This window comes from Canis lupus, chromosome 23 (genome assembly GCF_011100685.1).
Source record: "Canis lupus familiaris isolate Mischka breed German Shepherd chromosome 23, alternate assembly UU_Cfam_GSD_1.0, whole genome shotgun sequence".
NCBI classification, from domain to species: domain Eukaryota; kingdom Metazoa; phylum Chordata; class Mammalia; order Carnivora; family Canidae; genus Canis; species Canis lupus.
The window spans coordinates 16052949-16174844 of NC_049244.1; the positions used below are offsets into that span (position 1 = coordinate 16052949).

The following is a 121896-nucleotide window of genomic DNA, read 5'->3' on the forward strand; positions in this document are numbered from 1 at the left end:
TCAGGGCATGATCCTGGAGTCCCAGGTGAGTACCACAACGGGCTTCCTGCATGGAGCCTGCTTCTCCCTCTGCCTGTGTCTCTGCCTCTTTCTCTCTCTGTGTCCCTCATGAATAAATAAATTTTAAAAAAAATTTAATTATATTTTTAAAAAAATTTTTAATTTTAAAAAAAGAAACAAAAGTAAAAATGAATCATTGGGCTTCACCAGGATAAAAAGATTTTGCACAGCAAAGGAAATAATCAACAAAACTAAAAGGCAACCTATGGAATGGGAAAAGATATTCGCAAATATCAGATAATGGGCTACTATCCAAAATCTATAAAGAACTTATTAATCCCAACGCCCAAAAAAACAAAAAATCCAGTCAAGAAATGGGAAGAGGACATAAGCAAACATTTCTCCATAGAAGACATACAAATGGCGAACAGACACATGAAAAAATGCTCAATATCACTACCACCTCACACCAGTCGCAATAACTAAAATTAACAAATCAGAAACAACAGATGTTGGCAAGGATGTGGAGAAAGAAACCCTCTTCCTACTAATGTGGGAATGCAAGCTGGTGCAGTCACTCTGGAAAACAGTATGGAGCTTCCTCAAAACGATAATGGATAGTTTTTATTTTCTTCTTCCTATATGTTCTCTTAGTGATTGTATAATAATAATTTTAAATTGTTTAGTCTGCCTCATACTTTTTTTTACATAGGCCTTTTTGTTTGCTATTGTGTGTAATTTGGCTTGTTACATAAGATAGCCACAATTAAGATTCCTCACCAAAAACCTCCCTAAGAAAAAAAATATGCAACTCACTATTCACGAAATGAGAGGAAAATTTTTAAATCTTTGTTTATAAGCATCTGAAATGAGTAAAAGCAGCTCTGGTGGTCATAGCTGGTCCCTGTTCTTGACCTCAGTAATGCAGTGAAAGGAGTCAGGACAGTCCCTCCTTTGAAATGTTCAAATGTGGTATCAGAACCTTAACCTCACGCAACCTCTCCTTGCCCTCCTTGTCCGACCATCACGTGTAAGACTGAGTTGACTGAGCCAGTCTTAAGGTTTTGAAGTATTAGACAACTGAGGACCTTCACCTTCTACTGGGGTCATGTCAGTGCCTATTGGGGTTATGTCTGCGTTGGTTTGACACTGCATTTTTAGGGAATAAAGAATGGTGAAATACTTTTGGCCAGCCTTTCACTCTTTCTCTCACTCTCTCCTGGTGTCCTAAAATTCCACCTCATTTCACCAAAAAAGAATTCCATATGTTTTTCTAAGTCTGAAGCCTATCATGCTAGTGGTCATGATAGAGCAGTTAGATGTGGAGCAGGCAAATGTGCTGGAAGGAAACCCCTAGTTATACAAATGGAAGTTTCAACAGGTTGCTCCTACATTGGTTCATTATAAACCCTGACATATGGAAGATGCCCAGGAATGGGGACAAGAAGAGGAGGAGATTTATGCAGTCAAACAGAGAAGTTTATCAACATAAATCAGAGCCCTGGCCTCTCCTCCTTTCCCACTGATATATGCATGATAGGTTAGCATGAAAAAGCCTGTGAAAGTGTTATGGGCAATTTCCACTGTAGAAATGTGTACATTTCATTGACCTGGAAATATGATTTCCTATATGTTTTAGCTCTCCAGCAATGAGATCCTCATCCGGTTTCAGAGTCTCTGCACAATGCCAGCTCAATTTCTCACTGGGTGACTTGGAATAAACACACTTGGTGCAATTGGCTAACTCATTTTCATCCTCTTACCAGCAGGCTCCAATCATGGCAACCTAATCAATCTTCTGGCCATCTCCATTAATCCCCCAAACGACCCAGATAATCTGATTGGCTGCAGTGCTGCCTAGTCACAATTTACATCAGACCATCTGGTGATTCCGTCTACTCCAAGGGTAGCCCACGAGGACCATCTGCTTCAATGCTCTGTATGTCCTGCTGAAGGAGGCGAAGGTTGAGGCCGACCACACACCAGCAAGTCATTCCCTCCTGCTTCTGCATGAACCAGAGAAATCCTGAAATGCACTGTAATTTAGCTGCTCACATCCTGCAGAGCCTGCTTTGCATTCTCAGTGAACACATCGTAATATTCAGAATGCAAATTAAACTTTATGGGTGCCATAACCTTGGCCATTTATTGCAGCAGATTCTGTAATTGCCTGATGCTGCTAATACAGCCAAGACTACTTTGGCATTTTTTTCTTTTTAACTTTTGCAGATAGAGCTGCCATGTTGATTAAGCAATCCTGGTGCTTCTTTGCATTATTTCTTAGGCTAAGGTACTAGCTAAGATTCTTTTGCTTGCAAGTAAACAGAGTCAGTCTCAGCTAGAGATGGACAATAGAATTGAAAACAAAATATATTAGTATGCTCAAATTCAAGTAGTACTTATGAAATAAGTGGAGTTAACATTCTAAAGGAAACTAGGTTTACACCAAAACACAAGGAGACTTAGGGGAAAAAAGTCACTTTAAGACCAACTGGTGGCTATAAATTATACTGGGTGGTAAAAGTTGGTTCTTTGAATAATTTGAACCACAAATCATCTATAGTTTGCACTAATTTGGAAGAAAATCACCCAGAATTAGGATCATCATCAAAGAAGAATTAAGGAAGCCAAGGCTACTATGACTTATATGACACCTGTATGTCAGTCAGAGAAAGGTCCCTATTCCTCTAGACAGGTAAAGCTGACCAGGCATATCCCATTGTAACCTTCAGTCCCATGGAAGCCACCACCAAATAAAATGTCCCAGGACAACAAACACTTCTCCTAGTTTAACAACATGGTGATACAAAGAGGTGCCCAATTTGGAAATGGAAATAGGCAACATTGTTGGAATGTCCTAGGGGATGGGCTTCCCCAAGGAGGTAACAGGCAGGGACTTAGATGAAGATAAAGAAGGGGTTTCAGGATTTGAATAAAAACTGAACTCCAAGCATGTGTTTTGGGATGTCCTGGATTATAGGAGAACTGTTGCTCCTCCCCTGTCCCAGTGCACTATCAGTATAAATAAGTCAGAGTTTGTTTCATTGTCTTTTGCCTCTTCTACCCAGAGTCATGGACATGAGAACTGGATGTTAAACCAGGACACCGTAGAGCTCCTTCCTTCGGCAGTGCTAATGGGCTTCCTGCTTGTTACTTCCGAGGTGGGGAAAAGAAGTGAATGGATTGAATAGATGTGGGAAGCTAAACAATCAATACAACCTATATTTTGCCAGAGCAGCAGGGTAGATTACATTAAAGGGCCCAGTGCTTTAGCTCTCCGCATCACATGAACTCGCCATGTCATTCCTCTCACTAAAGAGGCAGGATCTATCTCCCTACCTTCGTATCTGTGCTCAGCCACAAACCTTATTTTAGACAAATTGAATGAGATGGAAATAACGGTGTGAAAAATCCAAGCCTATTCCTCAAAGAAACTTCTGTGTTTCTGCTTGATCTCTTGTGCTTGTGCCCTGAGAAGAACATGCCTGAGCTAGTTCTCCGCCCTGTAAGCGGGTAAGAGACATGGAATAGAGTTGTCCCGATCAAAATCAGAGCCCCCAGTCAACACCACGATGCATGATTGAACCCAAGTGCAGGTCAGACAACTCATAAATGTGTGCATTGTACTAATAAATGATCACTGTTGAAAGTCACTGAGTTTGGGGATAATTTGTTACATAGCAATCACTAACTGTTACAACAGGAATTGGGCAGATCCTGGAGTCCCAGTGTTCACGTTTATGGACCATTTTACGAACACTTTCCATTAACCTGCAACAACTCCTAATTTCTACATCTCTGTTGCCAGTTCCAAATTCCCAAGAGGGACAAATAACTGGGGAGGATGCAGTACAATCTGGAAGAACTTAATTTTCTCCGTGTTCAGGGGCTAGAAAACCTTTCCAAAGGTGTCTGCCACAGCTGGGCCATCTTCCCAGGTCAAACACGGTGAGTGATTCCTCCATAAACCTGTGTCTCCTTGAACTACTGATTATTAAACATTTCACTCAGTTCCAAATACAGCATCAGCAATCAAGAAAAGTAGATGATACTAAGAACAAAACACTGTCTTTATCTCTGCTGCCTGTCCATTTATTCCTGGAAATTCTCACAACGCAGCTCTCCCCCCTCAGCACAGAATTGATGCTCATCATCAATTTATCATGGCAAAATATGATCACTGGGCACCTATGTCCTCTTTTTTTTTATTTCTTTTTTTTTCCTATGTCCTCTTATAAAAGGTTACTTGGACAAGTTGAGCCCTGATCCTTTGTACCCAGAAAGGCATTTGCTCTGTGCCCTTTGGATGCTCCACATGGCTTGTGCAGACACAAGCCTGTCACAGGTTTCATTTGAAAGTCTTATCACAATGTTGAAAATCCAAGTAAACTACTTTCATAAAGTCCTAGGGAAAAGGGATACTATTTTTGTTTATTCTTTTCAAGAATTTAATAACTAGGATGATTTTTCCTCCAGAACATAGTCTGTTTGTGTTTACCTCTTTGTTCTTTCCCTACATTGTATTACAAGGTCTTGAAATAATACCTGAAAGACAGCTTTTCTGGAAGTGAAGCTCACTATTCTGTCATTTTGGGGATCATTTTATTTTCTTCTTAGAATACAGAATTAATTGTGGCCTTTTGACCACTTTAAAAAACATTTTCTTTTTCTGTAAGAATAAATGAGTATTTCCAACTTTGAATTCCCTGCATTCACACTTTAACTTAGTTTGTTTCCAATAATACATTTGGGACTAAAAGAAATTTTGACTGTTAATTTAAAAATTTAAGGACTTAAAGTTTAGGAAAAAAACTAAACAGCTGTAAGGTACACCCAAACAAATGCACTGTAAAGAAAAGGTGCATGATAAATGGAGGTCCCTTAATACTAGATTTTTATTTATCCTACTACCAATTGGAAAGAAAATACAAATAGACCCACCTCAATTAAGCCATTCAGTCAGTAACTCTTGAAAAGCAATGCCACTTTTCTTACAATGGCTTCTCTGTAACCCATTTCCTGTTTTAGGGACATATAACAACTTTTCACTTAAAAACATGTGAATAAATATGCTATAAAGAGTGATATTGCAACTTTACCATTTTAGACAGACATGTGAACCAATTTGATAAACAATTTCTATTGATAAAATAATGTTTCATGTGAAACAAATCTGAATTGTGCCCTATGTGTAGATGAACCCAGTGTTTTGTTTCACTCATATGTGAAAGGACAATGAAGAGGTGGCCTCATCTACAACTCTGTAATCTGTTGTGCATGTGTGCAATTTCACATGTGTCGAAACTCACATGTTCAGCCTTTATTTGGCTCCAAAGGTGTTTCCTGTTACATAACTCTTTCTTTCTTTATTTTCTTTCTTTCTTTCTTTCTTTCTTTCTTTCTTTCTTTCTTTCTTTCTTTCTTTCTTTCTTTCTTTCTCTTCTTTCTTTCTCTTTCTTTCTTTCTTTCTTTCTTTCTTTCTTTCTTTCTTTCTTTCTTTTCTTTCTTTCTTTCTTTCTTTCTTTCTTTCTTTCTTTCTTTCTTTTTCTTTCTTTCTTTTTCTTTCTTCTTTCTAGATTTTAAGTATCTCTACACCCAATGTGGGGCTCGAACTCAGAACCCCGAGATCCAGAATCACTGCTCTATCGACTGAGCCAGCCAGGTACCCCTATAACTTTATTTGTTTTTAAGTTTAGTCTGACTTCAAGATAACCATGAGTTCTAAAAGATTAAAAACTTGGTGAAAGTCAAGGTACAGAAAGAATACATGTTCCAAAAATAACTTCCTCTTAGAACTCCTCCACTAAAATGAGAGTGAAAAGGCACTAATGTGTCATTTTAGCCCATGGACAGGCCCAGAAGTCACTGGGAAAGCCTATCAGCAGATGAGAAGTAACTAGTGTTGGCACTTACATTTTAGACAATTAGCCACCAATCCTGATGAGCTCGGAAAATGGCTACAGAGCACTACACTCAAACGTGCACTTGTGAAGTAGAAGAGGCAGGGCATACTGGCTTTGCATCCATCTCTAGTCTCAGGCATTACTATGGCTAGCAATCACATGGCTTCAAATAGTAAAAGAAGAAATCTTGATGGGAAATTCATGTACACTAGGTTATCTATCAAGACAATATGTGTAGTGTTGAAGACCAGAGATCTAGGCCAGACTGAACTAGAACCCCTGCTCAGCTACAAGACAGGGCAAGTTACAGAACCTTTTTGCGTGGCAGTTTTCTCATCTGTAAAACTTGGACAATAGCAGTGCCCATCTCCTTGAGTGGTTGTGATGTTCAAATGTTTTATTACAAGCTTATGCACACAGCACAGTGCCAGGCATATAATAAGCCATTTAGTAAAGTTAGCTATCATCATTCATGTAAAGGAAAGTGGAGTGTTAAAGCAAATACACATTAAGTCTGATTTTTACACTCTAGATGATTAAGGCCTTCGAATTGTCATTTACATCAATCACAAATTTTCTTTTGCTTGAAAAAACCATTCAATCGACAAACTCCCTTAGATGAAACTTCTCTTGATTCTCCACCATAAGCTATGGTTGTTACTCTGAAATAAAAAAGAATATGTGGCAGAGTAGTAGATGTTGTCTGTGGATCCCTTATCACCTTGTCAACCTGTCACCCAGATCATCTTAGTCAATTCCAGTGTGCACAGCAGACCAGAAACATGGGAATTACTATACTTTTTGAGCAGCTCTTGACCAGTGGCCAGTGGGAACTGGTGTATAAATACCCCAGCTTCCTTCCTATGCCCCCTCCCCGCTTCCCAGGGATAGCTCTGAGGCATGTGCCCTATGCTGGCTCCCAGGTTCCTGAGCAGGACCAAGCTCTAGTTGTCCACAAGGGTAACTTGTTTAAAGCACACCTTCAGTGGCTCCTTCCCTTCCCTGTGTTGTTCCCTATCTTCCTACTGTACTGTGTCGTCTGGTACAAATTATCTGTGTTTTCTGTCCCAAATAAACCAGTAGGCCCAAATCTTGTCTGATTCTGTGGGAAACCCTAAGACACCCAGTAATACAAATATACAAGCTTCAAAGATATGTTCTAAACATTTGTCTTTAAATTTTAAAAAATTATTAAAATACACATCAAGTAAATGCAAGAAATTCCAACTTATTCTACTTTCTGTAGAACTTGTTTTGAGCCTTAGATATTTAATGGTTTCAAGACAATTTTTTATTTCTTCTAAAACTCTTTGGCTCACGAATGCTATCACACAGTGAACATTTCTATTCTTTATTTCAATCTCATTTGAGACTGGAAGAATAGCTTTGACCTTGTTTGGAGTCACTTGAACTCTGTAGGCTCCAAGCTAACTTTTTCTCCCACACTCAAGCTCCATTTACTGCCAGCAAAACATGACTTTTTAGTTCAAATAAAAATATCTTTGAAAGGACTTATAAAAAGGTTCATAAGATGTGTTGGTGTTTGAAATGGCTCTGAGGTGTATAAATGAATCAGGAACACACAGATTAAGTTTCTTTTGAAATACAAGTTCTGAAAGAAAGGAGTCCTTGGGGGAAATATTTATGAAGATTTACTGCTTTGTTTTGTTTGTTTGTTTGTTGCTCTATTTTGTTTTGCCTAAAACCGTTAAAGAATTGTTGAAAATTTTCTCTTTGATAAAATCACCCTGGAATTCTCTTGAAACTGCTAGAGACCATTGTTTCTCTGGAGAATAAATATTTAAAGTTCTTACTACTTAGAGAACCAACTTCTTGGTTCTGTCAATCCAAAAAATTCATTTTAATGTTCTTAAATCAAATGTCTTTAAGGATTGTGCATTTAACATGAATAGATTTCAGCATATGTTTACATTTATGCCAAATTCATAAGGTCACTGGCATTACAGTTCATAAAAAATCATTTGTAAGAAAGTTGCAATTTCTTTACTTTTAAAATTTGCTTGCTTTCCACTACAGTTAATGTTTTGGTAAATCATTACATATTCAAGTGTCTCTATGTTTTAAACACTTCATATTAATTAAATATGCACCAAAGAAAGATTTTTAAAAAATACTTTTGCCTATGCACAACTAGGCTAATAAAAAAATTCTGTAGAGATTTAAAAACTCATTTTCATAACATATGCAATACAGTAAACACATTTAGAGCTCAGGAAAAAAAATTCATTATTAATGATACTACACATGCCTAGTCCTCAAGTATTTTAAATTATTTTGCTTTGATAGAAATGTACTGTACTAGGTTTCTGGGTAAACTATTAAGTACATTTCCTTTTAGTTATTTCTAATGTATTGCCTTGAAATTTGAATAGACTATTTTTATTTAAGAAGTAAAACACATACAGTATTTTTTCAGACTGTTTTTTTTCTTTAACTTCTTTAAGTAAAAAGTAATATTCTTTTTCCTTACCACAAACAAATCCTAGTTTTTAAATAGTTCTTTTTCCTTTCTAGTTAGATCTAAGTGGCTATCTCTCTGTTCTTTTCCCCCTACACACACAAAGTATAGGATTTCTGTAGTTGCATCTGTTTTTGTGTCTCTTTCTGGCTTCCTTTCAGATTCTTCCTCTGTACCTTTCTCCTCACCTCCCTTTATGTATCTCCTTCTATGAAACCTCCTCAGAATTAAAGCACAAATTAATTAATTTGCCAAATTTATGTTTATAAAAGAGAGCAAGCAAGCAAGCAAGCAAATCAGTGAGTCTTATATAGAGAGAACCTGCTGCCAATAGGAGAACATGCAGAAGCTCTTGTTTACATGATAATTTAAAATGTTAAATGGAGGTTTAAGTTCTGCGTTTTGCCTCTCAGAGGAGTGTTTACTTATTAAACTAAAGATAAATTTGTTCATCTGAGGTGAAATGCAAGATTAAAAAAATTCAGATACCTATGAAATACAAACACAATTTCATTTATTTATGATCACCAACATGCTGTAATCAAAGCAGAACTCATTAGTCAGTGATTATTCGATTCATTGTGACGTGTTTCTTCCAGCAAGAGAGGGAAAAGAGGCGAAATTCACAGCATAGAATGACAGAACATTTAGGAAACAGAGTTTTATTTGTTCTTCTGTTGGGAGAGCTAATTACTCATCGATTTGAGACCTAATGTCTTGATAAACATATATTGATTGAGCCTGATTATTTCCTGCAATGTCAGAAACATTCACACATATTTGTGTTACTACAAAAGCTATGTAATTTATTGGTGGGCACTAATGACTTTAATGAAGTCAGAAAGCTTCAAGTGGCAGAAGTAATGAAAGGAAGATTGCAATCAGTGAATTTTCTAATTCTTCATTCCAGTTACAAATATTAGCCTATTTTGACTCATTAGCCATGTTCATGTTTATATAATGACTTATTTACATAAGTAGGTCTGTTTAAAGTACACCAATATCTGGTGCCCAGTTCAAATTCAGAAAACATGGGGAAAAGGGGTCAAGTCACTGAGAGAGATTTAAATGTGTAGTTGGAGTGGTGAGAAACACGAGCTTATTAGTGAAATGTGCAACAAGTGATGAACTCAGCCTTGGTCATATGGGTCTTATTGAACAACATTCTTCCAGTGTCATGGCCTTTGAACTTGCAGTCTCATCTGCCTGGGATGCTCCTTCCCAACATACATAGGTCTCTGCTCAAATGTCTTTTCAGAGAGAGCTTTCCTGACACCCTATATGAAATATATAATATAGCATCCTCATCTTCTTCTTAGCTTCATGTCTTCACTGACCTGGTCTATATGTATTTAAAAAAAATTTATATGTCTTATCCACTAGCAATTACTTTGTTCCTTTTGTTTACTGCTTTCCTTGGGTCCTAAAAGAGTGTCTTTGTTGATTTGTCTAAAAGGTAATTGTGAAGCATTAACATCATTTATTTTGGCTGATCTCTCTCTTTCTCTCTCTCTCTCTTTTTTTTTTTTTGGCTGATATCTCAATGCAATGCGAGTCGCTACAAGAAATGAAAGATATGATTCTTTTTTTTAAAGGCGCTTATAATCTATTTGGTGAGAAAAGCCTGTCACACATTATATTAGTGATCTGTTGCTGTGTAACAAATTATCCCAAACCATTAGTAATTTAAACAATGAACATTTATTATCATACAGTTTCTGTGGTCAGGAATTAAAGAGTGCTTATCTGGGTCTTTCTGGCTCAGAGTGTCTCATGAGGTTGCAGTCAAGATACTGGCCTGGGCTGTGGTCATCTGAAGGCTTGACTAGTGCTGGAGGATCACTTCCAGAGGAGTTCACTTATATGGCTGTCAAGTTAGTGCTGGTGTTGGCAGAAGGCTTCAATTCCACCCCATGGAGCTTTCTATAGGGCTGCTTGAGTGTCCTCATGACTTGCAGCTGGATTCTTGTAGATGAGTGATCCCAAAAAAGAATAAAGTGGAAGCCACAACGTCTTTTATGACCCAGCCTCAGAGGTCAGAATCTGTCATGTTTGAGATAGTTTCACGGTTACACAGGTGAACCCTGTTCAATGTGGAAGGGGGCTGAGCAAGGGTATGAGTTCCAGGTGAGAATCATTTTGGAGACTGGACCACACATGAAATAAACAATGAGGCATACATGCCCAGGTGTAATTAAGTACCACATGATAAAAACATTTAAGGTTCAATCAGTTTTGAGAATCTGAACTTACATAATTAGAAAGGCTAGCTGGATGGCAAATTTAGTCCTCATTTTAGCCAAGCGTTTTTAAAAATTTATAAACAATATTGTTAAACCCTTGCTTTCTGTGCTAGGTCCATGGATTATGAATAAAGCCCAAATCCTGGGAAGGAGGTACTCATAGTCCATTGTGTGGAAGGTCAAAATTTTGAAGCAATAATGGTTTTGAATGAACTTAAATACTTTGTGCAGGAGGGCAAGAACTATCATTGAGAGCCAGTTTTCCTCTGAGCATTAAAAGCAAAAATTACAAATACACAAAATAATCACATATGTCGATGGAAAAGTCTTCATGCTCTTGTTATAAGCAATTTTAATTGACTACAAGAAAGGTGGATTTTAGGAAAAATCAGCTAAGTAATCTAACATAAAAAAAATCACTAATCATGATTATCATACACTAGGGGAATCCAGGTAACTAACTACTCCATAAAAGAAATCAGTAGAAACTGATCTTATTGGGGCACCTGGGTGGCTCAATGGCTGAGCATCTGCCTTTGGCTCAGATCATGATCCCGGGGTCCTGGGATTGAGTTCAGCATTGGGCTCCCTGCAGGAAGCCTGCTTTTCCCTCTGCCTGTGTCTCTGCCTCTCTCTCTGTGTGTCTCTCATGAATAAATTCTTTAACCAAAAAAAAAAAAAAAAAAGAATGAAAGAAAGAAAGAAAGAAACTGATCTTATTCTCTCAAGCACCTCAACTTCCCCACTCTTGCCCAAATTGGAATGTAACTTCGTAGATTTTTAAACTCATCAGTCCACCAAAACTTTTTCTGGCCCAATGACTCTTCACTAGTATTTGTCACAACAGTGATTGACTGAAAGGACATTTAATGTCTAAATCAAGTGACCATTGTTTCTCTTAACATTTTCTCCTTCCCATCACATGATTTATTATTCTTATCTCAGATCTCAGTCACCTTTCAGACTGAGTCTGTGGCCTATGTCAATGCTAATTTTCATCCCTCTCTAAGGAATGAGGGAAATAATCTACCATCTCATACTCATTTAGTCGATGTTCCTTAAGACAGAGATTAACCCAATGAACTGCTTTAAGTAACACAAAATTCAAGTAGAAACCAATCCTCAGTCTAGCAGAGAAATAGACGCTCATACATCTCTGATGGAGGATAATAAATGATAGCCATAAAAAGCCTGGCAACTGTGTCGATAATCTGACTTATTGATTCCTCTTCTAGGAAAGACTTAAAAAAATTAATGTATACAAAGATGGAATGAGGGGGACCTGGGTGGCTCAGTGGTTGGGCATCTGCCTTCGGTTCAGGTCATGATCCTGGGGCCTGGGATGAGTCCTGCATTAGGCTACCTACTGGAGCCACTTCTCCCTCTATGTCTCTGCCTCTCTCTCTGTCTCTCATGAATAAATAAATAAGATCTTAAAAACAAAAAGATGGAATGATAAAGATATTCATGACAGAGTGGCTTATAATTGTATAATAGGGAATGCAGAAACAAATTAAATGTCCATCAAGAGAATATTTCATTGTATATAGATAAAAATACAATGAAATACTAAGCAATCATAAAAATCATGTTGTAGAACAACATCTTATGGCAATGAAATACATTCACAATATATAGTTAAGAGAAAAAAAGGCAATGGAAATAATTACGTGACTGTTGTTCCATGTGTGCATTTAAGAGCACACATTTATTTGGAAATAAGGTTGTAGAAATTTTTAAATGTCAAAAATGATTTATCAGTAGTTGGTAGACTTGTAAGGTGATTTGCATTTTTCTCTTACTCTTGTCCCTCTAGTATCTCCAGAAGAACATTCCTAGGCTAGCGTGTTAGAAGATGACAAGTGGTGAATGAAGCAGAACTGAGTTGGCCCATTTCCCCATCTGAGACGGCCCTGGATCATCTGACTGCTAGGTGGTCCCAGATAGATAAATAAGCCTAACATGATCAACAAAAGAGCCACACCTAAGTGGACCTGCAGCTGACCACAGACACACAAATGAGATCACCTGTAAGTGGCCAAGTTGGCTGTACCTTGCAGGTCCCAAACTAAAAAATGTGCTTCGTCATTTGCCACTGGCATTTCATAGTCACCTGCTACCCTGCATTATTGTAGCAATAGATAACAGACAGACCTAGAGCTTGTCAGGGTTTGGGGAACTAGAAAACAACAACAACAACAACGCAACAACCACCTGAGATTCAGTCCAAAGGTGTTTTAGTATAGAGCTTGTCAGAAAACATTTTTGAACAGGCTAGAATGGCAGGAAGTTTAAAAACAATATCAAAATAGAACTGGTGTTCTAACACGTGCAAGGCACTAAGCTATGGTCTGGGTGGGTCACAAGTGGAAGGACACACAGCCCCTACCTCCTCCTGGAGCTCACACTGCAATAGTGGGAATTTCCCTTGACTCAGATAGATATGGCTCTCAGAGAGTTAGCAACAATTGTATTAAAATGCTACAGCACCAAAGAGCTTCAAATTGCTGAAGTTGGTTAAAAATGCATTAGCTTTTCTCCAACATGATTCTGAAAGCACAGTAAAATCAAAAAGTCTGCTCCAGCCGCCCGATGAACTTGAAGTAATGAGGTCTATAAGTTGACTTGAACAGAAGAAAATGATATTAAGCTTTCATGGAGGACAAATGAAAGTATCTACCTGTAACCTTTCTGACAGCCAGAGACCCTTTGCCATTTAAAACTCTGCTGCTGTGGTGCATTATTCCCAGGCAGCTGAGAGTTTAATAAGACTTTGCAGAGACACCTAACCTTCCAGTCCCTGGCTGCCTGCTGGCAACCCTAAGGCACTCGCTGTAGAAGCTGACAATCTGAGCTAACATCAGGGCACGGATTTCCTCAGACAGAGGGGCACAGGTTGGCATAGTAATGTCTGCCCGCTGCCCCTCTGTGCATGGAAATCACAGAATGGTCTCATTCGAAGCCAGGTGAAGTGTCCGGCACCCTTGGGTGTTTGATCTTGGAGATTCCAGTGGTCATCGCTCTTCATTACTGCAATACCTGATTCTCCTGCTGAATGAAGAGCTCCCTCTTTAGAGTGATATACAAGTCTTTCTTTGAGCACGTCCAACCTGCCTGGTCCAGCCTTAATTCCCAATATTCTTCCTATCACATCCTCCATCCCCTGTACTCTGGTTATTTGGGTTAGCTATTTGCTGTTCCTGCTTTGCTCACCTCTTTGCTTTGTTCAGCCTGTGACTTTCATGGTCTCCAGCTGGCCCACTCTTTTACCTTCAAATTCTGGCTTTGCTTTACAGGTTTCTCTTCCCTATAAAAGTTATAGTGATACTTACACAACATACAACGTGCCAGGGACTTTGCTAGGTGCCTTGCCCATCAGAACTCATTTGATTCTGTTTAACAACTCCAGGAGATTAGTATTGCTATTACTATTATTATCATCACCATCATCCCAATTTTCAGATAAAGAAAGTGAGGCACAGAGAGACTAAAGCAGCTTGCTCAAAGTCAGAATCAGTTCCATGGGGCTGGAGATCATGTGTGTCTTGCTCACTGTTGTATTACTTGTGCCTAATACGAAACCTGGTCCACAGTATTGAACGAAGGAAGGAAAAAAATGACTCCATGAAGCTGTTTCTGTAGTCAGAATTAATCTCTCTTCTCCTTTCACATCCCTACCCCAAGACTTAACACATAAGTGCCTAACATATAACCTCATAAGGTTGGACCCTCATTTCCAAATAATCTGCACTTTCAAACATCGCCTTACGTTCACACCCTAACCCTCCCCTGCTTGGAGGAAGTCAGACTTTCACAGATCAGGTGGTTTCCCCACTCTGGTGCTGCCTGAAGGCACTGCTGCTGAGAAAGGAGACCAGAAGTCCATGGGAGATGTGGAAGAAAGACTACAGGTGGGAGGTGGGGACTGTGCAGCCAGCCCCTTACCCTGAAGAAGCACAGCACTGCCCCCTCTGTAGTGAAGGGTCTCCAAGAGCTTGATGGCTCATTTAGAACTAGCAGCCGAGGTGAGTGTCCCTTGCAAATCTCCCCTCCTGTGCCTCTCACACTCTGGCTTCACCCACAGTAGCAGAGTAAGTTAAAGAGGTTGTGGAGGGCCAGGGAGGGGTGGCAATGAAGTGCAGCCAGGCAACTAAATGGGAAGCAGAGAGGGTAAAAGGTGGTGATCAGATGGAGAACCTGGGGCCTCATCCAGCTGTGTTAGTACAAGTACTGATTCCCCTTAGGTCAAGACCTCACAGGGTTTAAAGATCAGGTGTCATCGTCATTGGCCCTCTCTGCACAGGAGGAACCAAAGGAGGAGCTTGAGCAGGGAGCCCTAGTTCTGGCTTATCTCCCTCCATGAATAGCTATTCTGTTGGCAGCCAAGAGCTAAAGCTGTGTGTAGACAGACGTCAGACCCTGTAGGGTGGTTTCTCACTTCTGGCAGGGGGCACCTGAAACTGAAAAAAATTGTATTAAGGGATTTTGTAATTACTAACTTTCAGTCATCTAGAAAGAGAACTACCTTCTGCTTTCAGACATTCCATCTTCAAATGCACTTTTTGTTTTTGGACCACCTATATTTTTTTATATTCTTTCCATCACTAGATCATAGGCTCTAGAAGAGAGGGGCATGACCACATTCATATTTCTCTCCTGCCTGCTCCTTTCCCTCTGCAAATTGCATGAGGGTTCTTTTACAAAACTTTAAACTCATGCAATTTAATTGTATGTCATAATAAGCAAGTGTCACTGCTAAAATAGACTAGTTCTGGGCAGCTCGGGTGGCTCAGCGGTTTAGCGCCACCTTCAGCCCAGGGCATGGTCCTGGAGACCTGGAATCGAGTCCCACGTCGGGCTCCCTGCATGGAGCCTGCTTCTCCCTCTGTCTCTCTCTCTCTGTGTCTCTCATGAATAAATAAACAAACAAAATCTTAAAAAAAAATAAAACAGACTAGTTCTGGTCATTTTGGTGAGCTTCCTCTTTCAAAAGCTTTGGAGCCAGGGCCAAAATTCCAACTTGCTGGAGGAGGATGTGCTGAAGCACAACCCAGGTTCCCTATGAAAGACTTCCATACATTTACTGGAACACATCCAAAATACCACAGAATCCTGCCACTACCCATCAATATTAAAACTTTCTTCCCCTTTTCTTAACTGAATGTCTGTGAAGAAAGCAAGGTGATTTTAATGCTACAGCTAAACTTCAACAGTGAGATGTCCCTTAAAAGATAGACACTGCCATTAACACCCATCAGAGGGGAGATCACATGCGGCTAGCGATGGTTTCCAAAGATTAATTTTAAAAAAGAGAAAAAAGGAATTCTGATATTGATGACTAGCAGATAGGGTAATACAAATGTAAGGCAAGTGATCATTTCAAATGTATAATTACATTTTACCCCAGTAATTATTAATTGCAACGTACTTAAACACTATTAGGTTTCCTTCAGAAAGAATAAATAGAAGATAAAGTTGATTTACAAAGTACTTTCATATAAAATATCTCATTTACTTCTCACAACAATGCTTTTGTTTAGATAGTTCCCTCCTCATTTTACCTATGGGGGAACTAGGTGCTCCTTCCACCACCCACCTAGTAACCAGATTATCAAGCAGTATAGATGGTAATCAAGGATATGGGATCTGAAAAGACAAATGTACTCAAATTCTGGCCTTTCCATTTATTGGTCATGTGACTTAGACAAGTTAGTAAAATCTGGACCCAAAAGTAGATTTTGCAACTTAAAATCCTATGATACCATACCGAAGGGCTAAGGAATACTTGAGAAACAGAAATGGGATGGAAATACATGCATACTTTTCTTTGCCAAATGAGTCATTCCACCATCATGTCCATATCTCCACGTTTTGTAATTGCTATAGAGTTTAAAAATACTTAAAAGGAAGAAGTGACCCATTCTTATGAACCTTTAGTGATATGGTGGTGGTGTTGGTATCCTATTTAATAATAGTATCTATCTATCTATCTATCTATCTATCTATCTATCTATCTATCTATCATATCTATCTATCTATCTATCTATCTATCTATCTATCTATCGCCTCCATAATAAAGCATTCTGAAGGGATCTGCAATAAAACTCACCACTGTGAGCTGGGCAGGGAATGCACGAAGCCTCACCAGTTGAGGAGCCAATCTAGGCCAGATTCAGAAAAAGCTGGGAGTGTCACTGGGCACAAGGCCTTGGGCTAGAACTCTGGGTCCAACTGAGGAGGCAGGGCTATTTTGATAGTAGCTCCACCCTCAGGAGAAAACATCTCATGGCCAGTTATAGCCGGAAAGCTGCCACCATAGCTGATCTGCGAAACTGTTGCTGGAACTCAGAAATCAGGTATTTATCAATTAACTATTGCTACAATAATGCCATGTAACAAACCACCCCAAAACTCAGTGGTTGAAAACAAAATACTATTCTATTCTGGATCTACAGATCATCTGGGACAGCTCTGCTTCATTCTGCAGGTCTCTGAGTCTCGGTTTTCTCCCTGGCCTATCAACCTCTCTGAACTAGAAGGCTTGCTGGGACATGACATGTTCTTTTCAAGGCAATGGCAGAGGTATAAGAGGCAAAGAAGAAACCCAAAGCCTCTTAAGTCCTCGACTATAAACTGGCACCATCATGTCAGCTCTATTTCATTGATCAAAGCAAGAGGCCAAGGCCAAAGTCATAAGGCAGGGAAGTACACTCTGCCTGTGATAAAGCCATGATAATTATGAAGTGCAGAAGACATAAACAACTTGGATCAGCAATTCAGTCGACTACTGTCCACCTCCTTGGCTACATTATTCACATCTCTCCAATATGAAAATAGCCTATCCTCTCCAAAGTACATCCAGAAGTCTCACCCAATCATGGTATTTGGCTCAGCATTTAAAATTTCATGATCTCCATCTGGGCCAGATGTGAACTGAACCTACAAACTAAGAAGACAAATCACTGGCCCATCCCCTCTTCATACCACACAATATGCAATGGTCTAACAGGGATAGGAGACAGGAGAATCACAGTGAACACCTCATTTACAATGAGGAAACTTATTCCTTAGTCATTCTGAAATCCCTCTAAGCAAATTAGCCAAGTTTCCCAGCCAAAGGAGTAGGATATATTTCTTACTAAGATCTTGGTTCTGTTTTCAGGGAAGGGAAGTCAAGCTGTGGGCATCAGGTGGAGTCGAGTGGGCTGGGTGTAAGATCTCTGCTCCATTGTTCTCTACAGCTCCTAGCTCTGTCCTCTAAGGCATCCTTTTCTATCATCTTCCTCACTTGCTTCTGAAAGGGACATTGAAACTTATACATTTTTTTAATTTATTTTTTTATTGGTGTTCAATTTACTAACATACAGAATAACCCCCAGTGCCCGTCACCCATTTTTTTTTGGTGGCTAAAACTTTCCTCAGCCTCTTACCTACCTGTAGAAAACAGGGAGCTGTGGGACACCTGGGTGGCTCAGTCGGTCAAACAACTGTCTTCAGCTCAGATCATGATTTCAGGATCATGATCTGGGGATCTCAGGATCATGGGATCCAAAGTAGGGGTCTCTGCTTAGCAGGGAGTCTGCTTCTCCCTCTCCCTCTGCCCCTTGTGCATGCACTCGCTCTCAAATAGATTTTAAAAAAAAAACTTAAAAAAACAAACACAAAACCTGGGGGCTCAGAGGTCTTTTTTCCCTGTCAGTTTCAATCTCATTTAGCTTAGGCTGGTAGTACTTAGGCATTTTTTCTACAACTCAGTGGGTTTTCTATGTTTGATTCCAGTCCATTCTATGTGTCAAAGCCACAATTTTTTTTCAAGACAGGATTCTCTTTGCTGATTTAATTACTAGCACTTTGGGCACATCAGGTGGCAGTAGTACTATACCTTTAAGTTTCATAAGAGGTTTTAAAGTCACTTTGTAATAGTTTATAAACTTATTAGCCACACCCCTGATTGGGTCCTTACCCTGAGGCCATGTTTTCCTGCCAGTCACCTAGATTTGGTCTTTGTCTCTCCTGCCATGTGATTCAACTACCAGACCCTGGACTTGATCTTTGGCCCCAAGCTGTATCTTAATTTGAGAATCTTTTTCTGGCTGGAGAGGCTGAAGATTAGAAACAGTTTTGATTTTTTAACCCAGCAACTTCAGGGCTGCCTGCAAACTGTGTTTTGTTTTATTTGGTTCTGAGCATATCTCCTTTCCTATAGTAGTTCCCTATATGCATTTAAAAGCAAACAACTCATTCTTCCAAAATTTTTCTTGGAAATGAGTTTCTCATCTTTCCTTCACCCTTTCATTTGATTATGCTGCTCACTGCTCTGCGTGCTTATACCATGCAACCTATCAGTGAGTGGAAAATCCTAGTATTTAAATTTGTGTACACAGAATGTCCCACTTGGACCTTAAGGTCAAATTTATCTGTACGAAACACCTCTTCTAGAACTCGACTGTGTGACAGCAAGATCTGGCTCAGCCCTCAAGAAGAACTTAGAATTTTTTAATTGCACTATATTTAGATCTTTTCTTGGAACCATATAGAGGGAAAAAAATAGTAGAGTAGGATTTGGGTACTTCTGTTTTGGATTAAAAAAAAATCTTACCTTTGTCCCTTAGAAGGGCTCCAGGTGCAAATTCTACTGGTCTGAAAATATCTGGAACAGAACTATACCATTTATTAGCCCCAACAAATGGTGGAGTCTTGGAATACCAGCTATTTGGTAGAGCATTAGATAATAGAGTGGCTTGATTCCATCAACATCATGACACAGATTACTTCAGGTTCATGAGTAAAAGTTTCCTCCAAAAAAATCTAATATCAAATTTTCCCACAGAGGTTCTAGACTGATTTATAAAGTTTATGATGGTGCTTAGGTCTATTAGTGGATGTTCTATCTCTGGCCCATCACCCTCCACTGCAGAACCAGTGAGTTCAAGGCTATAGACACTACAGACTTTTGCAATTATACGGGTGCCCTCTCCTCTTTATCCTATTTGTGGCAACAAGAGATTAACCTATCAAAAGTGCATCACTTGTCTCCACTAAAGACATAGCTAAGCTTCTTACCACTGGAAATCCCTGCATAGGTTCAGCTTCTAGCATGGGGCAAATGGACCAGAACTTCCTGGAATATAGGACCACAGAGCTGGCGTTGGTGCTTAACTCTCCACAGTGTGCAGATCTAACTGGGGACTCAGCTTCCAAGGGACCCAGTCCTTCTTTAGGTTCATGGAGCCTGTACACTAGGTGGGTTTGGCCCAACTCATTCCAAAGAGGATCAGCCAGCCACTCCTCAATCTAGGCAAAGAGGGGCTCTGATTCCAACCCAAATGCGTGAGCAGAAGGTCCTGACATACTGCCTTATGCCTCTCACATCAAACTTGGTAGAAGTAGTGTACTTAGAATTTAACCTCTTTTGATAGGCAGATATAATTTCCTTAGATGTCCTCCTCTAGGCCTAGCAAGAGACTCTAGCTATAAAACTAGGGTATTGTCCACCGTTAGGAGTCAGCATAATCACATATAAGTCCTTGGTCCCAGTGGCCCAGAAGCAGGTTTGTCAACTCAGGTTCTACTGAAAGAAGCTCGTTAGTCCACTAGGCCTAGGAAAAAGGCAAGGGCAGTCAGAAGAGAAATGCCTTGAGACAACAATCATGGTCATAACTTGCATAGTTCTCTGTGTGTTGATTGTTCTATGTATTTTATGTATATTAATGTTTTCTCTCACAGCAAATTCTATTCTATAGATGGAAAAAATCCTAGGCTCTTAGAAGTTAAATAACTTGCCTCAGGTCTCCCAACAAGTAGATGGTAGCACAGGACCCTGAAGGCAGACATTGTGTCCCCATAGTCCCATCACTATGCCCTGGTGTATGTCACCTGGCCTGCTCCAGAACATGGGGTATTTATTATCAGGAGAATGGGTTTACCAGCCAGGCAGGATTCTCAGCTTTGAGGATAGAAATGTTAGTTGATTGTTCCTTCATCTGTTTTTCTGAGCACATTCTATCTGGAAACTTGAAAGTCTATACTCTCACATGGATGGAGGATCTCCTCTGTCCTCTTCTTGGAAGAAGGCTTTTCCCCAAGAGCCTCTTCTTGGAAGCCGATTGAAGTTTCCTCTGCAGACTGAGCCAACCCAAATGTTTGTTCTTAGAACCATTTTGGGCTGCTCAAGTGCACAAAGACTTGAGTAGAAATTCCAGACTTGTACAACTTAGAACATGGCAGATGAAGTCAGTCTGGAAGTTTCAGTGTCTTACCTATGGAATCTGACTTTGAGCCCTGAGCACTGGCTGTTCCACCAAGAGGAATTAGCTGCAAGTGATCTAATTCTACACTTACATCAACACTCGAATTGTAGGTAAAGTCTTTCAAATACAATTGTAATCATTTTATAGTTGATTCTAAGAAGTAACAGGAAAATGGGATCGATCACTTTTGTAGGCTGTGAATATAAAATCATAGCATTAAGAGAAAGAGGGGAAGTTTTTCTGAAATGCTGCAGAATAATTCTGTCAGAAGAAAGATATACCATCGAGAAGTAAATACGATGTATTGAGAGACTATTCATGGTCACTCTGGTTCATGGAGTGGTTCTGAAAGGCAGGGTCTGTCAAAGCATGAATAGTATAGAACTTCTGCTGAACTCACACAGTTTGAGCAAACTTGGTATCTGCACCCCACCTCCCATTTCTAATATGCATGTATTCCTTTTTTAAAAAGATTTTATTTATTTATTTGAGAAAGAGAGAGAAACACGAGCAGGGGGAGGGGTAAAGGAAGACGGTGAGAAGCAGACTCCTAGCCGAGCGTGGAGCCCAGTGTGGAGCTCAATCTCAGGAACCTGACTGAGATCATGACCTGAGCTGAAGTCAGAGAGTTAACCAATTGAGCCACCCAGGCGCCCCTAATTCTGTGTGTACTCTGACCTTCAGCGAACAGCATTGTGAATATAAGAACCCAAGAATCATTCCTACCTGTTGGATCCCTATATCCAATCTGTAAATCCTAAAAATCCATTGATATTAATGTAGCTGGAAGCCACACTGCTCTCTCCATACAGCACCACCTTATTCAGGCTCTTATAATATCACAACTGCATTCCCCAAGCAGCCTCCTAATAGGCCCCCCTGTCTCCAACGTTACTCCTGCTCTCTCCATTCTCTGTGTTGCTGCTGGTGTGATCTTTCTGAAATAAAAAAGGGCTTCCACTGTCTAAAACTCTTCACTTGGCCCCTACAGTTATCAACTCCTTCACCCGTGTACACAGTGCTGCTCATCTGCTGTGGCTACCTTCACACCAGCACATAGTCACTCCAGCTAATTCAACTAGCAATAGGTCCAGGATGCTGTATTGCTCTTTCTTCTCTCTTTAAGCTTTGGCTTTTGTTTCTATGTGCTTGGAATGCCCTTTCTCTGACGCCACAGTTCCAGGAGAGAGATAGTCATGGAAAGTGACCAAGTGTGGGCACTAGAGATGAACGTGCATTAGAACACGATGAAGGACACTCACTGAAACTGTTCACGGGAATCCCTATATGATGGGGTGGAAGGGGAGGTGTTAAGGGATTGGTATTGCATGATATACTTTTTTCCATTCCTATATTTCTTAGATTTTTTAATTGAAAATATGCTTAACTTATCTCTTTATATTTTTCACCACACTTTCCCATCCTCACCCTCAGAGATACTGAATCAATGCAGAAGCATCTAGGATTCTGATTTTCCACAGTCTCTCCCCCCACTTTTGAAACTGTTCATCAGTTTTGGGAATTGTGGTTGAAGTGATTATTTTCAATATAAGGCAACTGACATCTCTGAGAAAAGCTCTAACTCTATTATACAATACTTTTTTATTATTTCTTTTTATTTTGTAGTAGCTTAATTCCACTACCAATATACATTCTCAAGTCTCTACTACACATGAATTACCTGTACGAATTATAATAGCCTTGACAGCCATCTAAATAGCCACATTCATATAAAGGGCCTACATAATCCATTATAAACCATGTGTTTGTGCAGTAAGTCTATAAATTATTTTAAAATTAAGGCAAACAAGAAAAAAATCTACAAATACAAATATCAGGATTTCTTAAATCCTAAATTTTTAACACTAACTGAAATACCATTTGATTGGCTCTCAAAGCAATGGCTAGTCTCAAAATATAAAATAGAAAGCTATTACAAATATTGGCTTTGATATTATATATACCTATTTCCCTACATATTTTCAAGTTTTTGACTTTGGGAAAATATAAACATGTGTTTTTAGAATTACCTCTTGAAAATATCTATAATACCCTAAAATTCAGACATTAGAGCATCTATTTCTTTAAACTTGTTAGTTATATTTTCAATACACTCTCCAGCTTTTAATTTTATCCCATCAATTACAAGATAGTCCTCTTCATAGTGGTTTTCAAATGGGCTGCATGCAGGAACTTCAGGGTTGCATTTAGATAACTGTAAAAATAACCATACAGTTCATCAGAAGTACATCAAACTTACTGGAAGACCAGGCTTAATTATTTGAACACAATGTAAAGTAGTCAGTAACTCCACAAGCCATAGCAGTAACACAAAGTGTTCTGTTATGCTGGTGGTCAAATAAAATAATGATCCCCATATAGAGTACAATGCATATTAAATGTCTTAATATAAGAAGGACTGATTATTCAGGCCCTCTCTCTTTTCACCAACATTATACATTTTAGTTTTAATATTAAGCTTGGGGAAAACATGACCTGTTTCATTCTATGACTTTTCTATATTTGTTTATTTTAAAAATTACTATTATAGAGAATACAACTTAAAATTGTTTGAGTTCCACTTTCCATGGCTAGCTTCTCAAAAGCCTCTACATGACTTATACATAGTGATAGTTTGCTCTAGCTTAGTAGAAAGGGACACTAGTAAAAATAATACAAATATCCATAAACACATACAAGATTTGTAATTTCCAGGTTCATTAAAGGTAAAGTGAACTTCCATGAAATTAAGAAAAAAAATACATGTAATTTATACAAGTATTTCACATATCAAAAAATTGTACCTTTTAACACAATAATTATTCACTAAACTGTCTTATGCATATGGCTTATCAAATTTGTGAATTATTCAGGTGGATTTTATAAAAATCCGATATTAATTCTCTCTCATTGCTTGCAAAGCTGGGGCATGACAACCAGTGTTAATATTAGCTAAAGAAGAACATAATTAGGAAGATGACTTTACTAAGGAAAATAGCCTCATAAAACATTTCAGTGACAAATAGAAAAGAATTCTGATTATCTACTTGTGTATGCTTTTTTGTGTGTGTTGCTACCCTCACCCAATGCTTGACAGTAATCAACCTGAACCCTCATACATTAAATGAAGGATGAAAACACCATCATATTTACAACTTTGAAAATAGCTCAAATGATATCTGCTCAGAGAATAAACATGCTCAGAACCTTAAAATTATCAGGTGGCTCTTTTTGGTATGTTAGCTTATAAGAGTTCACTTTCTCCTACAAACAAAACACAGCTTCAGTTTTAAGTGGTGTTAACTTTGGAAGCCATACTAATTTTCCCTGCTAACTTAAAAAAAAAGAGAGAGAGAGAGAAACCCCTGAGGTGATCATTTCTTTTCTTTTAAACTGGAAATTGTTCCAGCTTTGATAGTTGGTTTCATCGCTATTCTCCTCATTTAAAAGTGAACAAGGCCCTAAATATACTGAACCTGATGTGAATGCCAGACTTACAAAGCTCAGTGTGGAGAATGGCTTATGAACCAGTCCACAGGAGGCACTCACCTGCCTGCCAGAAAGTTAAAATGGTTAATTTTTACAATTCCTAAATGGCTCTTGAAAGCATAAAATAATACAAGAATCAAAAACAAAACGCAAGCTCCTGCCTGGTGATATATTAAAACTATGTATTTTACCTTAAGAAATAAAAATCAGAAATAATTTTCTGTTCTATCAAGTTACTAGTTATAATGGTAAAATAGAAGCCAATTCTGTGGCTGTAAAAGCTCCAGGACATCTCAATAAAAATCAACCTGGCTGTAGTTTTAAAAAGACAAACTGCAAAGACTGAAAAAACATTGCACAAAACCATATGGTGCTCACACAAAGCACACATTTGCTAGAAAAGCGTAATTTGTATATTAATTACATGTATATAATATATGTGTCACCAATCTACAGATCTTGCTTTATAAAAGGTAAGATCCATATAGAGAAAATAAGTTTTTTCAAAAAGGAACTCTAATTGGAAAAATGGCATTCACAACCCACGCAAATTCAGATATAGGTTGATATTGCCGGTGCTAATTAAGAAAACTATGTTTTTCAACTTGGTAAGAGTTTTTAGCATTAATTTTATTTTCTTTTAGGGTATTGATCTCTTTAACTATAGATCTTGTATATTCTGATTTCTAACTCAATAACGGGGGTGTTTATAAATCATTCTTTTTCTTTTTGGAATTTTGAATGAAAATCATACAATTGGGCAGTCTGCCAAAGTGTGTAAACAACCTCGCCCATATACAAATCCACCTTTTTCAGCATCTGAGAAGGGACAGACTTGGGAATGGGTAGTTGCTCCAAAGTGAGAATGTGGGAATGAAATGAAGAAAGGAAATCTCAGCCCTTCTCTCTAGTGGCTGCCATTGCCAATTCTCGTCTATAATAACAGCTAACCTTAGGTGTCAGTTACCATACAGACTACTTTTCCTGATTTGCCTTATTTAACACCCCAAAAATCCTCTGAGGCATGTGATAAGCAACTGTACCAAATTACACAAGTCCTCGATGACAGGACTAGGATTGGGACATTGATATTATATTCCATAGTCAGTGTTCCTAACCATTGTACTCTCTTGACTCCAGGCATTGTATACGTTTAAATGAATGAATGCAGAATGAACAAAACCTTAAGGATACAGGACTTCTTGCTTCCATTTTTCTTCCTATTAGAGAACAGCTGTACTGCCTTGTGGAAGCGTCTGCCTTATGACTTATTTTTCTCAAACCTACCACCACACTGCTGCTCTGTATTAATGACCTAGGCTTGTACCCTCATTTTATTGCACAAACTTGGAGCTGATGTGCCGAGCAGTTTGTCAACCAAATTAAAACCTATGTTGTCACATACAAATACTGAGTAAAGTAAGCACCCATGGACTTTCTCAGCCCAACATAGGTGGCCAAAAGAACAAAACTGGAAAATTCTACCTCCAGTGTGTCAATAATGAGGTTTGTCCTCACAGAGGTTGTCCCTGTGCATGAACCAGGCAGGGCAGTTTTCTTAGCAAGCTGCTCTTATTCTGGCCCCTTCTGACTGTGAAGATCAGCAGCAGTGGAGAGGTCTCTCTGCAGTGGCACCCCATCAACTACTGTGAGCCCCCTCCATTCTTTCTTCATTCCAACCTCAAAGATCTGAAATACAAAGGGCTTCTCCACTCACAGACTTTATTCAAAGACTGATAGATGCATTCTGACTTTTCAACAGGCTACTAGTTTATTATTCACTTTAGTATAATCAAGGGCTCAAATTTCAGAAGGGAAAAAAGTTTTCCACCTAATTAAAATGTACATGCAGAAACAGTTTCTACCATTTACAGAATCTGAAGTTGCTATTTAGGCCTAATCATGATTACCAGGGCTACCTTTTTTCCTGCATTTACTTCCTTTCCATGCTCCTCTTCAGACTCATCAGGTGCTGCTGTGGGCTCTAGCGCCTGCTGTAGCATTTGCTCCAACTCTTTTAGTAAAACTTCTGCCTCAGAGACAACTAAAAAACATCATTAATGTAGTAAAAAATATTACATCTTAGTTAATTCAAATGAATCCATAATCTTAACCACCCCAAAAGATAAATCATCTAAATGCTACAAGATTAAAAAATATATATATTTTTATAATTTTCACAGATGGCCTCTACTTGATGCAAAATAATTATGGATTTCCAGGCAAATATTTCACAATTATTCCTTTAAAAATGTAGGTGATATTCTTGCTATATGTAGATCACAAAAAGCCCACTAGAAGTATTTTTTGTTTTGTTTTGTTTTGTTTTCAGTCAGGGCCAAACTAAATTGCTTTATATAAACCAGGGGTTAGCAAACCTGTCCTGTGAAGGGACAGAGAGTAAATATTGCAGGCTTTGTGATTTCGGTCACAACCACTCAATTCTGCTGTTATGGTACAAACCACAGACATGTACCTAAACAAATGAAAGTGATTATGTTCCAATAAACCTTTATTTAGAAAAACAAATGGACTGTGGGCCTCAGTTTGCCATCCCTACAGCAAAGTATTAAAACTACTGTTAAAAGGGAAAATCATGTAATTAAGTGGCTAATCTAAACACAGGCTAATCTCTTCCTAATCCAAATACCAGCACATCTTAATTGCTTAATCTGATTATATACATTTTTTTAAATACCACACTTACAAAATTCTTTTGCGTGTGTACTACTGTGACATGAATTCACTGAATTTGATAAGATGTAATAATATCCTCACAAAAGAAATAGATTACCATTATATAACTATATACATTATAGTTGAGTCTATAGACTCAACTACTGATTAATAACATGCAGTTGAATTCTCGATTCAAATAATATAAACATTTTTGTTTGATATAGTCTTGTTGAAGTAAATATCAAGGAAAGGAGACCACATGTGGCCTGCTGTCCTGCACAAGAGACAGATGGAGCATCTGAGATGTCCTTCCAAGGCAACGTGATTCAAAGATAAAGGCCATGAATACATACCTCATCATTTTTTACTCTGGTGACAAAAATCTGACATACCACCTCCTATTATCTACCATTCTTTGGCAGGTCACCAAAAATCACACTAGGTAGAACAGCTAAAAGTTCATGGAATATGAAAATAGCCCCAAGCAAGCAGGACATATGCTTTCTAGCTAAAATATTATCAGTGAATATGGAAACAAGGCATTCTCAGCACTAAGTTTTAATTTAATTGTTGAACATATTTTAAAATTTTCTAATTAGTTATTTTTAGGAAGAATGCATACAATATATGCATCCCGTTATGTCTGTGTGAACACACACACACACACACACACACAGGTATCCTTGTACACTATGTTGTAAGGTGAAAAACAGAGATTGTTAATGTGGAAAGTTTTGTTTTCTTTCCTCCAGTTCAAAAGAATCCATGTTTTATTAAATCTTCTTTGTTGATAATTTTCTCTTATCTTTTACTCATAAGAAGGAAATTTTAAAATTCTCCTAGAACATTATTAAAAAATAGCATTAAATAAAGTCATAGGAGGCTATGAAATAGAAAACTTTCCTATTCTTGGTTGTCACTACAGTATTAAAAAAAATTTTATTAACATTTTTCACATCACAGTTTTGTCTACAAAAATATTTTTTCGTCAATACTTATCACTTGGCCCAAGTACTTTTATATTCAATCAACAAATGTCAGTCCCTAAGGGCAAAGGATTCAAGAGTGTAGGCACAGACCAATGAGCCTTCCTGGTCATCATCTCTTCCCAGTCAACTTAGGTTTTCTCTGTGGAAGAGATCTTTCAAAAACAATTTGAAAGTAGCTTCTGGTAAGCCATTTGCATATCATAGAACCAGTTCCTAGGTTTAAAAACACAACAAAAACTGTAACTGACATGTTAGTTTTGTCCACATAGATATGTGTTCTGTGTAATTGCTAAAGCACAGGAACACAGAATTTGAACTATTACATTCTAAAACAATGGTATTCAAAACTTGGTAGGCATAAGAATCACATGGAGAATTTACTTAAAAAAGATGAATGCAACCCAGGCCTACTGAATCAGAATTTTCTACAATTATGTATATTTTTATTGAAGCAATTTTGTTAATGGAATTAACTTCTCTTTATAATAGATTTCCTACTTAGTAACCTGTTACTTAACAGACAGTGTGGTTATCTTCACACTGATTCTTTTTTTTTTTTTTTTTTTTATTTATTTGTGATAGTCACAGAGAGAGAGAGAGAATGAGGCAGAGACACAGGCAGAGGGAGAAGCAGGCTCCATGCACCGGGAGCCCGACATGGGATTCGATCCCGGGTCTCCAGGATCGCACCCTGGGCCAAAGGCAGGTGCCAAACCGCTGCGCCACCCAGGGATCCCTTCACACTGATTCTTAATGCCACTCACAGATATTGTGTTTTCCTACTTTAGATTCTGAGTCTATGGAAATTGATACTGACATTTAATGCACTGTTGAGAAGATGGATTTTGAGCTATGTTGTAAAGGAAAAATGGCATACAAACATCTTTATATTTCTAAGGCTAGGCTAAAATACAATCAATTTATGATAATGAATGTCATTGCCGAATGGCATTGTAGGCCCTCCATTTTCAAGTGATCTGGAAAAATATGTACACTGCCTTTTGATCAAAGGGTAGACAAAGTAATGGATGACTTCATAAATCAACCAGGGTTCATAACACCAATTTGACTGATGTCAAATTCTGCTTCCAGAGCAATGGGAGGTTTGCTTTTCTAAATAGGTATTCCTATATTGTAAACCAATGGAGTTCAAAAATAATTCTCGAGAAACAGCAGTTACTGTAATCCACAAACTAGGTTATCAAAATTGGCCAATGATATCCTCTAAAGATAGAGACAGAATGAATGCCTTTGCTGATTGCATGACCAATCATCTTCTATCCATACTGTTTATCCTGTACTTCCCTGACTTGTTTCAATTTGTTGTTTAGAGTAAAGTGGTAGCATTACAGTTATTCTATCACTCAGAGAAAGTTTAAAAAAAAGTAAGAAAGAGGTATCTTTTATACTTAAGTCCATATCAGGCTTTTAAAAATGAATTTTTATAAAATAATCTGTGTAGTTTTTCTACTCGTAATAAGAAACAACTTATTGCTGGTGTCAATAAATCAGCTGCTATTTTAAAAGTCTTTATATATTATTGGAGTTTTCTCCAATCTCTACCTTTCTACTAAATGTTTAAAGAAGCTGTTTATTTCCATATATAAAGAACCTACTGGTTAGGCTACCTACCCCAAAGCTGGCACTGAAAAATATCACCTTCAATAAACTTTCAGGGTCATTTCAATATTGAAATTTTGAAGGTGTTTGTATACAGGACGGTGAGGAAGAGGAAAAAGTACTTGGGTTTTGTTTTGTTATTAAGTAATCACAAACACTCCTTTTATATGTTCACAATTTAAAGGTAGAGGTGAGTAAAATACAAGTTGGAGTGTAATGAAGAGGAGAGCGCCATTCCTGGAGACACAAACAGAAACAGGAAGCAAGGAGTTTTCTAGGAAAGGGGTATGTGGGCCAACCCTACCTTTTAGTACAGAGGTTAAAGGTAACTCTAAACCAAGAGTAGGTGAGAAAAGTTTGCCCTGAGCAGCAAGAAATCACCTTTCTCCCTGTCACCCTGTTCTACCTCCCAACCCCAGCCCCTAAGGCCTTTAAGCTTCCCTAGGGCTTTCCCCATGATATAGACCTTTCCTGCATTAACCATCTTTTCCCATGCTTATCTGTTTCAGGTAGCTGATGAGTATATCCTTTGCTAATTTATTAATGAATGCCATAGATTATTAGTTGAACCTGGATAACATGCCAATTTTTTATTTATTTAAATTCTATAAACTGTCTACTACCCCAAAAGAAATGAATCCTTTACCAACAAAAACCAATGACACAATACAAATAACAAAAACTCAAAGATAAAAAGAAATTGAAAATCAATTCATTAAGGGGTATAGAAGAGTAATACTGAAATCTTAAAATTGCTTAACTCAACTACAAGTATTGTGCCCAAACCCAACATATTTAGCTTTAAGAATCTTGATATTCAAAGCAACCAAGGAAAGAGCTGCACACTTTAAAGAAGATACATGATTTAGAAAAACCATATAGCCTCTTAAGTGTCTTGGTTTCCTCACTGATAAAATGAGAAATATAATAATATCTACCTTATTTACTTCATATAGATCTTATAAGGGCTAAATAAATATATATGAAACATTTAGAACAGTGAGGACACATAGTTATTGTTATAGGTGTTGGCTATCATTATTACTATTGGTATTATTCTTTCATCACTATAGATGAATTTTCTTGTCCCTAAACACCGAAAAAAGATGAGTTAGAGGGACAATACAAATATAATTCATAATATTCCTGTAGTAATTCTCCCCAAACAAAGATATGCTCCGCAAATAGCTATTTCTTAGATTAAATCTGCATAGCCTTGGGCATACAGTTTACATTATTTAATGATTCCTCAACTTGTCTATTAATTTCCAGATATTCTCTCCTTGTTGGATAAAAGGGCTTCTACTGCATATCTTTATCACAGATGAAACAACTGACACTTGGACAGGTAAAGTAGATACACTTATTAATTAGTTCTCCTCCTGATCTCTAACTAAGGAAGAAAGAAAAGCAAATGGTAGGGCTTAAAATCCAGAAAGGAATAGCAAATCTGGGCATAAACTGATGGGAGATTTTAAAGTGGCTCCAAAAAGTAGGGCAGACATTCATGAAGAAGATGGTATAATTTTTACTTGATCTAGGACTGATCCTACTTCAAGCCAAGAAGAAAAGAAGTGATATCAGAGACTTAGATCAAGGAATCCACTGAAATATGGGTAGGAGTAAAAAAACCGAGGGGGGTTGATCTACTGATAAAGAACCACTCTTTCAAGAAGTAGTTAACTAGTCAGCACTTGCAAAGAACACAGTAGATTATATGTTTCTGCTTTTTAGTTGTTCAAAATGGGATAGAGGAGTAAAACATAGATTAGGTTAATGATTTGAACAATTAACTATTGAGACTTGAGAATCACAGAGAATGTGAGACTACTGAAAGGGTGTCAGTGGATAACTATGGAGATGTATTCACTCATTTATGCGGAAGAGTGATTTCCAGACAATGGATTTCTGGTTGTGATGGATTTCTTCTGCAGTAGCCCCATGAGTTGGATGAGGAAGGACCCTAGCACTGGAGCCCTCAGCTGAGTACCAAGGTCTCCTAGTGGGAACTCAGTCCAGGGATAAGCTGACTTTTGCCTTTCTACAGGAATATTTGAACTAATCGTGCAAGGCAAAGGGACAACATAGCTAAGAAAAGGCACTGGGTTAGCAGGAAAGTAGCAGCAGAATAAATTTGAGATAGAAACTACGGAATTTTCTACTGGCTTAGGAGGGGAACAGAAGGATTAAAAAAGATAACTACTCTGTCCTTCTTCTGACTACTTTCTTTTAATAGGTCTAAAGATGAATGGCTTATTTAGTCAGTTGAAACACAGTGCCATAGGACCTGGGGGTAGCCACAAAAGAGAGGGAATATGGTTCAGATAACATCTCGGGGTTTAATGGACTTTGAAACCTCTTTACGTGGCTGCCAAAAGTTCCATCTTGCAAATAAGCATTTGCCTGTTTTTCAAGAAAAACGAAAATGAAGGAAGAGTAAAGTGCTTTTGAAAACTAAAACTTTCTCTCTGCATTCCACATTCACCCTACTGTGTTCTAATATCAATGGCAATTAATTCAGCTGGAAGCCCCAGGCTGCTGCTTTTCTTCTTTCTCTCCCATTGGCATTTCCAGGACCCCAATAATTTTGGAATGGAGAGATTTGGGATTTTAATGTGTTGATTCTGGTATTTCCTCCCACAACCTCTGGTGTTGGTTTTTTTTTTTTTTTTTTTAATTAAATACATGACGGAGCCAGAAAAATTTAATCCATGGGAATAGAAACCTAAAGACAACTGAAAATTTCTAGGATATAAATCAATACCAAAAATGACCTACTAATAGTTCTCATATACGTATGTATACACACACACACACACACACACACACACACACATATAAACGTTTTTTTTTTCCTTTCAAAAATTACAACTACATTTAGTAGAATTAAATAGAAGCAAAAGAACTAAAAGCAGGAGAGGTCTTCACATACCCATGTTTTCCTTTGATAAGGCATCATCTGAACAAACATTTTCAAAAGAGCATTTTAAAATAGCTTTCCTAGAAAACGAATTTGACAGATTTAGTTTCAAAAGACCAATCATGTATATTTAAATGGTTATTTGTGTATATTCATTGATAATTGTAAATTATGAATATATTCCTTTATCTTGAGGCACTTTTCCTTGGTTGTTTTATACAGTAAGACAGCAGGATACAGTGAAAAATCAAAGGGAAATAATATTGATCTGAGCTCTCACTAGGTAAAAATCACTAATGAGTCACTGAGTACCTTATATAGGCTTTTTCATGTAATCTTTCCCCAAAAAACCTAATAAGTAATTGCTACTCTCATTTTATAAAGAAACTGAGGCTCTGAGAAATTGAGAAATTTGACAGTGCAGGAAAAGGTTGAGCATGACACAGCTAAATTCTGTCAGACTGCAAAATCCATGCTTCTCCCACCATACTGTGTTGCTGACTTAGAGTCAGAAAACATTTGTTCAAACACATTTTCTCTAACCAGAAAATCTTGAGAAAGCCATTTAGTTTCTCTAAGTCATAAACTTTTCATCTTTCAAACAGAAATGATTATGATACACCCCCTACCTATTTGATGGGGTTACTATGAAGCATAACTAAGATAAGACAGTAAGTCCTTTTTAAAAATTTGGGATCCCTGGGTGGCGCAGCAGTTTGGTGCCTGCCTTTGGCCCAGGGCGCGATCCTGGAGACCCGGGATCGAATCCTGCATCGGGCTCCCGGTGCATGGAGCCTGCTTCTCCCTCTGCCTGTGTCTCTGCCTCTCTCTCTTTCTCTCTCTGTGACTATCATAAATAAATTTTTAAAAAAATTTAAAAAAAATTTAATTATCCGTCTTCTGAAAAAGGACAAAGAATAAGAGAAGGACTATTACACCAGAGTCAGACTTTGTCTTTGAGCAGGGCTCCTTTTAATATAGCACTGATTATCATTCATCAAAAAAATAAGTAAATAAACTGTATGGTTGATTCAATGATAAACACTAAAACCTGCCATCAGTGGCTTATCAGTTCATTATAAAGGTCTGTTTCTGGTTTGCACTATTTTTAAACTAAGCACCTGCTTCTCATCTGCTTGCTCCCATGATATTAATCTTCAACAGTTCTGCTTCAACATATTTGTATAAACATAAAACTTTCTCCATACTTTTTTTTTGTTTTTTTTTAAGACTTTATTTATTCATAGAGACACAGAGAGAGAGAGAGAGTGAGAGAGAGGCAGAGACACAGGCAGAGAGAGAAGCAGGCACTATGCAAAGAGCCCGACATGGGACTCAATCCAGGGTCCCCAGGATCACGCCCTGGGCTGCAGGCGGCGCTAAACCACTGCGCCACCAGGGCTGCCCTTTCTCCATACTTCTAAGACTACTACTTATACTTTAATTCTTTTAGAAAATTTTAATGCTTCCTTAGAGAAAAAGAATCAAGAATCAGGGGGAAATGTCATAAAAATTAAATCCAATTTTCAACTTTATCATAATACTTCTCAATAAAAAACATACCTTTTCCTTCTTCTAAATTTGGGCTGCTTCTTTTCAGTAGTGTTTTTGGAAACTTGCATCTATAAAATAACAAAAAGATGAGTTAGTTAAACTGGGACTAGATGAGTTCAGTAAGATAATGGGTGCCCTATGGTCCAAGTAATTTAGTCCAGAAGATAAACTCTGGCCCACAGCTCTCAACCACACCTGAAACCCCAATTCAACCACTTAAAGGTCACTACAATTACACCACTTAAAGGTCACTATAATTACACTGATCTGTGCAACTTCCAGGAATAGTAGACTAATCCAATATGAATGCCCATCTCCCATTTCACTCCCCTTCTCACTTAATACTACTCAAAATAATATAGTAATACTAGGTTAAACACATAATAATCCCTAGGTTAAACAACCTCTAAGTTTTAAAAACATAAATCACCTTTAGAGAAAGAAAAAGAACTATTCAGATGCCAGAAACACGTGGAGTGCAAAACTATACAGATAGGAACTGACATGGTGAAGGCCTACAAAAATGTACCAGGATAGGTGCAAAGTGTTTGGGATTTTAATATCTAAGTGAAGATGAGATGAAGGATGTGGAGAAATCAGCACCTTCACACAGTTGGTAAGAATGTGAAATGGTGGAGCCACTTTGGAATACAGTTTGACAGCTCTTCAAGATGTTAAATGTAGAATTATCTTATGATTCAATAATTCCACTCCTAGGTATACATCTAAGAGAAGTGAAAACATTATGTCCATACAAAATTGTATATAAATGTTCCTAGTAGCATTATTCATAACAGCCCCAGAGTAGAAACAACCCAATGTCCATCGATGGGTAGATAATATGTAGTCTATACATACGATGGAATATTATTTAACCTTTAAAAACAACAAAGTCCTGACAAATACTATAACATGGATGAATCTTGAAGCCATTATGCTAAGTGAAAAGTGAAAAAAGTCAAACACAAAGACTACATGTTGTATGATTTTACTTATCCAAAATGTCCATAAAAAGGTAAATCCATAGAGACAGAGATAGATTAGTAGTTGCCAGGGACTAGTGAAAGGTGGGAAATGGGCAGTGACTGCTAATGGGTGTGAGGTTTCCTTTTGGGGTGATGAAAAAATGTTCTAAAATTACATTGTATTGACTGTACATATTGAAGTATTATATGTATTGACTACAAAACTGTGATCATACTAAAAACCACTGAACTGCATACTTCAAAAGGGTGATTAAGGTGCCTGGGTGTTTCAGTAGGTTAAGTGTCTGCCTTTGGTTCAGGTCATGATCTCTGGGTCCTGGGATCAAGCTCCACATCAGACTCCCTGCTCAGTGGGGAGTCTGTTTCTCCCTCTCTCTCTGCCTCTCCCCACTGCTCATCTCTCTGGCTCTCACTCTCTCTCAAGTAAATAAATAAAATCTTTAAAAAAAGAGTGAATAAATTACATCTCAATAAGGTATAGTTTTTAAAGAATTTGATGACATGGAAAAATGGAAAGTAAAGAGATAGAATATAACATATAAATGATTAACAAAAGGAACCCAACATAGCAATGTTACTTTAGAAAAAAAAGCATAATCAGAGATAAAAGGGTTATTATCTAATGCTAAAAGAAACAATCCATCCAGAAAATATAACAGTCCTGACCTATACATACCTAGAAGCTCAGCCTTAAAATATATAAAGCAAAAAACAGAAAAGAATCGCAAGTAGAAACTGATTAATCTACAGTTAAAATGAGATATTTTAATTTACTTTTCATATGAAAATGATAAAGCAAAAAAATTAGCAAAGAAACAGTAATGTTCAGTAACACAAATAAGAAGTTTAATAAACTAGCACTGGAAACTGGCACTGAATAATTAAGGAATATGTATTATTTTCAAGCCTGAAACATTTACAAATGTGATCACCTACTAGGTCACAAAGGAAGCCTCAAAAGTATTAAAGTAACTTCTCTATTTTACAGACCAAAGTCACTGACTAAAATGCAATATATAAGAAATCAAAATCCAAAAGATAGGTGAATAAAATTTGTAATTAATTCATAGATATAGAATTTACATTCACCCACGAACCAATCCATGATAAGAGTTATGATCCATGTCATTTAGATCAGTCACTGTAGTACATTTTAGTTAATAGTACACGTGACTTATCTTCTCACTGGATAATATATTTATCTCCATGCCAAACCTTGTATGCTATAGGTGCCTGTGAAGTGTTTGGAGAGTAAATGAATGAATAAATGTTCAGAGAAAGATACAATCAAAACAAATTATCACTAGGAAAAAATAGTGCCAGTGCTACTGTCCATTCTGTACTGTCATGGTTGTTGAGTTAAATCTTTAACAAATTCATACAATTTACCCTCATTTCCTAAGATAAAACTTCAATGCAACTCTCACCTTAATATTTGTTAGCTTCTTTTTATTTATCTTTTCACTTTAACCTGTGAAAGTGAGCAGTTTCTTAGCCCATTTTGTCTAAATCTTTCACGGTTACATTGATCTTAATTTTACTGATCTTGATACAAGCATCCACACTGCAAGGGTGGGAACACTTTTTTTTTTTTTAATGTACTAAATGTTTAGCAGCTAGCAGAGTGCCATTTACATTGTATGTTCAAAAGCATTGATTATAATAAGATGAAGGTTGAATTTAATAACTCTTTTTTTTAATTTAATAACTCTTAAAGCATTATTAAACAGCTTAAATACCTTAATAATCATTCAAAAGAAGTTTGTATGAAGACTCAGGGAATTCATATTATTATGATGTTAAAAAATAAGTGGATTTTTTTGTGTGTGTAATCTTTAACCTTAAGGTAATATTCAAGCACTTTTTCCAGCACTGTGGAAAGTAAGTAAAGTAAAAAGTATATGGAAATATTATTGTCTAAAAATCATTGTTCTACATCTCCAAAGACAATGTAGAGCTATTATTTCTATCTTGTTATTAAGGATCAGCTTAAATTATGTGCATATTTGAGTTTAAAGTAAAAGGGTTGCTACAAGGGGAAATAAGATTAAGGTAACAAAGTACAAACTACTTCATAGGTATTAATAGAAAGAAATACTGTTAAATACCTTCCATAAATCAATGAGATTTCTGTTAGAGATAATAAATTCCTTTCTGCTTTGTTAAATATTCCATAGCAGCCAAAATATTCCATAGTAGTCAGTATTGCCAAATGCCCTGTACATTCCAGCTCCAAGCCTTGATAAAATATGATATGATGGAGAAGAACACTGAATTTGGAATGACAGGATCATGATTTGAATTTAATCCCTGGTACTTATTAGCTGTATCACTTCTGGTAAATCACTTACCACTGGAATATGTAGCAAGAGCCTGGTATAAAGCAGACATGTAATAAGTATTTTCTGACTAAATGACCATTCTGTATTTCAAGATCTTTAATAATTACTGCTAAAAAATAACTACCTCAAAGCATTTGGGGGTAAGATGAAATTAAATAACATCCCAGAAAATATCTAACAGAGCTCAACAATTAGTCAATATTCAACTGTTGTCTAACCTATTATACTAATCCACTGGGCTAGTATCAGAATTCTATCCTTTTTCCTCAGAGCATATGACAGAACTTGATGTTTTGGTATGGTTGGACTTATGGGAGTCTATTTGTTATCCAAGGCTGCAATAACAATTTAACACAAACTTGGGAAAGCATCAGAAATTTATTTACTTATTGTTCTGTAGGATAGAAGTCTGTCTCTTATGGAGAGACTCTTCAGGATGCTCATCATTGGATTAAGGTCCACCTAATCCAGGATGATCTCATATCAAAATCCTTACCTACATCTGCAAAGATCCTTAATTCCAAATAAGGTCACATTCTGAGGTTCCTGGAGAACATATTTTCTGGGGGCTACTATTCAACCCACAAGTAGATACTTATAATCTTTATCTATTTCATCCCTTCCACTTCTCTTCCTGTGTTCCACATCTGATTCTCCTATGTTGTTGAGCCTCATGCTATTCAGAGTCAGGGCTGCTATGTGCAGAATTAGCAGCCTCTGAGAGTTTGTTAGACAGGCAATTCTCATGCTCATCTGAGGCCTACTGAATCAGAAACTCAGGGAGTGAGGCCCAGAAATCCATATTTAAGTAAGCTCTTCAGGTGACTTGTACCCAAACTAGAGTTTTCTAGGCATTAGTCTAGTCAACACCCATCCATCCAAATATAATGCTATATACTGTCATTGATTTTAAAGAAACCAAAACAAGTGTTAATTCTTTTCTTGCTAGATATAGAGGCATCTACAAGAGGCATATGTATAGAGAGCAAATGCCATCTACTGAAAAAAATATTTATTTATATATTTAGTGGTAATTAGGATTGCTGACTGGAATGGCAAATGACAGAATTGCCTTTGATTGCCAAAATAATCTGTAGGAATTGTGTTTACATCAGATTTATATAATCTTCATAAAGTAACTTGACATTGCCCATTTCCTTAAGTCACTATTCATCTAAATTAAAACCATTTTATTTTTAAGAACAGCTTTGTGTTAAATCTGAGGGCATAAAATTTTGATTCAGCATTTTATGTTCATAGAAGACATAAATATGTTTTGTAACCTTCCATTGAGAGTAATTGTCAGTCAATGATCACTAAAGAGCTGCCTACTTTGACAGAATTTCCAAACGTGAATATGTGCCTTGAATAATATACACAAACTCCTTGTCAAAAGTTATCATATAGGAGGAAAAGCCAATATCTTCATTTCCCTTTGGAAAACCTGCTGGGAAGATATGCTTGGAATAAGGATGAAAACTAGTTTCATGCAGCATTGTAAATGATGGTTATTACTTAATCTGAGTATCCGGAGAGTACAAATAATAAAGTTAAGTCTTCAGGCCTAGATAATGATTGTTTTCACTCTTCTTTGAAAAAGGAGAAAGTTAAAATAATCATTCTCTAGTCCTATCTTAAACATGATTTTAACAGAGAGAATACAAATCTAGTGCTTCTTACATAAATGTCAGTCAATTACCACATGCTCCAGTCCAGTCACTCTTGGTAGAGCTCAGTATTCCTGCAAGATTTGGACAGTATCAGAGATCAGTCTCTGGCAATATGACTTATAAATATCTTGCTATCCTCTGCACTATCTTTAGCTATGTGTAAGTTCTCACTAAAGCACTGTGGATTTCTCTGCTTTGAGGGGCTTAGCAGAGAAAACACTGTAGTGTGTATTCAAGCAGTGAGCTGAGACAGAGGAGAGTATTTTCCCTAAAAATAGAAGTTGACCACTAGACCACCTTAAATAGAAGGCATGAAAGACTTTCCATTGATATCTCCCAATCCAGGCTGAGGATACAAGTAACAGCACACTTCAAGAAGCTCTATTATTGGCTACTTTACTTATAAATTTTAAAGTCTTGGACTTAATTTTTTTAATGGTCTTTGACTATATAAGAGGTAAAACATAACAAAATCAGGCTTTTTTAAAATAGGACAGGTTTCTCTTATATCTATAAAGAGATTAAGAATCCTAAAAGCTAATGGAAACAGGGTATCCAGGGAGTAAAGACCTCCATGAAAAGTAGAACTTATGTCACAGTTGTTTATCTGACTCAATGGTACCAGTAAATTAGATTATTTGATCTCTACTTGAAAACTCTAAAAATCTAAGTCTGTTGCAAACAATTCCAGTTTCCATAGTTTTTCCTAAAGTTACTGGATATTTTAGCAAGAGGAGAACATAGGGTTTTTAAGGAAGATTTCCTAGAATTGACATACAGGTCTACCTTGGAGATATTACAGGTTCAGTTCCAGACCACTGCAACAAAGTGAATATTGTAATAAAGTGAGTCAAATGAATTTTTTGGTTTCCCAGAGCATAGAAAAATTATCTTGATAGTATCCTGTAGTCTATTAAGCACACAAAGCATTATGTCTATAAAATGTATATACCTTAATTTAAAAAATACTTTATTGCTAAAAAATATGCTAACCATCATCTGAGTTTTCAGCAAATCCTAGTCTTTTTCCTCATAGAGCGTCTTCTCTTGACGTTGATGGCTGCTGATCAATCGGGGTAGTGATTGCTGAAGGCTGAGCTGGCTGTGACAATTTCTTAAAATAAGGCAACAATGAAGTTTTCCACATCAACTGACTCTTCCTTTCACAAGCAATTTCTCTGTAGTGCATGATGCTGTTTGAAGGCATTTTACCCATTACAGAACTTTCAAAATTGGAGTCAATCCTTTCAAACCCTGCCACTGCTTTATTAATGAAGTTTGTTATATTCTAAATCTTTTGTTGTCATTTCAACAATCTTCACAGGAACTGCACCAGGAGTAGATTCTATCTTAAGAAACCACTTTCTTTGTTCATAAGAAGCAACTCCTCATCCATTCAAGTTTTATAATGAGATAGCAGCAATTCAGTCCCATCTTCAGGCCCACTTCTAATTCTGGTTCTCTTGCTATTTCCACCAGATCTGCAGTTACTTCCCCCACTGAAGTCTTGAATAACCCAATGTCATCCATGACGGTGGAATCAATTTCTTCCAAATTCCTGTTAATCTTGATATTATGACCTCTTTCCATGAATCACAAATGTCCTTAATGACATCTAGAATGGTGAATCTTTTTCAGAGGGTTTTCAACTTACTTTGCCCAGATCCATCAGAAGAATCACTCTCTATGGCAACTACAGCCTTTTAAAATTTATTTTTTTAAATAATAAGACTTGAAAATTGAAATTACTCCTTGATCCATGGGCTGCAGAATGGATGTTGAATTAGCAGGTATGAAATCAACATTACTCTCATTGTACATCTCCATCATAACTCTTGGGTGACTATGTGCATGGTCAATGAGAGTAATATTTTGAAAGGAATCATTTTTTTCTGAGCAGCAGATCTTAACAGTGGGCTTAAAATATTCAGTAAAACATGTTGTAAATAGAGGTACTGTCATCTAGGCTTTGTTGTTCCATTTATAGAGCACAGGCATAATAGATAATATAGCGTATTCTTTAAGGGCCCTAGAATATTTGGACTGTAAGTGAGCACTGGCTTCAACTTAAAGTCACCAGGTGCATTAGCCTTTAACAAGAGTCAGCCTACCCTCTGAAGCCTTGAGGCCAGGCGCTGACTTCTTTCCAGCTAAGAAAGTCCTAGTTGGCATCTCCTTCCAATATAAGGCTATTTCATCTACAGTGAAAAAAAGTTGTTTAATGGAGCCACATTCATAAATGATGTTAGCTAGATCTTTTGGATAACTTGCTGTGGCTTCTATATCAACACTTACTGCTTTACCTTACACTTTTATAAAGATGCCTTCTTTCCTTTAACCTTATGAACCAATCTCTGCTAGCTTCAAATTTTTCTTCTCTCAGATTTCACAGAACTGAAGACAGGGCTTTCCCATGGATTAGGCTTTGGCTTAAGGGAATGTTGTGACTGGTTGGATCTTCTATCCAGGCCACTAACACTTTTCTCCAGATCAGCAATAAGACCGTTTGGCTTTATCATCCATGTGTTCACTGGAGTAACACTTTTAATTTCCTTCAAGAACTCTTTCTTTGCATTCACAACTTGGCTTTTTGGTGTAAGAGGCCAAGCTCTTAGCCTATCTCAGTTTTTGACATGCCTTCCTCACTAAGCTGAATCATTTGTAGCTTTTGATTTTTTTAAAGATTTTATTTATTTATTCATGAAAGACACAGAGAGAGAGAGAGAGGCAGAGACACAGGCAGAGGGAGAAGCAGGCTCCACACAGGGAGCCCGATGTGGGACTTGATCCCGGGTTTCCAGGACCACACCCCAGGCTGAAGGCGGCGCTAAACCGCTGGAACACCCAGGGATCCCCTGTATCTTTTGATTTAAAGTAAGAGACGTGATTCTCCCTTTCACTTGAACACTTAGAGGCCATTATAGGGTTATTAATGGGCCTATTTTCAATATTGTATATTTCAGAGAATTGGGAAGCCCAAGAAGAGGGAAGCCCAAGAGAGACAGGGTAATGGATGGTTAGTGGAACAGTCAGAACACATTTATCAATTAAGTTCATTGTTTTACATAGACATGGTTTGTGACAACCAAAAACAATTATAATAGAACATCAAAGATCACTGAACACCGATCAGTATAACAAATACAATAATAATGAAAAAGTTTAAATATTGCGAGGATTATCAAAATGTGACAGTTATATGCAATGAACAAATGCTGCTGGGAAACTGGTGCAGATAGACTTACTCGACGTAAGGTTGCCACAAACCTTCAATTTGTAAAAACCATGACATCTGTGATGTGCAATCAAATGAGGTATGCCTATATTACAATTAAACTCCAAAAAACTGATGCACAAGAGCATTCAATGGTTATGGTACCCATACACATTTTTCCTGGATAAAAGAATGAATGTTGAGAGCTTCATTATCTGTTTCTTCTATCAACTCAAGTAGTAAATATAACCAGCCTGATTCTTTGACCCATGGATCAATGTCAAACCTTCTGATCATTTATCTTAAGCATTATGCAAAAGAAGATGATCTCTCTTCTATGTTGGAATGCATAGACTATGCAAAAGCATACTTTAAAAAATATTCTTTCAAAATTTTTGTGTAGATCTAAGTCTTTAAATAACTCTCTGGGGATTCCAGAGATTGAAATAAGACACTCCTGCACTTAGATTCATGGAAGGAGATGGAAGATATAACTCCCTTTGATCTGTATGACTGCGTTCCCCAGTATGTAGGGGACATACAGATTTAAGATGTGTATCTAATATATGAATTTCATGACACAGCAAATTATTTTTGGATCAAAGTGAAGATATTAAATACATAAACAAAAAGGATAAATATCATCTTAAAGTTATTATAATTCTAAAGAATTAAAAGGTAATAATTTATAGGTCTTCAAGAAAGGCAATGGGTTTGTGCTGTCTAATATAAATGAAAAGTTGGAAGGCTTGTGGGAAGAAGCCAAATGTTTATCAATTTGAAAATACAGATGAATTCCAATAAGTCATAAGTTAATCCTACTAATTTTCACTGACCCTGTATTTTTTCCAGTGATAATGCTCTCCCTTCGCAAACAGGAAAACAGTAATTATTACTATTAGGCATAGAAAGATCTTTTAATATTTAGTGTAATAGCTATAGTCTATAAAATACAAACTCATTATTCAAATTCCTATTGTACATTAAGTCAATAATGACTCTATTGATTAGTAACATTGTTTTTGGTTTTAATGAAATGGGATAAGAAAGATGATGGTGGATGAGGAGTATTCCAAACTTTAGAAGAAAATCAGATTCATCTTATATGTGGCTTCATGTTGGAGAGGTGACTGATGTGTCTCTGAATCAGAGAGAAAGGATAATAGTTGTAATAAATATAATCAGCAAAATAAATGGAAGAAAGCTGCATAACATAACCTTTAGTTCAAATAACAAAGGACAATACCTGGAAACTTATGTGATAACTGGGACTCAACTTGAAGAGATTTTTGTTTCTTAACAAAAGAGCAAGCACATTTTGTAGAATTCTCTTTATTACCTTCTGGCTCAACATTAAAATACAGAATAGAATACATAGAGAGTTCTGACTGAAAAGTTTTGAATTTCTGGAATCTTTTTCACCAGCTTTTAAGTATTTAAGTACTTGAGTTCCAACTGAATTAATATCTTGAGTGAGTTTTTAAATGGCCATTATGTATATAGAAACAAAACTACTTTGTTCAACATTTCTATTGTTTTAATTGGTAACATTCAAAAATGATAACTTTTTGTTTGCTTTTAGTAATTAGGATGAAAACAATTATTTAAAAAATATTTTTAAGATTTTATTTATTTATTCATGAAAGACACACACACACACACAGAGAGAGAGAGAGAGAGAGAGAGAGAGGCAGGGACACAGGCTGAGGGAGAAGCAGACTCCTCACAAGGAGCCCAAAGTGGGATTTGATGATTTGATACTGGATCCCGGGATCACACCCTGAGCCGGATCACTCAACCGCTGAGCCACCCAGGCATTCCAGTATGAAAACAATTCTTAAGAGAGAGAAATAATCATTGATAAACATAAATTTCTGTTTACCAAATACCACATGTGCATAATGAAACCTGAATTTTCACAGATAATCACTGCACTGGAGAAATCATTGGCTTAAGAAAGCATCTCTAATATTCCTTTCCACTTGTACCTTTTATAGCACACCCTCAATACTACAACTCCAGCAACAAGAGACACCCTTGCAGCCCTGTGATGGTAACAATGTCCTTTATAGCCAGCTGCTAGCCAACACCTCCTTCCATGGCAAGCCCTGTGAACTTGGAGAATAGCATGACCTTCACACTAGGACACTGTTGCTTCATCTCCAGGGAAGATAAGGCACATTTGTCCTCTCCCAGGTCCTCCCACTCGCACCGCCCATCTTATGAGAATGACAAGGAGATCAAACTGGCTAGAGTTAGATCCATGGGCCAAAAGTCAAAGCAAAAAAAGGGTTAAGCAAATATGTAAGTCCCAAAGTAAACTTTTTTTTTTTTTAACATTTAAAGAGCCAATGGGATGAGCACTGGGTATTATACTATATGTTGGCAATTGAGTTTAAGTAAAAAATTAAAAAAAAAAAAAAAAGAGCAGGGGTGGTTTGGCTGGCTTAGTTGGAAGAGCATGGAACTTTTAATCTTGGAGTCATGTGTTTGAGCCCCACAGTTGAGTGTAGAGATTACTTAGATAAATAAAACTGAAAACAATAGGGGCGCCAGGGTGGCTCAGTTGGTTAAGTGACTTCAGCTCAGTTCATAATCTCAGGGTTCTGGGACTGAGCTCCCACATCAGGCTCTCTACTTTTCTCTCTCCTTCTGCGTCTGCGTTCTCTTTCTCTCTTTCTCTCAAATAAATAAATAAAATCTTTACAAAATTAAAACAAAATTAATAAAATGTAAAGAGCAAATACAATTATCCACATCAGAAAACAGGTACTCTGAGTCAAGGGATCTTTGCTTGCTTTCATAAATGGTATATAAAAAGCTTTATCCAAAATTAATCAATCTTGTCTAATTTTAGTATTTTACTGCTAGTAGTTATCCTATAGAATTCCTCTAGAGTGTAATTCAAGATAAAAGAGGTAAACCTTGCAACCTAGTTTAGCATGTTTAGTTACTCAGTTATTAAAGATTATCTTGTTAAAAATCACTTCCCCAGGGACCCCTGGCTCAGTAGAGCATTCAACTCTTGATCTCAGGGTTGTGAGTTCAAGCCTCATGTTTGGTGTCGAGATTACTTAAAAAGAGAATCTTAAAAAAAAAAAAAAAAATCACTTTCCTGGAAGTCTGTTTCACAACACTGCCTTATAGTGGTGTAGCTTCCCAGTTTCCCTCCATTTTTTGAGCACAGGGTAATCAAATTTAGTATGAAAATAATGTCTATGTTAAGATTTCTACTGATAATTGAAAATGATAAATGGATAATTTTCTCTATATATTAATATATATTTCTGTGTATTTGAAACCTACAAATGCACAACAAAACAGTGAAATTACATTTTAAAATTTAGATTAGGAAACGTTTTGGGGTGATGAGAATATTCTCTATTTTGGTTAGGGATGGTAATTATATGAGTGTATATATTTAAGAAAAACTCATGAAACCCTACACTTAAGATCTTTCAGTGTTTAAATTTTACCTCAATAAAAAAATTAGATTGAGAAAAAGGTTAAGTCAAACAAAAGACAACGATAGTAACTAACAGTATAAAAAATGGCAAAATGGTGATGGGATACCTGAATGATTCAAGTTTGGGGAACACAGGCCTATGGAGAGATGAATGATGCCCACGAAGTAGAATCCAAAAGGAAACTAAATGAGTTTTGAATTCTGACTGTGACTCTTCCCAAGGGGTTCCTCTGCTTACTATTCTTTTCAGAGATTTCTCTTTGCCTGGGGCTAGAAACCAGAAGTAAGGATCTATTATAATATTTATCTTTGGGGAAAGATGCATATAAAGCTAGTGAATCAAGTGAGCTGCAGTACATGAATTCCACATTAATAGCAAGCTTATTAATTAACACAAATATCTAGACATCTAGTCATAAAATGTAAGCAACTTATCGTGCAACTGGGCTAATGAAAAATTTCTGCTTATTATGAAGAATATTTACAATAATTTTGGGAAAAACTATTTATTCATCAGAAAATATAATAGCCTAATTTCCTCACACATAAATGTATAAATCAAGAAGAGTGATCATTAATTTTGTCTTTCAAAGTGTTACAAGTTAAACTCTTGGCCTTAATAAAAGTGAAATGTTAGGAAAAAAGATACCCATACATAGACACATAATTTCTGTATATAGGCCAAAAAAATTAGAAAACAAAATGACGAAGAGATCCTTTTTTAATTAGTAATGGTATCTGAGATAGCCTTAATTAGAAATAAGTAAAATTCTGCATTAAAAAACCTAAAGAGGGCAGCCCGGGTGGCTCAGTGGTTAAGCGCCGCCTTCAGTCCAGGTCGTGATGCTGGAGTCCGGGGATCGAGTCCCATGTTGGGCTCCCTGCATGGAGCCTGCTTCTCCCTCTGCCTGTGTCTCTCTGCCTCTTTCTCTCTCTCATGAATAAATAAAATAAAATCTTAAAAAAAAAAAACTTAAAGAGAAATGAATAGAGAGACAATTTGTGTTTCTACATGGGTGTATTTAATATTATAAATATATAATTTCTCCCTAAATTAACAATAAGATTTTTTACAATACCAATCATCATCTCAACAGAATTTTTCCTGGAACTTCACTAAATAATCCTAAAGTTCATTTTTATGTAGTTAAAACTATTTAAATTATGCCTTTATTGGGGTTTCCACAGGAAAGGCAAGGTACAGTAGGCTGAACAGTTCAGGATTGGCTAGTTTGAACAATGTTGGAGGGCTCTGGCCTATAGGAATGGTCTCCAATTGCCTAGTACTTGATTTTGGGATGATTTAGGGTAATGGAAATATTGGCTTGGTATTTCAGAGTTTGGTAAGAAGTTATTTGAGGGATATGGGTTTGGGACTGGTTGATTTGCATATGAAAGAAGTACCCTTTGCTACCTGTAAGGGGCAGTCCTTCCCTAGCCAGAAAGGTTTTTTAAAAGATCAAGAATCATAATATACAGAAAATACATACATATATTATACAGATATATATATACACACACATATGTAAACAAAGACAATACAATCCGAAAAAGTAAACAGATGAGAACTGTGAAAACAATTTTTAAAAATCATAGTAATAAAGGATCACAGATCCATATATTAAAGATAAAATAATTAAAACAATATGAAATTTAAGACCAGATAGATGAATAGATATATAAGTAGGTATTTTGACATGTTACATGATGAAGATGGCAAATTATATATTATAAAGATTAAAAAAACAGTAAAGAAGGGAAACATTACTTGTTAGTCAATAAATGGTATTGGAATAACTGACAGTGTAGGGGAAGAATAATGCCTTTTTCCTCTATTCTTCTAAATTCTTGATGGGGGCCCCTGTAACAAAAACCAGATTAACAAGGGAAAAGCATACAGACTTAGGGGTACCTGGGTGGCTCAGTCAGTTGGTCATCCAACTCTTGAATTGGGCTCAGGTCATGATCTCGGGGTCCTGGGACTGAGTCCCAACTCAGGCTACATACTCAGCAGGGGGACTGCTTGAAGGTTCTCTCTCTCTTCCTGTGCTCCTCTCCCTGCTCATGCACACTCTCTCTCTCAAATAAGTAAATCAATCTTTAAAAAACAAACAACAACTAAAAGGCATGCAGATTTATTTAATGTAGGTTTTATGTGATATGGCAGCCTTCATTAAGGATATGAAGGTCCAAAGAAGCAGTTAAACCTGAGAGTGTTTAAGCAAGGTTTGAAGAGTAGAAGGTCATAGGAAAACATGAAAGTACATGAAAGTGTAGGAGGTAAGATTGGTAAGCTGTGGAAAGGCAAGGCTTACTACGAGATTCTTCTCAAGCTCCCTCTACTATCAAAGAATGCTCTTTTCCTCCTGGTGTAGGGATAACATCTTACATGAGGCTCTTATAACCTCATGCTCTAGGGAAAGTGAGAAAATCCTTCCTGTACCTGTCATTTCACAAATTCATTGAGCTTGAAATATTCAATATACCAAGATGCCATGTTTGGGGTAGCATGTCCTGAACCCCATCTTAGCAAGGTGCATTAAATTTTTATACCCTATCCTTCTACCTCATATAAAAATAAATCCCCAGTCCCATAATAATAGCTAACACTCGTGAAACGTTTCTTATGTTCTAAGCACTACATTATGTGCTTTACACAAACTGTCAAAGCAATCTTATTTTGCAATACTCCCATTCTTTCCACTTAACAGGAGATCGAGACCTTACAGAGTTAAGTAGCTAATTTAAGATCACACTGCTAGTAGATGACAGAGCCAGGATTCATACTTCGACAGTCTACCTCTATATATTCTTTCTTTACTCACTCCTCTGCATTATTATCTATGAAGAAGTCCATCCTAAGTAATAAAACCTCTTAGAAATACAGATGTGACCACATACAAATATTTAACCTCCATATTGCCAGGAAAAACTAATGGAAAAGCAAGCAATATGCTGGTAAAAACATTTACTGAAACAATGACAAAAAATTATTATTTTAATTGCTAGTATATAAAATGTTCATATAAATTTACAAGAAAACATTAACAACTCAAACATAGACAATTACCTCAAGTCAAAGAAATGCAAATTAAAACAACAAAGTATGATGTACACTGGTGACAGCATCTTTATGTGATAACACCTATCACTGTGGCATTTGCATGCACTGCTGATGAGAGTGAATAGCCTGATGTATTCCTATCACTGTCTCAGGGATTCTTCTACTGGGAATTGTTGGAAGGAAACAAAACATGTGGTGGGAAAGGAAGCAATATTCATGGAGATTTTCATCAAAGTGTGACCAACAGCAATAGAAGAAAGACTAAATGAATTATAACTTTTGTTTTAATGAAGGGGCAGTCTTTTAAAGTATGTCACCAAAGTTCCAAAACCTAAAAGAAAAAAATTTATTATCTAAGTACAAAAGAACTACAAAAAATTTAAAAGGAAAACTAAGGAAATGTTCACAGTATATTAGCAAAGTATTAACAATCAATAACTAAAGAGAGCACCTACAAGTCAAAAAAAAAATGAGAGAGAGAGAGAGAGAGAGAGAGAGAGAGAGAGAGAGAGAGAGAGAAGCCAGACTATGGAAAAAACAGGAGAGGGTATAAATAGGCAGTTTTCAGAAGAAATACAATATCCAATAAATACACTGAGAAATGCTTAACCTCATCAAAGTAAATATAGTAAACAATGCTCAGCCTCATGAAAGTAAAAAAAATGACAGCAAATGAAAATAATAACATGTTATTTTATATCTCCTTTTAAATACTGGCAAATATATAAAGATTGGTGGGAAAAGAGAATGGGAAAAGCATTGCTAGTACTCAGATAAAATAGTTCTGAAGAGAATTTGGCAACACTTGACTAGAGTTTCTAACTTTTATTTGAAGTAATTTTAGATTTACAAAAAGATGCAGATATAGTTCAAAAGAGTTCCCATATATCCTTCATCCAGCCTCCCTCAATGTTAACATTACACACAATCACAGTACAATTATTAAAATAAGAAATTAACATTGCTACAAAACCATTAACTGAATAAAGACCTAATTTAAATTTTGCCAGTTTTATCATTGACATCCTTCTGTTTCAGGGCCCAAACTAGGATTTCACATTACATTTGTTTCCTTAGTTTCCCTCAATATATAACAATTTTTTAGTCTTTCCTTAAACATAACCAGATTTTAAGCACTCACATCCTTTACCTCAGAAGTTTCATTTTTAAGAATCGTTCTGTTGAAATTTGGGCACAAACATGCAAAAAATGTGCAAAGATGCTTATTTCCAGATTTTGAAATAGTAAAATGTTAGAGGTGAGGCAAAAAGGGGGAAGAAAATGACTTGAACTTTCCATTTTACACACTTCTGTAACCCTTGGTATTTTTTCCCTAGCATATATTACATAAATTTATAATAAAAACTAAACAAATTACAAAGAAAAAAGATTGGTAATGCAAGAGATGACAAGTGAAGGCAATCTAGACATTCCCTTACACTAATAATGGGACTGTAATTGGTACAATAATGTTGGGGGATTTTTTAGATGGGAGATGTTTAGCAATTTGGCAAGATTTAAAATGTTCCTACTCTTTGAGCTCAGCAAGTCCTTTTCTAGCAATTTTTAGTGTATAAATATTTACAGAAATGTTTAAAGAGATTTGTGTGCAATGATGTTGCTGCATTTTTATTTATAATTTTGCTAATCCAGAATCAACCTAAATGTCCAGGAGACTGTTCAATAAATAAAGACACTTCTATAAAATGATATGCTATGCAACAGGGTAAGATCTGGTAGATCCTTGACTTGAGAAGATGTCCACAATATATTATTGAATGAAAAAAGTGAGGTTTAATTCATTCCATTTATGTTAATAAAGCATATATATTTTATACATATAAATATATTTTGTTTATTCATAAACATTTATTTGCATATATAATACATAAGGTCATACATGCAAAAGTATATAAAACTATTAACAGTGTCTTTCTTTTAGAACTGAAATTATAGCTGGAAAAGAATTTATATGTTATTTTTTGTTTTCTCACAATGCTACTTCTCTAATTAAAAAAAAAGAACTTCTTAAATGTAGTAAAAACCATAAAACAACATGAAAAAGATTTGTGATATAATACAAAAATCAAAACACTAACAGCACATTACTCAATGAGTAAAACGATGCAAATAAACATACGTATATAGAAATAACTATAAACATGCAAAAAATAATCTAAAAATTTTAATTGAGGAGGTGAATTTTGGATGATTTAGGAAATTTTGTTCTTCAGGGGTGCTTGGGTCGCTCCATTGATTAAGCATCTCCCTTCAGCTCAGGTCATAATCCTAGGGTCCTTGGATCAAGCACCATATCGGGTTCCCTATTCAACGGGAACCTGCTTCTCCCTCTGCTCCTCTTCCCTGTTTGTGCTCTCTCTCTTGCTCTCTCTCAAATAAATAAAATATTTTTTAAAAGTTGTCCTCCAAATATAATGCTCTTATATTTACATTGAAAAAATTTTATTGGGATTAAAAGGTGGGACTTACTTTTAAAAAGAGATTTACATAGTCTCATCTAATAGAACTATGATGCTATTATAAGTCTAAACATTTTAAATATTCTTAAATCCTCCCTATTTCTTTCTAAGGAGAAATGAGAAAAGTACTAGGCATTTATTAAACAAGCACCTACTAAAATACAGCAAACTCTATGCTATTATTGCTTTTCATGCTATCTTTAATTATTATGGTTCCCAAATCAGAGCTTAATTCAATGAGGATCAAAGACATTAACTCACCTAAGGTCACACAACTAAGTAGAACTAGCCCTTGAAGGCAGATCTGGCTCATTCATAAGTTTCTATTTTTACACCACAATATGCTGTGTCCTGAATATTTGCTTTTATATTCAAACATCTTTCAGAATCTCTAACAGGTAACACTACCAGCAACTCCACCCATTTCCCAATACACTAGTATTTTAATTCTTTATTTCTAGGGCCAACTGACCCCGATATTTACTCTGGTTTGTATCAGTCCTTTGACATTCTGAAATTACGTACTGAGCTGTTATAAATATTTCATGGAATATTAAAGCAGGAAGGGACTTAGAGACAATCTAGATCTTTCTTTCTTTCTTTTTTCTTTCTTTCTTTCTTTCTTTCTGTTTTAGGGTCGGGATGTCGTGAGTAGTTTGTAGGGGGCTTGGTCGGGCTGGTAGGGCTTGGTGTGAGGGAGTCGAGTGTCTTTAGTTTTGGCTTCTTCTTCTTCTTCTTCTATTCTTCTTCTTCTTTCTTCTCTTTCTTCTACATCTTCTCCTCCTCCTCCTCCTCCTTCTTCTTTTTCTTTCAAATGGGACTCAGAGATCAGTGAGGCTTACTCTAATTCTCTTTCATTCAGACTGCTCCACTGGGCAGAGCGGCGGTCGGGTGCAAAGTTGTGCACATCTGTACTATTCACCTCTATCTTAACAGGTAGCCAAATGCAGCTGAAGAGTTAAAAGAAGGGGGTTATGAGAATGGCAGAACCATTTAGATAGAGCTCTCCTACTTGCCCCAGGAAGCACCATCCCCATAGGCACTTAGCAATGGCATTCAAGGTGGCAATATTCTTACATCCTGGTTCAAAGAGGCTACAGTAACTGCCAATGCAACTCAGCACAGGCCAACATAGAACTTATTCCTCAAGGTCCCTTCATGATTCAAGGGAGGCAGGTAACACTGTGGTTAGCTTTGATCTATCAAGCCCATTTGGGGAATTTATCCTATAAAAATAATAGCATCAGTACCTAAAGACATATGTACAAGGAGGTTTATGAAAGCACTGCATGTAGCAGTATCAAACCACAACTGCAACTTGAAAACTTGCACACGCTTATCAATGTACGGCTGGCTGACTAAAAGTGATATATCTGCTATGGTATGCTCTGCAGACAGTTAAAAACAGATCTGTGTCTGTCAGCCCAAGTAGTTAAATCTATAGAATAACATATAATCAGTGCTCATTGTTGTAAAAACAAGACAATCACAAAACATTTTACATGTACATATACACATTTGTTTACATAAATATAAATAAAGAAAATAAACTGTTAATATTTGCAACCCAGGATAAGGAGCTGTACAGCCAATTACCTCACTTTTTTTTTTTTATCATTTATCTTTGTATTGAATTTTTGGCAATGGTGAACATCCCTGGGGGTGGGTTCTTTGTAAGAACAGTTATGGTAATACCTATTTCCCACTGGTATTGTAAGGGTTACATTAGGCAATCTATCTTAGTATTTCTCAGCTCTATCAACCTAACCACTACCTTTTATAAGAAATACTTTGAAATAGACTATTCTCTATTCTTAAATGAAAATCTTAGGCCACTAATTGTAACCCAGTATCTAGATTGGTCTTGTTAGAAGTTGTATTCTCCTCCTTCCCTTTGCCACTGGTTGTGGCCATATTACTAAATTCTGCCAATGGGATATGAGAAAAGTGACACGTGCAGCTTCAAGTTCATGTTTTCTTGTTCAGCTAATTGTACTCCTTTTTCCACTTTACCTCTTTTCATGGCCCAGAATGTAGATGTGATAGATAGTGCAACCAATTATTGACCATATAGATTAGGACCACACCCTGAGGGTTGGCATAACAATGAAACAGAAAAAACTTGGGAGTCTAAATGATCCTGTGGGGCAAAGCCTCCTCCCACTCTGAATCACTTGCCCACCTTTGGTCAGGTATACAATAGAGAGATAGATAAACTTTTATCTTGTAGGACTCACTGTAATTTTGAGTCTCCTTGTTACAGCAATTGTAGCCTATAACATAATTAATATACCTGACTACATGAATAATTTCAAAATACCATAACTGTAATATAAAAGAAAAATAAAAGAAAAATGTATTTCCATATGTGTATGCTTGTGAACAACTACATTTAAAGACATAATTGGTAAGATAAATGCTAGTCATTCCTATCATGAATAAGTTTGGATAAAATCATTCTGTACAAGATCTATAGAAAAATGTACTGGCAGAAGTAGTGGTGGGAACAAAATGGTGGGAACATAGGAACAGAAACTGTTTTCTTTTTTTACTTATAACTTTATTGTAGACATACTTTATTCATTTGTTTTTTAAAAAAAAGATTCTATTCATTTATTTAAGAGAGAGAGAGAGAGCATGAGTGGGGGGGAAGGGACAAAGGGAGAGGGATAAACAGTCTCCCTTCTGAACAAGGAGCCTGACGTGGTGTTCTATCCCAGCACCCTGGCATCATGACCTGAGCTGAAGGCAGATGCTTAACCTATTGAGCAACCCAGTCACCCCATACTTCATTCATTCTTATATTATTCTTATTAAATTACACATCTGTCTTTTCTTCTAGAGGAAAGTACCTGCACTTTTTTATTTCTTTAAATTTTAGATAGTTAATATCCAGCAATACTGGTTTCAGGAGTTGAATTCAGTGATTCATCACTTACATACAACACCCATTGCTCACCATAACAAGTGCCCTCCTTAATACTCTTCACCCATCTAGCCCATCCCTCACCCACCTCCCTCCATCAACCCTCAGTTTGTCTTTATTGGTAAGAGTCTTTAATGGCTTGATTCTTTCTCTCCTTTTTTTCTTTTCCCCCTTCCTCTAAGTTCATTTGTTTTCTTTCTTAAATTCCACATATGAGTGAGAATTTTTCTTTCTCTGACTTATTTCACTTAGCATAATATACTCTAGATCCATCCACATCATTGCAAATGGCAAGATTTCATTCTTTTTGATGGCTGAGTAATATTCCATTGTATATATACATATACCACATCTGCTTTATTCATTCACCAATGGAATTTGGGCTCCTCCATAGTTTGGCTATTGTTGATAATGCTGCTATACACAACAGGGTGCATATATTCCTCTGAGTCTATATTTTTGTATCCTTTGGGTAAATACCTAATAGTGCAATTGCTAGATGGTATGGTAGTTCTATTTTTAACATTTTGAGGAACCTCTACACTTTTCTCCAGAGTGGCTCCAGCAGTTTGCATTGTCAACAACACAAGAAACAACAGCTATTGGCAAGGATGCAAAACTACTTCTAAATTAAGTAGTAATAGATCAGACATTTTATACAATGAAAGAAAATAAACTAATCTTAACTGAAATAGAGATAATATTCCAAAATAAATTCTAGCTTGTCCAACCAAGCATAGAAAATGAGAAGTATTATATTCTTCCAAATGATTTTGGCAAAGTAATTCCCAATGGGGAAAATAATCCTCTGTGTGCTATGACATGAGATGACCTAGTAACAAAATATCACAGAAATCCCACATTTCCAGGCCATATTCAGTCTCTAGTACTTAAAAATAACTTGGCCATAACTTTTGACACGTGAGGAAGAATGTCTTTTATTTTAAGATTTTATTTTTTTATTTAGAGAGGAAACAGAAAGAGATTGTGAGTGGGAAGAGGGGGCAGAGGGAAAGGGAAAATCTCAAGCAGACTCCATATTGAACATGGAGGCTGATGTGCTGCTCAACCTCACGACCTTGAGATCATGACCTGAGCTGAAATCAAGAGATGAATGCCCAACTAAGCCACCCAGGTGCCCCGATGAAGAGTATCTTGATAACAAATTAGAAAAAAAGCAATAATATCTTACATTACATCTTATGTAATAAAGAATTTTAAGGTAGACTTTGTAGACAGTATTAGAGTAAGACTGGAAGACAAAAGATTATCTAAAAATAATTTCAACATGTAATATTTGTAACAGACTTCTTAGCATTATTCTAAAGTGCTTACAAAATATATAAAGGGTACCAATACTATGAAATATTTCTAAATGTTTATTTTTTGAAATTCAAAGGGAACAATATATTTCATTATCTGTAAATTTAGTAATATTTTATTTTAAGACTGTAAAAGGCATCTCAAATTTCCTGTTTCAGATTTGTAAATGTTTTCCATGGTATCTCAGTAACTACACTTTTACTCTTTACAGCTAAATACGTAGTTACATTATGTTAAAATATGTTGAGTAGAAAATAAGTAAATGATTCAATAATCTTGAGAACAGTGTGTTTATTCCATTTCAGTTTCCTGCACTATAATAAGCCTTCTAAATTCCTTGTTTCTTTTTAACTCTGACATGTTATATTTCAGTATTTGTATTAAATCACTACACAATTACTATTGATCCTTAACACAGGTTTGAATTGCACAGGTCCACTTACACACAGATTTTTTTACAGTACATTATTGGGCATGTATATTCTCTTTGTTATGATTTTCACATTTTCTTTTCTCTAGCTTACTTTATTGTAGGAATCCAGTATATAATACATATAACATGCAAAATATGTGTTAACCAATTGTTTATACCTTTATTATGGCTTCCAATTGACAACAGGTTATTAGTCGTTAAGCTTTGGGGGAGCCAAATGTTACACATGGGTTTTTGACTGCAGCAGTCAGTGCCCCAACCCTGTGTTGTTCAGGGGTCCACTGTATATTTCTTGTTCATTGAGTCAAGTAGCACATTCAAAAGTCATGCCAAATGCTAGACAGTTTTTGTGATACAGTTCCATTCCATGCACTGCAAAATAGCTAGTTTCCTTAACTTTGCCCCCAAAAATGCCCTGTATTCCCACAAACTACTGCAGCCCAAGATACTTCTACAAATTCCTAACACACTTCAAGACACACAGGGCAGTGTCTCTCAAATTATGTGTTAAAAGACCAGTTTTGCCCCCAGTATGTCCAAGATCTGTATTTCTATACAATTAAAAATAAGTTACTATGAAAAAATTGAAAGAGAAAAGAAATACAAAATATATATTCTATATTTTATCATTACATTCAGCAGAAAAAAATAACTCTGTTGAACTACTACACAAGTTTCTAAATGATTATTGTCAGTTTTTGCTCTTATCTCATTGCAGACCAATAATAAATAGTCCACAGACTAGCTCTGGTCCATGGACCACACCTTAAATAGCACTGTCCTAGAGACAATAGTACCACTTTCATTGAGAATCACTGGTAAAAATAAAGCAATATATAGAAATGTTAGTTATTATTATATCTTTTTTGATTCTAAATATCCTTAAGCGGAGACTAAAATAAACAGTTCCATCCACGTTAACAATCCTGCACCGTCTTATATATTCTTGTCTTGATGGTCAGACATACACTCAAGTACTATTTCCTTTATTTTTAATTTTTAATTTTTATTTTTTTAAGATTTTATTTATTTATTCGAGAGAGAGGGGGAGAGAGAGAGAGAGAGAGAGAGAGAGAGAGAGAGGCAGAGACACAGACAGAAGGAGAAGCAGGCTCCATGCAGGGAACCTGAAGTGGGACTTGATCCCGGGACTCCAAGATCACGCCCTGGGCCAAAGGCAGGCGCCAAACCGCTGAGCCACCCAGGGATCCCCTCCTTTCTTTTTTAAAAGGCAACCTTGTCTTTTATGATGTGGAATTCTTCTCTGCAAAGGCGCAACAATATTATTTAGCCAGTGAAAAGTCCAGATTACTTTTACAAGTCAAAAAGTGAAAGGGTAAAACATAATCTGATTTTAAAAGGACTCATAAAAATAAATAAATAGTAAAAAAATAAGAGGACTCATGATATATACATACTCAGAATACAGAAATGATGCTTACCTCATTACCTATTCATCTATAGGTTTGTGACCAACATTTTTTCTATTCTGTCAGGTTACATTCAATCTTCCCTGGGTCCACCTTACACCAACCCCACCATTCAACACAGGAAATACTATAGGGATAGGCTCTCTTTTCAATCACAATTCTTTTTCTTACAACACCAATATATCATTCATCTAAAAGAATTTAAGTATTGACTTTTTCTCTTTTTCAGTACCATCCTGTTAACAATACTGTCACTTGAGGAGAATGTCAAGGTTCATACTATCCCAATCATATTTTTGACAATAAATAAGAGTTAAACATCCCCCTGCATACAATATACAGAATGATGGTTAAATTTTAAAAATTCTTTTAAAATGCTATTGACTCCCAATCTTATTTAAAAGATTCTATGTTTAGATTAATATAAATGGCTGATATTGTTCTCAACTTCAAGGTAAAGTCCATGTTAAGCTGTGGATTTTAATTATTTAAATTTTCCATGAGATTGCACATTCCAATAACATGGCACACAAAAAATATTTTAGTATATGAGAGTACATATGTGAAATACAATTTAAGTAAAAGCAATTGCTAACCTGTGAACTTTAAATTTTTTATTGTTCTGATAATTCTGTAACACTGACATAATCATAAATATTAAATTTCTAGTGTCAACCTAAAAAAGGAAACATATACTCAACCAACATTTAGAAGAAAAAACTCATTATATATCATTTTGCTTTTAAATATTAATTCAATTTTATTTTAAAAATAGCTTTAATCAAATGGAATTTGAAGTCTACATATTTTATATAATGAAACATGATCTTACCCTTTTCCTGGCTACCACAGCAACTTTGCCATCTGCTTTGGATTTATCTGTAAGATAAAAAAGTATGGCTGTTTCAAAAAAAATGCCTATACTCCTGTTTAAATAAATGCAATGTTATACAATTAGAATTTTCTACTTTCTTATACTATGTGTTTTTAATGGTTCTTTTGATCAAAATGCTAACAAACTCAACTTCCTAGTGTTGAGTAGAACAGAATAATCCAAAACTAATAACATTAGGGATTCATATACTTATTTGACAAACTTCCTCCCTTAAATCTAATTGGTTGGACATTCTCAAGTTAGCATCTAGTTTATCCTATTCTAGGCTCTAGGCTTATGTGCTCTGAAGTATATAGGATTTGGAATGAAATCCTAGTGACCTCTACTTGGACATCTACTCCATGCAGATACAGGGTAAAGACTTTACAGAAAATATCTTATTTAAACTTCATGATAATCTTGTAAAGTATGTAGTCCATCCCCATTTCACAACTGAGAAAGTTGAGGCTAAGTACCATGCCTGAGGCCATGCAATCTCTAATCTTTATGTCTGCTGCCTCCATGTAGGAACCCTAAGCAATACTCAACAATAAAGAAGACTACAACCAGATAGAATATAGAAAATAATTTTAAGATATTATTTTGATATATGCAAAACTGTGTGAATTAGTAAAAATTATTGGTAATAATAATTAATTGGATTTTTTATGGGTTCAATGTAGAATTCCATCTAAATGAATTGTACATAGAGTTTCCGGGGGCAAGATGGCGGAAGAGTAGGGTCCCCAAATCACCTGTCTCCACCAAACTACCTAGAAAACCTTCAAATTTTCCTGAAAAATCTATGAATTCGGCCTGAGAATTAAAGAGAGACCAGCTGGAATGCTACAGTGAGAAGAGTTCCCGCTATCAAGGTAGGAAGACGGGGTAAAAGAAATAAAGAAACAAAAGGCCTCCAAGGGGGAGGGGCCCCGCGAGGAGACAGGCTGACACCGGGGCGAGTGTCCCCAGGACAGGAGAGCCCCGTCCTGGAGACGCAGGAGCTGCACCAACCTTCCCGGCGGAAAGGGGCTCGCAGGGAGTTGGAGCAGGACCCAGGAGGGCGGGGATGCTCTCGGGCTCCCTGGGACAGTAACAGAGCAACTGCGCGCCCAGGAGAGTGCGCCGAGCTCCCTAAGGGCTGCAGGGCGCACAGCGGGACCCGGAGCAGCTCGGACGGGATCCGGGGGCGGCTCCTCGGAGGGAGCTGTGCTGCCGGGAGCGCGAATCCAACAGCGCAGGCCCCGGAGCACAGGGCGCCGGACACAGCCCAGGATCCGGCCTACCCCCCGGGACAGGCAGAGGCCGGGAGGGCCCAGGACAGCGAGGACGCTCCTGCCCCGAGCTGAGCAGATCAGCGGCCCCACCCCGGAGCCTCCAGGCCCTGCAGATGGAGAGCTCAGTAGTTACTGTGGAAGCTGAATCCAGGTTTCCAGAGCTGCAGCAGCCACTGGGGTTGTTCCTCCATGGGCCTCACGGGGTAAACAACCCCCACTGAGCCCTGCACCAGGCAGGGGGCAGAGCAGCTCCCCCAAGTGCTAACACCTGAAAATCAGCACAACAGGCCCCTCCCCCAGAAGACCAGCTAGACAGACAAGTTCCAAGGGAAGTCAAGGGACTTAAAGTATACAGAATCAGAAGATACTCCCTCGTGGTTTTGTTGTTGTTGTTGTTGTTTTGTTTTGCTTAATGATTTGTTTCCTTCTCCCACCCCTTTTTTCCCCTTTCTTTCTTTTTTTTCTTTCTCTTTTTTCTTTTTTCTCTTTCTCTTTTCTTTCCTTCTTTCTCTCCTCTCTTTTTCTCCTTTTCCCAATACAACTCGCTTTTGGCCACTCTGCACTGAGCAAAATGACTAGAAGGAAAACCTCACCTCAAAAGAAAGAATCAGAAACTGTCCTCTCTCCCACAGAGTTACAAAATCTGGATTAGAATTCAATGTCAGAAAGCCAATGCAGAAGCACTATTATACAGCTACTGGTGGCTCTAGAAAAAAGCATAAAGGACTCAAGAGACTTCATGACTGCAGAATTTAGAGCTAATCAGGCAGAAATTAAAAATCAATTGAATGAGATGCAATCCAAACTAGAAGTTCTAACGACGAGGGTTAACGAGGTGGAAGAACGAGTGAGTGACATAGAAGACAAGTTGATGGCAAAGAGGGAAACTGAGGAAAAAAGAGACAAACAATTAAAAGACCATGAAGATAGATTAAGGGAAATAAACGACAGCCTGAGGAAGAAAAACCTACGTTCAATTGGTGTTCCCGAGGGCACCGAAAGGGACAGAGGGCCAGAATATGTATTTGAACAAATTCTAGCTAAAAACTTTCCTAATCTGGGAAGGGAAACAGGCATTCAGATCCAGGAAATCAATAAAAACCGTTCAACACCTCGACATTTAATAGTGAAGCTTGCAAATTCCAAAGATAAAGAGAAGATCCTTAAAGCAGCAAGAGACAAGAAATCCCTGACTTTTATGGGGAGGAGTATTAGGGTAACAGCAGACCTCTCCACAGAGACCTAGCAGGCCAGAAAGGGCTGGAAGGATATATTCAAGGTCCTAAATGAGAAGAACATGCAACCAAGAATACTTTATCCAGCAAGGCTCTCATTCAAAATGGAAGGAGAGATAAAGAGCTTCCAACACAGGCAGGAACTGAAAGAATATGTGACTTCCAAACCAGCTCTGCAAGAAATTATAAGGGGGATTCTTAAATTCCCCTTTAAGAAGAAGTTCAGTGGAACAATCCACAAAAACAAGGACTGAATAGATATCATGATGACACTAAACTCATATCTCTCAATAGTAACTCTGAATGTGAACGGGCTTAATGACCCCATCAAAAGGCACAGGGTTTCACTGGATAAAAAAGCAGGACCCATCTATCTGCTGTCTACAAGAGACTCATTTTAGACAGAAGGACACCTACAGCCTGAAATAAAAGGTTGGAGAACCATTTACCATTCGAATGGTCCTCAAAAGAAAGCAGGGGTAGCCATCCATATATCGAATAAACTAAAATTTACCCCGAAGACTGTAGTGAGAGATGAAGAGGGACACTATATCATACTTAAAGGATCTATCCAACAAGAGGACTTAACAATCCTCTATATGCCCTGAATGTGGAAGCTGCCAAATATATAAATCAATTAATAACCAAAGTGAAGAAATACTTAGATAATAATACATTTATACTTGGTGACTTCAATCTAGCTCTTTCTATACTCGATAGGTCTTCTAAGCACAACATCTCCAAAGAAACGAGAGCTTTAAATGATACACTGGACCAGATGGATTTCACAGATATCTACAGAACTTTACATCCAAACTCAACTGAATACACATTCTTCTCAAATGCACATGGAACTTTCTCCAGAATAGACCACATACTGGGTCACAAATCGGGTCTGAACCGATACCAAAAGATTGGAATCGTCCCCTGCATATTCTCAGACCATAATGCCTTGAAATTAGAACTAAATCACAACAAGAAGTTTGGAAGGACCTCAAACACGTGGAGGTTAAGGACCATCCTGCTAAAAGATGAAAGGGTCAACCAGGAAATTAAGGAAGAATTAAAAAGATTCATGGAAACTAATGAGAATGAAGATACAACTGTTCAAAATCTTCGGGATGCAGCAAAAGCAGTCCTAAGGGGGAAATACATCGCAATACAAGCATCCATTCAAAAACTGGAAAGAACTCAAATACAAAAGCTAACCTTACACATAAAGGAGCTAGAGAAGGGATCCCTGGGTGGCGCAGCGGTTTGGCGCCTGCCTTTGGCCCAGGGCGCGATCCTGGAGACCCGGGATCGAATCCCACATCGGGCTCCCTGCATGGAGCCTGCTTCTCCCTCTGCCTGTGTCTCTGCCTCTCTCTCTCTCTCTGTGAGACTATCATAAATAAATAAAAATTAAAAAAAATTAAAAAAAAAAAGGAGCTAGAGAAAAAACAGCAGATTGACCCCACGCCCAGCAGAAGAAGAGAATTAATTAAAATTCGAGCAGAACTCAATGAAATTGAGACCAGAAGAACTGTGGAATAGATCAACAGAACCAGGAGTTGGTTCTTTGAAAGAATTAATAAGACAGATGAACCATTAGCCAGCCTTATTAAAAAGAAGAGAGAGGAGACTCAAATTAATAAAATCATGAATGAGAAAGGAGAGATCACTACCAACACCAAGGAAATACAAACGATTTTAAAAACATATTATGAACAGCTATACGCCAATAAATTAGGCAATCTAGAAGAAATGGACGCATTCCTGGAAAGCCACAAACTACCAAAACTGGAACAGGAAGAAATAGGAAACCTGAACAGGCCAATAACCAGGGAGGAAATTGAAGCAGTCATCAAAAACCTCCCAAGACACAAGAGTCCAGGGCCAGATGGCTTCCCAGGGGAATTCTATCAATAGTTTAAAGAAGAAACCATACCCATTCTCCTAAAGCTGTTTGGAAAGATAGAAAGAGATGGAGTACTTCCAAATTCGTTCTATGAGGCCAGCATCACCTTAATTCCAAAACCAGACAAAGACCCCACCAAAAAGGAGAATTACAGACCAATATCCCTGATGAACATGGATGCAAAAATTCTCAACAAGATACTGGCCAATAGGATCCAACAATACATTAAGAAAATTATTCACCATGACCAAGTAGGATTTATCCCTGGGACACAAGGCTGGTTCAACACCTGTAAAACAATCAATGTGATTCATCATATCAGCAAGAGAAAAACCAAGAACCATATGATCCTCTCATTAGATGCAGAGAAAGCATTTGACAAAATACAGCATCCATTTCTGATCAAAACTCTTCAGAGTGTAGGGATAGAGGGAACTTTCCTCGACATCTTAAAAGCCATCTACGAAAAGCCCACAGCAAATGTCATTCTCAATGGGGAAGCACTAGGAGCCTTTCCCCTAGGATCAGGGACAAGACAGGGATGTCCACTCTCACCACTGCTGTTCAACATAGTACTGGAAGTCCTAGCCTCAGCAATCAGACAACAAAAAGACATTAAAGGCATTCAAATTGGCAAAGAAGTCAAACTCTCCCTCTTCGCCGATGACATGATACTCTACATAGAAAACCCAAAAGTCTCCACCCTAAGATTGCTAGAACTCATACAGCAATTTGGTAGTGTGGCAGGATACAAAATCAATGCCCAGAAATCAGTGCCATTTCTATACACTAACAATGAGACTGAAGAAAGTGAAATTAAGGAGTCAATCCCATTTACAATTGCACCCAAAAGCATAAGATACCTAGGAATAAACCTAACCAAAGAGGTAAAGGATCTATACCCTCAAAACTATAGAACACTTCTGAAAGAAATTGAGGAAGACACAAAGGGATGGAAAAATATTCCATGCTCATGGATTGGCAGAATTAATATTGTGAAAATATCAATGTTACCCAGGGCAATATACACGTTTAATGCAATCCCTATCAAAATACCATGGACTTTCTTCAGAGAGTTAGAACAAATTATTTTAAGATTTGTGTGGAATCAGAAAATACCCCGAATAGCCAGGGGAATTTTAAAACAGAAAACCATATCTGGGGGCATCACAATGCCAGATTTCAGGTTGTACTACAAAGCTGTGGTCATCAAGACAGTGTGGTACTGGCACAAAAACAGACACATAGATCAATGGAACAGAACAGAGAACCCAGAAGTGGACCCTGAACTTTATGGTCAACTAATATTCGATAAAGGAGGAAAGACTATCCATTGGAAGAAAAACAGTCTCTTCAATAAATGGTGCTGGGAAAATTGGACATCCACATGCAGAATGAAACTAGACCACTCTCTTTCACCATACACAAAGATAAACTCAAAATAGATGAAAGATCTAAATGTGAGACAAGATTCCATCAAAATCCTAGAGGAGAACACAGGCAACACCCTTTTTGAACTTGGCCACCGTAACTTCTTGCAAGATACATCCACGAAGGCAAAAGAAACAAAAGCAAAAATGAACTATTGGGACTTCATCAAGATAAGAAGCTTTTGCACAGCAAAGGATACAGTCAACAAGACTAAAAGACAACCTACAGAATGGGAGAAGATATTTGCAAATGACGTATCAGATAAAGGGCTAGTTTCCAAAATCTATAAAGAACTTCTTAAACTCAACACCAAAGAAACAAACAATCCAATCATGAAATGGGCAAAAGACATGAAGAGAAATCTCACAGAGGAAGACATAGACATGGCCAACATGCACGTGAGAAAATGCTCTGCATCACTTGCCATCAGGGAAATACAAATCAAAACCACAATGAGATACCACCTCACACCAGTGAGAATGGGGAAAATTAACAAGGCAGGAAACCACAAATGTTGGAGAGGATGTGGAGAAAAGGGAACCCTCTTACACTGTTGGTGGGAATGTGAACTGGTGCAGCCAATCTGGAAAATTGTGTGGAGGTTCCTCAAAGAGTTAAAAATAGACCTGCCCTACAACCCAGCAATTGCACTGTTGGGGATTTACCCCAAAGATACAGATGCAATGAAACCCCGGGACGCCCGCACCCCGATGTTTCTAGCAGCAATGTCCACCATAGCCAAACTGTGGAAGGAGCCTCGGTGTCCACCGAAAGATGAATGGATAAAGAAGATGTGGTTTATGTATACAATGGAATATTACTCAGCTATTAGAAATGACAAATACCCACCATTTGCTTCAACGTGGATGGAACTGGAGGGTATTATGCTGAGTGAAGTAAGTCAGTCGGAGAAGGACAAACATTATATGTTCTCATTCATTTGGGGAATATAAATAATAGTGTCAGGGAATATAAGGGAAGGGAGAAGAAATGTGTGGGAAATATCAGAAAGGGAGACAGAACGTAAAGACTGCTAACTCTGGGAAACGAACTAGGGGTGGTAGAAGGGGAGGAGGCGGGTGGTGGGAGTGAATGGGTGATGGGCACTGGGGGTTATTCTGTATGTTGGTAAATTGAACACCAATAAAAAACAAATGAAAAATAAAGGGCTAGTTTCCAAGATCTATAAAGAACTTATTCAACTCAACACCAAAGAAACAAACAATCCAATCATGAAATGGGTAATATGGACAATTCTTATTTAAAACACTAAAAGATGAATAAATCCATCAGATTCTCAAGTATAGCCAGGAATATTATAAGAACACAAAGAAATTGGAATGGTTAAAGATTTTCAAGGGAGGGAGTATGGTCGAATGTTTCAAAATGCTGCCAATATATTAAATAAAGTGAGGATGGATTTTGACTACTGAAAAAAAAAATAAATGAATTGTACATAAATTATACTCATACATATGCTTTGTTAACTTTAATATTATGGTAATGAAAAATAAATAGAGCTATGGACATTAATATTAAGGTTTTAGGGTTACATTTAACGTTAAAGAAAAATATACAGAAATTTAATTTATCAATATAGGACTATAATTCACAATGAACATGTAAGATAAACAAAAAGAATAAATATCCATGAATATAAGAGTAAATAAATGCTTGCTATCTAAAAGCAGATTTGCAGTAAGAAACTAATTACTGGCATAAAACACAGAAATCCAGAGAAGCAGGTTATTGTATTTATACCTATAATTAGCTGGCCACATGTAAACTGCCCTCTTTCTTATGTTCAGTTGTGTGCCTGGAATAATCCCTTCTTCTGGAATGCCCCTTTTGTTCACCACTGATGAATGTACAAGACCATTCACCATCACAGGTGATTCCTCCATCTAGGAGAAATAACCACCTCTGTTGCAAAACCACAGTCCTCCTAGGACACAGAACCTTCTTCCTTGTATTATGGTTACTTCTATATATGTCTAAGCACTCTACAAGACTAGAAGACTAGAATGTGCTGTAAAGTCAGGGACCATGCTTATATGCAGAAGGTGTTCAATATTTTTTTATACTTAACAAATGTACATGTATTTTATTAAAAATCTTACATGGATCTGAATATACATTTTACTTGAACAAATTAATATAATTTATTAGTTAAAATACATAGAATGTGTACATTACTATAAATTACTATACTAGAGAGTATAAGATATAGAACACTGTATATTCTCAGGCCTTTTGTTTCTTTATTAATAAACCAGGATTAAGAATTATAACCTTATTGGTATATCTGAGATTAAAATAATAGAATTTACATAAATAAAATTTCTAAAACAATGTCTGATAGATAAAAGATTATCAACAATGTTCTCTTCCATTTTAGTTAATAAAGAGATTCGGGGTATCTATGTGTTTGTGTGTATGACAGAGAGAGAGAGAGAGACAGACAGACATCTAACCCTTGGAATACTAGGAAAAACAGTTTAGTGATGATTTTACTACTCTATCATCTTGTTAAGTGGTTCTATCATTCTCCCATTTAAGTAGTTTCTTTTCAACATCATTGGAAATAAATTGATGAGTAATGATAAAAAAACCAAAGATTATTGAAATTCCATAGTTTATTTCAAATTTATAAAAGGGTCCTGATGATAATTATAAGACACGGATAAATTCTGTTGTAACTAAAATTTTTTTCTCCTTTTTCTTTTGAAGACCACTAATAACAATAAAATCATGATGAAATATCAATCTGTACATGTAGTTTAAAACTACACAAAAAAGTAACTTGAAAACTAAAACTGGATCCGATGGACCCTGATCATATACTGAGAGTTAATGAAAAAAAGGATACAAATTTGTTATGTTTCTCCTCAGGATATATGTCATTCTTATGTAAAATTTCCAGTAGGAAGACAATTGGGAACAGAAATATATAAACTGCTGTTTAAGGAACTTTTTATGTTGAAAAGCTGTACAATCATCTCCCCGTGCAACACAGAAGTGTTTTGGGGGAGCATCAACAACCATTCTGATTTTCAAAGGGATATGCCAAAGGGAAAGTCTGATGTAATGCTGAGAAACATTACAATCATTAGCAATTTTCCTATTAATAACAGTAAGTCCATGTTCAACATCAGCAACATTAAACACTTTCTAAGAGCTGAATTTTCCCTTGAGAAAGGTTTAATTTCCTCCCTTCAGAAATCTCTGCATGTAGGGACCCTCACACAGAGTGAAAAGCAGTTAACAGGAAATGTAGATTTGGATAATTAAAAGGGCCTTTACTCCTCTTCTGGGCTATATTCACATCATAGTTTTAAAGGGCAAAAGAGGAGCTGCAGGTAGAAAATGAAAATGTTCCAAGTCAGTAGAGGTGATTATGCCTCATGACTCATAACAGATGTTAAAATTGTTTTATTTACAAAAATATTAGAGAGGAATTCAAATATTAACATAAATCAATGGCTTCTTTTTTTTTAAATATATTTTTTAAAGCTTGCCTCAGAAAACTTGTCAGTCTATGCTTCTTTAAAGATGACACCTGAAAGAAAGCATTTTCTTAAAAAGGTATAGGATAGTCTAGTTTCCTATCTGGCATGTAAAGAGCTTAGAAGTCACACTTCACCCTCACAACAAGTAAAAAGCTGAACAAATAGAAAATCAATAATTCTTCTTAGATCCCTTAGAGAAGTGAGGTCACAGGGCAAACCACTGCCCCCAAATTTGGAGAGACAGGTGAATACAAAGAATCACAACTTAATGGAGCAGAAACCTCCACAGGAAGTAGTGCTGGGGTAGGAACACATGAACTGTAATTGATGTATTGCTGCAGCCTCAATGCAAACAGCTGAGAGACAAAAATTCTAGGGGGACCCAGTCATGCAGGAGGGAAGCACACTTTTGTGAGTGTACCTAGAGGAGCTCTATCAGGTTCTCACAGTGAAGACTGGAGAAAAATATCTTTCTGCTTCCTCAGTGGGGGTGAGAGGGAAGTAACCATTTGGAAATATGCCAGGGCATATTCAGTTCTTAGCAGTTTGCCCTCAAAAGAATATTTTACCAGAACCTAACTAGTTGTGGATTTTTTCAGAGCCTTACCAATTGGTGGTGGTGGTGGTGGGGAGATACACTCAAATCTAGCCTGCTGTATGTAATCTTTCATGTGGGGGAAGGGAAATATCCAACTCCAGCTCCCCTTTAGCCATCCTGTACCATGTAATGGGGTGAAAAAAAAGAAGCACCTGTGCAGTTCAAAGCCCAGGACTGAGACCTAATCAAAGAACTATAGCCGCACATCACTTACCATTACACTACTAAAGGCCTATTTACCAGTTTCTTTTACATGATACATCATGTTTGCCTTTCCACAAAAAATTACAAGGCATACTAAAAGGCAAAAAACAATCTTAAGTGAAAGAGCAAGCATCAAAAAGACCCATATATGTCAGAGATGTTGGAATCATCATACTGTGAACTTAACAATGCTTAATATACTAAGGCTCTAGAGTTAAAAGTAGGCAACATTCAACAACAAATGGGTACAGTAAGCAAAGAGATGGAAATTCTAAGAAATAATAAAAAAGAAATGCTGGTGATTAAAAATGCTGTAACAGAATGAAGAATACCTTTGTTGGTTTCATCAGAAGATCAGACACAGCTGAGGAAACAATCTGTATGCCTGAGGATATATTAATAGAAATTTCTAAAACTGAAAAACAAAGAGAAAAAGATTGGAAAAAAAGAACAGAATATTCAATATCTATGGGAAAAACCACAAAAGTATAATACATGTATAAATGGGAATACAAGAAGGAAAAGAAATAGGGAAATGAACAGAAGAAATATCTAAAGCAATAATAACTGGGAATTTCCCCCAAATAAATATAAGACACCAAATCAAGATCCTAAAAGCTCAGGGAACAATATGTAGGATAAATACTAAAGATAGAAAATCAATGACAAAGAAAAAAAATGTTGAACAAAGCCTGGAGGTAGGGGATGCCTTATAAATAAAGGAGCAAAGACAAGAATTTCATTCAATTTCTTTCAGAAACCATGCAAGCAAGAGGAGAATGAAGTGAAAGAATTACTGTTGAGAGGAAAGAAAAGCATCAAATTAGAATTCTGCACCCTATGAAATTATCCTTTAAAAATAAAAGGATATATACTTGAGAGAATTTGAGAAATCGAGAGAATTTGTTACCAGTAGACTTACCTTGCAAGAAATGTTAAAAGAGAGAAGGAAAATGATGTAGAACAGAAACTTGGATCAACATAAAGAAAGGAAGAGCATCAGAGAATGACTGAGTGAAGGTAAAATGTAAACTTTAAATTTTCTTATTCCTTATCTAAGTGAAAACAAATTGTTCAAAATAATAATAGCAACAATATATTCAATTTAGGAAAACCATTTTCCTAAGACTTTTTTTTCCCCTAAAAAGCGTTAAGAAGAAAGGATGATTGATATGCTAAGAAAGGAGAAGAAATAAAATTATATAAAATGCTCAATCAAAACCAAAAAGGTGGAGGAAAAAACCCACAAAAGGTGAGGCGCCTGGGTGGCTCAGGTGGTTGTGTCAGACTTGATTTTGGCTCACATCATGATCTCAGGGCTGTGAGATCAGGCTCCATGCTCAACATGAAGCCTGCTTAAGATTTCTCTCTCCCTCTCCCTCTGCCTCTCCATCCCTGTCTCTCTCTCCCTCTCTAAACAAACAAACAAATAAACAAACACAAACATGAAAGGCAGGATAAGAGTGAAAGAAAAAGGAACAAAGATAAAGGAAAACAAATAGAAAACAGTAACACATATGGTAGCTATTAATCTAACTCTATCAATAACCACTTTAAATTTCGATGGTCTAAATATACCAATTAAAAACAAAGACTATCAGAGTGGAGCAATTATATGCTGTCAACAACAAAAAAATCCCTCAAATTAAATAAAAAGACACATAAAGATTAAAAGTAAAAATATATAGAAGGATATGACATACCATGTTAACACTAATCAAAAGAAAGCTATTTTAATAGGAGTGGCTATATTAATTTCAGACAGAGTAGGCTTCAGAGCAAGGAAAATTATCAGGGATAAAGAGGAGCATTACCTAACAATAAAGCCATCATTACTCCAAGAAGACATAATGATTATTAATATGAATGTGTCTAACAACACAGTGCCAAGGCATATACCACAAAAATTGATAGAAAGCAAGGAGAAAAAGATGAACCCACTATTATAATTGGAGACTTCAGCAGAAATGAATGGGTCCAGCCAGTAGAAAATCAGTAATGACGTGTAGTAGTTCCTCTTTATCTATGGGGGATATGTTCCAAGACCTGCAGTGGATGCCTGAAACCATGGACAATAATAAACCCTATATGTACTGTTTTTTCCTATGTATACATAGCTAAGATAAAGTTTAATTTATAAATTAGGCAGAGTAAGAGATTAACAACAATAGCTAATAAAAACACTTATAACAATATACTGTTACAAAAGTTATGTGAATGTGGTTCCTTACTCTCTCAAAATATTGTATTGTATTCATCCTTCTTGTTAAGATGTGAGATAAAGTGACCACATGGTAAGATGAAGTGAGGTGAATGGCACAGGAACTGTGATGTAGTGTTAGACTACTATTGACCTCCTGACAATAGATTCCTAAATAACATATAGGTCAAAAAAGAAATCTTAAGCGAAATTTTAAAATATTTTGAATTAAATTAAAATGAAAATACAGTTTATCAAAATTTGTTAAGACACAGTGAAAGCAGTATGCAGAGGGGAATTTACACCATTAAAATGCAAATATTATAAAAGAACAAAGACCTAAAATCAATAAGCTAAGCTTCAACCTTAGGAAACTTTTAGAAAAATAAAATCAAGTTAAATCTGAAGTAAACACAAGAAATAAAAATTAGAGCAGAAATCAACGAAATAAAAACCAGGAAATCAATAGAGGAAATAAAACCAAAAACTGTGTCTTTAAAAAGATCAGTAAAATCAAAAAGACTCTAGCCAGTCTAACTATGGTAAAAAAGAGAAAAAACAAATCACTAATATCAAAAATGAAAGAGAGGGCATCATTACAGATCCCAAGATATTAAAAGGATAATAAAGAAATGCTGTGAATAACCATGCCCAAAAATCTGACATCCTAAATGAAACGGACCAATTTCTTAAAAGACACAGTCTGCCAAAAGTAATAAAAGAATAAACAATCTGAAGAAGTCCATAGTTTTTATAAAATTGAATAAATATAATAACCTTCCAAAACAGAAAGCACCAAACCCTGATGGGTTTATTGGTGATTTCTACCAAACATTTAAGGAACAAATTATACCAATTCTCTATAAATTCTTCTATAAGATAGAAGCAGAAGGAAAGCTTCCTAATTCATTCACTGAGGCCAGTACACACAAAACCAAAAAAAGACATTACAAGAAAACTGCAGACCAATTTATCTCATGAACATGGATGCAAAAATCCTCAATAAAATATTACAAGTCAAATCCAACAATATATAAAAAGAATTATACACCACAGACAAGTGAGATTTACCTGAAGTATACAAGTCTGATTTAATATTCAAAATCAATTAATATAATCTATGACATCAAAGGTTAAAAAAGAAAAGTCACAAGATCATATCAATAGATGCAGATAAAGCACTTGACAAAATCTAACATCCATTCATGAAACTCTAAGCAAACTAGGAATAGAGGGAAATTTCAATTTGATAAGGAAAACCTACAAAAATCCTACAGCTAACATCATACTTAATGGTGAGAAAGTCAAAGCTTTCCCACTAAGGTTAGGAATAAGTCAAAGACCATAGTTCCCAGATCACCATTCTTTTCAATATTGTAGTGGAACTCATAGCTAATGCAATAAGGAAGAAAAAGGAAATAAAACGTATAGATTGAGAAGAAATAAAACTCTTTCTTAGTAGATGATATAATCATCTATGTAGAAAATCCAAAAGAGTCGAGAAAAATACAAAAATACACATGGAACGAATAAGTAATTAAAGCAGGTTGTAGGGTACAAGGTTAATACACGAAAGTCAATCACTTTTGTATTTATCAGCAATGAAAAAGTAGGATTTGAAATTAAAGGCATATTACCATTTACACTAGTGCCCACCAAAATAAAATACTTAGGCAACATTTAAGAAAATACAGACAAGATTATATGAGGAAAACTCTGATGAACAAAATCAAAGAATTTAAATAAGTCTGGGCATATTCCATATTTATGGACAGAAAGACCAAATATTGTCAAATGTCAGTTCTTCCCAACTTGATCTATAGTTTCAGTGCAATCTCAATGAAAATCCCAACAAGTTATCAACAAATTCAATCTAAAGTTCTTATGAGGAGACAAAGATGCAAATAGCCAACACAATATTAAAGAAGGATAAAGTCAGAGGACTTCACCCTACCTGACTTACTCTAAAGCTACAATAATCAAGGCAGTGTAATATTGGGAAAAGAATAACTGAAATATCAGTGGAATAGAACAGAGACTCCAGAAACAAACCCAATAAATAGTCAACTGATATTTTACAAAAGAACAAAGACACTGAAGACAGTTTTCAACAAATGGTGTTGAACAACTGGATATCTACATGTAAAAAAAAAATGAATCTAGATATAGACCTTATACCTTTCACAAAAATTAACTCAAAATCACATATCTAAATGAAAAATGCAAAACTAAAGAACTGTTAGAGGGTAACATAGGAGAAAATGTGGATAACCTAGTGTAGGCTGATGACTTTAGATATCAAAGGCAAGATCCACAAAAGAAATAATTGATAAGCTAGACTTCATTAAAATTAAAATTTTCACTCTGCAAAGAACGCTGTCAAGTGAATGACGATAATCCAGAGTGGGAAAAAGTATTTACAAAATATCTGACAAAGGACTATTATCTGAAATATACAAAGAACTTTTTTTCTTCTTTCTCTTCGTGGTTTTTTTTTTTTTTTCAGATTTTATGTAAATTCTAGTTAGTTAACATACAGTGCAATATTGGTTTTAGGAGTAGAATTCAGTGATTCATCACTTAAATACAACAAACACCCAGTACTCATCACAAGTGCCTTCCTTAATACCCTTCACCGATCTAGCCCATCTCCCACTCACCTCCCCCCATCTACCTTCAATTTGTTCTCAATCGTTAAGAATCTCTTATGGTTTCTTTTCTTCCCTCTCTCTTTTTTCCCCTCCCATATGGTCATCTGTTTTGTTTCTTAAATTCCACATATGACCAAGATCATATGGTATTGTCTTTCTCTGACTTATTGTGCTTAGCATAACACAGTCTACCTCTAACCACAATACTGCAAATGGCAAAATTTCATTCTTTTTGATGGCTAATATTCTATTGTGTATATATACTACATCTTCTTTATCTATTCATTAGTTGATGGACATTTGGTCTTTTTCCATAGTTAGGCTATTGTTGACAATGCTGCTATAAGTATGTGAAGAATTCTTAAAACTCAACAATAAGAAAATGAACAATTGAATTAAAAAGCAGGCAATGAACAGATATCTCACCAAGGAAGATTTATATATGGCAAATTAGCATATGAAAGGATGTTCATCATCGTATATTGTTAGAGAATTGCAAATTTAAACATCAATGACAAAAAAATAAATAAATAAATAAAATAAAATAAAATAAAACATCAATGACAAAATGACAAAAAATAATTAATGACAAAAAAATAAATAAATAAATAAAATAAAATAAAAATAAAACATCAATGAGGTACCACTACAGACTTATTAGAAAGGCCAAAATCTAGAACATTAACTACACCAAATGCTGGCAAGTATGTGGAGTAATAGAAACTGTCATTCATTTTTGGTGGAAATGTAAAAATGATGCAGTTACTTTGGAAGACAGTCTGGCGGTTTCTTATAAAACTATACCTTTATCATATGAAATGGGTCTATATTTTTAACATATAATTACAAATTTTAACAGTGAAAGAGTTGCATCAAATGTAATAGTGTGCCAATTTCTGCAGGGTAGATAGAATATAGGCCAAGAAATTACTAGTTGTTTTTTCTAGGTTGGAAGAAGAAATTTTGGAGTAAAGAAACCCTCATAATTGCTGGAATGAAGTAAGTTGTTTGCCTGTAAGCTATTCATTTTTTGTAAAATATCTGAATAATGGCTAATTACCTCTCAAAATTACTTTTGAACACAGTAATAAGCTGATACATATTAGAATTCACCCTGGAAACGCAAGGACTACGTTGTCTATTTTGGAGATAGTAAAGAATGAGTGTGAAGTGAGTGAGCCTATTATGGCAAAGACTAAATTCCTGGAAGTCTCTTTGTGACCCTCCATTCTGGCTCCTTCAGGGACAAAATCAAAATCTTTAGGAATAGCACTTATTATAATCAGACTGAATTACGTCAAATTCTGCATGCAAAAATCATCAGACTTTCAGCAAGAAAATGGTCTGCTGCAAAATCAATGAGAAATAACCTCTCTCTATGGTCTCTGGACAAGCAAGAATGCCAAAGGACCCAGACATAAGTATACCAGCATATACAATAACAACAAAGACACAGTTCCATACTTATTGAAAGAGTATTTCTACTGCTGATGTGAAATGACTATACTATAACTTTAAAAAAATAACTATGTTACTTCAAAATATTAATATTGAAAAAATAAAAAAACTAAATATTTCAAAGTTTATTTTGGTTACACAAGAAAAATATATAGTCCATGAAAAGAATAAAATTCTATTTGTGACAATACAGGAAGTGCAACCTTTACCGCTACAGAGACATTATATTTTCAGAAATAAAATCACATTCATAGTAATAAATGTTTCTTTTCCCAGTCTCATAGTAACCAGAGTAATGTGCTTTTCATTCTTTTTTCCTCTTTTTAAATCAACTTATTTCCTTTAAAATCTAAACTTAGGGGATCCCTGGGTGGTGCAGCGGTTTAGCGCTTGCCTTTGGCACAGGGCATGATCCTGGAGACCCGGAATCGAATCCCATGTCAGGCTCCCGGTGCATGGAGTCTGCTTCTCCCTCTGCCTATGTCTCTGCCTCTCTCTCTCTCTCTCTCTCTCTCTGTGACTATCATAAATTTAAAAAATTTAAAAAAATTAAAAAAATAAAACTTAAAATCTAAACTTAAGTAGTTAGGTTAATATTTGAATTTTTCTCAAATAAAATGTTTTCACATCCAAGTTTTAAAGAAATATATATTAAAGTCCAAGAAGAAACTCTTACTCTAAAATTCAGGCAGTACTAAAGGCCAGATCCTTCTATAATCAGTTTTAGAACTTAAGATAATAGTTATTATTATCATTAAGCAAGCAAATTAAGTTTATTGAAAATCATTATTTTTATGTGACAATCATGTTCAGTTAAAAATGTGTCCTACCTACTATAATCCTTCTGATGAATTTGTTTAAAAAGCTATATACAAACCATAATATTTATGATTCAAGAGAACTTTCTTTGAAAATGACCTGAAATCTTCCCATATTTTTTCACCTCACTAAAAGTTGAAGGTTGTTTTTATCTCAGCCCTGAATTTCTTTAAAAAAAAAAACATTTTGAAAAATACTTTGTTCTGAAATAATGCAGCATATGTAAGTGAAAGTTTCACCTCAGAAATATATTTTAAAGCCACAGCTTTAAACATATACTTTGAAATACAGAAATACTTTGAAATACAGAAGAGAATTTACGTAGTCTTAAAGATGATAGAAGTGCTAATTAAAATCCCTGCATTTAAATAGAATGTATGAAAAAAATAAATAGAATGTATGTTTAGTCACTGAAAATAGTTTCAGAGGGCAAAATACATACTATTAATCCATACAAAGTTTCTTTTTCAATGGATAAAGATATATCACATCCCTATGAAGAGATTTATTTAAATGTGCAAATATATTTTGGGAGGGATACATCTGAATAAATCCTCATTTTGGGGTGGTAAAGAACAAAAAATCTCACATACCCTGTTCAGATAGGCAGCACATTTCCAGTCTTTGCTCATGAGAATATCCATAGAGGACGTGGGCTTCTTGTAGTGCACTTTTATACCATTTCCTTTTTTTCTTACATTTTTCTGGCTAAAGAAACACAGAAAAGAAATAAGACTCATTTCTGAATATATAGTTTTGTTTTAATATCTACTTGATTTAGCCATTGAGCTGGAATTAATCTGATTTAATGTATGATTGATTATACCATATATTACTTAGACTTTGGTATATGATTATTATTTTATTATTTTAGAGCATACCAAAGTTGTGGGAATTTTGTACATTAAAAGTCAAAAGGATAGATTCTTGATTCACTAAGATAATATTTTAATATGATTCATCTTACATTTAAAAAGTTACAAAAGAACAACCAATGTGACAAAGTAGTCAGTATTAATACATGTTAGTCGAATAATTTGATGCTCTTTCTTTTTTTTGTGTGTGTGTGTTCAATTTTTTAAAAATTTTTATTTATTTATTCATAGAGACAGAGAGAGAGAGAGGCAGAGACACAGGCAGCCCTCTGAAGCAGGCTCCATGCAGGGAACCCGACGTGGGACTCGATCCTGGCTCTCCAGGATCACATCCCACGCTGCAGGCAGCGCTAAACCGCTGCGCCACCAGGGCTGCCCTTGGTGTTCAATTTTGATGCTCTTTCAATAGCAATGATATTGAAGTGGTATAAAATGAAAAGCCAAGTTTCTTATTTTAAGAAAATTAATTCTATTCACATCCAGTTTGGGTGTTATCACAGACAGGTGACATTCATACAAGTTCCTTAAGCCTTTGCCCCAATATCTTTCTGTAAAATGTGGGTAACAGTATATATATCATAAGTTTCATGAGTATTAAATTAAATAATAGATGGCAGTTTTCTGGCATAGTAACACTTAAAAAATATAATTCTACTTGAATTCAGGATTTTTCTACATACAAATTAACTTAAAAAATATTTTGAAAAGAAAATCAGAGTAAAAGAATCTCTATGTTAAAAATAATTACAAAAATTATCTGGCCCAATAATTTTTCCAATGTTATTTTAGAACTTGCCTAAAAAGTTTCTTAAATATTTTATTTTTAAGTAATCTCTGTACCCAACCTGGGGCTTGAACTTATAACCCCAAGATCAAGAACTGCATGCTCGGGATCCCTGGGTGGCGCAGCGGTTTAGCGCCTGCCTCTGGCCCAGGGCGCAATCCTGGAAACCCGGGATCGAATCCCACGTCAGGCTCCCGGTGCATGGAGCCTGCTTCTCCCTCTGCCTATGTCTCTGCCTCTCTCTCTGTGTGTGACTATCATGAATAATAAAAATTAAAAAAAAAAAAAAAAAAAAAAGAACTGCATGCTCTAACGACTGAGCCAACCAGGCCCAGAATTTGCCTAAAAAGTTTTTTATAATACTTTTAAATGTTACAGTTTATAAAATGCATACCATTTTATTTATGGAAACTTTACCATCAAAAAGAATACAGATTTTTATTCTATAATTCAATTTACTACTTGTATACAATGATCATATCTTTATCTTAGATATATAGTTTATTCTTTACATAGAAATGTTAATCTCTATAACACCTATATTCAGTTTATTCAAAGAATGAAGCTATCTATATATTTAACGCTCTTTTCAAATTCCACCCTATTCTTGGAATCCCCAAATTAATATCAACTATTTGTTCCTACTATATTTAATATTTCCTTTAATAATTTAATACATGCTGATTTGTATCATAGTTATTAATATTCATGTCTGATCCCACCCATAAAATGAAAGGTCCTTGAAGGCAGGCACAAGTTAACATTTCATCTTTGTATCCTTCACAGTACCCATTTGCCTAATCTCATAGTGTATCATTTAAGCATTTAGAAAGTGGTTGTTAAATTGCATGTTGTTCTGGACACGGATTTGTTTGATATAAAAGCAGTGAAACAATATAATCAAACAAAAATCTATTTTTAAAAAAATCTTTGTGCACAGAATATTTAAATTTCATTAATTTCATAGAAAAAGAGATGAAAAGATAGGTAGATACAATTCAATAAACATTAGAAAATGGAAACAGGGGATCCCTGGGTGGCGCAGCGGTTTGGCGCCTGCCTTTGGCCCAGGGCGCGATCCCGGAGACCCGGGATCGAATCCCACGTCAGGCTCCCGGTGCATGGAGCCTGCTTCTCCCTCTGCCTGTGTCTCTGCCTCTCTCTCTCTCTCTCTCTGTGTGTGACTATCATAAATAAAATTAAAAAGAAAAAAAAAAAGAAAAAAAAAAAGAAAATGGAAACAGAGTATCTAGGCTAGTGTCAGCAGATTTAAGATACTCCTGAAACTTAAGTGTTATAATGATGCTAAGAAATTAGTAAGAAATAGCCTAGAAGCTGATATGACACTAAACAAGCGAAGTTGAGGAAATTTCTTGAGAAAAATCAATACTGTAGACAGTTAAAGTAAATTTTGGTGAGTCTGGGGAACTAAAATGCTTTCTTAAAAACCTGTTTGAGATTCTTTGAGAATTTATCAGTAAGTATGTGCCATCTAGTGGTAATAACAATTAAATATCTTCAAAGAAAAAAAGTAAGACTTTATAAAGAATTTTGAATTCCAGAATTAGACTCAGCTATGCATTGTAGTTTTTCAACTAACAAGGGATAAGTGCATATCCTAAAGTGTAGACTGTTACTCCCTACCCAACCCTGGTATAGTTTCTCCCATAGGTATCCATTATTACTAGTTTCTTTCATAGTCTTTCAGAGATACATCTACAACCATTTGTATCATTTATATAAATATAACTCATTTTACAGAATGTTGTGAATAGTTATATATACATTGAGGTTTTCAATTTGTCTTGAAGACTGCTTCATTTATTAATTGATTTGATATATTCTAAACCCTTGGGATCTATCATTGAAGAAAATAGATAAAGCTTACATTCATTCTAGCCAGTGAAATAGACAATCTATAACAAATCAGTAATGCCTACAGTATATTATAGGAGATTATAAGTTCTATGTAATACAGAAAAGTTAAGTCAATAGGGCAACTGTCATTGAAAAAGGTGACGTCTGAGCAAAGACCTGAAAGAGGTCAGGGAGTTAGCCATGTAGATATCCCAAGAGAGAGTACTCCCAAACAGAGAAAAAAAGATCCTAAGGTAGGAGAATACAAACGTATTCAAGAAGCTTCAAAGAAGTCATGCTGGCTGAGGCTGAATGAAAATGGAGAGCAATAGGGAATGAGGTCACAAAATTAACAGTGGCCAGATCATGGAGATCCTTTCGAGCCGTTTCAGGAAATTTGCCTTTTATTCTGAGCCCGTTCACAGTTCCAAGCAAGAATAACATTTGATTTGATTCATGACCAGAATAGACTATACAGGGGCATATAGATATGATGACTACTGCAATAATCTAGGTAAGAAATGATGGTGCTGTAGGCCAGAGTAGCAGCAGGCACCGTGATGAAAAGTGGCAAGATTCTGGACATAATCTAAAGGTAGAGCAAAAGGAATTTCTTGACCAACTGAAAACTGGTTGTGAGAGAAAGAGAGGATGACTCTTAATGCTTTTGGATTGAGCTAGGAAAAGGATAAAATTTGCTGTCTACTGAGAAAAAGGATGTCAAGGAAGTGAGATTTGTGGGGGAAGATCAAGAGTTCAGGTAGGAGTAGAAGATGTCTGTTGTGACATATAAGTGGAGATACCAAGGAGGAGTGTGGTAAGGGAATTCAGGAGACAGAATAGAACTACACATAGAATTTAGGAATCATCCACACACACGTGGCAGTTAAAGTCAAGAAATTGGATGAGATAACCAAAGAAATGAGAAAATAGACGTGTGTATATCCACACATGTGCCATATATGTGCCTTATTTATTTGACAAATGCCCTATTAATGAACATTTAGGTTATTTCTAATACTATGCAATTTGAAACAATACTATGATAAAAAAATTTCTCCATGTGTCATTTTGCCCATGTGAAAGTGTACTGAAGAATAAATTCCTAGATGTTGAATTACCAGGTTTGCAGTATGTATATTTTAAAATTTGGAAGTTACTGGGAATTGACTCTTGAATGAGGTGGTCACAATTTACAATGCCATAAACAGTATGTTTCCTCACCTCCTGGAGAACACTTTTGTTACCAAACTCTTAAATCTCTATCAATATCTTATGGGAAATATGGTATTTCTTTTTAATTATCATTTTCATTTCTTAAATTTAGTAATTGGAGAAATTATTAATATTTTTCCAGCTTTATTGAGATATAATTGACATATACCTGTAAATTTAAAAGCACAACATAATGATTGGATACATGCATATCTTATAAAACTATTACCAAAATAGGATTAGTTAATATCTCATAAATTTACATAACTTTTGTGTGTGCGTAATGAGAACAATTAGGATCTACTTTTTTTTTTGCAAGTATATAGTCTAGTACTATTAACTTTAGTCATCATGCTGTACATTAGATCCCAGAACTTATTCATCATTTTTTTACATTTTTTTTATTTTTTTACATTTTTAAAAGCTATTCTCTTTTCTCTGGAATGACTGTTCAGGTCCTGTGTTCATATTATATTGGTCTTTCTCTTATTGGTTTATAAGAAATTTTTATAAATTAAAAAGTAATCCTTTGCCACATGTATTACAAAGATCTCCTGTTGACAGTTTACCTTTTAGATATTTGTATTGTCATTTATGTTCATTTAAATCTTTCATCCTTCTAGTACTAATTTAGAGGTATGAGGTATACCTTCTATTTGTATACCTTCTATTTTTTTTCTCAAGTAGCTAGCCATTTGTACCCATAGAATTTTAAAAATAATACTACTTTAATTATTTGAATATAACTTTTAACTACTAATTATATTTCCAAGTAGTCTGGAGTCTATTTTTGGATATTACATTGTTCTATTTATCTGTCAAATCACTATTAGTGCCAAACCGCTTTAACTAGTTGAGCTTTATTGTAATTTTATTTTATAGGCCTAACTCCTTCTTCTATATTTAATTTTCCTGTACAATTTAGCATTTGTCTTAAGTCCTTTTAAAAAATTGAGATTGCTTTAAAATTAATTTAGGGAGAATTGACATCTTTCCATATTAAATTTTCTAAACCAAGAAGAGGATTATATCTATTTACCTAGGTTTTATTTTCTGTCTCTTCGTAGAAATTTAAAGTTTCATTCATTTAGCTGTTACATGCTTCTTAAGCTTATCCCTGTATTATGTATGTTTTGTTGCTATTATAAATGGGAACTTTTACCCCTTCATATTTTCACACTGATTACCTGTGTATAGTAATTTATAACTGCCATGTAACTGAATTTTCTTATTGTTTATAGTATATTTTATTTTTATTTTTATTTTTTATTATTTTTTTTTTTTTAGAAATGAGCTCCATGGATTTTCCAGGTAAACAATCATCTACTAATAGGGATAATTTTGCTCTTTTTCTTTCCTGTATGTGTATTTTTGCTTCTTTCTTTGGCTAACTGTATTAGCCAATTCTACCAAGACAACTACATAATAATAGTAATCTTATATACTTTTAGAACCCAATTTCCTACCTGAACAATCAATGTCTTCTCTAATTAAAATAAAACTTTCAGTTGAATGAGTCTGTGTATTTTTCAAGACATGCTGAAGTGATTCACACTTATTTAAATAGAATTCTTCTGCAGAAGTTACCAAAAAATGTTTATTCGCAATCATCTTCATAAACTAAGCTGTTTAAGACATTATCATAATCTTTCAACTGGAATATGCCAAGGAAAAGCTTCTGGATTGACGGAAATAAAGGCTCAGCATTTCACCAAACAAGACAGATTAATTCCATATACTAATTATTAGGGCAACGTTCGTGAAGGATGAACGAACATCATGCTTGAATGAATTATAGTAATAATACTGTGATTAAGTTCAATTTAAAAATACCATAGTATTTAATGACATAAATGTTGAACTTGAAGTTTTACATTTTGGACAAAATTCAGCAAAGGAAACAATGTTGTCTTAAGCCTAAACTAAGGCAAAAACTAGTTTCCTATCTTTTTTCTTAAGATACAAGAACTTTGGGCAGCTCGGGTGGCTCAGCGGTTTAGCGCCACCTTCAGCCCGAGGCCTGATTCTGGAGACCCTGGATTGAGTCCCCCGTCAGGCCCCCACAAGGAGCCTGCTTCTCCCTCTGCCTGTGTCTGTCTGTCTGTCTGTCTCTCTCTCTCTCTCTCGTGTCTCTCATGAGTAAATAAATAAAAATCTTAAAAAAAAAGATAAAAACTTTTTTAAATACAAAATTATCTCTCAAAGGCATGAAAATATCTACATTTACCATTTCATCCAAAAGTCAAGTAAGATAATTAACTTTAGATTTAACAAAGAATTGTTCAAAACCAAGTGGTATCAAAAATAGGATCCAAACTCAAGCAGAAAATAATTGCCATTCAAAATCACTCTATTAAACTAGAAATTAGAGGTTTCTAAACCCTTGACTGAAATCTATCACAGCTCTTGTGACTTTCCTGGTAACTCTCAGGTAATAAAATGTCCCCTAAAATTCAAAAACTAAAATGTCAATTCGTACATAAGAGATAAAATTCCAAACTCCACTTTAAGTTAAAGCTTCTGTCCTCCACCAGCTAGAGGCATACTTCAGGCTGAAGTGGACCTCCTTTTCCTCTATGTGCTTCTCTTTCTCTCCCCACATCTTCTGGGTTCTCTGGGATTGAAGAGATTAGGTGTGGAGAATGGAAAAAAATTCCAAAAAAAAAGTTTTTGACCATGACCACAGCAATTTGGGGTTGGTGCTTTATGTGTTCAGTGTATTTTTTTATTATGGGGAATCTTGTGGTTTTTTTTTTTTTTTTGGAGAATGGTTTCTATCAACTAGGAACAGCTCCCCCTGACAGAGGAGGTCATTCTTTTAGCTGATTGTTTTCAATCCCCCACCCCATCACCATTTCACTGCATTGTTCTGCCTAGATTGCAAGGGAGCAGCAAGCCATATTGGGTGGGGACCCTTTTAAAATGACTCTTGATTCTTTTTCCCATGTTGGCTGCATCATTTCTCCTCTAAACCATGGGAATGCTGGCTATTCTCAGTGCCTCTAGCTCTTTTCACTCTGCTGCCAAACCTGATAACCAGATACTCTCACTCTGTAGATTCCTCGGAGGAAAGCTGGACACCAGTATGCTGTGTTGCTCAAGCAAGAGTATACACATCAAGCTCTCAAAAAAATCCCTTATAGATGAAAAGCAACATCTTTTCTTTTCCCAAGATGAAGAGTGAGGAGGTGTAGGGAAAATGCCACAGAATGTCATTATTTTCTCCAAAGAAATTTTGTATGCTTAACCCCAAACATTTTATATCCTTGCATAAATTGGGCTAAAGGCTGCCATGTTGGTTTTGGCCCATCCTTTGCAACGTGAGAATAATTATTTTTGTCTTCATCTTTTGCAGTCATGAAGACCTATGTCTTTCACTAAAACCTGGGTATATGTAATAATGCTAGAACTTTCATAGTATCTTGCATCCTGAAAACAAAACAAAACACAGACAAATTTTCAAATATACTTAAGAAGGAAATTTTAAAGGCATCTCTTTAACAGACTTTCAAGGTGCTATAAGCTTATCAAGTCAAGGAGAAAGATCAAAGATTTCAGATGAAGTCATAAAAAGGACCGGACATCTTCAAATTCCAATAAATACCATGATCCCAAGAAGGGATATCATGCCCTTAATTATGTTTATAATATTCTGGAAATTTGGGTTTTCTCAGTTTATTAAATTTAGGGTGGAGGAGGAAAGTAAGTAATCATCATAGAAAGAGAAGGAAGACACAGAGTCTAAAAATTTGTGTGAATTTATGAATGTAAATAAGATGATTCTTGATAGATGTATTCTTGCTAGATGAATAAACATGTAAATATTTGGAGTAAAGATGAAGTCTGAGACTACTAACACATGGCTAGACAGGGAAGATAGTAGTACCCTGTGTCTGAGAAGATTCCTAGCTGTGTCCAAAATTGAGAAGTTCGTAAATGACTGTCCTGTATGATCTTGCTCATGAGTATTAGTGGCTGACTGAAAGGACTTAATATTATTTTTACATTTCCCAGGATTTGAGGGAAAAATTGAACGTCCCATTTTATTGAATAAAGTTTGTGCTGTCATCACATACTAATATGGAGTGGCAAAGTCAACAAAAATAATATATATGTGTTTGTCTACCCAGTAAGGCCAGAGGAATGAAATTTGTAACCCAGCAGAAATTCTTCTTTTGTTACTTTGTATTTTAAGATTGCTTTTCCACCTCAGAGTTAATCAAGATGTAATGATCTGATGTTGTAGCAGGATAAATCTTATGCCTCAAACTTGTAAGCATTACTGATTTTTGCTAAATAAAATACAGTGTAACAGCCTGCATCCAACAAGGATAAGAAATTTGATCTCAGTCATTGGGGCCACCCCTTACTTTCCCTAGGTTCATATAAATTGGAAAGAAATTTATGATGCCTGAAAAGTGAAGACAGATCATTACTCTACAACCCATAGTGGTTACATGAATAGCAACATCTTTGTTCCAGTCCTTTGCAGTCAGGCAATCTAAAGCTTCTTGGCCACACGAGACAAAATAATTTTTTGGAAGTTGGGAACCTTGATGGCATGGGTTCAACGTCTCTGGGTGGGCCATGATGCTATTTTTTGAGGTACTGACACTTCTCAGGGCACTGACAGACTTGTCCTCTTCCAAATCTGAAAGGATCTCTTCCCAGCTCAGCTGCTCCTGCCTGTCCATCTCAGAGGCACTGACTTCTCTGTTTTCAGTCCACCCTTTTCTCATCTTCAAGGAATTCAGGTCAGGAAGACAGGCAAGCTCTGCTTTTGACCTCCACAACAGAAAACTCCCCGGCACATGGGAACACAGGGGCCTGACTACTTTTTGGAATACATGAAAGGGGAAAATACAATCAAAACACGAAATACTATCGATAGAACTGGTGTTTGGTTGGCTGTGGGCAAGAATTCCCTAGCTAAGGGACTTTGAATATCAGCATTGATAAGCAGGTGGTAGTCCTTCCTCCTCTCCCCTTGGCACCTTACTTCCTAACTCTACCTGTCCTTTTCCCTTAATTTTCTCCCATAGCACTCATTAACAATGAACATACCTTACCTTTCATTATTATTTGTCTTAACCTCCTAATTTACGTCTCACAAAGGCATTTGAATTTTGTTTTGTTCACATCTAAGCCTAGAAGAGTTGCAAATAATAGAAGCTGACTAAATATTTATTATTTTATTTTATTATTATTTTTTAAATATTTATTATTTTAATTAGATTTTTTTTTTTGTTCAATGTGGCATTGATTAAATCCAGTTAGAAAACTGGAGATGAAAATGAAAGCTCCTGCATTTTAATCCTGAATTATGTAATAAACCCTAGAAGAGTAAAAGAAAAATTTATAAACATGATTACTACTGGGCATTATGATATGGTGATATTACTTTAAGATAACATAAACTTCAGTTTCTGTACAGAAATCAGATCTGTAAAATTCTTCATGGGCCACTAATTTATTCCATGATATTAGTAAGTATATTTTTTCTTAGAAAAAAAGTGTCTAGGGGCAGCCTGGGTGGCTCAGCAGCTTAGCGCCGTCTTCAGCCCAGGGCCTGATCCTGGACACCCGGGATTGAGGTCCCACATCAGGCTCCCTGCATGGAGCCTGCTTCTCCCTCTGCCTGTGTCTCTGCCTGCCTCTCTCTCTCTCTCATGAGTAAATAAATAAAATCTTAAGAAAAAAAAGAAAAAAGTGTCTAATTTCAAGTACTTTAGATACTACATAAAAAATAGTACCTAATTTTAAGACTAAAGTAATTCAATAAAATGCTTTTTAATGTGACCTCTTTGGGGGATGGTAGAGCCTCACTACAATCCTGTACGTACAACGGTAGCATCTAGAGTTCAAAATTATGATTTTGGTTACATCATTATTAAAGTTAGCTGCAAAATAAGTACTTATAATTTAGAAAATTTATCTTTTAGATGCAGCGTTGAGCATATATTAAAGATCTGAAAAGCCAGAATCATAGATACTTAGCCTGCTTTACTGAGCTTCATATATTGAAATGACTTCAAATAGTGACCATTACTTTAAGTTATTTCTTACATAATATGCCTTCAGAAACATGAGGATATAATTCACAAATTTCATAATCTAAAAATATATAAAAATTTCCTTTGGAATGCATCTTTCCTGAATGTTTGAGGATCAACACTACTGCCTATTCTAAGGTAGTCTGCCTGGTGATTTATGTTAATTGATGCTATTTATACATTCAGACTTGTAGTGTAGCTCGCTGACTCTAACCATGCACTGCCCTGATGCATCGTTCTATTTACTAACACACCAAAGCAATTGCTCTTCTCCTCTGTTGGGCAGATTGTTTTCACTTAAAGCAATTCAGTAGAAAGTTAATCACAAGGATATCTTGTCTTCTTTAAATTGGATTTCTGCAACAACAACCAGTAATCTAGACAGTAAGAACATTCCCATTCCTTTGATGCACACTGGAAGATAGCCACATCACACCCATGTGCATCATGTGCTCACACACTCGACTTCCTCCCCTCTCATCTCTCATCTTTAGCATCAGTTCATATAATCTTTAAGTCAACTCTGGATTATTTAGATAGTGTATTCCAGTTATTGAACACCTGAAGCAAATATTGCTTTCAAAATCATACTAACTTACTGTTTATTCTAAGTTTCCTATGGACATAAATAGCAATTTTGCTTACTCTAACTCAGAAGGATTTTAAGATCAAAATAACTTATGTCCACTCTCCACACTACTGGAAAGTGTGAACTAGCTAAATTGCCCCCTCGAAAAAAGTTCTAGGGCACCTGGGTGGCTCAGGTGGTTAAGTATCTGCCTGTGGCTCAGGTCATGATTCCAGGGTCCTGGGATTGAGCCCCACATTGGGCCCCCTGCTCAGCAGGGAGTCAGCTCCTTTTCCCTCTGCCTCTCTCCCCACCCCTCTCTCCCCACCCTGGCTTGTGCTCTCTCTATTGCTCTCCCTCAAATAAATAAATAAAGTCTTTTTAAAAAGAAAAAAGTTCTAGTTCTGTTTAGTCTGATCCCTTACAGGGATCTGAGAGACTATGGATTATATCTGAGAGATAATACTGAGAATGCAATGAGTACTAGGGGAGAAATTAGGAAGAATGAATAAGGAAATATGAGCATCCAATTACAGTGTGATTCCATTAGTTAGCTTGAAATATTAGGAATTACAAAAACAAGAACTGAGTATTCCTTCAAAACCTGGGCATAGAGGGTGGAGGAAGAAGACAAGCAGTTTAAAATAGTCCCAATGGAAAATCAGAAAAATCACAGGCTACCAGATGACTTTTTTATTAATTTAGATTTTAACATATACTTACTAAATAATTTGAATATCTAAGCTATTTTCCTATTAGAAGAAATATACAACTACTACATTTTGTGTAGTGGTGGTTGTTTTTTAAAGAAATCTCAGTCTGGCATTTTAGGCTGGTCTGTTATTTAGACTGACATCCTTCTGAAAACAATTTTTATACAACCAATATATCAGTCATTTAGTGTGATGGAACTGAAATCAGATTTTGAGAGAAGAAGGGAAGAAGAAGAGGGCTGTAGCTGTCATAGAAGGGAGAAAATCAACTGCCACTAAAGAAGGAAACTATTTGAAGGGACAGGGGAGTGTAACATCATAATTTTTTGAAGATTTGTCTGGCTTCTTCAGCACCACAAACTCATAAACACATTTATTCATTTCACACACACATACACACACACACACACCAACAACACAATAAAAAACACATTTTCATGAATATTTTCTTTAACTAATTCCAGTAGACATAGAAAACAGGTATTTATGGTGACATAATCTGCTATATAGTGGTTCTTGAGATTGAGGAACTATATAGTTTCACAGAACATTCCTAAGTACGTAGGTTCAGGAAGAAATGTATATGCATGTGAGTGTGTGTGTGTATGTGTATACACAATACACTCTCTATATATCCACACAAATACATATGCACACAGACAATTGTGTGTATTTTCTCTTAGTTTTATTGAGAAATAATACACATCACATCACTGTGTGAGTTTAAGGCATACATACGGCATGATTGGTTTGTTTTGCATATATTGTGAAATGACTACCACAATAGGTTCAGCTAACATCCATCTTTTCATATAGATACAATAAAAAGAAAGAAGAAAAAAACAGAAAGATTGTTTTCCTTATGATGAGAACTCTTAGTATTTACTCTCTTAACAACTTTCCTATATATCATACAGCAGTGTTAGCTATAGTCATCATGCTGTACCTTATACCCTAGTATTTAATTTACCTTATAGCTGGAAGTGTGTAACTTTTGATCACCTTCCTCCAATTCCTTTCTTCCACCCTCTGCCTCTGATAGTCACAAATCTGATCTCTTTTTCTATGAGTTTGTTGTTGTTGTTTAGATTCCACATATAAGTGAGGTCATATGGTATTCATCTTTCTCTGTCTACTCGTTTCACGTAGTATAATGCTTTCAAAATCTATCCATGTTGTCAAAAATGGTAAAATTTCCCTACCTTTTTTATGCCTAAATAATAAGGAATGGTAATATTTTTAAAATTTATTCATTTATGAGAGACAGAGAGGCAGAGACACAGGCAGAGGGAGAAGCAGGTTCCATGCAGGAAGCCCAACGTGGGACTTGATTCCGGGTCTCCAGGATCACACCCTGGACTGAAGGTGGCACTAAACCGCTGAGCCACCTGGGCTGCCCCAGGAATAGTAATATTTTTAAAGAGCTCTTTGGGAGAATGTGATAATGAGCAATTTGGGGAACCAACAGTAGAGTAAAACAAAACAAAAAAACAAAACAAATCCTGCTATCAAGATACCAATATTTGTATCAATAATTACCAATTACTCCTAAGGTACAAGAGAATAAAATAAATACTAGGTTTTAGTGACAGTCATGAAGAAGTTCTAAATCTATTGCTAGGAATCAATACACTAAACATGAAGAAGAAAGCTTTCACATCTTTGTCTAACTTTGAAAAGTTCTGGTTTATGGTTAATTAATCAAGTTGGCTGAATTAACAGCAGGAGATCAATAAGAAGGACATTGTGATCTTCTATTTACAGATGATACCTTATTATGACTTTGATATGCTTATGAAGATTAGAAGCAGATGGTCCAATATAAATTTCAAACAGGTTGACATATAATGTAAAAACCTGGAGTTTGTAATCAGAAGATGTAGGCCTGAGTCCCAGTTCTGCTGCTATATGACCTCAGGCAAGTCACTTAATCTAAACTTCACTTTCTTAACAATGAATGAAGATTACATTGAAATAGTGTATGTAAAAAGTACTTTGTAAAATGTAAAGCATTTTTCAAATGTTCATTATTACTGTCATAAATGATGAGGACATAAATATTTATCATTTGGCCTACGCAATCCAAGAAAATGAGATAGGAACTCTATTCATAGCAGGGAGGAGTTGACTGAGTACACATTTTATCTCCATAGAAGTTCTATGAAAGATCTATGATTATTTTTTAAATTTTACTAATTTATCCAATGCTTGTGTACTATGAGGTGTCAAGCAGAGTTTTAATCACTTCACAACACTTCATTTTAACTTTCTAATAATCTCATGAAGTAGGTACTGTTGTTTTCATTTTACAAATGAAGAAACAGAGTGACTGAGTTTAGAACTTGCCCAAGCTCATATAGTTAGTAAGTGATAAAGTTGGAATTCATACACAAGCCATCAAGGTCCAGAATTTGTGGGCTTAATCACTACAAAATTTTATAGCACTAAAAGGAAATTCTGTCGGGATGCCTAGGTGGCTCAGGTGGTTAATCATCTGCATTTGGCTCAGGTCATGATCTCAGGGTTCTGGGATCAAGCCCCATATTAGGTTCCCTGTTCAGCAGGGAGTCTTCTCCCTCTCCTTCTAATCCTCCCCTATGCTTATGCTCTCTCTCTCTCTCAAATAAACAAAAAAAATTTTTTAAGGCAATTCTGTTGCACAAATCACAAAGATGGTGTTATGAAGCGGCTTGTAGCCCGTATCACAAGAAATAGAGTGTGTCGAAAATTAACAAAGAACTGGGATCCCTGGGTGGCGCAGCGGTTTGGCGCCTGCCTTTGGCCCAAGGCGCGATCCTGGAGACCCGGGATCGAATCCCACGTCGGGCTCCCAGTGCATGGAGCCTGCTTCTCCCTCTGCCTGTGTCTCTGCCTCTCTCTCTCTCTCTCTCTCTCTGTGTGACTATCACAAATGAATAAAAATTAAAAAAAAAAAGAAAATTAACAAAGAACTGCCAACTGGCACTTTCTGTATCAGGTCACATTTATACTTCTTAGGAATTGGGGGGGAGGGATTATTAATCAGTAATTGAAAACTAAAATCACCATTGAACATAGGGCTAAATATTCAATTTTATGTTACATATATTTTATGATAATTTAAAAAAAGTATCAAAAGTTTGAATCAAATTTATTATGTACAGTTTAAAGAATTTTATATATTCTTTCAAGTTGCAGACTTAAAAAAAATTTATTTTTTTGAGATAGAGAGCAAGAGGGAGGGGCAGAGAGGTAACCCCAAGGCGACTCCCCACTGACTGTGGAGCTTGACAGGGGCTCAATCCCAGCATCCTGAGATCATGACCTGAGCCAAAATTCAGATGCTCAACCAACTGAGCCACTCAGGTGCCCCTCAAGTTGTAGACATTTTTTTGGTAAAACTAAGTATATCATTAAATCTGTAGAGAGAGCCATTGTAAACACTGCTACGTAAAATGATAGCATTAGTAATGAATTACTAGTAATGAAATATCAGTATTAATGAAACAGAGCACAGGAAGCACAGAATGTATTGATGAAACTGAGTCAACAGATAATTTTTAAGGCCTGTGCTAAAGTGCAGCTATCTCCCACTGCTCTGGCCAGGCCGCTTGCTATAGCTAAGGACATTCAACAGACTGGGAGGATGGGTTTAAATCAGCCATGAAAATACGCATGTGCTTATTTGCCCTGAGCCTTAAAAATGTTAGGATTGGCATAATGGATTTTAATCAATAGTACATATGGTTATCAAGACCTGGACCTAAAGGAAAGTTACTTGGCTGCTATTTTCTACTCCATATTTCCTTGTTTTTTTATGGAATATGTGTTTATGAGAAAACAATTATTGTATCAAAGACAGATGCTCAGATTCTATTTCACAGTGAATCATAAGAGCAGGTGGGAGATCTAGAAGAGGATGGTTAAATACATAATGCAGAATCAGTACACATTCTGGGAGATAAAATTATAAAGAAGTGATAATTCTGAAATTTATTTTCAAAGTTAGCTTAATCAGTATTGTGTAGGGTTTAGGGAAAATGGGTTTTGCCTGAGTCATGGACTGGTCCTGGCCTTTGGCTAGAAGATATGATACAAGTAATCTAATATGTGGGGGAGTTAGTAAAAAATGAGTAAGTAAGTTAATAGTTCAATTGTAGACTTTCAGTTATATGATTATGAGTTTTGGATTTCACTATTCCCTAATGGAAGAATGTACCAAAAAGTTACTCCACTATTTTAAGAACTCCAACATAAAAGACTCACTTTAAGGCATACCCTTAACTCATAAGGGGTATGACTCTGAAGACAATTTAGTGAGCCTTGTATTTTGGCTTAAAAACAATGACCTGACTCTGGTTCCTTTAACAGTAACTAAAAACACTTTTAGAAAATTGAGAATTTCTTAGAAAAGATTACTGCTGTTCCAGTGAAGAGTCAATATGAGAAACCTGGGTGATATTTAATACATTTTTCATGTATTTGATGATGAGAAAGGGAGCCACCTGTTCTATCCTTTATAAGTTGAATATAAAGTTGGCCATATTATTTGGATTTAGATTTTTAAACTTTAGTAGAAGTTCGCAGCTATCTAAATTCATAAGAGATGAAGTCGGGAGATGACAGAGGTGAATTCAAGAATTTATTTGGAGCAGTCAAGTCAGCATACATAAATGTAAGTGAATCAAAAAGCAGAATAGAGATAGGGAAAGAAACTGGTTTCTTTCAGTTGCAAAGAACATCAAAGATAATATTTCTTATTCTCCTTCCAAATTCCATCAAACAAATCCAAAGTACTCTCAAGGCATTGCTGATATTGGGGACTATTCACTCACCAAGGAGTCAGATTAAGAAAGCTCTAACTTACCTCCTGCTTTCAATAGTTCAGAGCATTTCTGTTTACACTAACCAAGAAAAGCATTGCAGCAATGGTCTCTTTCAGTCATGTACTAAAGAATCAAAGGATAAGAAGCTCAATTAGCTTTATTTCCTGCATTGCTGGGAGCATGTTGGTTGATTAAAAAAAAAACAACAACACTAAAATTATATCATTTTTTCACATATGATCTTAATCAAAAGAAAAGATATTATTCTCCATCTTGTAATTGGTATCTTTTTGGTACTCCTTCCTGTAGATGTGGGTTCGTAGGGAAAGGAAATAAATAATTTAAATGTATACTTCCCCTGTAGTTTCTTTTTTTTTTTAAGATTTTATTTATTTATTCATGAAAGAGAGACAGACAGACAGGTAGAGGGAAGAAGTAGGCTCCGTGCAGGGAGCCTGATGTGGGACTCGATCCCTGGTCTCCAGGATCACACCCCAGGCTGAAGGTGGCGCTAAACCGCTGGGCCACCGGGGCTGCCCTCCCCTGTAGTTTCAATGAATAATATCAACTAATGTCTATTAAGAGCCTGCTGTAGTAACTACACTTATTGTGGTGAGCATTAAGAAATGTGTAAAACTGTCAAATCACTTTGCTGCCCACTTGAAATGAATATAGCATCATATGTCAACTATACTTCAATAATAATAATTTAAAAAGCACTTATTATATGACAAGCAGTATGCCGAATGCTTTGCATATATTATCTCAGTTAACCCTTATAACATCTTTATGAGGCAGATACTATAATAACCTCCATTTTATAGTGAGGCATGTGGGATTTGTAAAGACTAAGTGACTTGCCTGAGTTTAATTGTCTGGTAAGCAGCATAGCCAACCTTCAAACCCAAAGAGCTTGGCTCTAGAGTTTGCCTTATTATTACTATGACAACTTAATTTTTTTCCTATACATTACTACAGAAGTTTTCTTGGTGTATTAGTCACAAATAATGTCATAGTTATAGCAACATGTTCTAATTCCCTTAACCTCTGCAGGCCAAAATCTAAAGAATGCTTAGAAAACAAGCGCATAAACAAAAAATCTTTTTTTTAAAAGATTTTATTTTTATTTATTTATTTATTTATTTATTTATTTATTTATTTTTTATTTATTTATTTATGAGAGAGAGAGAGAGAGAGAAAGGCAGAGACATAGGCAGAGGAAAAAGCAGGCTCCATGCAGGGAGCCTGATGTGGGACTCAATGCCAGGACTCCAGGATCATGTCCTGGGCTAAAGGCAGGCGCTAAACTGCTGAGTCACCCAGGCATTCCACAAACAAAAAATCTTAACCCTATAATACCAAAATTGCAAATTTTTTAAAAAACTTTTTTTTTTTTTTAGATTTTATTTATTTATTGAATGAGAGAAAGAGAGAGAGAGAGAGAGAGAATGGCTGGGACACAGGCAGAGGGAGAAGCAGGCTCCATGCAGGGAACCTGACGTGGGACTCGATCCCGGATCTCCAGGATCACACCCCAGGCTGCAGGCGGTGCTAAACCGCTGCACCACCGGGGCTGCCCACCAAAATTACAAATTTTATGTCATATATGAAACTTCTAAAATAAAAACTTACTGAGAGTTTGATAGCTATAGATCTTATTTGTCAGCATATATATATATATATATATATATATATATATATATGCTTTTGCACCACATTCCTGCTGACAAATAAGATCTATAGCTATCAAACTCTCAGTAAGTTTTTATTTTAGAAGTTATATATATATATATATAGATGGTCCCCAACCTGTGATGGTTCGACTTATCTTTTTTTACTTTACAATGGTGCAAAAATGATACCCATTCAGATTTTGAATTTGAATTTCTTCCTGGCTAGCAATATGGGGGGCAGTGGTAGCAAGCCATAGCTCTCGGTCAGCCCACGATCACGAGGGTAAACAACCCGTATGCTGACAACCTTTCTGTAACCACACAATTGTGCTTTTTTCACTCTCACTACAGCATTCGATTATGTGCAATATTCAATGCTTTATTATCAACTAAGCTTTGTATGAGATGATTTTGCCCATGTGTGGGCTAATATAAGTGTTCTGAGCACATTTAAGGTAGGCCACACTAAACCATGTTCAGTAGGTTAGATGTACTAAATGCATTTGACTCACAATGCTTTCAACTTATTATGAGTTTATCAGAATGGAAACCACATTGTAAGATGAGGAAGATAGATAGATAGATAGATAGATAGATAGATAGATAGATAGATAGATAGAGATACATCTATATATAGCAAATGTAGTTTTCTACTGAGTTGGCTCAATAGATTGGTATCTAGTTTCACTCCATTACTCTAAGACCAAAATACTGCCTGATGATCTAGTTATAATTAATTTGCTAATCCTTATTACAAACTACATTCTTAGAATTTGGATCCTAAAGAGCAAAACACTTGCTCAAATAGATGTTAATCCAGATGCACTTCTTACGACTATTGCAAATGTAATTTGAAAATACAAAGAGTTCTGCTTGTCACTAGTCCTCCAAAGGGGAACATTAAGGGGCAAATAAAAAGCAACTCTACCAGAAACTGCCATGATTCAACATGTATATTAAAATTAAAAGGTGATAATTTTCCTTATTTTGTAGGTACAAATGTGGGAAAAATCTTGAACAATAAATTAGGCCACTTCTTATGAATAAGTAAATTGGCATGGTATAGAAAGAGAAATAATTTGGACTTTGGTACTAGACATTTTGACTCTAACCATTATCTCATCATTTGGTAACTGACTGACTTTCGGCTAAACAAGTAGCCTGAATCTCAGTTTCTTTTATATGTCAAATAGTGACAATGCCTGTCTTCATGGGGTTGCTATAAGACTTTAAGAATTATATGAAAAGGATCTACCCAATTTGTGGCCTATGGCAGAGACTCACTATATCACTACTGGCTAGGGGGCTCTTTTAGCCATTGGTGTCATCATACTGCATGTTGACATCAGAGTCCTTTGTTGGAAGATATTTACTAGACCAAATTTATACTCAATAAATTGATCATCAGTTGGTAGTTTCCACTCATATGTTTATCATTATACGGCAGAGAAACAAACTTATTTAAAAGTTGCTATAGGATAACGAGTTGTGTTATTTCTTTTCAGACTGGAAGAGTAATAGGATTTCAGTCATTAGGCCAAATTCTTAAGGGTACTAAAATTTCAGAATGGTTCTTCTAAAGTTACAAAGAATTGTGACATCCTCTGTGCCATCATTAGTGTATCTTTTGGAATAATCCCAAGGGCTTAACATAAGGTCTATATCTTCTTCACATTGCGTATCTGTTATCTGGTGGGGAGGGGGAGGTAGTTTGCTAAGAACAGTCATTCAGGGACCCCAGGCTGAGAAAGTAGCATATCAACATTTCAAACATTATCCATAACAGTGCCACAGGGAAAAACTAAATTCTGGAGGATGTTGTGCTGCACACATTTACATGCTCAAAGAGGTGACATTCATCAATTCCACAACTCACTGGCCCCACTCCACCACAAGTATCAAATGTGCAATTCTACTTTTAACAGGAAGAGACCTGGAAAATTCTGGTGAACACTATTAATGATTCATCAATAAGGAAGCAGAATTATAGGAGCTGCAGAGTTCATCTTTAGTAATATGGTATTGCTTCCTGTTTATCTCCCTGAAAAATACAGGCAACTCCATAGTACAGTGGGCAAATACTCAGATGATATCTGGTACCCGAAGAGATGGTTGTATACCTACTGATATATTCCACATACAGTAGGTAAGCAAACTACTAAAATATATAGCATAAAAAAAATCCATTAACATCATGGACAAAATAAACTAAATTTTACCATAAGAGCATCACAGCCTCAGGGGTGAACTCTCTACATTTTCTTGGAAACATGAAAAACTAGAAAAGTGTAGGCCAAGCAATAATTAGTTGGAGTATATTATTTACGTCCAAGAAAAATTATGACTATACAATCAATAAGATAGGTGATCAAGTTCAACATACTAAAAATATTAAGTCCAAATTATATATCAGCTTTATCAGTAACATCTGTAAATTATGCATAATGCTGAATGACAGAAATGACCTTAAAGCTGTTTTCTTTTTTTTTATTAGAAGTAATTTTTTTTCATTTGTTTTTACTGAAGTTTTATTTGCCAACATATAGTTTAACACCTAGTGTTCATCCCATCAAGTGACCTCCTCAGTGCCTGTCACCCAAAGCTGTTTTCAATGAAACAGATCATTACTGGGTTTGACACGTGAACATATGGCCATAAGCATAATTTCTAGGCAAACCAAAGTGAAAGACTACGGAAAGAAGTAAAAGGCAACAGGAAACAGTAAGCCATAACCAAAGCTATATTACCACACTACTAGAGATAAGGCTGATAAAACTCTGATGCACAAAGCTGAGAAAATTTAGTCAGTGGTTCTCACTCTCTGGCCTGCACGTTACATTCATCTGAAAAACTTAACATTACTGAGGCCTGGCTCTATTCCAAGAGACTCTGATCTAACTTATCCAGTATACTGGAGCCCAGGCATGGTCACATTCTTGTTGCTGTTGTCATTTTGTTGTTATTTCATAAAGCTTTCTAATGCATGGCCAGGCTTAAGAAATGCTAAGCTAAGTCATGTAATCTATCAAACTAAAAAATAAACTTGCAAATAATGGGTCTGCTTCATGCAGACGGGTATCTGCTAAATATAAAGGAATAACATTTGTGCTAGTGGGGAAATAATTGTATTCCATGCATCAATACTTAAGAAAAATTGCCATCCAGTACATGTTCACATCTATTTTCTTTAAGGAAGGGGAAAATTTCATCTGTCTTTACAGCAACTGATTTTTAGTAAATGAAAAGATAAAATGTATGAATAAACTAATATAAGTTACAAATACTCAACTAAATATTTTCTTCATCTTTTTTCCTAAACTATATCCCAGTATATCTATGATGTTTAATTTATTGTGGAAAACTTTATCAGCTGTACCAATCAAAAGACAGTGACAGAGCTCTATTGTGCTTTCAACAATAAAATTAGTAAGTCAGTGGTCCTAAAAAAATATCAACCAGAGGAAAATGACTGTTCAAAAAAAAAAAAAAAACTTGGCAAACATGAATTAAAAGTTAAAATTATCATAATCTAAAACTAAAATATTTCATTTTCTCATAAATGCATATAATGTCTTTCTAAGATAACATTTCTCTCCGACCTTAACATAAACCCTGCAAAACATATGTAGTCCATATTCAGTGAAAACTCTAAAATATTTAATCATGTGTTAAGCTAAGCTTACACAAATTATGATAAAATGATGTTGAAATAATGTATGAAGTAAGATCTAGCTGGTTTAAGCCCTGAAAGTTATAAATGCCTATCATTCTTTGCTAGTTTTAGAAAAAGAGATCAGACAACCTGTGCAATGTGCATCCCTCATTCACTTCTAGAAAAATCTTTAAGAAAGTCCAGATTGTCTACTATACATTAATTTTTGTGTGAGTCATCTTTTTTCATGGGGGAAGGGGATGTGAACTTAATATGTGGATCAATGTAGTACAGTGTAGAGACAGTATTTGAGGATATGGGAGTTCCAGTGCAGAGAGGACCATTAAAAGATTAAATTTGGGGGAAGTCTACGTAAGAGAACTGTAGGCTGGGGTTGCTACTATCTCCATCTCTCAGGGACAGGGAAATCTCAGCTATCCCTAGATAATACATATTTCAAAATTATTCTTTTTCAATCAGTTTCTCATATGTAACATTTTTTACCATTTTCCTACCTTGGCTGGCAGTATTTCTGAGTCAACCTCCTTTCTTTCTGTTTCTTGAATAGACTGGGGCAATGAGGTGTTAATGTGAACCTCCCCTACGTGGTAAGTGGAGATCCTTATATAGGCAGAAGTGGGGAATCAGAGCACAGAGGGACAATCTGGCATGTGCCAGATGAATTTGAGGTAGAAGGGAATTAAAATTTCAGCTTGAATGAAGAGATCCACAGAGAAAGTCACCCCTATTATATCAGCTCCAAGGGAGCAAGTAAAGAAAAAGACACAGACAAAAAGAGTAAGGGACAAAAAAGAAGCCGGTAGGAAAGGTACCCTGAATGACAGTAGTGGAGAAAGGATGCCCCAGAGCTTGTGAACACTCAGTTGGGTTATCTACCCAGAGCACCTGGCTAGCTGGGGAGTAGGGAAATCAAGAGGGGAAACCCATTTTTATCTGTCCTCATCATTGCACTAGAGGTCTGCTTCATTTAATCAGCCCTGAATTGATGGTCTTTGCTAAAATTTCTAAGTTCACTTTAATGCTTTCAGAAGGTTAAAAACATATGGCTCCGGATGCTTGAGTTTGCCTTTGTTTTGCATCAGATTTTTTCCTTGTCCTTGAGATTAACAGTATGAGCACTCACATCAGGCTACTTAAATTAATCCTGACAGAATTCAAATCCTAGGAGAAATATTAATTGAGACAATTTAAAAATTCACTTCTATTTTTTACTTATATTTAAATATAATTTCTTAGGAATGCCTTGCTCTTAATCATATTGTTAAATCTTTAAGATTCTAAGGTCTGCTTCATCAGAAGCTAGAAGGTTTCCCTGTCCTTTAGGAAAGAGGATAAGGGCACAGAAGGGAGAACAATTCTTCCTGTTTTCTGTGGTTGGCAGTAGAAGTGCCTAAGAACACATCTAAAATATTAAAGTGGAGAAGGTGCCTCACATTAAGATGATTGGTTCACAATTATCATGACATGAACATATGTATATTATTCCATACTTAAATATTTTCATTAAAACAGCCTTCCCTTTCAGTTGCTTTCAAGTTGAATGGAAAAAAAGATACTGCTCATGCCAAAGATATGACAAAAACCCACTTTAAAGTACCTCAAATTTACACATATTTACTTATACTGCTGATTAAATGGTGTGCCTTAACTATATATACATTCACATGTATATTTGAATATATATTTTTTCCACTATAAAATAGAAACCATCCAGTCAGAAGAATCCACACTTCTGACATCTATTTTTAAATAATATTTCTAATGAAAGCATGGTTTCCAGATTAAAAGTTCCAAAATTAGAATACACAGATAATTGAATTGATTTATAATGAATAAACCAAACCATGGAAATAGGCCTAGTTCACCTATTCTCATTAACCTGAGAGTCCAGTCTATTCATTAGCTGTAGTGTGTGATTTAAAGTTTAAAAAAAGTAAAAAAAGATACTGAAGGAGTTAGTATGATGAAATATTCTGTTTGAAGTTTGAAAATCTGGTTGCATTCCATAATTAATTTTCCCTGGGAGCTAGAACTACAACTTAAAGTCTTCTCAAGGGAATTTTTAAAAACTACCAAATGATAATCTTAAAACTGTTTCAAAAGGCAATTATGTAAAGTCCTCAGTTGATTTATACTATATCGCCATTAGGAAAATAAAATTTAAAACTACCCTACTTTCCATACTTTGTTTTTTTTTCTTCATTATTTTTTTTGTTTTTTTTTTTTCATTATTTTTTTTTAAATATTTATTTATTCATTCATTCATTCATTCATTCATTCGAGACAGAGAGAGAGAGAGAGGACAGACACAGTCAGAGGGAGAGGAATAGGAGAAACAAGCCCTATGTAGGGAGCCCAACGTGGGACTCGATCCCTGGTCTCCAGGACCACACCCTGGGCTGAAGGCAGGTGCTAAACTGCTGAGCCACCCGGGCAGCCTCCATACTTCCTTTAAAAAAAACTTTTTAAAAAATACAAATTTTTTATTTTAAACAGTATATGCTGTTTTATTTATATAAATATAAAAGTTACATCTTTTAGATTCTGAGATAAAAATAGCCATAACCAAAAACAAGCACAAGAATAAATATTGATGTTACCGTACCTACCTTTAATGTGATACTATAATGTTCAACACATGTTGCATTTATCCATGATCTTGAATGGGGATCACCCAGGAATTCTATGTGATATTGTTCAACATTTCCATCCAGGTCATAAATCACATATTTTCCTTTAAAAGGATCTGGGCAAAGTATCCCTGGCCAACTTTGAAAAGAAAGTATTTTTAATTATTTTGATGCTTTTGAAAAGGCAGAAATCAATACATCTTGCTACAATCATACACTAAACTTTCTCCTTTAAATTTTAGTAACTCACAAAACCTAAACATATTCATACTTGAATCCTTTAAAAGTAGAATATTCACTTGATACAAGTAATCAGTTGTATCTTTGTAGATATAGAATGCTTTGGAAAAGTCACATATTTAAGATAAATATAAGATATAAGGAGAAAGAAGTATTAGACAGAAGAATCATCTCCAGGATTTGTAAGAGACATTCAGATACTGCTAATAGGAAAGGTAAGACTCATGGCAGTTTTGAATCAGCTCTAACCAAGAAGAATGCTTAATTACTAAAATCCCACTGACAGAGTTCTGATGGGGTAGGAGAAAGTTGGCATTTCCTGAGTCAGGGCTGCCCAAGGGGTACTGGTAGCTCAGGCTGTGATAACACTGGAGATTCTAACTACTATGGAAAAGCAGAAATAGAGCTTGGCTGTTTTAATTGCTCCTTTCCCCTAACTGCACCATTGAAAGGAGACCAAATTCCTAAAAATTTTTAGTACAGGAAACAAAATTTAGCCTTTACTTTTTAAAAATAAATCTTTAGGAATGTGTCCTTTTGTGCCATAAATCCCAAGAAATTCCTTGATATGTTTCATTTTTCCATTTGCCTAAAACAAAATACATGTACCTCAACTAAATTTTAGCTATTTTACCAGTGTCTCTAGACTCTGACCTACTGTTTGTAGCCTAAAGCAGGAAAAGAAGGCAGCAAATAAAGTCAAGAAGATGTGACTAAGAGATGCCAAGTTCTACCTTAGTTTGCAGCTCCCTAGTGAAAAAAGATAGTGATGTTCAAATCAGGAGATTCAAGACTCTGGCTCTGCCTTCTATTAGACAAGAGGCCTCAAGCATGTGACGAGGCTTTACTGTGACTCTGGTTCCTCAATATGCTGTTACAAAATTCACACAAACTGTGCTTTACACATTTTTGGTTTTTGGCAAATTAAAATATTGTAAAATGCCATCATTATGAACCAAATTGTTTTCTGCTCACCAAATTCTTATATTTAAAGTTCTTATAACTCTAGTACCTCAGAATGTGACTGCATTTGGAGATAGTGTCTTTATGAAAGTAGCTAAGTTAAAGGTGAGACCTAATTCAACATGACTGGCTTCCTTATAAAAAGAGATAGATTAGGACATAGACATGCACAGAGGGAAGACGATGTGAAGATACAAGGAGAAAGATGCATCTACAGGCCAAGGAGAAAACCTCAGAAGGAATCAAACCTGCTGACAACTTGACCTGAGTTTCCTAGCCTCAGAATGGTAAGAAATTAGTTATTTTTTTCTAAAGATTTTATTTATTTATTCATGAGATACAGAGAGAGAGAGAGAGGCAGAGACACAGGTAGAGGGAGAAGCAGGCTCCATGCAGGGAGCCTGACATGGGACTCGATCCCAGGTCTCAAGGATCATACCCTGGGCTGAAGGCGTCACTAAACCGCTAAGCCACCCAGGCTGCCCAATTTCTGTTATTTTTAAGCTACCCACAGTCTCTGATACATTGTTATGGCAGCCCTAGCAAACTAATTATATACAGGTATATAATCATATACAAGAAGATAAATGGTATAACTGAGAGGTAAAAAGAATGATACAAAAATATTTTTGCCTCATTTAGTTATTTAGAAACTAGGTAAGTTAGATATTTAGACAATTTTAAAACCTAAAGGAAGCATACAGATCATGCTATAAAGAATCTGAAATCACAAAAATGCAAAATCTGTAAATTACTTGGGTTTGAGGACTACAGATGGTTGATTTTCTATTAAGTTATCAATTGATAAGAAAGTTACAAAGTTATAAATATAGAAATATATCTACCACACCACTGTAAAAAAGTTTTTACAGATCACAAATAACACAGTGTAAACTAACAAAAATACTTCATTCTTAGTATTATTAATGCAAAAAAATATTAATTCCAGGAAATTGACAAATCCCAAGGGTAGCTGCCAGGAGGTGATGACTTGGGTGCACCAGTCACCAGGGACGGTGAAGTGTGCAAAGAAGGAGATGTCTAGCTGCTCCCTGGATGCTGAGCAGAGTTCTTTGGCTCTTAGACCTCTCTGGGTAATGGGAACGGAAGGTAGAAGGTCTGTCTGGCAGCCCTAGATCATGAAGAGGAGGGCAAGAGGATTACAAATTGAATTAGACTATGTGGAACCCAAAGCAGCCTAATACTTTGGAGAATTGGAAATGATAATGGAAAGTCAAGTAAAGATTCAGGCCCTAATGAAGAACCATCTAGTTATTATCAGGTTTACATCAGAGTATCATTGCTATTTGGCAACACTTAAGAGTGTTTAAGAGAAAACTTGAGTTGGAGTTTATCTTTTAAACCTACATTGGAAATCTGCATTTCTGAAGGGACTCACTCAAAAGAAGATTCCCATAGGCAAATAAATGACTAAAAATGAATGGTAGCTGTATTGAAGACTCCTAACTTATCAGAATAAAAAACAGTGGGTCCTCCAATGGATTAATAATAATTTTAAAAGAAACCAAATTGATTGTTACACTGTATTTGTTGATTACTCTTTGTAAAATGCAAGGGGCTCATGTTTAATACTAGGTTATTTGTACCTCACAGAAATTTTAAACAGGATTATTGACAAGCAATATCAAATTATAAGTAGTACCAATTTCATCCCAGTGTAAAACAATCACAGTATTTCTATCACTTGAGATATGAAAAAAAACCCTTGCAGTTATTATGTTTAAGATAAGCTTTTCCGACACAAATTCTGATACAACTTCTTTTAACACCAAACCTACTGGACCCGAGAGTATCCAATTTAAATTATTACTCTATAAAATATAAATAAAAATTTTAAAAATATATAAATAAAAATAGAGATGACTCTTAAAAAGAATTAGATACTAATAAAAGAAAAAAAGCTTCTGTTGGTTATTTAAAACATTCATATTATAGAATATATTGCATGTTGATTTATAGATGAATTATGAAAAGTATTGTCAGATGTCCAAATAACTAGGGCATGTTAATATTTTTTCAGGCAGTGCAAAGGAACTGTCTGACTCCTAGTCTCTGCATTTCATCTGAAACAGAATGTACCAAACTGCAGGAGAAGCTGAGGAGAGGCAACAGACACAGAAAACATGATTACTTCTCTCCACATGCTGTATCCATCATTTTCCCTGACTCAGTGTGATTGAAGAAAACTGATGTCCATTTTTTGCTTTCACTCTGAACTCTATTTGAGATGATAGTGCATTGTGCACTTCTACTTTCTGATTTTTCACATTTATATTGATGAAAAATTCAGAAGTGTTGTCTTATGGGCTTAAAGGTGAAGAGGGAGAAGAAGAGTAGGCAACCCAATAGGAAGGTATTAGAATTACAAGGAAAGTTGTGTGATTAATTTTAGAATCTGTGGGTGGTGGGAGGTAAAATGTACAAATATAAAATAGACAAAGAGATATCAGGTGTTGGAATCCACTTCGGGGTAAGGGGAAATTTGGGCACAACAAGCAGCTTCAAGAGAAGTGCAAATATATCATGAAGAAACTGATGTCATACACATTTCTCATCTAGTGGAAGTAATCTTTAATAAGATAGCTATTGCCTTCAGTAGAAGTTGAAACTTAAGCATGATTGCAGTTGTCATATACCCAATGTGAAGCACATGACTGTATTTTCAAACTATGGTTTGGATGTTTGGAGAACTAATTTTACTTGGGCCTCATTCTTAATCTGTGGGAAACAAAATGGATGAGTTGGAATCATCACTAACTGAATGCTGTATTTGCCACAAAATCTCTAAGCTGTATCTAACTATAGGGGGCTGATAGGAAGAGGCAATTCCCCATCTCCATTCCCTCACACACGTTATAAGTGTGTGTGTGTGTGTGTGTGTGTGTGTGTGTGTGTGTATTTTAAAGTTCATGAGCGGGGGGTGGGTACAGGCAGACTCCAGGCAGGGAGCCCGACGTGGGACTCGATCCCAGAACTCCAGGATCGTGCCCTGAGCCGAAGGCAGAGGCTGAGCCACCCAGGCGTCCCACATTATATTAATCCACAGGCAAAAGAATGCAAATAAGAAGTAATCAAATAATATTTTATAAGACTGAAAGGATCTATAGAAATCAATTTATAAATTTGAATACTATATCTAAAATGTATCACTGTATTAGTTTGTTAATTTAAAGGCATATTTTACCATTAAATTGTACTATAGTAAATTAGAATGCAAAAATACTTTCTATAAATTAATTTTCACATTTAAAAAAACTTTGTAAAATGTGTAAATATACCCAAGGTTGTTACCTTAAATAGAACCTAGTTTCTGCTTGACAATGTCTCTGTAATTTGATTTTCCATGGAGCTTGACTATAGACAAAGTGCTTTCTTTCTCTTGACAATTCTTTATTTTTATAATATAAAGATTAAATAGTCATTTCTAGATTCTGTATCAGTCTCTCTGTAGCTTTTTTTAGCTTTATCAGAGAAGATCAACTGTTCTGGGAAAGAATAACTCTGGGATGTTGATAAGATTGAGTTTCTGAGCCTTCAAAGCTGGGTGTAAGGCCATGGGCTAATGAGAACTGACCCAGATAATGCTACCTGCTAAGTGCCTCTACAGACAGCTAGTGGCTGGTCTTCCCACTTGAAACTTCAACATTTTTAATACTGCTTAATTAAGAACTGATGTTTGAGTACATTTAGTGGGTTAATTCTAGCTTTATATTCTGCTATTGCAATTTATCCTGTTATTACCTTTCTATGCATTTGTAGCATTGAATATGAAATATAACTAGATTTGAGGTTTTCAAAAATATTTTAAAGCTATATTTTAAGCCTGTGTTCAACTATACTTAGTTCATAAAGAGGAATACATATGACTACTTCGCCAAATGCATTCTACTCTTTCCAAATAGCAAGAAGACAGATACCTGCATTTTGCAGGTATTTTGATGGTTCCAATCACAGATTAGAGATAATTTAGGGCCTGGAATAAAACATGTTTAATTTGTATTTCAAGTCCCAATCCTCAGTTACAAGCACAAAACTGCAAAAGAAATTCCTAATCAGATTTCTAACACAATATTTCAGATATAATGACAAGAAATAAATACATCTCTTAAATTAGTTATTGAACCTTCAGAATTTCCATTAGAAAATACAAAGTCTCTGCTTTGAAAATATTAGTTTTAGATCTGAAAAATGACATGGGACTACAAATACGTTCATAAGTAACCTAATAAAATAAGCATCCATATTCATGTCTTTTAAGATATTTGTTATGGGATGCCTGGGTGGCTCAGTGGTTGAGTGTCTGTCTTTGGTTCAGGGCGTGATCCCAGGGTCTGGGATCGAGTTCCGCATCAGGCTCCCTGCAAGGTGCCTGCTTCTCCCTCTGTCTATCTCTCTGTCTCTGTCTCTCTCTTTCTGTGTGTCTTTCATGAATAAATAAATCAAATTTAAAAAAAAAAAGATATTTGTTTTTACATAGCTATCTGGTTCCTCTTCATGCCCATCCTAGTTATTTTACAAAAGAAAATATTTTTAATATTTAAATAAATAATATGCATATATTTACATTTCACATAGCATCTCTAGAAAAGCCCTCAGTAGCAAAAGGTATATATCTCAGAGAGATTTCCACATTTGCAAGATATTAAATGTATTAGTTTGCTAAAGCTGCCATAGAAAAATACCACAGAATAAGTGGCTTAAAAACAGATATTTGTTTTCTCATAGTTTTGGAGGCTTTAAGTCTAATATCAATAGGTCAGCAGGGATGGTTTCTCTTGAAGCCTCTCCTTGGCTTATAGATGTCTACCTTCCTGCTAGGTCTTCACATAGGTTTTCCTCTGTGCATGTGTATTCTTAGTGCCTCTTTGTGTGTCCATATTTCCTCTCCTTCTAAGAATACTAGTCAGGTTGGTGTATGGCCCACTCTAATGGCCTATTTTCACATAATCACCTCTTTAAAGGCCCTGATTCCAAATATAGTCACTTCTGAGATTTGAGCTTTAAAGTATGACTTTTGGGGAACACAATTCAGCCCACAACAGTATGTGACAGAACAAGAACAAAAATTAGGTATTGATTTGAAGGCCTCTTGTGTGTGTGTGTGTGGGGGGGGGTAGGTGTGGATGTGTGAGTGTGTGTTAAAGTAAGTCCATCACAGTCTCTTTACGAAAGCAAACATTTTATATTCTTCATGGGGAACAGCTGAATGTGAATGGAAACGAGGTAATATGAGCCAGAGTATCCCAGCTTTGAGAATGTTTAGCAGGAGAATGTAATGTAAAATAGCAAGGGATTCTGGTAAGATAGCAGCAAATGGTGTTATGGTCTTAGAATCTCCTGAAAGTTTCCTTCAAGTACAGGTAGAATAACTATAATAGCAAAGCCAAAACCTGATGCACAGCATCTATAACAAAACTAAGTGTGGGACGCCTGGGTGCCTCAGTGGTTGAGCATCTGCTTTTGGTTCAGGACGTGATTCTGGAGTCCTGGGATCGAGTACCACTTTGGGCTCCCTGCAGGGAGCCTGCTTCTCCCTCTGCCTATGTCTCGCCTCTCTCTGTGTGTCTCTCATGAATAAGTAGATAAAATCTTAACAAAAAAACTAAGTGTTAAGTTAACCCAGAAACCACCAAAATAGAAGCAGGCAGGTACAAACTACTGACAGTAACAAGACCCACATATTACTAGCATCTGTATGAGGGGAAGCAGGGTGGGAGGGAGAAGGTATCCAGCAGTCTGATGGGTTTGCAAAATAAGAATGTCAAAACTGCAAGGAGTACTATTGAAAAATGCAGCAGGTTAACGTGAGCACAGCAGCCAAAACTGTGAGAGAACTGCAACAAAACCTGAAGTTATTGGAGCAATCTGGGCCCTGTGAACACTTAAAACTAACCAACAAAACTCCTTTCCAGGACAAAAGCTTACATTGATGAGAAACTGCTGGGAGTATAAGCCAAATCAAAGAAGAAAGAATTGGGGATCCCTGGGTGGCTAAGGGGTTAGCACCTGCCTTCGGCCCAGGGCGTGATCCTGGAGTCCCCGGATCAAGTCCCACATCAGGCTCCCTGCATGAAGCCTGCTTCTCCTTCTGCCTGGGTCTCTGCCTCTCTCTCCCTCTCTCTGTGTCTCTCATGAATTAATGAATAAATAAAATCTTAAAAAAAAAAAAAAGAAGAAAGAATCACTATGAATAAAGGAAAGAAAAGGTACAAATAAAAGTGGGGATACAACACCAAAAGAACCATCCATGGAAAAAATATTGGTAAGTTGCATTTCATTAAAATTAAATATGTTGTCTGCTCTAGATACTAGTAAGAGAATGAGAAGATAACCACAGACTTGGGGAAAATATTTGCAAAATACGTATCTGATAAAGGACTGGTATCCAAAATATATAGAGAACTCTTAAACTCTACAATAAGAAAATGAACCACTCAACTAAAAAATAGGCAAAAGATCTGAGCAGACACCTCACCAAAGAAGATATGCAGATGACAAATAAGCATATTAAAAGATGTTCCACTTCATATGTTATCAGGGAAATGCAAATTAAAACAACAGTGTATCTCCATGAAAATACAGGGAGGAAACTTAATGCATATTACTAAGAAGCCAATCTGAAAAAGTCTACATATTTTGATTACAATACAGCATTCTGGAAAAGGCAAAACTAGGTATAGTTTTGTACCCCAGTTGCCAGAGGGTGGTGGGAGGGATGAATAGGCAAAACACAGGAGATTTTTTAGCCCAGTGAAATTATTCTGTATGATATTATAATGGTAAATACATATCATTATTCATTTGTCAAAACCTATAGAATGTACAGCACAATGAGTGAATGCTAATGGTTCACTATGGATTTTGGTCAACAATGATGGGTAAATGCTGGTTCATAGATTGTAACAAATGTGCCACACTGATTTGAGATGTTGCTGGTATATGAGTTTGTGTAGGGCAGGGGAGGAGATATGTGGAAACTCTGTACTTTCCATTCAATTTTGCTACAAACTTAAAACTGCTCTAAAAAATAAAGTTTATTAATCAAAATATGTAAATAAAATAATTTTAAAACTTAAAAAACAAAGTCAAGGAAAAAGCTAGGAAATCTCAGACAAGTTTATTTTTTTGATACTCTGAGAAAATAATAGAATAAGGGGGCTCTGGGCATATGATTTAGACAAAAAAGCTAAAGAAAATCTATTATGCAGGTTCTAGTTCTGGAGAAGTTGAGGTAGACTCAGTTCTCTGTATTCTTCCCACTAAGTACACAAAAACTCCTGAGTATTATATATCAAATAAACATAAGAAGATTCTAAAAGATGCAGATAAGCCAAATAAGGGCCTCAAAATCTGAAGAATGACATGGCAGTGAGTTCTCCAAGCTTCTTTTGCCTCATATATCCTAGACTAGGTGCCAAAGAAGCCAGTAACCCAGAGACACCAATGGGTGCATATGAACAAATAGTCCATGTGAAGCCTGGTCTTTCTAATCAAAAGACCTGGATAGAGGCAGCAGAGCAAGACAAAGAACATTTAAGCAATAGCTGCTTTTTCCCAGCCAAATACCTTTGAGAAATCTACAAATCCCCATCTTAATCCTCATCAACAAAGGCTAAGGGTTGAGCCTGGACTTCAAACCACCTAGCAGTGATAAAGCCGCCACTTCCTCCCCACTCAGATGGTGATGGAAGAGGACTACTGGGAAGTTGGAATTTTTTTTTAATAAATTAATTTTTTATTGGTGTTCAATTTACCAACATACAGAATAACACCCAGTGCTCATTCCCGTCAAGTGCCCCCCTCAGTGCCCGTCACCCATTGACCCCCACCCCCCGCCCTCCTCCCCTTCCACCACCTCTAGTTGGAATTTTTATCATCTTTCAGAATTAACATGATTCTCCCCCTATGGTATTAGTGGATGCAAATAACAAGGTACCCCTACCTCTCCCAGTCAAGTTGGTGAGTGAGGAGCCTGAACCCTGTCCCAGCCCAGCAGCAATGAGGCATCCCTCCATTTCCAGAGAGTAAGTGGAGACTGAGTAGAAAACCTAGACTTCCACTCCCACCTGGCAGTAACAAAGAGGTTCCCTCATATCTCTCTAGTGTAGTAGTAGGAACAGCCTGCTAAAACAGATTTAAATAATATCCAAAAAGAAAAAAAAATAGTAAGTCTAACAAATAAATAGAAGATATAGAGAAAACCAAATGGAAATGTTACAATTGAAAATACAATAACCAAAACAAAAAGCTCAATGGATAGTCACAATAGCAGAATGAACACGAAAGAGGCAAGAGTCAGTGAACTTAAAACAGAAATGATCCAATCTGAACAACAGAGAGAAAACAGACTGAAAAAAAAAATCTCTTCTTAAAGAACGTAACTCATTTTATATAAAAGTATAAAAGACACTGAGCAAGGTATCCCTCCAAAGCAGCTCCTGCCCTGATAAACTCTGCAAGCAACCCCAGCAGGGACTGATGCCATTCCAAAATGACTTCTTCCCTGGAGAGGATAAGATAATCACACACGCCAGTGCACCCACAGTCCCAGTAGCCAAAACTTACAGCTAGCAGCACAGAGAGAGTGCCTTGTTGATCAGTCCATACAACCCCAGCAGGGCGGACTGGGGACATGCATCTGGTCTGCTTGCTGATGCCACCCGACATAAGCCCAAGGCAGCCCCAGACCGCCCCCTTAGTGGCACAAGGACCAAACTCTGCTCAGTGTACCCATAACAAGCAAAATGGGCCACTGCAGCCAAACGGACTAAAGGTAAACACAGTTCAGCCACAATAGTAGGGTGCAAGCAACCCATACAGGACATTCCTGGTTCTGGTGAACAGGAGACATTGAATCATGGGACACTACAGGATCTCTTCTTCATAAGGCTGCTATTTTCAAGATCAGGAGACATAGGCTGACTTTTCTAATACACAGAAATAAACACAGAGAGTTAGACAAAATGAGGAGGAAGAGGAATACGTCACAAATGAAAGAATAGGACAAAACCACAGCAAATTAGCTAAATTAAACAGAGATAAGTAATAAGCATGATAAATAATTCAAAGTAATAGTCATAAAAATACTCATTGAACAACAAATTTAAATTAGAACTCAATAACAAAATATTTTAAAATCCTCAAATATCAAGTAAAAATATACTTCTAACAGCCCATTTGAATGAAGATATCACACAGAAAATTAATAAATATTTGAAACTGAATGGTAATAAAACACTACATATCCAAATTTGTGGGATATAGCTAATGTTGAGCTTAAAGAAAAATTTTTAGCTGTAGTTGTCTATATTAAGAAGAAAAATGATTTATTTTATTTTATTTTTTTAAAGATTTTCTTTATTCATGAGAGAGACAGAGAGACAGAGAGAGAGAGACACAGACACAGGCAGAGGGAGAAGCAGGCTCCATGCAGGGAGCCCGACGTGGGACTCGATCCTGGGTCCCCAGGATCACACCCTGGGCTGAAGGCAGGCACCAAACTGCTGAGCCACCTGGGCTGCCCAAGAAAAATGATTTAAATAAGGCTACCTAAAGTTTCCATTTTAAGAAACTAAAAAAAAAAAAAAAAAAGGAATTAGATCTGAAAATGTCAGGAAATAATAGTGAGATTGGAAAATAATAAGTAAGAAAACAGTAGAAAAAGTTGATCCTTTGAAAAGGTTTAAAAATTCATCAACTTAGCAAGACTGTAACTCAATAGTTTATTATAAAGTAACAACAATTTTACCTTGGCCAATCATGTAATTTTACCAAAACCAGGTTTCCAAGAGGGAGCTGTGAATAGACAATCTTAAATCCACTTTCATGAAGCTCAGACTCTTCTGGAAAGTCTTCTTCAGAAATAGAGCACTTATTGTATCTTGAATCAGTGTTCATGAAGCAGTACCATGGTTTATTGTGATCAACTTTGGTTGCATCCTCACTTGACAACAATCTCCATTTCAAACAGCTTTCATTCTCACATTGAACCCATATTTTGTTTACATACATACTGTTTTCTGCTGAGGAATCCATTGTAGTGTTAAAATATTCTATCATTATCTTACCACCCAATTTTTCTTTTCCATAAATGCATTTAATCTGGAAAACAAATAAGAAGAATATAGGTTCAAGAATACAAGGAAAGAAAGTTCAAACCAAAATTGGAGAAACAGCTCTTTGTTACTTTCTTTGCCCACATTCTTTCTATCCCATAAAGACTATACATTTTGAACAATGTGTTTCCACCCACCCAGAAACAAAGGAACAAAATAGAACCACCAATCTCTCTGGGAATAAAATGCTCCAAAATTAAAAATAAATAAATAAAAATAGAAGTATGACCATTTTTACAGAGAAAACTGAAGCTAAGAAAAGTAATTTTTTGAAGTCCCAAGCTAGTATATGGTAGAGTCAGGATTTAAATACAGGCAGTTTGGTTCCAGATTCTGTGATCTTATCCATTAAGCTTTACTGCCTCTTGGGGATGGAGATACATGAAATGAGTCGATGACCCCTTTCTTTTTCTAATTCTGAGGAATATCAAATGTAACAAAATATTTCCCCATATGAACATTTGAGATCTGCTTTTAAAAACTAATGTTTTGCTTATATAGTTTCACTTATATAGCTTTTATCCATTAATTCAAGCAGTTTGGAAAAAACTTTTCTCAGAGGTTTTTTATTATGAAAATTTTAAACATATAAAAACATTAGGATTATATGATTAAGCCCGTAATTTCTAGCCTCAATTGTGTGAATTCCAAAAAATAATATAACTAAAATAAAGTAAAATTAACTTACTTTGCAATAAAAAACCTATTTTAAAGAATGACGTCCATATACCATATTCATGAGTTAGTAGAATACTACTATCCAAGTATAAGCACCATATAAAGAAGCTCTTAATTCATGAGTGAATCATATATTTAGAAACTCACTTATCATATTCCAGGGTCACCACAAATTGTTTTAGAAAGAAGTTTACCAATATATGCCAAAGCCATAGTTTACAATTTTTTACATAATACCATTGGTGTGAAACTTGAAAGAAACTATTCTACACACACAAAGACACAAACAATATTCACTGTGGCACTATTTATTATAACAAAAGAATGGACAAGTCTAAAAACATGAAGAACCAAATCTACTGGAAGAGAAATATAAAATTTTGCTAATAATATTCATGTAAAATTTCTGGTTAATTATTTAACTGGTGAGGAAATTTTGAGAAGATTGCAATCTACATTGCAGTTGAAGTAAACACACTTTTCCTCAATTCTCTGAGACACTGGACAATATAACAGAAGTTGTAGAGTTCAGACATTGGAGCCAAATTATGTGTGAACTCCTGGCTCTGTTATTCACCAGTTGTCCCTGAGCAAGATATTATTTTGCATTTCACTTCACATTAGGTATAAATATGCATGTGTGTATGTATAACAGTTTTGTTTGTTTATTTTCAATCCTTGTATCTTTTACTATGTTGCCTAAGACAGGCATAATAATGAATAGAAGCCATGTAGTAGACATCTTTTTCTAATTTCAAAGAGAATGCTTCCACTATTGGACTATAAAGTCAGATATGTACATTTTTTGGTAGAGACTATTAAAAAGTTGCCTGAAAATTTTTCCCTTCAATGACCAGTTTACTATGAGATTTTTTTTTGTTGTTATTAAACATGAAGTACTGCTGAATTTTATCTATTGCTTTTCTGTATGTTGAGATAAACAAAAAGATTTTTTTAAAGTCTCTTAACTGGCTATGTTGTAATAATGAGTTAATAATAATAAAGCATACTTGCAGTCTAGGTAAACCCTATATGATTGTTACAAGAATTTTTTCTTTAACATATATTGCTGTATGTAGTTCATTAAATTACTTAAGATTATACACATGTGTTTACAGGTGAGTTTAATTTTTTTTTTGCCTTTGTCTGGTTTTGATATCAAGATTATTAGCCTCATAAAATGAAGTAAAGAATGTCTCTTTTATTTTGGAAAGTTTGCCTAAGGGAGGAATTCTCAATTGTTATACTTTTAAGAATCCTGGTGTATTTATTATATCTCTCATTATGTGTCTCTCCTTCACTCTGAAATTTGTTTATATCTATTTTTTCTTCACTTATTTTGTCAGTAGTTTTTTTGAGCCTCCCCATTTATTCTTTGGAGTTCTATTTAATTAATAGCGGCACTCTATTCTTCACTTCCTCTACTTTCTTGGTATTCTTTGTTGATCTTACCTTTCTCTTGAGTTGCTGCTTGGTTAATTTAAAATCTTGATTATTACTATTATTTCTATTAGTTGTAAGAGTTCCTTACATATCTTGGATATTAACTCCTTATCGAGTATATATTTGCAAATGTTTCATTCCATTCTATAAGTTGTCTTTTAATTTTGTTGATGATTTTCTTTCCTGTGCAGAAACACTTTAGTTTTATATAATCCTAACTATTTGCTTTGGTGTCAAATCCAAAAAATCATTGAAAATCCTAATCTCAATGACCTTTCCCCCTATGTTTTCTAGAAGAGTTTTATAGTTTCAAGTCTTTAAGTCATTAGTCCCTTTTGAATTGATTTTTGTGTATAGTATAAGGATCCAATTTTATTCTTTTGCATGTGACTATCCAATTTTCTAATATCATTTATTGAAGAGGCTAACCTTTCCCTATTGTGTATTCTTGATGCCTTTGTCAAAAATTAGTTGGCTATATATAAGTGAGTTCTCTATTCTGTTCCATTGACCTGTGTGTTTTTATGCCAATACCATACAGTTTTGATTACTATAGTTTTGTAATATGGTTTGAAATAAGGAGGTATAATGCCTCCAGCTTTGCACTTCTTGCTCAAGCTTGCTTTAGCTATTTGTTATTTGGGGTCTTTTATGATTCCATATGAATTTTATGCCTTTTTTCTATTTCTGTGAAAAATGTCATTTGAACTTTTATAGGGATTGCACTGAATGTATAGATCACTTGTTGTACTATGAACATTTTAACAATGTTAATTCTTTCAATCCATGAACATGAGCTACCTTTCCACTTATTTGTGTCTTCAATTTCTTTCATAAATGTTTTATAATTTTCATTGCACAGATCTCTTACCTCCTTTGTTAATTCTCTTTTAAATTGAAATTCAATTAGCCAACATATAGTACATCATTAATTTCAGATGTAGTGTTCAATAATTAATCAGTTGCATATAACACCCAGTTGCTCATCACATCATGTGCCTATCATTGAATTACCCCATCGACCCACCTACCTCCTCAACAGCAACCCTGTTTGTTTCCTATAGTTAAGAGTCTCTTATGGTTTTTCTCCCTCTCTGATTTCTTGTTCAGTTTTCCCTCCTTTCCCCTATGATTGTCTGCACTGTTTCTTATATTCCACATATCAGTGAAACCATGTAATTGGTTTCCTCTGATTGAATTATTTAACTCAGCATAATATCCACCAGTTCCATCCATGTTGATATAAATGGTAAATATTCATCCTTTCTGATGGCTGAGTAATATTCCATTTTACACACACACACACACACACACACACACACACACACACACCATCTTCTTTATCCATGCATCTGTTGATAGCCATCTCGGCTTTTCCATAGTTTGGCTATTTGGGACATTGCTTCTATAAACACTGAGGTGCATCTGAAAGATGCTCTTTCAGATCACTGTATTTGTATCTTTGGAGTAAATACCTAGTAGTGCAATTGCTGGGTCATAGGGTAGCTCTCTTTTTAACTTTTTAACTTTCTGAGGAACCTCCATACTGCTTTCCAGAGTGGCTGTACCAACTTGCATTCCCACCAACAGTGCAAAAGGGTTCCCGTTTCTCCACATCCTCTCTAACATTTGTTGTTTCCTGTCTTGTTAATTTTAGCCATTCTGACTACTGTGAGCTGGTATCTCATCATAGTTTTGATTTGTATTTCCCTGATGGCAAATGACAGGGAATGTTTTTTCATGTGTCTGCTGGCCATTTGTATATCTTCTTTGGAGAAATATCTGTTCATGTCTTCTGCCCATTTCTTGACTGGATTACTTGTTTTTTGGGTGTTGAGTTTGATAAGTTCTTTATAGATCTTGGATACTAGCCATTATCTGATATGTCATTTGCAAATATCTCCTCCCATTCTGTAGGTTGCCTTTTAAGTGAATTCATAGGTGTTTAGGATGGTTTGAAAATTATCTAGCTAAATTTGGGGGGACCAGATGAAATGAGGCACCATTTTGCTTCCCCCTACTGCTTTTTAGTTTTGTTGACTGCTTCCTCTGCTGTGCAGAAGCTTTTTATCTTGACAAGGTCTTGGTAGTTCATTTTTGTTTTTGTTTCTCTTGCCTTTGGAGACATATCTAGCAAGAAGTTGCTGTGGCCAAGGTCAAAGAGGTTGCCGCCTGTGTTCTCCTCTAGGATTTTGATGGATTCCTCACATTTAGGTTTTTGATACATTTTAGGTTTATCTTTGTGTATAGAGTAAGAAAACGCCCCATTTCATTCTTCTACATGTGGCTGTCCAATTTTTCCAGCACCATTTATTGAAAAGACTATCCTTTTTCCATTGGATATTCTTTCCTGCTTTGTCAAAAATGAGTTGACCATAGAGTTGAGGATCCATTTCTGGGTTCTCTATTCAATTCCATTGATCTGTCTGTTTTTGTGCCAGTACCATACTACCTTGATGATTACAGATTTGAAATGTGTCTTATTTTGACAGGGATTGCATTAATGCATAGACTGCTCTGGATAACACAGACAATTCAACAATATTTACTTTACAATCTATGAGCATGGTATGCTTTCCCATCTCTTTGTGTCTTCCTCAATTTCTTTTATATGTGTTCTGTTGTTTTTAGAGTATAGATCCTGTACCTTTTTGGTTAGGTTTATCCCTAGGTATTTTATGCTTTGTGGTGCAATTATAAATGGGATCAATTCCTTAATTTCTCTTTCTTCTGTCTCATTGTCAGTGTATAGAAATGCAACTTATCTCTGTGCATTGATTTTATATCCTGCCACATTGCTGAATTCCTTTATCAGTTCTAGTAATTCTGGAGTGGAGTCATTTGGGTTTTCCACATAAAGTATCATGTCATTTATGAAGAGTAAGACTATGACTTCTTCTTTGCCAATTTGATTGCCTTTTATTTCTCTTTGTTGTCTGATTGCTGAGGCTAGGACTTCTAATACTATGTTGAACAACAGTGGTGAGAGTGGGCTGTTAAGTTTATTCTTAAGCATTTTATTCCTTTTTGATGCACTTAGAAATGAGATTGTTTTCTTGATTTCTTTTTCAGATAGTTTGTTGTTAGTATACAGAAATGCAACCAGTTTTTGTTTGTTGATTTTGTGTCCTGTAACTTTACTAAGTTCATTCATCAGTTTTAACAGTTTTTGAGTGGAGTCTTCAGGGTTTTTTATATATAAAGTATCCTGAAAGACAATTTTACTTTTTCTTTTCTAATATGGATGCCTTTTATTTCTTTTTCTTGCCTGTGCTGCCTAGCATACCTGTGCTGCTTAGGATTTCCAGTACTAAGTTGAAAAGAAGTGATGAGAATGGGCACCTTTGTCTTGTTTCTGATCTTAGATGAAAAGCTTTCTGCTTTTGACCAGTGAGTATGTTAGTTGTAAATTTGTTATATGACCTTTATTCTTTTGAGGTAAATTCCTTCTATACCTAATTTGTTGAGAGTTATATCGAAGATTAATTAAATTAAATTAAAGAGGTGATAGAGAGATTGGGAGGGGCAAAGTGAGAAGAAGAGAGAGATTCCCCAGCAGGCTCCATGCCAGTACAGATGCTTAACTGACTGAGCCACCCAGGTACCCTATCTTTTTTGTGCTTTTTAATATATTTTCTCTTTGCTCAAATTCTCATTTTGTTCATGTATTACTCTCATGACTTCACTGAGCATCTTTATGGCTATCATTCTGAATTAATAATCTGACAGAAAAATCATTTATCTCCACTGTTTTGTCAATGCGGTGAGTTGGAGAGAAAAGGCACAGAAAATTCCCACATATCTCTTCAGGCTTCTGTAAGACTACTAATTATGTGCCCCATAAGCTCCTACATGCAGAATAATTAGAAGCCTGACCCCTGGGTAGCAGTTGGGGAAATTATGTAGTCAAATCCCTTTTACAGAGAAACTGGGAGTCTTGTGTTTTTGTCTGTTCCTTCTGTACGAAGGGTGGGGAATGGCAGCAGGAAATACATACACATCTGTTAAAAACTGCCTCTTTGGTTTTGGTGGCAAAGGAGGACTTGAGAATGCCAAGTCCTTCAGGCTCTCTGAGCTAGGCAATTTGGGAGTCAGACCCTTAGGTGGCAGTATAAAAGTTGGGATGCTAGATGTGTGAACAAGCTCTTTCCAGGGAGAAGGTGGATACTTGTTTTCATCACTGGAGCGAGGGGAAAGCAAATTACTGAGATGCCCACATTTTCAGGCCCCTGAAGGAGCCCAGTCAACTTCCAGATGAAGGTTGATTGATTAGAAGCTCCACCAATGGAAAAAGAAAGAAAAAGAAACTCGACCCTGAGGCAGCAGCTATAAAAATATGCAGTCAAATCCCTTCAAAGGGGAAATTGGTAGCCTTGTGTTTTTGTCTGTTCTCTCTGTACTTAGTCCACTGTATAGTCTTGGTAAGTGCTCACACTTCTGTTTAGAACCTTCTCTGTTTAATATGGTTCTGAGGAACTCATGAATTTTGAGTTCCATTGACTTTCAGAGCTAGGTGATTTGGGAGCCAGTTCCTTGTTTGACAACAATAAAAGTTGGATAGGATAGGATAGGATAGTAGGATACGTGGTCCAAATCCTTTGCTCCTCAGGGAAAAGCTGGCAGTTGGGGATTCCATCCTGATTACAAATTGCTAAGCCAGTTTATGGGAGGAGTGTGTCTCAACATTTCCTACTCCTTTCAAGGTGTGTATTTTCTTAGTCACCTGATGTGCAGGAATCACGCAACTAATTTCTGTATTTTTCTTGAAGGAAATTGATTTGTGTGTAGCTGTTTATTCAGTTCATCTATGGGAGGAAGGATAGTCAAGAGTCTACTATTCTGGCATCTTGCTGACATTCCTTTGTATTTTGTTTTCTTTACTTTTACATTGGTTCTAGGAAAATATTAAACAGTAGTAGTAGTAAGAGACATCTTTATCTTGTGCCTTTGACAATATTGAAGCATAAATATAGTCATCAAAAACAGAAGAAGTTAAAGTTATTTCTGTCAAGGCTGCCCTTGAGTTTTATGTTTCAGGACACAATCATCCATCCTCCACAAGCCCCCACAGTTAGCTGCAAAGAAAATAGTAGGAGGAGAACATGATGTTGGCTACTGTGTGAAAAGCTATTAACTCTCCAATCAAATAAAAGAAAGATATGGAAGATTCTAAGTCTAAGGCAGGTATTGAGAGATTGTGTAACAAATAAACTGAGGGCAAGGAGTTGGGTACAGTTCTAGAAATAATAAGATTATCTATTACATATTCATTCAAGGAACTTCTATTTATTTTTATTTAATAATAAAAATATGGCTTAATAATATTAAATATGAAATTGATATTAGAATCCTCACTCAGATCATATATAAGCAAGTCCTACCTCTTTTTTTTTTATTTTTTTATTTTTATTTTTTTTTGCAAGTCCTATCTCTTAATAGTGATGTGAAGCCTCCTGCTGGAAAGGTGGGCAGTACCACAACTAAGAGTGCTTCACAGAGGTGTTCTTTAGCTATCTATTTACCTTTACCATACTGCAATGTATTCGAGTTATAATTAACTGGTTGAACAGGTTTATGGACTATGTTATCTAGATTAAATTATTCCTCAGAAAACTTTAAAATATTTCTACAAAGAAACAGCATATTGAAGAGAACACTAATAATGTAAATAATTAACGTGTAAGAGATAGAAAAGAAAGTGAAAAACGATTGCTATCTATCACTCAACTGCTTAGGATTTTGTCCATCTTGCAACTATCGGACCACTATAATGGAGAAAGTACTCTAAGTTTGTGGTACCATTTCAATGGAAAGCTTAGGAAAATCCGTTATGATATCCTATTATAAAATGTTAAGGGGATTAAAAGATTACTTTTAAATGGTAGATAAAGTTTTCAGATTTTCTTAGAAAGTTGGGTCTCACAGTGGATAATATTGAGAAGATAAATTAACACTAAGGAAATGTCATTATTACTTAAATGATAGTGATACTCATTTTCAATTGCATCTAACTTAAACCTCTTCATATTTTAGATTTGACACAGTTTATATCCAGGCTAATAGAACTTATAATACAGATTACAAAACACTTATTCTTTTCAAACCAGATTTTCATGATCTCTATTACCTCTTCTCAAATACTTTGCTGGTTTTCAAAATTACTATCACATACAGAAGATGCAAATGAAGAGGGAAAGACAATGTGGTTTTGAAACTTCTAGAGTCTTAAAAAAAGATTGTATTTATTTATTTGAGAGAGAGAGAGAGAGAATGCACACATGAGTGGGGGTTAGGGGGCAGAGGGAGAGGGAAAGCAAGGAGCCTGATGTGGGGCTCTATCCCAGGACCTTGGGATCATGACAGGAGCTACCCAGGCACCATTAGAAACTTCTAGGGTCTTCATTTTTTTATTTTTTTAAAGATTTTATTTATTTGTTCATGAGAGACACACACACAGAGGCAAAGACATAGGCAGAGGGAGAAGCAGGCTCCCTGTGGAGAGCCTGATGCGGAACTCAGGCTGGGATCATGACCTGAGCCAAATACAGACGCTCAACCACTGAGCCACCCAGGTGACCCTTTCTAGGGTCTTTAAATGGGTCCCTATAAAATTATGCCAAGTAGTTTACACTGTAGATTATAAAGATATTGACAAATAAGAAGCTATGCTAAGCATTAACACTTGCTTTACAGGACTTCTAATTTTTTATTTCACGACTTAGCTAACATTGAACTACAGAAATCAGAAAATTTAAAAATTAAATTTGAAAATAAAAAACATAAGACAGCCATCCAAAATTATACAGTCTTAAGTTCAAGCTGTACATTATTTATTCCTTCATTCAAGGTAATAGTTATGAATGGTCACAGACACTCAATTTTCAGTCAGATAGCTCTACCACTTTTTAATAGACAAATGAGTTAACCACTCTAAACCTTTGGTCCCTTATCTAGGGATAGTAAGAGGACTACGTACTACCCTATACTGAGCTCCTGGTAGTGTATTACACACTTGATACTCAATGAATGTTTGTTGAATAAATGATTGACTTTGAACATTAATTCAAACATAAAGCGAGCTTCTACTACACGTCAGGCATGGATTTCAGGACTGTGAACAAAAGCTGAACAAGAAACAATCTCTTACTGAGTTCAGAGAGAAACATAAAACTAAGTTCCACAAAATACTGGACAAATGTAGCAAAGGGTAATACAAAATGTACCAAAGGCTATACATGGTCTTGCCTCCATTGCTTTGGGTAGCCCCCAACTCTCTGAGTTTGCTTGGAGCAGTCTACACCATAGGTCTCAAAGGTTAAAATCACATGCCTGTGGCTCTCCAAGGCTGGAATTGCCTGAAGGTGGCTCCTGGTCATGAGGGCAGTCCCAGCCTCACAGCTCCACTGATTCCACAGAATCACAGTGGAGTGATTCAGGATTTTCTGCCTGGGTCATGTACCAGGAAATCTAGGTAGAAGTAGTCATGATCTCATGGGTTGTGTACTTTGTGCCCTGGCAGAGATGGCACCAAGTGGGCAGCACCACATGGATGCAGCAAATCCTCTGCCTATACCCTCTGGTAAGGTGACTACTGCTGCAACCTGCACCACAGGGACTCGCTAAAACTGGACCTGTGGCATTTGAGGAGCTTGGCACAAATGCAGGGAGTGGAAGTCCTTGAGGGAAGGCTAGGCAGTAGGTGCCACAGTCCCACAAGTGCCCTGGCCCCTCCTCTGAAATCATTCTGACTCCTAGGCCTTTATGCTCAGGGCCTATAACTGGGGAGGCAGACCAGATGATCTCCAAATTGCCTTCTTCCATTGTCATGAATGTTCTAACTCTCTGAAGTTAGAACCATGGACTTTCTTCAGAGTTAGAACATTCCTTGTCATGAATAATAGCTCCTAAAGTCAGTTTAGATGGCTAATTTCCTTACCAGATAGTTGTTTGGCCACATTCTGTATTCTCTCCCCA

General features: G+C 36.0%; 1 protein-coding gene across 1 annotated transcript; it reads right to left on the reverse strand.

The window, feature by feature from the left end:
• Window positions 1–22460: 22460 nt before the first annotated feature.
• On the reverse strand, window positions 22461–121298 carry ZCWPW2 (zinc finger CW-type and PWWP domain containing 2). Its single transcript, XM_038571343.1, has 9 exons — window positions 121158–121298; window positions 111435–111787; window positions 100442–100601; window positions 76210–76324; window positions 58293–58339; window positions 34136–34194; window positions 32585–32652; window positions 26284–26408; window positions 22461–23090 (listed from the first exon to the last, which is right to left on the reverse strand). The coding sequence occupies exons 1-9, from the start codon at window positions 121296–121298 to the stop codon at window positions 22929–22931; spliced, it is 1230 nt and encodes a 409-aa protein (XP_038427271.1). The 3' UTR covers window positions 22461–22928.
• Between the last annotated feature and the right edge of the window lie 598 nt (window positions 121299–121896).

Coding starts and splice junctions, on each gene's coding strand:
- ZCWPW2 (XM_038571343.1), bottom strand. CDS start 121,298: ATGACCAGGAGCCACCTTCAGGCAATTCCAGCCTTGGAGAGCCACAGG. Junction 58,340..76,209: donor GTGCTGCCTATCTGAACAGG/GTATGTGAGATT, acceptor TTTATCTTACAG/ATAAATCCAAAGCAGATGGC. Junction 23,091..26,283: donor AAGTAAATGCAGGAAAAAAG/GTAGCCCTGGTA, acceptor TTATTTTTACAG/TTATCTAAATGCAACCCTGA.